The 144,179-nt window shown below is 44.9% G+C and overlaps 3 protein-coding genes across 3 annotated transcripts in view; all 3 read right to left on the reverse strand.

The window, feature by feature from the left end:
* Positions 1-12,959: 12,959 nt before the first annotated feature.
* Positions 12,960-100,902, reverse strand: LOC143803137 (uncharacterized). The gene is given in 9 exon segments (XM_077281383.1): positions 12,960-15,508; positions 15,572-15,749; positions 47,273-48,766; positions 80,420-80,756; positions 80,976-81,040; positions 81,121-81,244; positions 81,328-81,504; positions 81,758-81,882; positions 100,682-100,902. Coding segments are annotated over 8 exon segments (3,498 nt in total). The 5' UTR covers positions 81,836-81,882; positions 100,682-100,902; the 3' UTR covers positions 12,960-14,463.
* Positions 20,303-24,674, reverse strand: LOC143803121 (gastrula zinc finger protein XlCGF66.1-like). Its single transcript, XM_077281382.1, has 4 exons — positions 24,568-24,674; positions 21,438-21,589; positions 21,014-21,190; positions 20,303-20,930 (listed from the first exon to the last, which is right to left on the reverse strand). The coding sequence occupies exons 1-4, from the start codon at positions 24,620-24,622 to the stop codon at positions 20,790-20,792; spliced, it is 525 nt and encodes a 174-aa protein (XP_077137497.1). The 5' UTR covers positions 24,623-24,674; the 3' UTR covers positions 20,303-20,789.
* A 28,227-nt stretch (positions 100,903-129,129) lies between the features above and the next one.
* LOC143802525 (uncharacterized) overlaps positions 129,130-144,179 on the reverse strand; it is a 203,578-nt gene continuing 188,528 nt past the window's right edge. Inside the window, exons 8-9 of the mRNA XM_077281333.1 lie at positions 143,355-143,372; positions 129,130-131,170 (exon numbers count right to left, since the gene is read on the reverse strand). Of these exons, the coding sequence (XP_077137448.1) occupies positions 129,525-131,170; positions 143,355-143,372 (1,664 nt within the window). The 3' untranslated portion in view covers positions 129,130-129,524. The remainder of the gene's footprint in view (positions 131,171-143,354; positions 143,373-144,179) is intronic.

Below are 144,179 nucleotides of genomic sequence, written 5' to 3' on the forward strand. Positions count from 1 at the left end.
ATCTTTTTGAATTTATAGAAAATGCCGCCTTCCTGAGAGCATCGAAGACTGCCTGGACCTTTTCCAGATGACTTCCCAAATCCTGGGTGAAGACAAACAATATTGTCCACGTATGCTGTGGCGTAGTTCTTATGGGGTGCGATAATCTGGTTCATGGCCCTCTGGCAGGTAGCCATAGCTCCCAGCAGTCCAAACGCCATCCAGCCATATTTAAGCATACATCGGGAGTAGAGAAAGCCGACTTCTCCATAGTTTCTTGTGAAATGGGGATTTGCCAATATCCCTTCATTAGATCCAAAGTGGTTATGTGCCTTGCCAGCCCAAGTCTCTCGATCAGCTCATCGACATACGGCAGGGTAGGACTTGCCTGGCGGGGTACCGGTGAAATGCCCGGTAGGCCCAATAGAAAGAAGGAAAAAAAAAAGGTTTTAGGGGCATGAGCCCCTAAAAGTACATGGCAGGGGCGCGCACGCAGTCCTGACCCGCCACCGCAACCTGGGCCGGAGTCACACCTGGAGCACCAGAGTAAGTGCCGGGGCCTTGGACGAATGGGGGAGAAGACACACTCACTGTCAGTGACACCGGCACGCTATAGTGCCGAGTTATGGGCGCTTCCCCTCAAGTACTCACCTCTCCTCTATCCGAATAGATGCAGTGTCTTCAGCGTCTCTGACGTCTCAGGGCAGAGGGTGCGATGACGTCACCAGTATGCGCCCAATGTTCTGAGTAGTGCAGAGAGTCAAAAGTTGCTGAGAAGACCGGACTTGGGGGGAATGGAGACATTTGATTTTTTTATATGTATGGAGCATTAAATGGGACGATTATACTGTATGAATCATTATATAGGGCCAATATACTGTATGGAGCAATATATGGGACCATTATACTTGTTGGAGCATTATATGGGGCCATTATACTGTGCGGAACATTATATGGGGCACATTATACTGCATGGAACATTATATGAGACCATTTCACTGTATGCAGCAATATATGGTGCCCATTATGTACTGCGTGGAGCATTATATGGGGACATTATACTGTATGAAGCAATATATGGGGCCATATCATGGGTTTACCACGACAGAGAGGAACCAGAAGACTGCAGCATCTGATTTCTCCTACTCCTGCACTGCAAAGGAGCATTTCACCTTCATATTAAATGTTGTAGCAGTGCAGGGGTTAGTCTGCTCAGTTGAGAGTTCTTGGAATCTTTACTGCATTAAGGCTCTCAGCTGTTCACTGTTAGCCAATCCCCGTCCTGTATATTCTGGGCCCTGACAAGCACTCATTGCCAGAGAAAGCTTCATTGCTTTATGGTTTAGAAGATGGTGGTTTGTAGTGGTTGTTTGAGAAGGCGTTCGGTGGATTAATCTGTGACTGTTGTGAGGATTTGGTTGTGCTAATCCCCTTCTTTCCTACTTAGTTTTTTTCCCATCCTCCACTCCCTAGTGTTTACCTCTGTTGTTTGTGTGACAATATTTGCATGATTGGTATTTTCCTTTATCCCTGTTTCTATTACCTTGCTAGCCTGGTTGGTGTATTACGGTACACTACTACTCTCCTCTTCCCTGGGTGGAAGAAGGGTACAGACTGATGGCAGATTAAGGAGTTAAGGAAATGTACGTGGCCCCGGCGTATTTAGCATAAGAAGTAATCCGGGAACAGGGCAAGCTAGGACGTCCCTAGTGCTAGGGATAGAGACCCTGGTCCTGGAATACCCAACAGAGTCATGACAGGCCCATTTTACTGTATGGAGCATTATATGGGGCCCATTATACTGTATGGATCATTATATGGGACCCATTATATTGTATGGAGCATTATATGGGACCCATTATACATTGTGTGGAGCATTATATGAGGCCATTATATACTGTATAGAGCAATATATGAGGTCCATTAGATACTGTATGGAGCATTAAATGGGGACATTATACTGTATGAAGCAATATATTGGGCCATTATACTGCATGGAGCATTATAGGGACTCAGTGCTGTATAGAGCATTATATGGGGCCCATTATACTGTATGGAGCATTGTATGGAGCCATTATACTGTATGGATCATTATATGGGGCCCATTATATTATTATTTTTTATTATTTTTATTTATATAACCCCATTAATTTCATGGTGCTGTACATGAGAAGGGGCTACATCAAAATACAAATATCACTTACAATAAACAAACTAACAATGAAAGACTGGTACAGAGGGAGGAGGACCCTGCCCTTGTGGGCTTACATTCTACAGGATTATTGGGAAGGAGACAGTAGGTCGAGAGTTGAAGTAGCTGCGATGGTGTTGAGGTGGCCCTGTGGTCATTACAGACTGTAAGCTTCTTTGAAGAGGTGGGTTTTCAGGTTTCTTGTGAAGGATCCAAATGTGGTGGATAACTGGACGTGTTGGGGCACAGAATTCCAGATGGGGGATGTGCGGGAGAAGTCTTTGAGGCGATTGGGTGAGGAGCGAATAAGCGAGGAGGAGAGGAGGTCTTGGGAGGACCGGAGATTACGTGAGGGAAGATATTGACAGATTGGTTTGGAAATATACGGAGGAGAAAGGTTATGGATGGCTTTGTAGGTCAGTGTTAATAGTTTAAACTGGATACGCTGGGAAACTGGGAACCAGTGAAGGGATTTGCAAAGAGGGGAAGTAGGAGTGTAGTGAGGAGAGAGATTAGTCGGGCTGCAGAGTTAATGAAGGACTGGAGGGGTGAGAGTGTTAGGGCTCATACTCACATGCGAGAAACTCAGATGAGTCTCGCACATCAATACCCGGCACTGCACCCGGCACTCAGGAGCGGAGCGTGCGGCTGCATGTATTGCTATGCGGCCGCACGCTCCGATCTGAGTGTCGGATGCAGTGCCGGGTAGTGTGAAGTGTGAGACTCATCAGAGTTTCTCGCATGTGAGTATGAGCCCTTAGGGTATGTGCACACGTAGCGAAATGGTGTGCGGATTTTTCGGCACCGATTTTGGTAAATCTGCAGGAAATCTGCACTGCGGAATTACCGCGGATTTACCGTGGTTTTTGTGCTGATTCCACCTGCAGTTTTACACCTGCGGATTCCTATTGAGGAAGAATTGACATGAGAGGGGGCGAGATGAAGAAGTAGTATGGGAGTAGGAAACACTAAATGTGCAGTTGGTAAGGTATGAGGAGATCCAAGACAGGCAAGGTCTTTGACACCAAAGGAAGAGAGGATCTGTAGTAGGAGGCAGTGGTCAATTGTATCGAAGGCAGAGGACAGGTCTAGAAGGAGGAGTATAGAGAATTGTCTATTAGCTTTTGCTGTAAGTCGTTCGTAATTTTGGTCGGGGCAGTCTCAGTGGAATGGTGGAAACGGAAGCCAGATTGTAGGTTGTCGAAAAAAAGAGTTAGATGCAAAGTGAGAGGAAAGTTCAGCATGGACGTGTTGCTCAAGGAGTTTGGAAGCAAATGGGAGCAAAGATATGGGGTGATAGCTGGACATATCACTTGGGTCAAGGGATGGCTTTTTGAGGATTGGTGTGATTGTGGCATGTTTGAAAGCAGAGGGGAAGGTACCGGAAGTTAGTGATAGGTTGAAGAGATGGGTTAGGGATGGGATTAGTGTGGTGGGGAGGATGGGGTCAAGTGCACAAGTGGTGAAGTGTGATTTGGAGAGAAGATGAGCAAGTTGCCCTTCAGTGATTACCATATTTGTATACCTTTTTCTTTATTGTCAGCACTTTTCCTTTTTTGTATTAAAACATAAAACTTTAACAAGTTGAACCTTGTATGTTCTAAGGAATCCATAGAATTAAAGTGTTTGATCCTTATGATTGGCAGAAAGTAGTAGTAATATTTCCGGGACTCATCGCCCGTGTGTTCGGTGAGTGGTGGCAGCGTGTATGAGTGCGTGTGTGGCCTGGGTCAGTGTGTGATTTATGCTCCCATTACAGCATAGGACAGAGGTTGAATGCTGGACTGAGAGAGGGGAGACAGATTAACCCTTGCAGGCGCAACCCCAAGTCGCGTGCTGAGAAGTGGGTTCGTGTCAAATTGGGTGGCAGCACGGTGGGATCCGTGACACAATTATATACCGTATTGACATTATATGGGGCCATTATACTGTATGGAGCATTGTATGGAGCCATTATATTGTATGGAACATTATGTGGGGCCCATTACACTATGTTCCAAATTATTATGCAAATTACATTATCAGATTTTCCTAAATGGTCGGTGCAAATGACAGTCAGTCTAATAAAAGTCATCACCCGTTAGATTATACATTGAATTTTATTGAAGAAACCTCCCAATGATAACAGTATAATCTCCAAAATGAATGAAAACTCAAAATGCACTGTTCCAAATTATTATGCACAGTAGTATTTTTAAACATTTGATATGTTTTAAAGATCTGAAAATGCTCATTTGTGGAATTTGCAGCATTAGGAGGTCACATTCACTGAACAAAAAAGCTATTTAACGCCAAAACAGCCCAACAGGCCAAGTTACATGTTAACATAGGACCCTTCTTTGATGTCACCTTCACAGTTCTTGCATCCATTGAAGATGTGAGTTTTTGGAGAGTTTCTGCTTGTATTTCTTTGCATGAAGTCAGAATAGCCTCCCAGAGCTGCTGTTTGGATGTGAACTGCCTCCCAGCCTCATAGATCTTTTGCTTGATGATCCTCTAAAGGTTCTCTATAGGGTTGAGGTCAGGGGAAGATGGTGGCCACACCATGAGTTTATCTCCTTTTATGCCCATAGCAGCCAATGACTCAGAGGTTTCTTTGCGGCATGAGATGGGGCATTGTGAGCATGAAGATGATTTTGCTCGTGAAGGCACGTTTCTGCTTTTTAGACCATAGAAGAAAGTTGTCATTCAGAAACTCTATATACTTTGCAGAGGTCATTTTCACACCTTCAGGAACCTTAAAGGGCCTTACCAGCTGTTTCCCATGATTCTGGCCCAAAACATGACTCCTCCACCTCCTCGCTGACGTTGCAGCCTTGATGCGACATGGTGGCCATCCACCAACCATCCACTACTCCATCCATCTGGACCATCCAGGGTTGCTCAACACTTATCAGTAAACAAGACTGTTTGGAAATTAGTCTTCATGTATGTGTGGGCCCAATACAACCATTTCTGCTTGTGAACACTGTTTAAGGGTGGCCGACTAGTAGGTTTATGCACCACAGCAAGCCTTTGAAGGATCCTATACCTTGAAGTTGGATGGACTCCAGAGGCACCAGCAGCTTCAAATATCTGTTTGCTGCTTTGTAATGGCTTTTTAGCAGCTGCTCTCTTAATCCGATGAACTTGCCTGGCAGAAATCTTCCTCATTATGCCTTTATCAGCACAAACACATTTGTGCTCAGATACAGCCACAAATCTCTTAACAGTATGAGGATCATGCTTATATTTTTGGAAAATTTCTAATGTTTTCATCCCTTCACCAAGGCATTGCACTATTTGATGCTTTTCAGCAGCAGAGAGATCCTTTTTCTTTCCCATGTTACTTGAAAACTGTGAGCTGCTTAATAATGTGGAACATCATTTTTAAGTAGTTTTCCTTTAATTAGAGTCACCTGGAAAACCAATTATCACATGTGTTTAAGATTGATTTCAGTGATCCATTGAGCCCTGAGACACAATACCATCTACGAGTTTATTTGAAAAACAAAACAATTAAATCTTTATGTCACTTAAATCCAATTTGCATAATAATTTGGAACACAGTGTATATACTGTATTGAGCATTATATGGGGCCATTATACTGTATGGAGCAATATATGGCACCATTACACTGTATGGAGCATTATGAGGCCTTTATACTGAATGGAGCATTAGATGGGGTCATTATATACTGTATGGAACACTATATGGGGGCCACTATACTGTATGGATCATTATACAGGGCCATTATACAGTATGGAGCATTATGTTGGACGATTATACTGTATGGGGCAATATTTGGGGCTCACTATTCTGTATGGTGATGTCACGATAATGTGAATATGCCATATTTGAGTATCTACCTAACTTTACAAGACACAAGCTGCAGGCTATTCCGACCCCCCCCCCCTTTTCTCTCTGCTGACTGCTTGTGTGTGTGAATCCTAACCCCTCATTTCCCCCCTCCCAAAATAATTTTTATGGTCCTTGTAGCTGCAGCAGACAATTCTCCCATGTAGTATCAGCTGGAACTGGTATAGTCCCTCTCAAACGTATGGATTAGGCTAGGTTCACATTGCGTTATTGGGTGATCGCTAACGGACAGCGTTGCACGGTGAAAATGTCGCAATTAACGCCGTGCAACGGGTCCGTTAGCGCACCCATTGACAGCAATGTTGTTTCTGCCTGAAATGCATCGCTAGCACGTGCCTATTTCGGCTCGCGCTACCGATGTGCCGTTCTTTTGTGGCGCGCCTCGGACGCTGCTTGCAGCGTCCGCGGCGCGCCCGAGGTCCGTTCCCCGCTCTCGCAGATCGCGTTAATGTGACCCCTAAACGCGATCCCTACAAATACATTGCGTTAGCGCAATCCGCTAGCGCTAAACGGATTGCCCTAACGCAATGTGAACCTAGCCTTACTATTGTTCGATTAACGTTATATATTGCGGCACTGATTTGGGCTAGACCGATAAGAATTATATATTCAGGATGTCCATCAGTAGACCGGTCACCCACTGAAAGCGCAAGCAGCTAGGCGCAATGAGTGCAGAGTGCGGATTTCTCAGTAAGCAGTTCAGGTTATTGCTCCGTATTTACCCTTAAAAGAATACCCCTGCCGTGGGGAACATCATGAGCACTGTGTCTTACTTACACGAGGTTCACACAGCGAGATATGCGTAAAATATATATTTCATATTCTAAGTAAGAAGAGGTTTCAGCTTCTAAGTGATGTCACCACAGGGGGAGTGCCTGGGATTTGGGCTAAAATAACTTGGTAAGATCTGCATTCTGGGAGTTTCCTTTGCTGGGGGATTCAGCTGCGACAAGCTGTGCAATCTGACCTGAAACTAAGTGGGGAAAATCCCCTCCCCCCAGCCAGCATACGGCGTACCATTAAATGATATGAAAGAATTGTAAGTCAATTTTCACCGTTAATCCCTTTTTATGTGTAATTGCAATATACACATGATTCGTCTTCTTTATAATATCTTTTTAATATTTTTGTACATACTGCCTATCTTTTATGGAGTAAAATATATAATTTTACTAGCTTGTCTCTTCATGCTCTATACGACTGTGCGTCCTCTGAGGTGAATTGCGCTACTGATTTGGGTTGGCTCAGGATCCAATAACCTTTGTTAAAAAGGAGCTGGTGGCCGCGACCTCGTTCTGTGCAATTGGGTGTCTTTGCAGTGACCGGCGGCATTGATAATTATTGTTCTCGCCTGAGTGGGAGTAGTTATATCACCCTCGCTGCAGCATGCCCAATAGCCAGTACAAAGCAGCCAGCCTTTCTGGCGACAAATTACCTTAGGTGCAGTACCCGATCTGACCTGAGGGTAAGAGGGGCACCAGAGAGCTGGAAGTTCCAAACCGGAATTGTGAAGTGGGATGTAGATAAAGCCCCTTCAGAAGGAACAAGGGGCAATCAAACAACCCCGGTTCAAGACAAATTGGTGTGAGAAGTGGGGACGATCAAGGTATCCTCCCCGGGATCCCTGACATATTGTTGGGATCCATGACATATTGTTGGCAGCACGGTTGGAACCGTGACAGGTGCCCATAGTACTGTATGGAGAACGATGCGGTGCCGATACCGGTTTTTACTTACCGGTAATAGGATTTTACAGAGTCCACGACAGCACCCTACGAGAGAGGGGATCCGCCCACCATCTGGAAAGGAACCTACAGGATTTAAAGGGGCGGTCCCCCTCACCACTCGTTTGTGTTTCAGAGTATAAGGGACACCGCCATTGAGTTAGTATACAATCATATATACTTAAACATTACTAAATACCATCACCTCTACAGAGTGACAAACTAAAGGCACACTTCCAATACACTGTGTTCCAAATTATTAAGCACAAAGAGTTTAGGAGTGATAAGGTTAGAATTTTTTTGTTTGTCATTTAAACTCATTGATGGTGATGTGTGTCAGGGCTCTTTATATCACTGAAAGCAATTGCAGATACCTGTGCAAATTAGTTTGGCAGGTGTGTCCAAATAAAGGCAAGACTACTTAAGAAGGCTGTTCCACATTATTAAGCAGCCTACATTTTTTGCCAGAATGGGAAAGAAAAAGGATGTGTCGGCTGCTGAGAATCAACAAATTGTGGAGTATTTAGGTCAAGGCATGACTACAATCAGCATTGCCAAGACACTTCATCATGATCATCGCACAATCAAGAAGTATGTAGCTAATTCCCAGCACACACGTGTGCGTGCTGATAAGGAAAAATTGAGGACTCTTTCCAACAGGCAATTGCGTAAGGTTAAAAGAGCAGCTGCAAAAATGCCTTGTCATAGCAGCAGACAAGTTTTTGAAGCTGCTGGTGCCTCCAACGTCCCCAGAACAACAAGATGCAGGGTCCTTCAGAGGTACGTAAGCCATCCTGTCGACCACCTCTATTCACTGCACACAAGCAGAAACGGCTCCAGTGGGCCAAACGATACATGAAGACTGACTTCCAAACTGTTTTGTTCACCAATGAGTGCCGTGCAACGCTCGATGGTCCAGATAGATGGAGTAGAGGATGGCTGGTTGATGGACACCCCATGAAACACGGCTAAGGTGCCAACAAGGAGGAGGTGGAGTAATGTTTTGGGCTGGAATCATGGGGAGAGAGATTGTCGGCCCCTTTATGATCCCTGAAGGGGTAAAGATGAACTCCATAATCTATGTGGAGTTTCTAAAACAACACTTCCTGCCATGGTTCAAGAGGAAGAACCGTGCTTTCCGCAGCAAGATCATTTTCATGCATGATAATGCACCGTCTCATGCTGCAAAAAACACATCTGCATCTCTGGCTGCTATGGGCATAAAAGAGGACAAACTTATGGTGTGGCCACCATCTTCCCCTGACCTCAACCCCATTGAGAACCTCTGGAGCATCATCAAAAGTAGTGTCTATGATGGCGGGAGGCAGTTCACATCTAAGCAACAGCTCTGGGAGGGTATTCTGTCCACATGCAAAACAATTGAAGCAGAAACCATCCAAAAACTGACAAATTCAATGGACGAGAGAGTTCAGAAGCTTCCTTCGAACAAGAGGTCCTATGTGCAAATGTAACATCACCTAGAATAAAGTTTTCACTTGAAAACTGTTTGATTTCATTTTGTAATAAGCTGATAATGCTTATAACTTCACAATTGACCATTTTTTTGTTCAAAATAAAACAAAAAAGGTTGAAAACTCTGCTGTGCATAATAATTTGGAACATGCATTTTGAGTGTTTATTTTTTTTAAAAAGATACTGGTTTCATAGGTAGTTTGTTCCAAAACATTGCAATTATACTGGAATAGTAGATGACTGGAAAATAACAATGACTGCAATTCAGATAGGTAATTTAGAGAAAATATGAGGAAATATTATTTGCATAATAATTTGGAACACAGTGTAGAGTGCAGGAATCCAGTGATTAACTACCGGGGGGAATGTGCGAGTGCTGTCGTCGACTGTAAAATCCTATTACCGGTAAGTAAAAACCGGTTTTCCTATCTCCACGACAGCACCCTATGAGAGACTTTCAAAGACCAATCACCTGGGAGGGAACACAGCACTAAGTACTGATCGCCCAAACTCTAAGTTGGCCTTAGATGATAGATCAAGACGGTAATGTTTATAAAAGGTGGAAGGAGACGACCACGTTGCCGCCTTACATATTATGTCTATGGAGACGTCTGCTTTCTCCGCCCAGGATGAGGCCATGGCTCGAGTGGAGTGGGCCTTGATGCCTTCTGGTGGTATTTGTCCTTTGGCAGAATAGGCAAGACATATTGCATCTCTGATCCATCTGGCGATAGAACCTTTTGTTACACTCGCCCCTTTTCTTGGATTCTGGGAAGAAATAAACAGCCCTACTCTGCCTCCAAGGTTCTGTCTTGTGCAAGTACTCTAAGGGTATGTGCACACGTCAGGATTTTGTCAGAATTTTTCATCAGGTTTTGTAGCCAAAACCAGGAGTGGGTGATAAATGCAGAGAAGTGGTGCATATGTTTCTATTATACTTTTCCTCTAATTGTTCCACTCCTGGTTTTGGCTACAAAACCTGATGAAAAATCTTGACAAAATCCTGACGTGTGCACATACCCTAATACTGCTCTTCTAACATCTAGCATATGACATTTCTGTTCTTCTGCTGAAACTGGATTATCACAAAAGGATGGTAAATATATCTCCTGATTTCTGTGGAACTTAGAAGGTACCTTTGGTAAATATGCTGGATCTGGCTTCAAACCAATCTTATCCTGAAAGACCATTAGATAGGGAGGGTCTACTGACAACGCTTGCATATCACTAACTCTTCTAGCAGAAGTCAAGGCTACCAGAAGGACTGTCTTTAAAGTTAGAATTTTCATGGAGACAGAAGCTAAGGCTCAAAGGGGGGTTCTGTTAAAGCATCCAAAACCATATTTAGATCCCATGGTGGTAACCTAGCAATATGAACCGGGTTACTACGTTCACTAGCTTTAATAAACCTGGATACCCATCTATTCCCCGCCACATTGCTGTTATATAAGGCTCCTAAGGCTGATACCTGAACTCTAAGGGTATTTACCGCCAATCCCAATTCTCGGCCTCTCTGCAAGAACTCCAGAATTGGAACCCTGTCTGTTAAGGGATGCTGATGAAAGGCAAGGAACTTCTTCCAAACCTTAGAGTAAATCTTGGTAGTAACCTCTTTCCAGCTACTTAAAAGGGTAGCTATTAAGGCCTCCGAAAAACCCCTCCGAGGAGGTGAATCCACACGTGACGCTGGGGCGCTCGAACGCTGTTGCCCCCGTACCACACTGCTACTTCTTGAGTGGTTGCTACTGCTTTTCCTGCGCTGCTCAGGCACCTCCACCTGAAGGTGCTTGGTGTCCCCTACCGAGGACATGTTGCCTCACACCCAGCACACAGCCTCCGCTGCTTAATACCTGCAGCCACACCTCCTCCCCAGCCTCCCCCGGAAGTGTACCATCTACTTCCGGGTCACAAGCGCTGATGAGACGCTGAGCCAGCGCCGTGCTCACGCGACCCAGGGCGGCTCTGCCCGACCCCTGGGATCACAACATCCACATGGCCAGAGGAGGAGGGGTCTGCAAGCAGGACACCCCCGACGCTGCTTCCAGTATCCCCGTCTCTGCCGTTCCCGCAGACACTGTGCAGAGGGTGATGGACCTGGGTAAGAACTTCGTGCTATAGCACCTGTCTGTTCCCATCTAGGACAAGAACCCAAACTGGAGTGGTGAGGGGGACCGCCCCTTTAAATCCTGTCCAGATGGTGGGCAGATCCCCTCTCTCATAGGGTGCTGTCGTGGCGATAGGAAAAATATTGTATGGAGGTCTATGCAGTGCACATAATTCTGTATGGAGGACTATGTGGTGCCCATAATACTGTATGGAGGACAATGTGGTGCTCACAATACTGTATGGAGGATTATACTGTCCGGTCTAAAATGGATCAGCCTGCAGTCACCCTGTGAACTGTGAAGATTCGCTGGTTTCGGAGCTATTGTAGAATTTACAATAGATATCACTCATGTAATGTAAGAAGTGAAATATGTGACATTGTACTACACCTATAATTCTTATCTGTGCAACATGAATCATGGTATGTGTTAAAGGGGCCCACTAAGACTCTTTAAGAGAAGATTACTTCGGAGCTGTATGGAGGACAAAGGTTATGGATGGCTTTGTAGGTCAGTGTTAGAAGATTGAACTGGATATGCTGGGGAATTGGGAGCCAATGAAGGGATTTTCAAAAGGGGGAAGTGGAGGAGTAGCGAGGACAGAGATAGACTAGTCGGGCAGCAGAGTTAAAGAAGGACTTGAGAGGTGCGAGAGTGTTAGCAGGTAGGCCACAACGAAGGATGTAGCCGTAGTCCAGGCCGGAGACGATGAGGGAATGTACAAGCATTTTAGTAGACTGAGGGATGAGGAAAGAATGGATGGGTGGTTTGAAGAGCAGGGCAGAGTCAAGGGATACTCCAAGGCAGCGGATTTCCAGTACAGGGGAAAGCATGATGTTATTTATTGTGATAGATAGATCAGGTAGGGAAGATATGCGAGATGTAGGAAAAATAGTAAGTTCAGATTTGTCCACATTGAGCTTGAGGAAGCAAGAGTAGAAGAAGGATATGGCTAATTGAGACTCCGGGAATCTGTACAGCAGAGGTGATGTCTGGGCTAGAGCGGTAGATCTGAGTGTCATCAGCATGTAGATTGTACTGGAAGCCATGGGGGGTTTATGCGTTGTTCCAGGCCAAGGGTACAGATGGAGAGGAGTATGGGAGTAGGACAGACCCTTGAGGGACTCCAAAAGAGAGTAGGATGAGGAGGTATTGTGGGAGTGGGAGATGCTAAATGTACGGTTAGAAAGGTATGAGGAGATCCAGGATAGGGCACGGTCTTTGATGCCAGAGGAAGAGAGGTTGTGTAGTAGAAGACAGAGGTCAACTGTGTCAAAGGCAGAGGACAGGTCTAGAAGGGTATAGAGAATTGTCTGTTAGCTTTGGATGTAAGTAAGGCATTAGTAATTTTGGTCAAGGCTGTTTCAGTGGAATGGTGGGGACGTAAGGCAGATTGTAGGTTGTCGAAGAGCGAGTTAGATGAAAAGCGGTAGGAAAGTTCAGTGTAAACATGTTGCTCATGGAAGCAGTGATATGGGCCAATAGCTGGGCATAGTGGTTGGGTTGAGAGATAGCTTTTTTTTGAGGATAAGTGTGATTGTGGCATGTTTGAAAGCAAGTTAATATGTTGAAGAGATGGGTTAGGGATGGAATGTGTGGTGGTGAGGTTGTGGAGGATGGGATGGAGTCAAGTGCACAAATGGTGAGATGTGATTTGGAGAGGAGACAAGTTTATTTCCTTTGTGTGTTTTGGAACAACACTCACACAAATTGTGGACATAATTTCACACAAAATCCCAACAACGGGCAGGGCAAACTCATCTGCGGTAAGTAACTGGTGTGGGAAAAATGAAAATCACACCTGAAACCAGTTCAAAAGAGGAGACGTAGACTCAATCTTTGCACTGTATGTCTCTGTGTACCACTGTAAGCATGGAGAATATAAAGAAGAGAACTGTCTGAGGACTTGAGAAACAAAATAGTTTAAAAATATCAACAATCTCAAGGATACAAGTCCATCTAAACATGTTGTAACAAAGTCACTGGCAAAGTGCTGGAGGGAAAATACATTTCACTGGAGCTATTAGCTTCACTGATTTGAAACCCAGAAGTTTCCTCCAGGAAAATGTGTTGAGAGGGGTTAATAGGCTATTTTAAGGGAATTCAGTGTTCAGTAGGGCTGGAGAGAGGAACTCAAGCGCTGTGTCCTGAGAAGAAAAAAACTGAACCAGTAAGAGGCTAGTATCCTGAGTGGCGGATCCCCCCAGATGCAGAGACTGTTATTATATTTTGGTTTGATCTCTTGTTTTGCCAGAAGGACTGTGTATATTTTCACTTTGTCTTGGTTTATGCTACATGTATAATAAACCAACAGAAGATTTAAAGAGACAGTGTACCTGTGTTTACCTCCGGGTGAAGCCGAGTGAGCTGATCTACCGCAGTGTGTATAACAAAACATGTGTAATTGCAATAATTTTCTGGGAGAAATACTTTATTTTCTGAAACAATTTCAAGGGTGTCAACATTTTTGGCTGTGACTGTATACATATGTATGTACAGGTTGATAAAGATGCAGTGATGCCATTCATGTATATATAGTTTTTATTAGAATAAATTATTTTATTCTGAAAAAAATATATATTTTTCATTTTCTGTTTTGTAGCACTTAAATTTTTTTTAAATATATTTATTGGTCAAACAAAATCTCCTGTTCGCATTGGTAATATTTTGTACTATGTATGCAGTACAGAGCATTATCCGTCCTTTTAGTGTTACACTGATAGACTGCCTAAGACTACTTTGACACGAAAATATATTTTGGTCTGTATTTCATATCAATATTTATAAGCCAAAACCAGGTGTTGGTGAAAAATGCTGAAGTGGTGATGTGTTTCTATGATACTTTTCCTTTGATTGTTCCACTCCTGATTTTGGCTTATAAATACTGATGTAAAGTACTGACCAAATACTGAACGTTGTACGTAGCCTGACATACATGCTCAGTACGGTATTCTAGGCTTTGATCTATGGCAGACCAGTAGGTCATCCTTCAGTCTCCAGTAGCCATCGTAATCATAGGCTTTCTGAAGAAAACCAATGGAGAGATAAGAGGCATTGATCGCCTTCTGACTCACGCTTTAAATTATCTGATGATTACCAAGATCTGATCTGACAGTGAAAAATTTCCACAGTCTAGACACGAAACTGGCTTCCCTCTGTGTGAGATCTTTCATGTCTAGCAAGATCTGATTTACGCGTAAAGCATTTTCCACATTTTGGGCATGAAAATGGCTTCTCCCCTGTGTGAATTCTTTGATGTACAATTAGAATATGTTTCCAATTAAAACATTTTCCACATTGTGAACACGAAAATGGCTTCTCCCCTGTGTGAGTTCTCTGATGTTTAACAAGCTGTGATTTCATAGTAAAACATTTTTTGCAGTCTGAACATGAATATGGCTTCTCCCCTGTGTGAATTTTCTGATGCCTAACAAAAACTGATTTCACGGTAAAACATTTCCCACATTGTGAACATGAATATGGTTTCTCCCCTGTGTGAATTATTTGATGTGCTGTAAGATGTTGTTTCTGGTTAAAACATTTTCCACATTCTGGACATGAAAATGGCTTCTCCCCTGTGTGAATTCTCTCATGTTTAACGAGATCTGTTTTCATCATGAAACATTTTCCACATTGTGAACAGGAAAATGGCTTCTCCCCTGTATGAATTCTCTGATGTCTAATAAGATATTGCTTCCCAGTAAAACATTTTCCACATTCTGAACATGAAAATGGTTTTTCCCCTGTGTGGTTTCTATGATGTTTAATCAGATCTGATTTAATGGTAAAACACTTCCCACATTCTGAACATGAAAATGGCTTCTCACTCATGTGGCTTCTTCAAAGATGTCTAATCAAATTTTGTTTCATGGTAAAACATTTTTCACATTCTGAACATGAAAATGGCTTCCTACCTGTGTGAACGCTTTGATGTCCCATAAGGATGTGTTTCTGTTCAAAACATTTCCCACATTCTAAGCATGAATAAGGCTTTTCCCCTCTGTGGCTTCTTTGATGTCTAATCAAAACTGATTTTACAGTAAAACATTTTTCACATTCTGAACATGAATATGGCTTCTCTCCTGTATGAATTCTTTGATGTCCAATAAGACTATGCTTCTCGTTAAAACAGATCCCACATTCTGAACATGAAAATGGTTTCTCCCCTGTGTGTTTTCTACGATGTCTAATGAGATGTGTTTTCTGTTCAAAACGTTTCCCACATTCTAAACATGAAAACGGCTTTTCTTCTGTGTGAATTCTCTCATGTCTAACAAGACATGCTTTATTAGTAAAGCATTTTCCACATTCCTGACATGAAAATGGCTTCTCCCCTGTGTGAATTCTATGATGTCTAACCAAACCTGATTTATGGGAAAAGCATTTGCCACACTCTGAACATAAATATCGCTTTTCCCCTATGGGAACAGTTTGACGTTCGTCACCTAGTATATAACTAATTTGCTTTAAATCCTGTGATAAATCAGGACATAGGATCTGTTTAAAATGATCAGATGATACATTTTGGTTATGAGTTGCAGAGGGTATATCTTCAATATTGCCATTTTTCTCATATGCATATCGAATAATACTACAAACATCTGCATTAATATGTGAAGATTTTGGATGTCCCTCTGAGCTCCCGGTACAGTCATCTGCAAAGAATAAAACTGATTGTTATTTTTTAGTAATATACACTCAATGATTGGACTGATGTTTTATGACATGAGAAGTACAGTGACATCTAAAAGTTTGGGTACCCCTGGTCAAAATTACTGTTATTGTGAACAGTTAAGCAAGTTGGAGATGAAATGATCTCTAAAAGGTCTAAAGTTAAGGATGACACATTTCCTTTGTATTTTACGCAAAAAAAAAAAATCAATCAATTTTCATCTTTTACATTTTAAAAATGAAAAAAAAATTGATTGTCTGGGTACCCTGCATGGTTAGTATCTAGTCGCACTCCCTTTTACAAGTATCACAGCTTGTAAATACTTTTTGCAGCCAGACAAGAGTCTTTCAATTGTTGTTTGAGGGATTTTCATCCATTCTTCCTTGTAAAATGTTCCCAGTTTTGCGAGATTCTTGGGCGTCTTGTATCCTCTGCTCTTTTGAGGTTTAGCCACAGCTTTTCAATGATATTCAGATCGGGACACTGAGGGCCATTGTAAAACCTTCAGCTTGCACCTTTTGAGGTCATCTATTATGGAGTTTGCTGTGTGTTTAGGATTATTATCCATTTGTAGAAGCCATCCTCATCCTCTTTTCACCTTCAGCTTTTTTTTTACAGATGGTTATGTTTGCATCAAGAATTTGTTGAAATTTGATCGAATCCATTCTTTCCTCTACCAGTGAATTGTTTCCCGTTACATTGGCTGCAACACAAGCCCAAAGAATGATTGATACACCTCCATTCTTAATGGTTGGCAAGATGTTCTTTTCCTAAAATTCTGTATTTTTTTTCTACACACATACCTTTGTTCATTGTGGCCAAACAGTTAGATTTTAACCTCATTGGTCCACCTGACTTGTTTCCAAAATGCATCAGGCTTGTTTAGATGTTCTTTTGCATACTTCTGACACTGAATTTTATGGTGAGGACGCAGATGATTTCTTCTGATGACTCTTCCACAAAGGCCATGTTTGTGAAGGTGTCTCTGAGCAGTAGAACAATGTACCACAACTCCAGAGTCTGCTAAATCTTTCTGTCAGAGTCTGCAGTCTAGCGGGGGTTCTGATTTGCCTCTCTAGCAATCCTACAAGCAGCTCTCACTGAAATTTTGCTTTGTCTTCCAGACATTATCTATCATCATCCACTATTCCTGGTAACTGCCATTTCTTAGCTACATTTAGAACTTTCGAAAGGGCAACCTGAATACAGTTTGCTATCTTCTTATAGCCTTCTGCTTTGTGGGACTCCACCATTTTCATTTTCAGAGTGCTAGGCAGCTGCTTAAAAGAACATGGCTGCTGTTTTTTGGCACAAGGTTAGAGGAGGCTGGGTTTTTATAAAGCTGGGAAATTTGCATCACCTGGCCTTTCCTATCGATGATAGTGAACAAGCAATAACCCATAAGACAAGGTTTTTTGAGCACACAAATCTACAAGTGTGCCCAAACTTTTGCATAGGCCCATTTTCCTTTTTGTAATTTTTAAACTGTAAAAAATTACAATTTTTTTTTTTTACTAAAATACAAAGGAAATTTGTCATCTTTAACTTTAGGCCTTTTAGAAATCATTTCATCTTCAACTTGCTTGACTGGTCACAATAACAGTTTTGACCAGGGGTCCCCAAACTTTTACCTGCCACTGTATATTGCAAAATTAGTTTATTAACTGACAAATATTTGGGTGCAAAACATATAACAATCTCACAAGCAGGTACCAATAGGTCACAATGTTCTGATAACACGCTTTTCTGTTGCGGTTTTCTACTTTTGTGTTGAAGACAGAACCAAGCATGGTGTAAAGAATATGGAGGATATAATTGAATGCCAATCAACTGTATCGTATCAGGTTCGAGATTATAGACCACCTACAAAATGTGAAGCTGAGACAAAACAACAGGTGATCCAGCTTCAAAAGCTCCAAATGGATAAACTCACATCCCCAGCATCCTGCTCGGACCAAGGCCTTTCTGGCAGGACGAACCCCTGCTGGGAGCCCAAGCTGCTTAACTGCTTCAAAGAAACTCCCCAGACAGACGGGAACCATAATTTCATAAGGAGTTACAATACGTCTTAGCTGTACATCGGTTACATTTTCTAGATCTCAGGAATTGGACAAACGCTTGCCGGGATCTCAATGCGTTCTAGCACCCTGGAGTGGAGAGCTACGTAGAATGGGGGTCTGGCTGAATAGAATAGCACCAAAACGGCCCCCCTATGACCTTTTGGTGAGAAACTATGATCCGTTATAGGTTTTGGAGTTTCAGCTTCCAGATTCAAGGGAAGGGAAACTATGACCATTCCAGGGACGGGAAAGGAAGTGACTGACCCAAGGGGTTAATTGGTCATGCGAAACTGTGGCCCAGCATTGTCTAAGGGAGGTGACGTTGTTGTATCGAGTTGTAAAAAAAAAACAGAAACCACTGGCACCCCACACCTCCAATTTGACTGTGCAGCACCAAGAACTAACATCCAACTGGTAATTGAGTTTTGCATCACCTGCTTATACTTGTTGTACTACTACCTGTATTTGCATATCTAACCACTGTATATGTATAACAATCGTGTCTAGTGTGCCCTTAAGGCGATTAAATATATAATTTACCCTTGGGCTGCGCTTTTATCTCAAGTCCATGTTCTCGGTTTTACATCACATGCTACCAGGGCTGGTTTCTTGCCAGATATACAGGTCCTTCTCAAAAAATTAGCATATAGTGTTAAATTTCATTATTTACCATAATGTAATGATTACAATTAAACTTTCATATATTATAGATTCATTATCCACCAACTGAAATTTGTCAGGTCTTTTATTGTTTTAATACTGATGATTTTGGCATACAACTCCTGATAACCCCAAAAACCTGTCTCAATAAATTAGCATATCAAGAAAAGGTTCTCTAAACGACCTATTACCCTAATCTTATGAATCAACTAATTAACTCTAAACACATGCAAAAGATACCTGAGGCTTTTAAAAACTCCCTGCCTGGTTCATTACTCAAAACCCCCATCATGGGTAAGACTAGCGACCTGACAGATGTCAAGAAGGCCATCATTGACACCCTCAAGCAAGAGGGTAAGACCCAGAAAGAAATTTCTCAACAAATAGGCTGTTCCCAGAGTGCTGTATCAAGGCACCTCAATGGTAAGTCTGTTGGAAGGAAACAATGTGGCAGAAAACGCTGTACAACGAGAAGAGGTGACCGGACCCTGAGGAAGATTGTGGAGAAGGACCGATTCCAGACCTTGGGGAACCTGAGGAAGCAGTGGACTGAGTCTGGTGTGGAAACATCCAGAGCCACCGTGCACAGGCGTGTGCAGGAAATGGGCTACAGGTGCCGCATTCCCCAGGTAAAGCCACTTTTGAACCATAAACAGCGGCAGAAGCTCCTGACCTGGGCTACAGAGAAGCAGCACTGGACTGTTGCTAAGTGGTCCCAAGTACTTTTTTCTGATGAAAGCAAATTTTGCATGTCATTCGGAAATCAAGGTGCCAGAGTCTGGAGGAAGACTGGGGAGAAGGAAATGCCAAAATGCCTGAAGTCCAGTGTCAAGTACCCACAGTCAGTGATGGTGTGGGGTGCCATGTCAGCTGCTGGTGTTGGTCCACTGTGTTTCATCAAGGGCAGGGTCAATGCAGCTAGCTATCAGGAGATTTTGGAGCACTTCATGCTTCCATCGGCTGAAATGCTTTATGGAGATGAAGATTTCATTTTTCAGCACAACCTGGCACCTGCTCACAGTGCCAAAACCACTGGTAAATGGTTTACTGACCATGATATTACTGTGCTCAATTGGCCTGCCAACTCTCCTGACCTGAACCCCATAGAGAATCTGTGGGATATTGTGAAGAGAAAGTTGAGAGACGCAAGACCCAACACTCTGGATGAGCTTAAGGCCGCTATTGAAGCATCCTGGGCCTCCATAACATCTCAGCAGTGTCACAGGCTGATTGCCTCCATGCCACGCCGCATTGAAGCAGTCATTTCTGCCAAAGGATTCCCGACCAAGTTTTGAGTGCATAACTGAACATTATTATTTGATGGTTTTTTTGTTTGTTATTAAAAAACACTTTCATTTGATTGGACGGGTGAAATATGCTAATTTATTGAGACAGGTTTTTTGGGTTATCAGGAGTTGTACGCCAAAATCATCAGTATTAAAACAATAAAAGACCTGACAAATTTCAGTTGGTGGATAATGAATCTATAATATATGAAAGTTTAATTGTAATCATTACATTATGGTAAATAATTAAATTTAACACTATATGCTAATTTTTTGAGAAGGACCTGTAGACCTGTTAACGGATCGGGCTTATATCTAACGAGGAACTGATGGCAGTCCTACCGGGCTAGCAGTGCTCTGTTTCACTGGTGCTAGTGAAAGAGGTTTCTCAGCCTGTCAGTGTTGTGAGCGAGTGTTGTACCAAGCCGGCGGTCACGTGGGCCACCCTCTCTCACTTCCCGTGCCTCCTTCTGCCCATGTGGACAGTGGATGACTGTGTTAAATGGTGCCAAGCTGACATACTGTATACCCAGGGGTGCAGAATGTCACGTTGGTGAAAGTGTGGAGACTATACTGTTTGACTCCTGATGTACTAGTGATGTCAGGCGAGGATGCGAGGTGCAGCTCAAATATTGGTGGCAGCTGTGGGATCGAGTATAGTGTGTGGGAGTATGGGACCCTAACTACACCCAGACACTAAAGACTTACTAGAGAGAACGAAGTCGACACAGACAGGACTGACATCATTAATACATACAGAGAATTATAGGCCGTGTGTATTTAGTCCTGTCTTTTACCTGGTGATGTGTGGGGCCGGTGCTCCTCCATCATCACGTCCTGGTACCGATCCTTGTGTCCTTCTAGATACTCCCACTCCTCCATGGAGAGATAGATGGTGATGTCCTGACACCTTATAGGAACCTGACACACATAATGATACCGTCATCACCCAGAATCCTCCAGTGCTGTCCTGTATAATGTCCCAGCATTCCCAGCAGCGTCACCTCTCCAGTCAGCAGCTCAATCATCTTGTTGGTGAGTTCTAGGATCTTCTGGTCACTGATGTCCTCGTGTGTCCGGGGGTGAGGTGGAGGCTCCAGGATTGGGCTCAGGGTTCCTCCCCGTCCTTCATACACAGGGGCCTGACCGCAATCACTAGAGGTCTTCACTACTGTGTAATCCTGAGTGTGGAGACATTAATAATATCACTACAGACATCTCCAGAGTCCATCACCTCTCCGGTCATATCCCGTTATTCCCATAGATAATGAGGTCATGTGATGACATCAGAACCTCTCACCTCTCCGGTCATATCCCGTTATTCCCATAGATAATGAGGTCATCTAATGACATCAGAACCTCTCACCTCTCCGATCATATCCTGTTATTCCCATAATGAGGTCATGTGATGACATCAGAACCTCTCACCTCTCCGGTAAGATGGAAGATTATCTCCAGGGTGAGGTTTATTATCCTCTCCGCCATCCTGTCTCTGTCTCTGTCCTTGTTAATCCGTGGGACATTGATCAGGAAGATTCCCGCAGAGACGTTATCAGCAGAGGATCCTTTATGGTAGGAACCTGTATGGAAGAAAGATGAAATGATAAAAACAACATAAACTTCATAGGAAACAAAAGAAACATCTAAAGACTTTAAGGCATTTTAACCTTCTACTATGATTTCTACCATAAGGTGGTGCCGCACTTGACAGCAATGGGGGACGCAGGCGCAGTCATGTGTAACATTAGTGTGGCTGGGACTCTGCTCAGTGCACGGTGATTCGGTCTCCCTGGACTCGTGTCTCCATATTCCCAGGAATCACAGTCCATAATGATAAACATAGGGGAATCTGGGAATCTTGTGATGTCCTGCAGGCAGTGACCCCAGAAGTAGATTATACAGATACATAGGGATACATTGTATACAGCAGTGGATTTCTTTGTACTTGTACACTAAGGGGAAGAAAAAGTCAGTTTATTTTATGTGCTTCTAAAACTCCTAAATCAATAAAAAAATCAATTACAAAAATGTAATTTCCTCTTTATTTTGTGAATCTCCCCAGCTCTTGAAGCCACAACCTTCACCATCAATGGTAGAAGCTGAAGCTACGGAGCCACAAGTTCTGGAGAGGTCACTGGGAGGATTCTGTGCACTTGGTCTGTGCTGCAGGCTCAGACTCTACAGGCAGATAACACAGGTACATTGTATACAGCAGGGGATTTTTTAGGTCTCTGTATTCTAGAGCTGTAGGTCGGGGGCCACATGTCGCTCGCGGTCCCGTGGATTGTGTCTCGCGGCCGTCTGCCAGCTCCGTGCTTTAGCTCCAGGTCTATTAATGGTGAATACTGTGAGCAGCGCTGCAGAGGCCTGAAGCCGAAGTGTGGGGAGAACCCTGGAGGGGAAAACCCTGGAGGGGAGAACCCTGGAGGGGAGAACCCTGGAGGGGAGAATCCTGGAGGGGAGAATCCTGGAGGGGAGAATCCTGGAGGGGAGAATCCTGGAGGGGAGAATCCTGGAGGGGGGATTGTGGGACCCGCGGGAGCTCGGGACACTGCTTCCTGGTGGCGTCTGCGACACAACTGATATTTTTCTCTATTAAACCCATAAAAAAATGTAATAAACCAGTAATGATGAGGCCGCATTCACACGTAGCGGAAATGCTGTGTTCTGTCTGCAGGTGTCCGCACCAGACAGCGCTGGGATTCGCTGTTTAATTGTGAGCAGCCAATGAGAAGCCGCTATGATCGGCACAGTAAGGATATGTGCACATGTAGAAAGATCCTCTGCAGATTTCTCCGCAGCGGATTTGATAAATCCGCAGGGCAAAAACTGCACGTTTTTCCTGCGGATTTACCGTGGTTTTCGTGCGGATTCCACCTGCGGTTTTCTAATATGGCGCAGGTGTAAAACCGCTGCGGATTCCGCACAAAGAATTTACATGCTGCGGAAAATAAACCGCTGCGTTTCCACGCGTTTTTTTCCGCAGCATGTGCACTGCGGATTGCATTTCCCATAGGTTTACATTGTTATGTAAACGCATGGGAAACCGCTGCGGACCCGCAGCTGCGGAAATGCTGCAGATCCGCAGCAAAATCCGCAGCGTGTGCACATAGCCTAAGACTATGTGCACATGTAAGAAAAGAGGTGCAGAATTTTCTGCACAAAATCCGCAGCTCCTTGCAGAATCCATTTGCAGCGGTTTTTATGCGGATTTTCAGCGGTTTTTATGCGGATTTTCAGCGGTTTTTATGTGGAATTGCTGCAGATTTTGCCACTGCGGATTTTTAACATGGAGGGGTGCAGAAACGCTGCAGATCCGCACAAAAGAAGTGACATGCACTTCTTTGAAATCCGCAGCAATTCCGCACTATCTGTACATTTTTTTTCCCATTAAAGGGAACCTATCACCCCCAAAATTCTGGAATGCATTCTGTAATGCTGTAGATAAGCCCCCGATGTTACCTGAAAGAGGAGAAAGATGTTAGATTATACTCACCCATTGGCGGTCCCGCTCCGATGGGCGTCTCAGGTCCGCTCCGGCGCCTCCTATCTTCATTCCATGACGTCCTCTTCTGGTCTTCACGCCGCGGCGCAGGCGTACTTTGCCCTATTGAGGGCAGAGCAAAGTACTGCAGTGCGCAGGCGCTGGGCCTCTCTGACCTTTCCGGCGCCTGCGCACTGCAGTACTTTGCTCTGCCCTCAATAGGGCAAAGTACGCCTGCGCCGCGGCGTGAAGACCAGAAGAGGACGTCATGGAATGAAGATAGGAGGCGCCGGAGCGGACCTGAGACGCCCATCGGAGCGGGACCGCCAATGGGTGAGTATAATCTGACATCTTTCTCCTCTTTCAGGTAACATCGGGGGCTTATCTACAGCATTACAGAATGCATTACAGAATGCTGTAGACAAGCCCCTGATGATGGTGAGCTTAGGCTACGTTCACATTTGCGTTGTGCGCCGCAGCGTCGGCGACGCAACGCACAACGCAAACAAAAACGCAACAAAACGCACGCTAAAACGCTGCGTTCTGCGACGCATGCGTCCTTTTTTGCCGAAAGTTGGACGCAAAAAAAAATGCAACTTGTTGCGTTATCTGCGCCCAACGCTTGTGGACAAAAAACGCATGCGTCGCAAAACGCAGCACAACGCATGTCCATGCGCCCCCATGTTAAATATAGGGGCGCATGATGCATGCGGCGACGCTGCGGCGCCGAACGCTAATGTGAACGTAGACTTAGCTCACCATCGATTTTGGGGGTGACAGGTTCCCTTTAACTAACATTGTACTGTACATCACAGTGCGGATCTGCAGCGTTTCTGTGCGGTAAAATCCGCACTATGTGCACACAGCCTAACAGGTAACGGCAGCGACCTCAGCACTGACTGCAGCAATCAGGGAGCAGAGACGCGGCCTGACCTCACAGCGACTGCTGGGCCTTGTGGTGCCACAGCTACTGTACCTGGAAGAAGACGTCCCTGAGCCTCCCTGCTGTATGCTAATCCGCCCCAATCCCCGGCTCACTGCCAGCGGCGCCCTGTGCTCACCGACATCACCCACCTCCACCTGCAGAGCGGCCGCCGTGAGGACAGGACCTGTGTGACGTCACCGTCATGTGATCAGTCACATGGGGAGGAGTCACATGATCAGGGGCGGAGCTCCAGGGTTCTCAGTGTCTGCAGGACTCTGCTGTGCTGGATGATGTCTAGTATTATAGAGGAGGATGGAGCAGAGCCGTGTGTGTAATGTGTGCGGAGCCGTGTGTGTAATGTGTGCGGAGCGGAGCCGTGTGTGTAATGTGTGCGGAGCGGAGCCGCGTGTGTAATGTGTGCGGAGCGGAGCCGTGTGTGTAATGTGTGCGGAGCGGAGCCGTGTGTGTAATGTGTGCGGAGCGGAGCCGCGTGTGTAATGTGTGCGGAGCGGAGCCGCGTGTGTAATGTGTGCGGAGCGGAGCCGTGTGTGTAATGTGTGCGGAGCGGAGCCGTGTGTGTAATGTGTGCGGAGCGGAGCCGCGTGTGTAATGTGTGCGGAGCGGAGCCGCGTGTGTAATGTGTGCGGAGCGGAGCCGTGTGTGTAATGTGTGCGGAGCGGAGCCGCGTGTGTAATGTGTGCGGAGCGGAGCCGCGTGTGTAATGTGTGCAGAGCGGAGCCGCGTGTGTAATGTGTGCGGAGCGGAGCCGCGTGTTAAGTGCGCGGAGCCGTGTTTTTTTCCTGTCTGGATGCAGGAGCGCTGCAGAGCAGTGTTTATGTGCAGCTGTGCTGGACTCTGTTAATTGTACTGCGGGGTGGATTCCCAGCGGCCTAAGGATTGCGCTATACATTATCTTTTTGTTTCCCAGTCTTGCCAGGACGGCCATGTTTATTCTGTTGAACTCTGCACTGGTTTATGCTGTGATTTAACCCCTTCGGCCGGGGTCACACTTGCATGTGTGATGTGAGAAACTCGCAGATCAATACCCAGCACTGCTGCCAGCACCCGGGACCGGAGTGTGCATAGACATACATGCAGCTGAACGCTCCGGTCCCGAGTGCCGGCGGCAGTGCCGGGTATTGAGGTGAGAGACTTGCACGAGTTTCTTGCATCACACTCATAAGTGACCAGGCCAATTTTTACTATTCGGCCGGGGTCACACTGGTGCGAGATACGGCCGAGTCTCGCTGGTTAAAAGCAAGCTGTGGCACCTGCACTCCGGAGCGGAGCGTGCAGCTGCATAGCAATACATGGAGCCGCACGCTCCGCTCCGGAGTGCCGGTGCCACAGCTTGCTTTTAACCAGCGAGACTCGACCGTATCTCGCACCAGTGTGTCTCCGGCCTTCTGATCACTGTCCCTTTATGAGGTAATAAATCTGGAACGCTTTAACGGATCCCGCTGATTCCGAGACTGTTTTCTCGTGACATATTGTACGTCATGGCAGTGGTAAAATTTCTTCGATATAACTTTAAGTTTATCTATGAAAAAAACAGAAATTTAGTGTAAATTTTGCAATTTTCAAACCTTTAATTTTTTTACCCTTAAATCACAGAGATATGTCACACAAAATAGTTAATAAATTACATTTCCCACATGTCTACTTTACATCAGCACAATTTTGGAAACATAATTTTTTTTGTTAGAACGTTATAAGGGTTAAAAGTTGACCATAGAGTATAATCCCAAAATAATTTTTTATTAGAAATATAAATAAAATGCCAATAATTAAGAAACAGAACTCGGAAACATCGGCCTAAAGGCCCCGTCTCACATAGCGAGATCGCTAGCGAGATCGCTGCTGAGTCACAAGTTTTGTGACGCAACAGCGACCTCAGTAGCGATCTCGCTATGTGTGACACGTACCAGTGATCAGGCCCCTGCTGCGAGATCGCTGGTCGTGTCGGAATGGCCTGGACCTTTTTTTGGTCGTTGAGGCCCCGCTGACATCGCTGAATCGGTGTGTGTGACACCGATCCAGCGATGTCTTCACTGGTAACCAGGGTAAACATCGGGTTACTAAGCGCAGGGCCGCGCTTAGTAACCCGATGTTTACTCTGGTTACCAGCGTAAATGTAAAAAAAACCAAACAATACATACTCGCCTTCTGATGTCCGTCAGGTCCCTTGCCGTCTGCTTCCTGCTCTCACTGGCTGCCGGCCGTACAGTGAGAAGTGAGAGCACAGCAGTGACGTCACCGCTGCGCTCTGCTCTCACTGTACGGCGGCTCAGTCAGAGCAGGAAGCGGACGGCAAGGGACCTGGACACCGAAAGGCGAGTATGTACTGTTTGTTTTTTTTGGTAACCAGGGTAAACATCGGGTTACTAAGCGCGGCCCTGCGCTTAGTAACCCGATGTTTACCCTGGTTACCCGGGTGCTGCAGGGGGACTTCGGCATCGTTGAAGACAGTTTCAACGATGCCGAAGTCGTTCCCCTGATCGTTGGTCGCTGGAGAGAGCTGTCTGTGTGACAGCTCCCCAGCGACCACACAGCGACTTACCAACGATCACGGCCAGGTCATATCGCTGGTCGTGATCGTTGGTAAATCGCTTAGTGAGACGGGGCCTTTAGGCGTAGATGTTGGCCAATTGAGATAATATTGATCATTGATTTTGGATCCGATGAACTTGCATGAAGAAGAGAGTTTGTGGCTGTGGGCTTCCATTAGACATCAGTCACAATAACACCATGTGGATTAACCCTGATGTCCAGATCCCCAAAAATGTTTTATGTGCTCCATCCCTCCCCCAACACACACCTCCTGATGACTTTCTGAATGAAAAGCGCGTTGGAGCGATGGTGGGCATTCTGACTGACATCACAGGTAGTAAGTACTACATTAGTTATTGCACTTAGTTATGATATACTAGTGGGCATTGCTCTTCATGGTTCTTCAGGCTCCAGTTTAGACACCTTTGTATTGGCCACTGTTGTGACTGTTTTTTTTTACCAGTAGCTTTGTGTTAGGTTTCACGAATTGGGCTAACCTGTGTATGCTTCACTGAGTTCCAACTTTTTGTACTTACCTGTCACAATATTCTGATATACTCCTTGTGGCCTCTTAAGGCTGAATTGCCTATGATGTTGCACTCTGCACTTTAGCATGTCAGTCTTTTTTGCTCCCCAATTTTTGCCAGTTTAGCCTCTGATTTTTAATTATTGGCATTTTATTTATGTTTCTAATAAAACTTATTTGGGATTATACTCTATGGGGGGCCTCTTGCTCTGGTTCTTTTGTGTTATAACGTTATTTTTTAGTTTTTTATACTGGTTCACGTTTATATGGGCACTTGTGTAATATTAAAAGTTGACCAGCAATATCTTATTTTTTCCAACAAAATTTACAAAACCATTTGCTTTTGAGACCATCTCACATTTGAACTGTATTTGGGGGGGGTCAATATAACAGAAAAAACCCAAAAGTGACACCATTCTAAAAACTGCACCCCTCAATGTGCGCAAAACCACATTCAGGAACTTTATTAACCCTTCAGGGGCTTCACAAGAACTAAAGCATTGTGGAAGGAAAAAATGAACGTTTTACTTTTTTCACAAAAAAATTATTTTGGAACCAATTTTTTTATTTTCACAATGGTATCAGGAGAAAATGGATGACATAGTGTGTTGTGCAATTTCTCCTGAGTACGCCGATACCCCATATGTGGGGGAAAGCCACTGTTTGGGTGCATGGCCGGGCTCAGAAGTGAGGGAGGACAGTTTGACTTTTTGAACACAAAATTGTCTGGTATCAATGGTGGCACCATGTCGCGTTTGGAAACCCCCTGATGTACCGAAACAGTGGAACCCCCCCAATTCTACCTCCAACCCTAACCCCAACACACCACTAACCCTAATCATAACCATGACCACAACCCCAACACACCCCTAACCCTAATCCCAACCCTAACTTTAGCCCCAACCCTAACCATAACTTTAGCCCAATCCTAACCCTAACTTTAGCCCCAACCCTATCCCTAACTTTAGTCCAACTCTAACCCTAATGGAAAAATGGAAATAAATACTTTTTTTATTTTATTTTTAGCTAACTAAGGGGTGATAAAGGGCATTTGATTTACTATTTTTTTTATTTTGATCACTGTGATAGACTCTATAACAGTGATCAAAATGAACCAATAGGAAAAAATTCCTATTGGTGCCGGACAGCAAATCTTAGCGGGCGCACTGAGCATGCGCCCACCATTTTCTCCCAGAAGCCATTTTCTCCTGGAAGAAGACGCCGGCGGCCCGGGGAACTTTACGGGGGGTTGCAGGGACAACGGAGGTACTGGAGGGTAATCGTGGGACCCTATTTCTCTCCCTAGGTTAGGGCAGTCTCTGAATTCCAGCTTCTCAATGCCTGTCAGATTAACACTCAGCCCCCACATATAACAACTGCCGAGTGGGTGTGGATCGCTGACCTACAGTGTTCATACCCCTTTAAATTTTTCACTCTTTGTTTCATTGCAGCCATTTGGTAAATTCAAAAAAGTTAATTTTTTTCTCATTAATGTACACTCTGCACCTCATCTTTACTGAAAAAAAACAGAAATGTAGAAATTTTTGAAAATGTATTAAAAAAACCCTGAAATAGCACATGGTCATAAGTATTCAGATCCTTTACTCAGACACGCATATTTAAATCACACGCTGTTGATTTCCTTGTGATCCTCCTTGAGATGGTTCTACTCCTTTATTGCAGTCCAGCTGTTTAATTAAACTAATAGGACTTGATTTGGAAAGGCGCACACCTGTCTATATAAGACTTCACAGCTCACAGTGCATGTCAGACCAAATGAGAATCATGAGGTCAAAGGAACTGGCCAAGGAGCTCAGAGATAGAATTGTGGCAAGGCACAGATCTGGCCAAAGTTACAACAGAATTTCTGCAGTACTCAAGGTTCCTAAGAGCACAGTGACCTCCATAATCCTTAAATGGAAGAAGTTTGGGACCACCAGAAGTCTTCCTAGACCTGGCCATCCAGCCAAACTGAGCAATCGTGGGAGAAGAGCCTTGGTGAGAGAGGTAAAGAAGAACCCCAAGATCACTGTGGCTGAGCTCCAGAGATGCAGTAGGGAGATGGGAGAAAGTTCCACAAAGTCACCTATCACTGCAGCCCTCCACCAGTTGGGTCTTTATGGTAGAGTGGCCCGACGGAAGCCTCCTCTCAGTGAAAGACATATGAAAGCCCGCATAGAGTTTTCTAAAAAAAAAAACACATGAAGGACTCCCAGACTGAGAAATAAGATTCTCTGGTCTGATGAGACGAAGATAGACCTTTTTGGTGATAATTCTGAGGGTATGTGTGGAGTAAACCAGGCACTGCTCATCACCTGCCCAATAGAATCCCAACGGTGAAACATGGTGGTGGCAGCATCATGCTATGGAGGTGTTTTTCAGCTGAGCTCCAGAGATGGGAGAAAGTTCCACTGTTATTCAGTACACTGAGCCAACAGCCCATCATGGTGTGATGACCCGGCTCTATTTCAGCAATGTGTAGTAGCTATCCTCACTCCTGCTGCATGTAGAACTATATGCGCAGTAAACTTCTCGACTCAGCCTTTACCTTGGCATCCACGGAACCTCAGGCTTATAGAAAAGTATATATAGCATTCACCTGCGCTGTCTACATTACATAAGCAAAAAATAAATGTGTGTAGTAAAGTGGATATAAGTTTAAAAAGCACTTACTCATTAGATCATCATTGATGATGAGGTAGATTTTTTGATAAACCCTTATAGTTGCTGGTAGAATCTTTTTAAAGGATAAGAGAGAGAGAAAAAAAAAGGGCAGATGCTTTTATGTTAATCAAATTCAGAAGTATAGTAGAATAGTGAGATAAAGAATTTCTGCTCAGTTAGTTACTGAATGGCAAAATGTGGTTGGGGACCGTGATTCTTTTGTGTCCACAATTATTACTGGTGTTGTGATGGCTAAAAGTGCTTTTTCCAAGGCTGAACGGTTCCTCCTGCTTAGGGCTTGTTTCCACTTGCGAGAAATACGTCCGTGTCTCGCATGTGAAAACCAAGCTCTGGCGCCGGCACTTTGGAGCGGAGAGTGCAGCTCCATGTGTTCCTATGCGGCCGCACGCTCCGCTCTGGAGTGCCGGCGCCACAGCTTGGTTACCACATGCGAGACATGGACGTGTTTCTCGCAAGTGGAAACAAGCCCTTAGAAGGATATACACCCTTTTACAAGTGTGATTCTAAATGTCTGTGATCCAGTTCTCACAACGTTAAGTATACTTACTACTGATAACGTCAGGAGTCAAGCAAGGTTTCGTTGGTGGAGAGTATGTAAGTTGCCGTCAGGTGGTGTTTGAAGTAGGTTACTTTAAATAGAGACAGTTACCCATGCATAAAAAATGAGACAGTGAGACAGTTAATAGTACTGATATATCACGGCTTATGCATGCATATGTAATTGGGCTGTACTCACTGTCTTGCTGGTATAGAGGTAGTGGTCGGAGAGGTGGGCAGAGCTACAGGTTATAACCCTGATGAAGAGGGCTAGAGCCCTTGAAATGCATTGGTTGGTTAGCTGCTCTAGCGCACCTGCTCTCTCTGGCCCCGTAGCTTGGTGACGTCACCTGTAGCTCCGCCCACCTCTCCGACCACTACCTCAGCGTTGCTTCCGGCCGGGGCACGCGAGGTTTCCCGGTCTTCTGGCTCTTGCCGCATCTATCGTCCTAACCCACGGTCCTGCTACAGCAGCAGTACAGCGGCAACACAGATTCCTTGGAACTGCTCCTCTCTATACCAGCGAGACAGTGAATACAGCCCAATTACATATGCATGCATAAGCCGTGATATATCAGTACTATTAACTGTCTCACTGGAGGAAGATTGCCACTCATTTTTTATGCACGGGTAACTGTCTCTAAAGTAACCTACTTCAAACACCACCTGACAGCAACTTACATACTCACCACCAATGAAACCTTGCTTCACTCCTGACGTTATCAGTAGTAAGTATACTTAAGGCCGGTTTCACACGTCAGTGGCTCCGGTACGTGAGGTGACAGTTTCCTCACGTACCGGAGACACTGACACACGTAGACCCATTCAAATCAATGCATCTGTTCAGATGTCATTGATTTTTTGCGGACCGTGTCTCCGTGTGCCAAACACGGAGACATGTCAGTGTTCGTGGGAGCGCACGTATTACACGGACCCATTAAAGTCAATGGGTCCGTGTAAAACACGGACCTCACACGGACGTTCTCCGTCTGGGGTCCGTGTGCGTGCAGGAGACAGCACTACAGTAAGCGCTGTCCCCCCCACATGGTGCTGAAGCCGCGATTCATATGTTCCCTGCAGCAGCGTTTGCTGCAGAGAAGATATGAATAATAGTGTTTAAAATAAAGATCTATGTGTCCGCCGCCCTCCCACCCCCTGTGCGCCCCCCCGCTGTTCAGAAAATACTCACCCGCTCCCACGTTGGCTGTCACTCCTTCCTCTCTACCCCGCGCCTTCTACTGTATGCGGTCACGTGGGGCCGCTCATTTACAATCATGAATAGTCGGCTCCGCCCCTATGGGAGGTGGAGCCACATTCATGACTGTAAATGATCGGCCCCACGTGACCGCATACAGGAGAAGATGGGGCCAGACCAGGAAGCCACGACAGCCAACGTGGGAGCGGGTGAGTATTTTCTGAACAGTGGGGGGGCGCACAGGGGGTGGGGGGGCGCACAGGGGGTGGGAGGGCGGGGGACACATAGATCTTTATTTTAAACACTATTATTCATATTTTCTCTGCAGCAAACGCTGCTGCAGGGAACATATGAATCGCGGCTTCAGCACGATGCAGGGTACCACACGCGTGGGTACCACACGCTCCGCACGTATGGCCTACGTGAGTTCCCAGGCACACGGACACGGATAACTCCGGTACCGATTTATTCCGGTACCGGAATTATCTGGACGTGTGAGACAGCCCTAACGTTGTGAGAACTGGATCACAGACATTTAGAATCACACTTGTAAAAGGGTTTATATCCTTTTAAGCAGGAGGAACCGTTCAGCCTTGGAAAAAGCACTTTTAGTCATCACGACACCAGTAATAATTTTGGACAAAGAATCACGGTCCCCAACTGCATATTGCCATTCAGTACCTAAGTGAGTAGAAATTCTATATCTCACTATTCTACTATACTTCTGAATTTAATTAACATAAAAGCATCTGCCCTTTTTTTTTCTCTCTTATCCTTTAACCCCTTAAGCCCCGAGAGTGGTTTGCGCGTTAATGACTGGGCCAATTTTTACAATTCTGACCACTGTCCCTTTATGAGGTTATAACTCTGGAATGCTTCAACGGATCCCAGTGATTCTGAGACTGTTTTCTCGTGACATATTGCACTTCATGATAGTGGTAAAATTTCTTTGATATTACCTGCGTTTATGAAAAAAACGGAAATTTGGTGAAAATTTTGCAATTTTCCAACTTTTAGTTTTTATGCCCTTAAATCACAAAGATATCTCACACAAAATACTTAATAAGTAACATTTCCCACATGTCTACTTTACATCAGCACAATTTTGGAAACAATTTTTTTTTTTGTTAGGGAGTTATAAGGGTTAAAAGTTGACCAGCGATTTCTCATTTTTACAACAAAATTTACAAAACCATTTTTTTTAGGAACCACCTCACATTTGAAGTCACATTTAGGGGTCTATATAGCAAAAAATACCCAAAAGTGACACCATTCTAAAAACTGCAACCCTCAAGCTGATCAAAACCACATTCAAGAAATGTATTAACCCTTCAGGTGCTTCACAGGAGCAGAAGCAATATGGAAGGAAAAAATGAAAATGTAACTTTTTAGTCACGAAAACGATCTTTTAGCAACAATTTTTTTATTTTCCCAAGGGTAAAAGGAGAAATTGGACCACAAAAGTTGTTGTTCAATTTGTCCTGAGTACGCTGATACCCCATATGTGGGGGGGGAGACCACTGTTTGGGCGCACGGCAGGGCTCGGAAGGGAAGGAGCGCCGTTTGATTTTTTCAACCTAAAATTGGCTGGAATTGCGATCAGACGCTATGTTGTGTTTGACGAGCCCCTGATGTGCCTAAACAGTGGAAACCACCCACAAGTGACCCCATCTTGGAAACTAGACCCCCTAAGGAACTTATCTAGATGTGTGGTGAGCACCTTGAACCCCCAGGGGCTTCACAGAAGTTTATAACGCCCGGGCGTGAAAATAAAAAATCATATTTTTTCCACAAACATGATCGTTTAGTCCAAAATTTTTTATTTTCCCAAAGGTAACAGGAGAAATTGGACAGCAAAAGTTGTTGTCCAATTTGTCCTGAGTACGCTGATACCCCATATGTGGGGGGGACCACTGTTTGGGCGCACGGCAGGGCTCGGAAGGGAAGGAGCGCCGTTTGATTTTTTTCAACCTAAAATTAGCTGGAATTGTGATCGGATGCCATGTTGTGTTTGACGAGCCCCTGATGTGCCTAAACAGTGGAAACCCCCCACAAGTGACCCCATTTTGGAAGCTAGCCCCACTTAAGGAACTTATCTAGATGTGTGGTGAGCACTTTGAACCCCCAGGGGCTTCACTAAAGTTTATAATGCCCGGGCGTTAAAGAAAAAATTATATTTTTTTCCCCTCAAAACATTTTCTAGTCCCCAATTTTTTATTTTACCAAGGGTAACAGGAGAAATTGGACCACAAATGTTGTTGTCCAATTTGTCCTGAGTATGCTGGTACCCCACATGTGGGAGAAAACTACTGTTTGGGCACACATTAGGGCTCGGAAGGGAAGTAGTGACGTTTTGGAATGCAGGCTTTGATGGAATGTTCTGCGGCCGTCATGTTCCGTTCGACAAGCCCCTGATGTGCCTAAACAGTGGAAACCCCCAAGTGACCCCAATTTGGAAACTAGACCCCCTAAGGAACTTGTCAAGATGTGTGGTGAGAACTTTGAACCCCCAAGTGTTTCACTAAAGTTTATAACGCCCGGGTGTGAAAATAAAAAATCCTATTTTTTGCCCACAAAAATGATCTTTTAGTCCCCAATTTTTTAATTTCCCAAGGGTAACAGGAGAAATTGGACCACAAAAGTTGTTGTCCAATTTGCCCTGAGTACGCTGGTACCCCACATGTGGGAAAAAACTGTTTGGGCACACGTTGGGGCTCGAAAGGGAAGTACTGACGTTTTGGAATGCAGACTTTGATGGAATCGTCTGCGGGCATCATGTTCCATTTGCAGAGCCCCTGATGTGCGTAAACAGAAAAAAACCCCACAAGTGACAACATTTTGGAAAGTAGACCCCCAAAGAACTTACGTAGATGTGCCTACTTTGGAATTATTCTATTTCCTGTAAAGTAAATTAGTAGTGCATGGAGGTGTGGTACAATTTAAAGCAATCCTTCATACACAGGCCAGGTTTGTCGGGCAGGTGTCGCATTGATAGATGGTGTCTTTTCGAATTCCTCTTTTGTAGCACACTTGGCACCTTTTTTGCGGCTTACCTTTTTTTTCAGTTGGCGGGACCACCCCAGGAAAATGCTGGCCTGGTACGATACGTGCACCTTCAGTTCCAGAAGTACTGGGGCCCGCTCCTTCCCTTGTGCCAAACATCAGGGCCTTAACCACTACCTCCTGGAAATGAAGGTACGACGTATCAGTGTTGTGTGCACATCGTGACAGCAGGAAAGCGTTGAGCATTGCTATTAGTACAATGTGCATGGACAGCTTTTTGTACCACACCCTAGCCTTTCTCAAAGCACTGTACGGTTGGAGGAGTTGATCGGAAAGATCAACGCCCCCCATGTTTTTGTTGTACCCCAGTACACAGTCCGGTTTGCAGACCTGTGCAGAGGTACCCCGTACAGTGCTGAGGGCGCTGCCATCACCGTGTATGGTGGTCAACAGAAGGACATCCCTTTTGTCCTTGTACTTGACCACCAGCAGGTGGTCGCTACATTGGGCTTTGCTCTCACCTTTTCTGAGAATCTGCCCAAGTAGCGTCTTCGGGAGACCTCTCTGATTTTTGCAGACAGTACCGCAGGCTGCGGTACCTCCCGCAAAGAGAGATTTGTAGAGTGGGATGCTGGAATAAAAGTTATCGGTATAGAGGTGATAACCTTTATCCAGCAGTGGGTGCACCAAATCCCACACAATTTTCCTACTCACTCCCAGGATAGAAGGACACTCAAGCGGTTTAATCCTGCTGTCCTTCCCTTCGTACACTCTAAAGCTGTAGGTGTACCCTGAGGTACTCTCACACAGCTTCTAGAGTTTGATTCCGTACCTGGCCCTCTTCCTGGGCAGGTATTGACGGAATCTGAGCCGCCCCTTAAAATGAATTAAGGACTCATTCACGCAGATGTCTTTTTGAGGCACGTACACTTCTGCAAACTTTTTGTTGAAGTGTTCGATGACCGGCCGAACTTTGAACAGACGGTCAAAGTTGGGGTCATCTCGTGTGAGACACCGTGCATTATGGTTGTAATGCAGGAACTTATGGATGGCCTCAAAACGCGTCCGGGTCATGACCATTCTGAATACTGGAGTGTTATATAAAATATCCACACTCCAATATTGCCGAAGTTCAGGCTTCTTCAGGATCCCCATGTGGAGGACCAGGCCCCAAAACTGCATCATTTCAACTGTGTCTACAGGAGACCAGTTAGAATATGATGAACCCGAATTTTGGTCCAAAAATTGCCGAGCATACAGATAAGTTTGCTCCACCATGAGGTTGACGAAAGCCTCAGAGAAAAAGACTTTGAAAAAGTCTAGTTCTGTGAGGCTGGTGGTGTCAAACTTGATTCCTGATTCTGCCACAAAATCAGGAATCAGTGGCTCGTAATTTTCGGGTGGTGAGGTCCATATGGGGTCCGCAGTGGTGTGCGCTGGTTCGTTTTCGGCAATGATGGGTGCTTCTTCATCATCAATGATGGGCGCCGGCTCATCTTCTGTCCTGCGGCGTCTGCGTGGCGGTTCCGCAGGGCCGGAGGAGGAAGATGAGTGGGAAGAGCATGAGGACGAATCGGAAAAATAAAGAAAAGTGGGATCCTCTCCCTTGCTATCAGTGTCGGAGGCAAGGAAAGAATATGCCTCCTCCGCTGAATAGCGCTGTTGGGACTAACGGGACGAGCGGGACATTTTTTTTGTAAGTGTGGTGCTTGGGTGTACTTTATTGGTAACTATGTGTAAGTGTGGGGGGATAGTGCTTGGTGCAAACTACTCTGAAAAGAAAAAGCTAAACGAAAAAAAAAATACCTGTGAAAGAAAAATATAAAACAGCAGGCCCTAGCTGTGATAAGTGAACCGCGTCACTTATCAAAGTTTGGCGGCTGCTGGGTGTGTGAACGGGGATGTGAAAAAAAAACACAGGCACGAGAGCTCTGATAAATGAACCGTGTCACTTATCAAAGTTCGGTGGCTGCTGGGTGTGCGAACGGGGATGTGAAAAAAAAACAGCAGGCACGAGAGCTCTGATAAATGAACCGCGTCACTTATCAAAGTTCAGCGGCTGCTGGGTGCGTGCACAGGGATGTGAGAAAAAAAGGAAGGCACGGGCTAGACGCGGCAGGGTGAGCGCACGGAGATGTGGGAAAAAAAAAAGAAAAGGAAAGCACGGGTTAGACGCGGCGGGGTGAGCGCACAGAGATGTGGGGAAAAAAAAGAAGAAAAGGAAAGCACGGGTTAGACGCGGCAGGGGGAGCGCACGGAGATGTGGGGAAAAAGAAAGAAAAGGAAAGCACGGGTTAGACGCGGCGGCGGGGTGAGCGCACAGAGATGTGGGAAAAAAAAGGAAAGCACGGGTTAGACGGGGTGGGGTGAGCGCATGGAGATGTGGGGAAAAAAAGAAAAGGAAAGCACGGGTTAGACGCGGCGGCGGGGTGAGCGCACGGAGATGTGGGGAAAAAAAAGGAAAGCACGGGTTAGACGCGGCGGGGTGAGCGCACGGACATGTGGGGAAAAAAAAGAAAAGGAAAGCACGGGTTAGACACGGCGGGGTGAGCGCACGGAGATGTAGGAAAAAAAAGAAAAGGAAGGCAAAGGTTAGATGCGGCGGCTGGGTGAGTGCACGGGGATGTGAAAAAAAAAAAGAAAACGGCAGGCACGAGAGCTTTGATAAGTGAACCGCGTCACTTATCAAAGTTCGGCGGCTGCTGGGTGTGTGCACAGGTGTGGTGAAAAAAAAAAAGGAAAACGGCAGGCACAAGCTCTGATAAGTGAACTGCGTCACTTATCAAAGTTTGGCGGCTGCGGGATGGGTGTACGGAATTGGGCAAAGGGGGCCGCTGAAAAAAAAGCGAGCACGAGTGTTGATCGGTGAACTGCGTCACCAATCAACGCTCGGCGGCTGCTAAACGTGCGCACGGAGGCGGCGCAAAGAGGGACGGAGGGGGTCAAAAAGAGGGGGAAGGGGGGATGGGGGGGTGAAGCGAGACCGGGTAGGGGCTGTTAGCACTTACCTTTTGTAGTCTCTCTTCTTTCTTTGGTTTTCTTTCTTTCGCTTCTTTTGTATCGCAGGGGATTGTGGTGTTACAGGCTTCTGTAGCACCACAAGGCCCAGCAAGACAGGATCTGGCTGTGTGACCGCTCAGCAGGAGTCCCAGTATCCAGGCCAGTACAGCAGGGCACAGCGGCGGTAATACCACCGCTGTGCCCTGCGATTGGCGCGATCGATACGATCGGCGATCGCGCCAATGCGGGGGGTTTAAATTTCCGGCGCCATCTTACCTGGACCGGAAATTTAATGCGATCACCGCAACTTAAGTCGCGATGTCGCATTAAACAGTGTGACGTACTATCCCGTCGGTGGGAATTAAGGCCCACCCCGCTTCGACGGGATAGTACGTCATATGGGATTAAGAGGTTAAAAAGATTCTACCAGCAACTATAAGGGTTTATAAAAAAATCTACCTCATCATCAATGATGATCTAATGAGTAAGTGCTTTTTGAACTTATATCCACTTTACTACACACATTTATTTTTTGCTTATGTAATGTAGACAGCGCAGGTGAATGCTATATATATTTTTTTATCAAGTATCTATACTGCTTATTTAACAGGTCCACATTGAACCTGTTGTATTCACCAGCAGTTATTCTACAGCAAGCAATTGTCTCTTCACCAGCAACTGCCTGTAGCGCCAGTGTTTCCCCTTTTTATCTTTAGAGCTTATAGAAAAGTAACTCAGCTCTCTTCCCATCTCTGACAACCAAGGAACATATCCAGACCTCTCACCTCTGATCCCTAACTGACGTTGTCTGGCAGTTGGGCTCTTATTGAACCACACAGAACAACTATGTCTCAAACAGCGGCACATATTTCACTCGAGTCTCAACAGCAACCACAGAAATAGATACTGGCTGGCCTCCTTAAAGGGAACCTGTCACCTGAATTTGGCGGGACCGGTTTTGGGTCATATGGGCGGGCTTTTCGGGTGTTTGATTCAACCTTTCCTTACCCGCTGGCTGCATGCTGGCCACAATAATGGATTGAAGTTCATTCTCTGTCCTCCATAGTACACGCCTGCGTAAGGCAATATTGCCTTGCGCTGGCGTGTACTCCGGAGGACAGAGAATGAACTTCAATCCAATATTGCGGCCAGCATGCAGCCAGCGGGTAAGGAAAGGGTGAATCAAACACCTGAAAACCCCACCCATATGACCCAAAACCGGTCCCGCCAAATTCAGGTGACAGGTTCCCTTTAATCTCCAGCACCACCCAATCCCAGAGGAGCAGGGTTGTTTCTCCTGGGCTCGATAGTTCTCCTGCGGGAGCTGCTACCCACCAGACTTCACAATGGCCCTTATGCTAATTACAAGTGTGTGTGTATAAATGGCTGAAGAGCCAGCTTCTCACACCATGAGAATTCACAGACATTTGTGATGCCTGACTTTCCAGGGTGCCACACTCCCTCCTCCTTAGGGTAAGTTCACACACGGCATTTTTGCTGCTTTTTTAATGCTAATTTTCAGCTGCTTTTTACAGTACCAGCAAAGCCTATGAGATTTCAGAAATCTCATGCACACACATTGGTTTTTTGCTTGATCAGTATTTTGTGCTTTGCTGTGTTTTTTGGACATAGAGCATGTCACTTCTTAGGCCGGCGTCACACTGGCGAGTTTTACGGACGTAAGAGCGCAGAAATTACATCCGTAAAACTCGCAAAATAAACGGCACAATTATTCTCAATGGGGCTGCTCCTATCAGCCGTATATTACGGTTCAGTATTATACGGCTTTCTACGGCCGTACAAAATCGCAGCATGCTGCGTTTGTCAGCGTATTGCGCAAAAAATTCGCCAATGAAAGTCTATGGGGGCGAGAAAAATACGGATTCCACACGGACCAGCAGTGTGACTTGCGAGAAATACGCTTCGGTGTTAGTGAAAAGTCGGTAATTCAATTGCCGGCTTTTCATTTCTCCTGCACAAACCTGACATGATATGAGACATGGTTTACATACAGTAAACCATCTCATATCCCCTTTTTTTTTGCATATTCCACACTACTAATGTTAGTAGTATGTATGTGCAAAATTTCAGCGCTGTAGCTGCTAAAATAAAGGGTTAAATGGCGGAAAAAATTGGCGTGGGCTCCCGCGCAATTTTCTCCGCCAGAATGGTAAAGCCAGTGACTGAGGGCAGATATTAATAGCCAGGAGAGGGTCCATGGTTATTGGCCCCCCTGTGGCTAAAAACATCTGCCCCCAGCCACCCCAGAAAAGGCACATCTGGAAGATGCGCCTATTCTGGCACTTGGCCACTCTCTTCCCACTCCCTGTAGCGGTGGGATATGGGGTAATGAAGGGTTAATGCCACCTTGCTATTGTAAGGTGACATTAAGCCAGATTAATAATGGAGAGGCGTCAATTATGTCACCTATCCATTATTAATCCAATTGTTTGAAAGGGTTAAAAAAACACACACACACATGATTTAAAAGTATTTTAATGAAATAAACACAGCGGTTGTTTTAATAATTTATTGCTCTCTCAATCCATTTGCAGGCCCTCGCTTGGCAAAATAATAAACGCACAAGATACATACCCTCAGCTGAACCGTCATGTCCCACGAAGTAATCCATCTGAAGGGGTTAAAATATTTTACAGGCAGGAGCCCTGCTAATGCAGCGGTGTGCTCGTGCTTGTAATTCCCCGGCGAATGAATGAAATGTAGGTCATTGACCTACATTTCCTTCAGTCGCGGTGATGCGCCCCCTCGTGGATGTCCTCATATGACCTGGAGCGTGGGAAAAAGTTCCCAGGCTGCAGTTCATGAGAACATCCAGCAGGGGCGCATCACCGCGACTCAATGTAAGTATAGATCACTCTGCTTTCCTTTCAGCACCCCGGGATTACAGGCACGAGCGAGTGGTTTATCGCAGCTCGTGCCTGTAATATTAGTTAACCCCTTCAGATGGATTACCTCGTTGGACGTGATCTGACATCAGAAGGTATGTATCTTGTGCGTTTATTATTTTGCCAAGCGAGGGCCTGGAAATGGATTGACAGAGCAATAAATTATTAAAACAACCGCTGTGTTTATTTCATTAAAATACTTTTAAATCATGTGTGTGTGTGTGTGTGTGTGTGTGTGTGTTTTTTAACCCTTTCAAACAATTGGACTAATAATGGATAGGTTTGAACCAAAAATGCCCTCTAAGCCACTAGAGGGCCTACCTCTAAGCCACGACAAGTAAACCTACAAAAAACCTGCTGAGTTGCAAGATCAGGAACCAAGTATAGACAAAAGTTCACAACCAAGCAGAAGAGGTAACCAAAACACGTAATTTTATTAAGATAACCTATACATAAAGTAGTACTGCATACGGACAAAATAGGTGAAGGCGAGGACGTGCAACTAGTGCCACCAGCAAAACCAGGTGTTAATAAATGGCTGGAGGCAGACACAACACATTCAGGCAGCCAAGCTCCACACCTACGCTGGGGAATGCCCAAGAATGAGACCCATGGCACACAGTGATGCAGCTAAATAACTGGGACCTCCAAGTAGAAAAAATAAAAGTTAAAATAACTCATAAGAACATGGAGTAGACCCCTAACCATAGTGTGAAATCACACATGTAGTATAAGATGACAAAATCACTACGCCAGGTCAAAGGCAGGGCATAAAGGTGTAACTAGACCCGGTACCTCCACGTCTAAGGGAAAATGTATGCATGCTGAGGATGGTAGGAGACATTACCTTGAGACATGGTAGTAACCGGGCACCAGCGTGGTGTGGGCAGGAAGGAACCTCGACGTACGTTTCGCCTTAGCAGGCTTCGTCAGGAGGCGCCTCCTGACGAAGCCTGCTAAGGCGAAACGTACGTCGAGGTTCCTTCCTGCCCACACCACGCTGGTGCCCGGTTACTACCATGTCTCAAGGTAATGTCTCCTACCATCCTCAGCATGCATACATTTTCCCTTAGACGTGGAGGTACCGGGTCTAGTTACACCTTTATGCCCTGCCTTTGACCTGGCGTAGTGATTTTGTCATCTTATACTACATGTGTGATTTCACACTATGGTTAGGGGTCTACTCCATGTTCTTATGAGTTATTTTAACTTTTATTTTTTCTACTTGGAGGTCCCAGTTATTTAGCTGCATCACTGTGTGCCATGGGTCTCATTCTTGGGCATTCCCCAGCGTAGGTGTGGAGCTTGGCTGCCTGAATGTGTTGTGTCTGCCTCCAGCCATTTATTAACACCTGGTTTTGCTGGTGGCACTAGCTGCACGTCCTCGCCTTCACCTATTTTGTCCGTATGCAGTACTACTTTATTTATAGGTTATCTTAATAAAATTACGTGTTTTGGTTACCTCTTCTGCTTGGTTGTGAACTTTTGTCTATACTTGGTTCCTGATCTTGCAACTCAGCAGGTTTTTTGTAGGTTTACTAATAATGGATAGGTGTCATAATTGACGCCTCTCCATTATTAATCTGGCTTAATGTCACCTTACAATAGCAAGGTGGCATTAACCCTTCATTACCCCATATCCCACCGCTACAGGGAGTGGGAAGAGAGTGGCCAAGTGCCAGAATAGGCGCATCTTCCAGATGTGCCTTTTCTGGGGTGGCTGGGGGCAGATGTTTTTAGCCACGGGGGGGCCAATAACCATGGACCCTCTCCTGGCTATTAAAATCTGCCCTCAGTCACTGGCTTTACCATTCTGGCGGAGTAAATTGCGCGGGAGCCCACGCCAATTTTTTCCGCCATTTAACCCTTTATTTTAGCAGCTACAGCGCTGAAATTATGCACATACACACTACTAATATTAGTAGTGTGGAATATGCAAAAAAAAAAGGGGATATGAGATGGTTTACTGTATGTAAACCATGTCTCATATCATGTCGGGTTTGTGCAGGAGAAATGAAAAGCCGGCAATTGAATTACCGGCTTTTCACAGATATCGCGCTGAATGAAATCTAAATACAGAATATATATATATATGTGTCTCAATGACATATATATATATATATATACTGTATATATGTTTTCCCGAACATTTGAGCACATAAATCCATTAGATGTCGGTTTTGCAAGCCTGCGCGAAAATCTTGCAGTACGGATGCCATACGGATTACATACGGAGGATGCCATGCGCAAAATACGCTGACACACCCTGACTACGGATCAATATTTTGGGAACATTTCTCCGTATTACGGCCGTAGTACGGACGTATAATACGTGGCGTATTGTCTTACGCCAAGTGTGACGCCGGCCTTAGGGTGAGTGTCCACGGTAAGTAAACGCTGCGTGTTTGACGCTGCAGCGTCAAACACGCAGCGTCCAGATGTTCCAGCATAGTGGAGGGGATTTTTTGAAATCCCGTGTCCACTATGCGTGGAAACCCGCACGCGGCGGCCCTGCGACTCCGGACATGCTGCGCGTCTTTTCAGATCGCAGCATGTCCGTGCGACGCTGCGTCGCCGCAAGTAATATCACAGGGCCCTATGGCGAGGGGTGCGATGATCCCGGATGTGTACAGTACACATCCGGCATCAACGCGTCCCAGAAAGGGGGCGGGGCTTAGCACCGAGCGGCTTCACCGCTCCGGCGATACCGCCGGCCATCCTGACCGTGGACACGCACCCTTACAGTGTTTTTGCTGCGTTTTATCACCCATTGACTTGAATGGGTGTTGCAGCAAAAACGTAGGTATCATTATTTGCTGCGTTTTTGCTGCTGAAAATACAAGGACATTAGCATGGACAAAGAGAAAAAAACAACACACCAAAAACGCACCAAAAATACACCTAAACCTGCGTTTTTGACGCAGATTCTTTACTGCCAAGATCAGGCTTTGCTGCAGAAAAAAAAAGCAACAAAAACGCCCTGTGTGAACTTACCCTTAAATTTAGCTAATCCATGAGTCTAACTTGTAACATAAACAGCATAAATTATAAACATTGAACACATGAGAAACTTGTTCATTTATATGTATGGTAAACATAAGAAATACAATAAAGCAGGCATGGGAGCTTCGACACCCACTGAAATGAAAGTCTTGGAAGAGGAAGGCCAGCTTAGAGTCCATGGCTCCTGAGTGTAGCTGGGCCAGCCTCCGAAAAGGCAAATCCATAGGCACAGGGTGTATAGGTATAGACAAGACAGGGTGTATAGACAAGCCTACGACCTGCAGTAACCACCGATCAACCAAACCGCTGCACGACCAGCTCTATCCTCACCTACTGTATTCTCACCCATCCCTTGTAGATTGTGAGCCCTCGCGGGCAGGGTCCTCACTCCTCCTGTACCAGTTATGACTTGTATTGTTTAAGATTATTGTACTTGTTTTTATTATGTATACCCCTCCTCACATGTAAAGGGCCATGGAATAAATGGCGCTATAACAATAAATAATAATAATAATATAGGTACAGTTCATGCTCACCCCTTAGCACCCTATACAGAGTGAGAAAGCAAAGTTCTTACTAAGTTGTGAACAGTGACGTTTACATTTCTAATACTAGTTTGGTGTCTTGCTTACATATACAGGAGAGGTACATAGTTTTCTAGTTACTGTTTGTGTCTAACATGTAACTGACCTCAGGTACTGCGATCTGAGCAGCGGACAAGGACAATAGGGATGTATTGGGCAAGAGTCTTCTAACCTTGAGAATTAGCAAGGGTATGGCAGGCTCCTGAGCATTCGCCATTGCTGGGGGTTCTTGATTCAAGACCATAGTAGGTAATACTACAGCTTCTCCAAATCTCAACCGTCAGGGAATGTACCAAGTACAGTAGGCATTTCTTGTCTTTTCTCGTTGTTTAGGAGATCCAGTCCAATCAGGTCTTTCTTCTTGATATAGTTGGGGTAGACTCAGTTTAAGATTATCGTAAGAAACCACTTTGTACGTTTTCCCTCCATCTCTTGTGATCCGGTAGACTTTATGATCCTGATGTTCTTGGGTACAGATGGTGTACGTTTCTGTTTTCCATTGATCATCCAGTTTATCGGTCCTGGCTTTGCGCTTTAGAAAGCGGTCTCCAGCTTGCAGTGGCCTCACTGGCACATGTTTGTTATATTCTCACAATTGCTTTGTTCAGATGTTCCGCATCACACTATTGTACTGTCTGATACTGTTCTTGACGCTCTTGGATTCCATGGGCATTGGAAGGGTTCAAGATATCTTCAGGTCTGATCTCTCCCAATTCATGATCCAAAGGCAACTTGCCCGGTCTTGCTCTCTAGTAGGCGTGTAGGCTCCAGGCAGCATAATAATGCTATTAACCTGCAGATTAACAGCAGTATTTCTGGGGACAGATTCCCTTTAAGCAGTGTAGTATGCCCAATCCTAACAGCGTGTAATATACTCAAGGTCAGGACTTGGCTTTGCTTGCCAGTTTGAGCGGTCGTCTCACGATCACTCATATGCAATTTTTATACTTCCGGATTCTCTTGGTGAAACGGGCTGTAATTTTTCACTGAACCTTGAGAATCAGGAAAAGCAGCTCGTCGGCACGTTACTGTAAGTATGCAAATCACATAAGTGGTCACATGACAACTACTCAAAACGCTTGAGTGGGGGAGAGGTGAGCGGGGAACCAAATTGAATTCTTTCCCCAGGTGCCGGAAAAGATAGATACACCTCTGATTAATGTGACACTTTGTCAGGCGGTATGATAATGACAATAGCAAATTCATTTAGATTTTTTCATTGTTTTTATTAGAATACATGACTAATATTAACACTTAAATTTTGTATTAAAAATTGTATTTATTAGTTCCACAATGTGACTAGAACACAAGATCTGTTTGCATTGGTAATATTCTGTACTACATATGAAGTAAAAAGCATTCCCGAGCCTCTCAATTTTAAGCCCCCTTCATGCGTCCATGTAATACCGGTACCGGTAAAAAATTTATTTTGGATCAGTGAGTCATCAGTGTGCCATTAGTGTTTTGGCACAGTGTGTCATCAGTATTTTGGATCAGTGAGTCATCAGTGTGCTTTCAATGTGACGTCCGTTTTTTTCCGGTAAGGCTTAAGAAAGCTTCTCCTATACTTTGCAATGTTAAACACATACAGCACACGGACAGCAGACAGATGCCATCCATGTGCGTTACATGTTTTACACAGATTCATAAGATTGTATTGGCTCTTGTCATACATGCTGCTGGTAAAAAATGCACATGTCTCCTTGTGTATAGCACAGAGACATGGTTGATGTAAAAACACGGACATGTGTGCAGCACCATAGATTGTAATTGGTACATGTGGCATCCGAGAAAAACATAGAAGCCTCATGTACCTGAAACACAGACATGAAGGGGGTCTAAGGGTCGGCTCACACAAGACAGTTCTCTCCACATCTGAGAAAAACTGTTCTAACACCGGCCACTGCCTCACATCCCTCCCAGTGCTTGCAGGATGCGTTTTTTCTCCATAGACTTGCATTAGCGACGCAGTGTGACGCATTGACACACGTCGCAACCGTCGTGCTGCGTCGGACCGTCGCCACCAAAAAACATTGCATGTAACGTTTTTTGGTGCGTCGTGTCCGCCATTTCCGACCGCGCATGCACGGCCGGAACTCCGCCCCCTCCTCCCCGCACCTCACAATGGGGCAGCGGATGCGTTGAAAAACAGCATCCGCTGCCCCCGTTGTGCGGCACTTTCACTGCTTGCGTCGGTACGTCGCAACGACGTAATTCGTCGTGCGTCGTACGACGCTAGAGTGAAAGTAGCCTAAGTCAGTTAAAAATGTACATGTAACAATTATTGTGTACAAATAATTGCTTATTCATTCATTGTTTACAGGTGTTGTAATAGAAAAAAACTCCATCTCCAATGCATAATCAATGAGCGTGAAATTATCTATATAATCGTCTAAGGGGCACTTCCGTCTGTTTGTCTGTCTGTCTGTCACGGAAATCCCAAGTCGCTGATTGGTCACGGCCGGCAGCAACGAGCACAGTCCGGCCGCGAAAGGACTGTGCCCGTCGCTGCCGGCCGCGAAATCGCCGCACCCTACTCCCCTGCAGTCAGTGCTCCCTCCATACTCCCCCCCCCGTAAGCGCCCACCGCCCACATAGCGTTTTAGCAGTCTGTCAAACCGACTGCGTTACACCGCTGCATAACTGTGTGAGTTCTTTGATGTCCAATCAGACTTTATATAAAGCTATAAAATGTTCCACGTTCTAAACTTGAAAGTTGCTTTTCCCTTGTAAATTCTCTGATGTTTAACAAGATCTAATGTAAAAGTGAAACATTTTCCATATTCTAAACATGAAACTGACTTTCCCGTGTGTGAACTCTTTCATGAATAACAAGATCTGACTTATGGATAAAGCACTTTCCACATTTTGGGCATGAAAATGGCTTCACCCCTGTGTGAATTTTTTGATGTCTAATAAGAACATTTTTCTGATTAAAACATTTTCCACATTGTGAACATAAAAATGGCTTCTCCCCTGTGTGAGTTCTCTCATGATTAACAAGATCTGATTTCCCAATAAAACATTTCTCACATGCTGAACATGGAAATGGCTTCTCCCCTGTGTGAATTTTTTGATGTCTAATAAGGACATGTTTCTGAATAAAACATTTTCCACATTGAGAACATAAAAATGGCTTCTCTCCTGTGTGAATTTTCTGATGTTTAACAAGATTTGATTTCAAGATAAAACATTTCCCACATTCTGAACATTTAAATGGCTTCTCCCGTGAGTGAATTTTCTTATGTTTAACAAGCTGTGATTTTACGGTATAACATTTCCCACATTCTGAACATGAAAATGGATTATCCCCTGTGTGAATTATTTGTTGTGTTATAAGAAGAGGTTTCTGGTTAAAACATTTTCCACTTTCTGAAGATGAGAATGGCTTCACCCTTGTGTGGAATTTCTGATGTTTAACAAGATTTCCTTTCATGGTAAAACGCTTTCCACATTCTGAACATGAAAATGGTTTTTCCCCTGTGTGAGTTCTATGATGTTTAATCAGATCTGGTTTCATGGCAAAACAATTCCCACATTCTGAACATGAAAATGGCTTCTCACCTGTGTGGCTTTTTTGATGTCTAATCAGATTTGATTTCATGGTAAAACATTTCCCACATTGTGAGCATGAATAAGGCTTTTCTCCTCTGTGGATTCTTTGATGTCTAATCAAAACTGATTTTATCGTAAAACTTTTTCCACAATCTGAACATGAATATGGCTTCTCTCCTGTATGAATTCTTTGATGTCCAATAAGACTATGCTTATGATTAAAACAGATCCCACATTCTGAACAAGAAAATGGTTTCTCCCCTGTGTGTTTTTTATGATGTCTAACCAGATGTGATTCCTGTTTAAAACATTTCCCACATTCTGAACATAAAAATGGCTTTCTTTCATGAATTCTCTCATGTCTAACAAGACCTGATTTATTAGTAAAGCATCTTCCACATTCCTGACATGAATATGGCTTCTCCCCTGTGTGAATTCTTTGATGATGAATAAGAATTGTTTTTTGTGTGAAACATTTCCCACACTCTAAACATGAAAATGGCTTCTCCCCTGTGTGAATTCTATGATGTCTGGCCAAACCTGTTTTCTTGGAAAAATATTTGCCACATTCTGAACATAAATATGGCTTTTTGCCTATGGGAGCTTTTAGATGTTTAACACCCAATCTGTAACGTGTTCTCTTTAAAATCTTTGATGAATCAGATGATACATTTTGAATATGAGGGGTGGAGGGTATATCTTCAATATTGGACTTTTCCTTGTATACATATTGAATGATACTACAAACATCTGCATTAACATGTGAAGCTTTTGGATGTCCCTCTGAGCTTCCGGTACAGTCATCTGTAAAAAATAAAACTGATTTAGATTATTTTTTAGTTATATAAGTTCAACAAATGTATAGATGTTTTAGGACATTCCAATGATGTTCTTTATTTTAATTGTTGGTATTTTCTGCACCCCATAGGGGGTGTTCTTGTACTCCCCTTTCTAGAATCTTCTCAGGTTATCTCTGTTACCAGGCAGATCTGGTGAGATGTGACTGGATTGGTGGAGAGCAGTTTGAGCAGAAAGTCTGCTTATAAAGCTCATCTCATGGTCCAGGCAGCTGTTCCTCTTGTGAAGAAGAAGCCAAAGCATCTCTCCCATCCGGTCTAATTTAGTAGTTCTTCTGTTATGTTGTGGTTTTTATTAGTGGGTTGTCATCCAGCTAACGCTGAATGGACTAGGACATTTATTTTGGTAATTTAATATTTAAAAATAAATGAAGGTTTATAATGGTTGGTTTTATATATTCGAGTCTAATTTTGTTATGGTACTGGTGTAGCACTGTTGGAATCCAGTGGTCGGAGGAGCATGAGCCAGGATCAACAAGCAGTATTAGACGTCTGTTATGACCCCAATGGCAGAGGGTCTCAGAAATATTTACTAAGTCTGCAAACACAAAAACCAGCTCATAGGGCAGTGGTAACTGGGCTGACCATATATCTAATCCTAGCACCACAAATAACAGCAGCCGGGGAACGTGCCTACGTTGATTATAGACGTCTCGCGCCAGCCGGAGAACTAACTAGCCCTAGAAGGGAAAAGAAAGACCTTTCTTGCCTCCAGAGAAAAGACCCCAAAAGTTGGATACAAGCCCCCAACAAATAATAACGGTGAGGTAAGAGGAAAAGACAAACGTAAGAATGAGCTAGGTATTTAGCAAAGAGAGGCCCACTAGCTAATAGCAGAATATAGTAAGATAACTTATATGGTCAGCAAAAAACCCTATCAAAAATATCCACGCTGGAAATTCAAGAACCCCCGAACCGTCTAACGGCCCGGGGGGAGAACACCAGCCCCCTAGAGCTTCCAGCAAGGTCAGGAATCACATTTAGTACAAGCTGGACAAAAATGAGAGCAAGCAAATAACCAAAAAAACAAAGAAGCAGGACTTAGCTTAATTTTGCACGAACCAGGACCAACAGATAGGAGCAAACAGAAAGGATCTGATTACAACGATTCCAGGCACTGGACTAAGGATCCAGAAGGTTTATATAGCAACACCCCTGGACTAACGACCCAGGTGGGTGCAAACTGAGGGAAGAAAATCCCAGAGTCATATCACTAGTAACCACAAGAGGGAGCCAAAAAGTCTAATTCACAACAGACATCCTTGCAGATAGCAAAGGAGTTGTAGGAAGAAATCTGTAGTTAAATGAGAACAGTCTGGACAAGAAAGTTCAGTAGATGGAGACTGTAAATAGACTAACAGCTAGTCGCAGTACTCGAGCAATGAGTGAGGGATTCATGTGGCTTTCAGTAGGCCAGACGGGAAACAAGATTGATTCCACACGTTCAAAATCTGCCATCTTAGTAAAGGGCAATTGCAGAACACAACAGTATCATCCAGTGGTAAGGGGTGAAATTGCAGCACTGACTGCCGGCCGGAAAGTAAAAGCAGAGCACAGCGGTGACGTCACCGCTGTGCTCTGCTTTCATTTTACGGCCGGCACTCAGTCAGTGCGGGAAGCAGACGGCTAGGGACCTGACGGACACCGGAATGTGAGTATGTACGGTTTGGTTTTTTTTACATTTACGATGGTAACCAGGGTAAACATTGGGTTACTAAGCGCGGCCCTGCGCTTAGTAACCCGATGTTTACCCTGGTTACCCGGGGACTTCGGCATTGGTGGTCGCTGGAGAGCTGTCTGTGTGACAGCTCCCCAGCGACCACACAACGACTTACCAACGATCACGGCCAGGTCGTATCGCTGGTCGTGATCGTTGGTAAATCGTTTTGTGTAACCGTACCCTAAGACCCTCATGTTTGGTTTTGTAAACCTGTTGGACACCTCCTGCAGAGGCTCAATTGGCAGTTTAGTTAACTATATAATTACCAGGTTTAGAACCAGGTAGTGACTAGTTCTCCCAGTAACATCAGATCGTTAAGATTACAGCGATACCAAATATATATATATATATATATATATAGTAGTTTGTTATCGGTTTCACAGCTTTTGTACAAAAGTCTTAGCTACTTATCGGTAATGGGATTTTTCGGAACCCATGACAGCACCACGAGAGAGGGGATCCGTCCACCAAGCACAGGAAACCTACAGGCTAAAAAGGGCGGTACCTCTCCCTCGCATCAGTTGGATTACAGAGCATGAGAAGACTTCTAAATGGTTATTACAATAAAAACAATATAAAACAATCAACACCTCACAACAAACTAAAGGTGTAGAAAAACAATACTAGCAAAATTAATGCACACCCACACGTGACTTTATCGCAAACTCATAACAGAACCACAAGGGACTTACAGAGAAAAATAATAATCTAAGGAGGGACCACAGCCTAGATCACCCTTCGCCAAAAGGTGAGGTTGAAAAATGAACCCATATTCAATCTATAATGCCTATACAAGATAGAAGGAGAGGAGCAGGTTGCTGCCTTAAAAATCTCTTCTATTGAGAAATCGAGTTTCTCCGCCCAGGAGGTTGCCACGGCCCGAGTAGAATGAGCCTTTAACCCCTTTACCCCTGAAGTTGGTTTGTACATTAATGATCGGGCCAATTTTTACAATTCTGACCACTGTCCCTTTATGAGGTAATAACTCTGGAACGCTTCAATGGATATTGGTGATTCTGAGAATGTTTTATTCGTGACATATTGTACTTCACGTTGGTGGTAAAATTTCCTCGATATAACTTGCGTTTGTGTGAAAAAAATGGACATTTGGTGAAAATTTAGCAATTTTTAAACTTTGAATTTTTATGCCCTTAAATCACAGAAATATGTCACACAAAAGAGTTCATAAATAACATTTCTCACGTCTACTTTACATCAGCAAAAAAAATTTTCTTCGTTAGGAAGTTATAAGGGTTAAAACTTGACCAGTGATTTCTCATTTTTACAACAAAATTTACAAAACCAGGGAAGTAGTGACGTTTTGGAATGCAGACTTTGATGGAATGGTCTGCATGCGTCGTGTCACGTTTGCAAAGCCCCTGATGTGCCTTAACAACAGAAAAACCCCACAAGTTACCCCATTTTGGAAACTAGACCACTTAAAGAGAACCTGTCACCCCCCCAGGCGTTTGTAACTAAAAGAGCCACCTTGTGCAGCACTAATGCTGCATTCTGAGAAGGTGGCTCTTTTAGTTCTTGTTCCTGCCACTGCTGAAAGAATTGTTTATCAAATTTTTCCCTCATTCCTTGAAATCGTCAGGGGTCAGGTCTTTCCCCCCTAACACAGACGCACCACAGCCGTCAGTTACTTCCTCATGTTTACAGGGCGCCGCCTCCTCAGCGTTATTGAATTTTCCTGGCACCTGTGCTGTGATCTTAGGCCTTGGGCATGCGCAGTTAGCGCTGCCCGTCCACTGACATCACTTGATGTCTTTCCTATTGCGCCTGCGTGGACGCGCGACCCGAAATCTTGCCCTTAAGTCTCTTCTGCTTTATTCACACTGCAGGGCTGGGAATCTTGGGCATGCGCAGTACTTCTCTGCGGCTCTCCCTCATCTCTCTCCGCCTCTTTCCTACTGTGCAGCCTCATAGGAATATGACGATATCTGACAATTCCTATGACGCTGCACAGTAGGAAAGAGGCGGAGGCATTAGCATGTTTATCTATTATGACATGTAAAACATTATACTTTGCGCACTTATGCTGACATAGCTGCATGTGTCTCACTGTTTACTCTTTCTGGATAAAACTTGAAGCACTGTCACTTTAGTTGTATTCACATGTTTTACTACTAGACTCTACTATGCTGTAGCTGTGTGCTTGCACGTGATTTTTTGCTGCACCTGATTCCTTGTTTTCTCTAGCTCTGTCAATTTTAATATTGTCTTTTTTGGTGCCTTCTATATATTTGGTTTAATAAAATTACTTTGCTTCTACCTTTTTAGGTGGAGTATTTTACTCCATTCTTGCATGTTTGTAGCATGATGCATGCCTACATGCTTTATACCTATACTGTACTATCGTGGGGTAAAAAAAAATATATATACAGTACAGACCAAAAGTTTGGACACAGTTTCTCATGTAAAGATTTTCCTGTATTTTCATGAATATGAAAATTGTAAATTCACACTGAAGGCATCAAAACTATGAATTAACACATGTGGAATTATATACTTAACAAAAAAGTGTGAAACAACTGAAAATATGTCTTATATTCTAGGTTCTTCAAAGTAGCCACCATTTTCTTTGATGACTGCTTTGTACACTCTTGGCATTATCTTGATAAGCTTCAAGAGGTAGTCACCGGGAATGGTCTTCCAACAATCTTGAAGGAGTTCCCAGAGATGCTTAGCACTTGTTGGCCCTTTTGCCTTCAAGCTGCGGTCCAGCTCTCCCCAAACCATCCCGATTGGGTTCAGGTCTGGTGACTGTGGAGGCCAGGTCATCTGGCGTAGCACCCCATCACTCTCCTTCTTGGTCAAATAGCCCTTACACAGCCTGGAGGTGTGTTTGGGGTCATTGTCCTGTTGAAAAATAAATGATGGTCCAACTAAACGCAAACCGGATGGAATAGCATGCCGCTGCAAGATGCTGTGGTAGCCATGCTGGTTCAGTATGCCTTCAATTTTGAATAAATCCCCAACAATATCACCAGCAAAGCACCCCCACACCATCACACCTCCTCCTCCATGCTTCACGGTGGGAACCAGGCATGTAGAGTCCATCCGTTCACCTTTTCTGCGTCGCACAAACGCAGGTTGGTTGGAACCAAAGATCTCAAATTTGGACTGATCAGACCAAAGCACAGATTTCCACTGGTCTAATGTCCATCCCTTGTGTTCTTTAGCCCAAACAAGTCTCTTCTGCTCGTTGCCTGTCCTTAGCAGTGGTTTCCTAGCAGCTATTTTACCATGAAGGCCTGCTGCCCAAAGTCTCCTCTTAACAGTTGTTGTAGAGATGTGTCTGCTGCTAGAACTCTGTGTGGCATTGACCTGGTCTCTAAACTGAGCTGCTGTTAACCTGCAATTTCTGAGGCTGGTGACTCGGATAAACTTATCATCAGAAGCAGAAGTGACTCTTGGTCTTCCTTTCCTGGGGCGGTCCTCATGTGAGCCAGTTTCTTTGTAGCGCTTGATGGTTTTTGCAACTGCACTTGGGGACACTTTCAAAGTTTTCCCAATTTTTCGGTCTGACTGACCTTCATTTCTTAAAGTAATGATGGCCACTCGTTTTTCTTTACTTAGCTGTTTTTTTTTTTATATAATACAAATTCTAACAGTCTATTCAGTAGGACTATCAGCTGTGTATCCAACAGACTTCTGCTCAACACAACTGATGGTCCCAACCCCATTTATAAGGCAAGAAATCCCACTTATTAAACCTGACAGGGCATACCTGTGAAGTGAAAACCATTTCCTTTGACTACCTCTTGAAGCTCATCAAGAGAATGCCAAGAGTGTGCAAAGCAGTCATCAAAGCAAAAGGTGGCTACTTTGAAGAACCTAGAATATAAAACATACTTTCAGTTGTTTCACACTTTTTTGTTAAGTATATAATTCCACATGTGTTAATTCATAGTTTTGATGCCTTCAGTGTGAATGTACAATTTTCATAGTCATGAAAATACAGAAAAATCTTTAAATGAGAAGGCGTGTCCAAACTTTTGCTCTGTACTGAATATTTCTACTTTTTTTAAAACTTTTTTACTTATTCCCAATATGGCATTTTTGCTTTTTGCAGTCTGATCACAGTTATAAGGAATACCAATGCAGGAGCATTGCTATACCTTGTAACCTGTCAGTGCTGCAGATACAAATTAGTTAGCTAGATCATACGCGGTGGATGATCTAACTTGAGAGTGCCTGGTGACCCGCTGGGCCGCTATCAGGGCATTACTGTCCTTACTGGTGTACTGGGCCCGATGAACAGAGGGGGCCTGGTGCAGGCCCCCTCTGTTCTGCTCACCGGGCCTATGTGGCAGCATGCTGCCGCTCAGTAACTGGCCGTGCATCCTCTGATGCACGATCAGTTAAAATCTATTGTCATGCAGGAGAATCCTCCTGCACGGTAACAGTTAACAGCCTCCAGCCAATCACAGGCAGGCAGCGGACATCAGCACGCAAGTCGCCGACATATGACGTCACTGTCAAACGCCGGAACGACGCTGCGTGCTTCAGCCGAATCGGAGATGAGGACAGCGCTGGAGTTCCGCCAGGTAAGGAAATTTTTTTTTTGTAAAGCTATGGTATGCGGCATACTATACTACTATGAGGGGAGGAAGGAAAAGGGGATGCATTATACTGTGGGGTGCGTTATATCCCTATGAGGCTGTTGCATTATACTAAGGGGTGCATTATACCCATATGAAGCTGCTGCATCATACTATGGAGTGAATTATATCCCGATGAGGTTGCTGCATTATACTATGGGGTGCATTATACTATGGGGTGCATTATACCCATATGAAGCTGCTGCATTAAACTATGGAGTGCATTATATTCCTATGAGGCTGCTGCATTATACTATGGGGTGCATTATACCCATATGAAGCTGCTGCATCATACTATGGAGTGAATTATATCCCTATGAGGCTGCTGCATTATACTATGGGGTGCATTATATCCCTATGAGACTGCTGCATTAAACGGTGGGATGCATTATATCCGTGAGGCTGCTACATTATACTGTGGGGTGCATTGTATCCCTATGAGGCTGCTGCATTATACTATGGGGTGCAATATATCCCTATGAGGCTGCTGCATTATACTGTGGGGTACATTATATCATTATAAGGCTGCTGCATTATACTGTGGGGTGCATTATATCCCTATGAGGCTGCTGCATTATACTGTGGGGTGCATTATATACTTATGAGGCTGCTGCATTATACTGTGGGGAGCATTATACTATGGAGTGCATTATACCCCTATGAGGCTGCTGCATTACACTGTGTGGTGCATTATACTGTGGGGTGCATTATATCCCTATGAGGCTGCTGCATTATATTGTGGGGTGCATTATACTGTTGGGAGCATTATACTATGGGGTGCATTATACCCCTGTGAGGCTGCTGCATTACACTGTGCGGTGCATTATACTGTGGGGTGCATTATATCCCTGAGGCTGCTGCATTATAATATGAGGTGCATTTTATCCCTATGAGGCTGCTGCATTATACTATAGGGCATTGGGATGCATTATATCCCTAGGAGGCTGCTGCATTATACTATGGGGCACTGGGGTTCATTATATCCCTGGGAGGTTGCTGCATTTTACTATGGGGTGTATTATATCCCTATGAGGCTGCTGCATTGTACTATGGGGTGCATTATATCTATACGAGGCTGTTGCATTATACTATGGGGCATTGGGGTGCATTATATCCCTATGAAGCTGATGCATTATACTATGGGGTACATTATATCCCTATGAGGCTTTTGCATTATATTATGAGGTGCATTATATCCCTATGAGGCGGCTGCATAATACTATGGGGGGTATTATAGCCCTATGAGGCTGCTGCATTATACTGTGGGGTGCATTATATCCCTACGAAGCTGCTGAATTGTACTGTGGGGTGCATTATATCCCTATGAGGCTGCTGCATTATACTATGGGGTGCATTATATCCCTATGAGACTGCTGCATTAAACGGTGGGATGCATTATATCCCTGAGGCTGCTACATTATACTGTGGGGTGCATTGTATCCCTATGAGGCTGCTGCATTATACTATGGGGTGCATTATATCCTTATGAGGCTGCTGTATTATACTGTGGGGAGCATTATACTATGGGGTGCATTATACCCCTATGAGGCTGCTGCATTACTGTGCGGTGCATTATACTGTGGCATGCATTATATCCCTATGAGGCTTTTGCATTATATTATGAGGTGCATTATATCCCTATGAGGCGGCTGCATAATACTATGGGGGGTATTATAGCCCTATGAGGCTGCTGCATTATACTGTGGGGTGCATTATATCCCTACGAAGCTGCTGAATTGTACTATGGGGTGCATTATATCCCTATGAGGCTGCTGCATTATACTATGGGGTGCATTATATCCATATGAGGCTGTTGCATTATACTATGGGGCATTGGGGTACATTATATCCCTGTGAGGCTGCTGCATTATACTATGAGGTACATTATATCCCTATGAGGCTGCTGCATTATATTATGGGGTGCATTATATCCCTAAGAGGCTGCTGCATTATACTATGAGGTGCATTATATCCATATGAGGATGCTGCATTATACTATGGGGTGCATTATATCCCTATGAAGATGCTGCATTATACTATGGGGTGCATTATATCCCTATGAGGCTGCTGCATTATACTATGGGGTGCATTATATCCATATGAGGCTGCTGCGTTATACTATAGGGCATTGGGGTGCATTATACTATGTGGTACATTATATCCCTATGAGGCTGCTGCATTATACTATGAGGCATTGGGGTGCATTATATCCCTATGAGGCTGCTGCATTATACTATGGGGTGCATTATATCCCTATGAGGCCGCTGCATTATACTGTGGTGTGCATTATATCCCTGTGAGGCTGCTGCATTATAGTATGGGGTGCATTATATCCCTACGAGGCTGCTGCATTATACTGTGGGGTGCATTATATCCATATGAGGCTTCTGCATTATACTATGGGTCATTGGAGTGCATTATATCCATATGAGGCTGCTGCATTATACTATAAGGTGTATTAAATCCCTAAGAGGCTGCTGCATTATACTATGGGGTGCATTATATCCCATTGAGGCTTTTGCATTATACTATGGGGTACATTATATCCCTACGAGGCTGCTGCATTATACTGTGGGGTGCATTATATCCATATGAGGCTTCTGCATTATACTATGGGTCATTGGAGTGCATTATATCCATATGAGGCTGCTGCATTATACTATGGGGTGCATTATATCCCTATGAGGCCGCTGCATTATACTATGGGGTGCATTATATCCCATTGAGGCTTTTGCATTATACTATGGGGTACATTATATCCCTATGAGCATGCTGCATTATACTATGGGGTGCATTATATCCCTGAGGTTGCTGCATTATACTGTGGGGTACATTATATCCCTATGAGGCTGCTGCATTATACTATGGGGCATTGGCGTGCATTATATCCATATGAGGCTGCTGCATTATACTATGGGGTGCATTATATCCCTATGGGGTGCTGCATTATACTATGGGGTACATTATATCCCTATGAGGCTGTGGCATTACAGTATGGGGTGCATTATATCCCTGAGGCTGCTGCATTATACTATGGGTCATTGTGGTGCATTATATCCCTATGAGGCTGCTGCGTTATACTATGGGATGCATTATATCCCTATGGGGCTGCTGCATTATACTATGGGGCTGCTGCATTTTTACTATGGGTGCATTATACTGCTAGGGGATGCATTATACTGCTATGGGGGTGCACTATACACTTTTGGGGGTGCATTACAGTACTATAGGGTGCATTATACTGCTATGGGGGTGCTGTTGTGAACTCCGTTTTCAGGCTCCCTCTTGTGGTCACAGATGGTATTGTGTGACTTTGGTTTTTTGGCTCCCCCTGGTGGTTTGGTTTATTATCCTGCGGGTCTGGCTGGATCAGCTGCCTCGTTATTCACCAGGGAGGCTCCTATTTAGCTCTGCTTCACTTCCACTTGTTGCCGGCTGTCAATGTATTCAGTGCTATTCTGATTACTCCTGATTATCTCGTTTTCTGCCTCTTCAGGATAAGCTAAGTTCTGTTTGAATATATTTTGCTCATCTGCCTGCAATATGATTTCTGTGTATGATGAGTCTAGTCCAGCTTGCTAATATGTGATTTATTTTTGCTGGTAAGCTCTGGGGTACGGAGTTGCTTCCCCCGCACCGTTAGTTGGACGACTGGGTGACTTTTTTGCCATTGGCCGAGTTTGCCCTTAATAATCGGGCTAGTTCTGCTACTTTGGTTTCGCCTTTTTTTTTGTAATTCAGGGTTTCATCCTCGCTTTTCCTCGGGTCAGGTGGAGCCTTCTGACTGTCCTGGAGTGGATGTTGTGGTGGATAGGTTGCATCAGATTTGGAATCATGTGGTGGACAATTTGAAGCTGTCACAAGAGAAGGCTCAGCGCTTTGCCAACCGCCGTCGCTGTGTGGGTCCCCGACTTCGCGTTGGGGATTTGGTGTGGTTGTCTTCTCGCTTTGTTCCTATGAAGGTCTCCTCTCCTAAGTTTAAGCCTCGGTTTATCGGTCCTTATAAGATTTTGGAAGTCCTTAACCCTGTGTCATTTCGTTTGGACCTCCCGGCATCGTTTGCTATTCATAATGTATTCCATCGGTCGTTGTTGCGGAGGTATGTGGTGCCTGTGGTTCCTTCGGTTGAGCCTCCTGCCCCTGTGCTGGTTGAGGGAGAATTGGAATACGTGGTGGAGAAGTTCTTGGATTCTCGTATTTCTAGACGGAGGCATCAGTATTTGGTTAAGTGGAAAGGCTATGGTCAGGAGGATAATTCCTGGGTTGTCGCCTCTGATGTTCATGCGGCCGATTTGGTTCGTGCCTTCCATGTGGCTCACCCTGATCGCCCTGGGGGTTTTGATGAGGGTTCGGTGACCCCTCCTCAAGGGGGGGGTACTGTTGTGAACTCCGTTTTCAGGCTCCCTCTTGTGGTCACAGATGGTATTGTGTGACTTTGGTTTTTTGGCTCCCCCTGGTGGTTTGGTTTATTATCCTGCGGGTCTGGCTGGATCAGCTGCCTCGTTATTCACCAGGGAGGCTCCTATTTAGCTCTGCTTCACTTCCACTTGTTGCCGGCTGTCAATGTATTCAGTGCTATTCTGATTACTCCTGATTATCTCGTTTTCTGCCTCTTCAGGATAAGCTAAGTTCTGTTTGAATATTTTTTGCTCATCTGCCTGCAATATGATTTCTGTGTATGATGAGTCTAGTCCAGCTTGCTAACATGTGATTTCTTTTTGCTGGTAAGCTCTGGGGTACGGAGTTGCTTCCCCCGCACCGTTAGTTGGTGCGGGGGCTCGAGCAATCTCTGCGTGGATATTTTGAATAGGGTTTTTTATTGACCGCACAGTTCCCTTCCTATTTTCTGCTATCTAGTATTAGCGGGCCTCATTTGCTAAATCTGATTTCATCTCTGCGTTTGTGCTTTCCCCTTAACTCACAGTTAATATTTGTGGGGGGCTATTCTATATCTTTGGGGTCATTCCACTGAGGCAAGAGAGGACTTTCTTTCCCTCCAGGAATAGTCAGTTTCTCAGGCCGTGAAGAGACGTCTAGGATTTTTAGGTAACGTTCCACGGCTGCCTATAGTTGTGTGCGGATAGGATCAGGTTGCGGTCAATCTAGTTACCACTTCCCCAGAGCTAGTAGTCTGTTCAGTTACTTAGCTAGTCCGACCTGCGATCCTTGCCACTAGGATCATAACAGGGTGCATTATATTATATATGACTGTGGGGTACATTATACTATTATGGATGACTGGGGGCAATATGGAGAGACATGGGGGGAAGTATGGAGAGACATGAGTCAGAATAGGAGGACATGTGGGGTCCAGAATGTGGGATATTATTACTGTAGGGGCTAATTAAAGGATATTATTTTTGAGGATACTGTTTTCAGTGTTGGGGAGGAGATGTCCTGTTACTGTGCAGGGAGACACGATCACTTATTTTCTACCTCTGGTGTAGTGTGGAGGTTGATGAAAAATTAGGGAATATGCTCTAGATAACGTGTTATTTTCAACAGAGACAAGTCCTAGCTGGAAGAAGTGATGGCAGTGTGCGCTGGATGAAGATGAAAAGTAAAGACAAATTACTTCAACTAGAGATGTCAGTCACTGGTGAGTCAGTGTGTTACCTGTACACTCACACTATACACTCTATACTATATACAGAGCTCCTATCTATAATGTCACTGGTGATCACTGTATTAGCTGTACACTATACACTATATACAGAGCTCCTGTGTATAATGTCATTGGTGATCACTGTATTACCTGTACACTGACACTATATACAGAGCTCCTATATATATAATGTCACTGGTGATCCCTGTATTACCTGCACACTATACACTATATACAGAGCTCCTGTGTATAATGTCACCGGTGATCACTGTATTACCTGTACACGAACACTATGCGAAGTACAGATCTCCTGTGTATAATGGCACTTATGTGTTATGGACCTGGTGGTTAGGAGCACCTGGAATGACCTGATGGTTAAACTAGAAGACAGGACAAGCTCTGGGAAGTGGGATCTCTGCTGACCGCAAACCCTAATCCTATCACACACACTAGAAATAGCCGTGGAGCGTACCTAACTCTCCCTAGACGCCTCTTCACAGCCTAAGAGCTAACTACCCCTAAAGATAGGAAATAAAGCCTTACCTTGCCTCAGAGAAATTCCCCAAAGGAAAATGCAGCCCCCCACAAATATTGACTGAGTTAAGAGGAAAGTCACAAACACAGGAATGAAACAGGTTTTAGCAAAGGAGGCCAGTCTTCACTAAATAGACAGAGGATAGGAAAGGGATCTATGCGGTCAGCACAAAAAACTACAAAAAAACACGCAGAGTGTGCAAAAAGACCCCCGCACCGACTCACGGTGTGGAGGTGCCACTCTGCACCCCAGAGCTTCCAGTGGTATGATCCCAGTGGCAGAGGATCACAGAAATACCAGCTAAGTAACTGAACATAGAACAAGCTTAGGGAGGTGGTAACCAAACTGACCGCAAACCTGATCCCACCCAAACACACCAAAGGCAGCCGGTGAACGCGCCCAAAATCCCGGACGCCCCGACGCACCCCGAGAAACTAACCACCCCCAGAGAGAGAAAGCAAGACCTCACTTGCCTCAAGAGAAATAACCCCAAAGATATAGGAAGCCCCCAACAAATAATAACGGTGAGGTAAGGGGAAAACACATACGTAGAAATGAAAAGAGATTCAGCAAATGAGGCCCGCTAATACTGGATAGCAGAAGACAGATAGTGAACTGTGCGGTCAGCAGAAAACCCTACAAAATATCCACGCTGAGAATTCAAGAACTAACGGTGTGGGGGGAGAAACTCAGCCCCCTAGAGCTACCAACAAGCAAGGAGATCACATATGAGCAAGCTGGACAAGAAACATATTGAACACTGATGATCAAAAATGAACAAACGGAAACTTAGCTTCTCTTGAAGAGACTGGTAGCAAGGTAGTCAGAAGGAATCAGAATAGCACTGAATACATTGACAGCAGGCATGAACTGAGAGTCCAAGTGAGCTTAAATAGAAAACCAGCCCACAGATAACGAGACAGCTAATGCCAGTCACAAACCTGCAGAAAGACAGCACTCACACAGTACCACTTGTGACCATAAGAGGGAGCCCAGAAATAGAGTTCACAACAGTACCCCCCCCCTTGAGGAGGGGTCACCGAACCCTCATCAAGACCCCCAGGGCGATCAGGATGAGCCGCATGGAAGGCACGAACCAAATCGGCCGCATGAACATCAGAGGCAACAACCCAGGAATTATCCTCCTGACCATAGCCCTTCCACTTAACTAAATACTGAAGCCTCCGTCAGGAAATACGAGAATCCAAGATCTTCTCCACCACGTACTCCAATTCGCCCTCAACCAGCACCGGAGCAGGAGGCTCAACAGAAGGAACCACAGGCACCACATACCTCCGCAACAAAGACCTATGGAACACATTATGAATGGCAAACGATTCTGGGAGATCCAAACGAAAAGACACCGGGTTAAGGATTTCCAAAATCTTATAAGGACCGATGAAGCGAGGCTTGAATTTAGGAGAGGAGACCTTCATAGGAACATACCGAGAAGACAGCCATACCAAATCCCCAACACGAAGTCGGGGACCAACACCGCGACGGCGGTTGGCAAAGCGCTGAGCCTTCTCCTGTGACAACTTCAAATTGTCCACCACATGGTTCCAAATCTGCTGCAACCTATCCACCACAGAATCCACCCCCGGACAGTCAGAAGGCTCAACCTGACCCGAGGAAAAACGAGGATGAAAACCAGAATTGCAGAAAAAAGGCGAAATCAAAGTAGCAGAACTAGCCCGATTATTAAGGGCAAACTCGGCCAATGGCAAAAAAGTCACCCAATCATCCTGATCAGCAGAAACAAAACATCTTAAATAAGTTTCCAACGTCTGATTAGTTCGCTCGGTTTGGCCATTCGTCTGAGGGTGGAAGGCCGACGAAAAAGACAAATCAATGCCCATCTTAGCACAAAAAATCCGCCAAAATCTGGACACAAACTGGGATCCTCTGTCAGACACAATATTTTCAGGGATGCCGTGCAAGCGAACCACATTCTGAAAAAATAAAGGAACCAAATCGGAGGAGGAAGGCAACTTAGGCAAGGGCACCAAATGAACCATTTTGGAAAAACGATCACACACTACCCAGATGACAGACATTCTCTGAGATACTGGAAGATCTGGAATAAAATCCATGGAAATGTGCGTCCAAGGCCTCTTCGGGACAGGCAAAGGCAAAAGCAAACCGCTGGCACGAGAACAGCAAGGCTTAGCCCGAGCACAAATCCCACAGGACTGCACAAAGGAACGCACATCCCGCGACAAGGAAGGCCACCAGAAGGACCTAGCCACCAAATCTCTGGTACCAAAAATCCCAGGATGACCTGCCAACACCGAAGAATGAACCTCGGAAATAACTCTGCTGGTCCATCTATCTGGGACAAACAGTCTCTCTGGTGGGCAACGGTCAGGTCTATCAGCCTGAAATTTCTGCAGCACTCGTCGCAAATCCGGGGAAATGGCAGACAAAATCACTCCCTCTTTGAGGATACCAGCCGGCTCTGAAACTCCCGGAGAGTCAGGCACAAAACTCCTAGAAAGGGCATCAGCCTTCACGTTCTTTGAACCAGGCAGGTACGAGACCACGAAATCGAAACTGGAGAAAAACAACGACCAACGAGCCTGTCTAGGATTCAGGCGCTTGGCAGACTCGAGATAAATCAGATTTTTGTGATCAGTAGTGTTGAGCGATACCGTCCGATACTTGAAAGTATCGGTATCGGAAAGTATCGGCCGATACCGGCAAAGTATCGGATCTAATCCGATACCGATACCCGATACCAATACAAGTCAATGGGACTCAAGTATCGGACGGTATCCCTGATGGTTCCCAGGGTCTGAAGGAGAGGAAACTCTCCTTCAGGCCCTGGGAACCATATTAATGTGTAAAATAAAGAATTAAAATAAAAAATATTGCTATACTCACCTCACCGAGGGAACCGGCAGCGTTGTTTGCTTAAAATGCGCGCTTTTCCAGCCTCCCGTGACGTCACGGCTTGTGATTGGTCGCGTCGCCCATGTGGCCGCGACGCAACCAATCACAGCAAGCCGTGACGTAATTTCAGGTCCTTCAGGATTTTAAAATTACGTTCTGGCTTGTGATTGGTCGCGTCGCGGTCACATGGGCGACGCGACCAATCACAAGCCGTGACGTCACGGGAGGCTGGACACGCGCGCATTTCAAAATGCGCGCGTCTCCTGCCTCCCGTGACGTCACGGCTTGTGATTGGTCGCGTCGCCCATGTGACCGCGACGCGACCAATCACAAAGCCGGGACGTAATTTTAAAATACTGAATGCCTAGAAGGACCTGAAAATTACGTCACGGCTTGCTGTGATTGGTCGCGTCGCGGCCACATGGGCGGCACGCGACCAATCAGAAGCCGTGACGTCACGGAAGGAAGGAAAAGCGCGCATTTTAAGCAAACAACGCTGCCGGTTCCCTCGGTGAGGTCCAGGCTGCGTCGGAGAGGTGAGTATAGCAATATTTTTTATTTTAATGAATAAGGAGAAAGTAAAAGCGCACTCACCGGTTTTGAACAATCTGAGCGGTTTATTCACATGTAATCATGCGGTGCAGGGAGGGTTTGTGAATACAAAAGCGGATGACAGCTGTTTCGTGCTAGGTGTGCACTTCAACAGATCCAATGGCGAGTGAAAGGGAGAGGGAACCTTTTAACTGAATAGCCTTTAGGTCCCACCCATTGTTCACTTCGTCATAATGGACAATTAGCCACTATCCAGAGAAAAAAATGTGAAACAGTGAAACAAATTTAAAAAGAGTAAAAACATTAACGGGTGATGAATAATAACATTTAGGAGGAAATATACTATACTACAGTAACGAAAAAGCAGGAATTCTCTACAAAAAAACCGACATGTCAACTCTGTCGTTGAACCCTATTGGTCCGGATGCATTCGTTCTTAATATTCACTTTGCTTCATTGCGCAAAAGCATGCGATTTAAATTACCGCCATCTCGCGGCAGGACAGTTTTCTCTATCCCTGCAAAACGGAGCATTTTTATATCACCCCCATGTTGTTCATTCATGTGCCTTATCAAGCGGGGGACTCCTTTGCCTGTGCGCAATGAATTTAGGTGTTCCCTGAACCGGACAAACATTGGGCGAATTGTTTTCCCAATATAGAAGAAACCACAAGGGCAATATAAAATATAAACCACATGGGTTGTTCTACATGAGATAAAGTCACATACTGTATGCGTTATTGGACCAATTTTCAAAGTAGTTCCTGTTTGGTGTTGGTTACAGTAATTACAATGCCACAACGGAAATTTCCTTTGGGTGCGGTATTTTGGAGCCAATTATTGTGAGATGAAGTTACCCGGTTTCGAACTATTAAATCCCCTATATTTTTACCGCGGCGGCAGGCAAAGAGGGGGCCCTTCTCCGTCATTTCATTCAACGCTGGATCCTGGCAAACAATTTGCCAGTTTTTACGGATTGCTGACCTAATTTGTGCGTCCATAGGGCCATACTTAAAGCAAAAAACAAATTTTTTGTCATTTTTAGATGTTTTTTCTTTTTTATTGTGTGTTTTTGCTCGTTCCAGCGCTGAGTTCAAAACGGATTGGGGATACCCTCTATCCCTAAACCTTCCGTATAATTCTTGGGATTGTTTTTGAAAACTCGCATCATTGCTATTTATTCTCTTCACTCGGAGGAACTGGCTATAAGGCAAAGCTTTTTTCACATACATTGGATGGACACTGTTGAAATGCAGTAGGGAATTACAAGAGGAAGGTTTACGATATACTTCTGTGTGTAAATTACCATCAACTACCCTTAGACTAACATCCAAAAATGTCAAATTTGTACCTCCAAATAGATGGGTGAACTGCATGTTCATGGTGTTGGAAAGCGCCAGGTACTCCACAAACCGTGTGAAAGAAGCCTGGTCGCCGTCCCACACCATGAACATGTCGTCCACGAAGCGCACATAAAATTTTATGTGTTTGAGGTACGGATTTTTCACAGAGTATATGTACCTCTCTTCAAATACAGACAGGAAGAGGTTTGCCAGGGTACAAGAGACTGGTGTACCCATGGCAGTACCCTCCACCTGTCTGTACCAGGTATTGTCGAATTGAAACGTGTTGTTTTTCAAGATAAAGGTTAAACCTTCTTTTATGAATGAGATAGTATTCGGGTCTGTAGGAGTGCTTTTCAAAATTTCTTGGATTGCCTCCACACCCGCATCTTGTGGGATACGGGTGTAGAGGCTTTCCACATCTATTGATGCTAAGGAGAAACCCTCTTGCCAGTCAAAATCGCGTAGGGTCTTTAGAAAATGCTTAGTGTCCCTTATATACGCCGGTGTATCACATAATAAGGGACGCAGAAGCCAGTCCATGTAGGCAGATAAGGGTTCTGTGATTGAACCCACCCCAGAAACAATAGGACGGCCTGGGGGTTCTTCTAGAGATTTGTGGATTTTAGGTAAATGGTACCAATGCGGTTTCCTCGGAAATTCCGGAAAAAGTTTTTCCGCTTGGGTTTTAGACAAGGTACCATTTTCCACAAAAACTCTCAGGAGAGAACGTAGTGAGTTCTGAATTTTAAAGGTGGGGTCCCCTTTTAATATTTCATAGGTTTTTCTATCTGAAAGTTGTTTCAAAGCTTCTTTCATGTAAAGCTTTTTTTGAAGGAGAACGGTATTACCACCCTTATCTGCTCTACGTACTATAATATCCGGACATTTTTGTATGTTTTTTATGGCTTCTAACTCTGCTGGTTTTAAATTTTTGCCAATTTTGTTATATAGTATTGCTTCCACGTCTTTAACTACTTGAGCCTCAAAGGCATCAATTAAGTTTCCTGGGGACACCGGAGGGACATACGTGGATTTAACCCCTTTTCTAAAAGGCTTTGTTGGAAGTGTACTTGTATTTGGCAATGGGTCACTGGTTAAACTAACCAATAGCTCCGCTTCTTGTCGTACATTTTCTGAGGGATCCATTAATAATGAAAAGCCTAAAGGGCCCATTTTACAGGGTTGTTCTGCAGGAAATATTTTTTTCTCGCTCTCATTTTGGTTTTTATTATTATCACCTGTTTTCTGTGTAAACGTTTTGTATAAATGAACCTTTCTTACAGCCTTGTACAAATCTATCTTGAAATCCACTATGTCAAATTCCTCAGGGAGGCAATAATTCAAACCCTTTGACAGGGCTGATATATGTGCCTCATTCAAAGGAAAATCCGTTAAATTAACCACTAAATTCTTGTCACTCTCCGCTACTGCGGTCTCCATGAGACTTGTTTCCTTTTTCTTTCGTTGCCATTTGCGCCTTCTTTTGCCTCCACGCCGTGTCCTCCTTCTAAAGTGAAACAAGTCTCATGGAGACCGCAGTAGCGGAGAGTGACAAGAATTTAGTGGTTAATTTAACGGATTTTCCTTTGAATGAGGCACATATATCAGCCCTGTCAAAGGGTTTGAATTATTGCCTCCCTGAGGAATTTGACATAGTGGATTTCAAGATAGATTTGTACAAGGCTGTAAGAAAGGTTCATTTATACAAAACGTTTACACAGAAAACAGGTGATAATAATAAAAACCAAAATGAGAGCGAGAAAAAAATATTTCCTGCAGAACAACCCTGTAAAATGGGCCCTTTAGGCTTTTCATTATTAATGGATCCCTCAGAAAATGTACGACAAGAAGCGGAGCTATTGGTTAGTTTAACCAGTGACCCATTGCCAAATACAAGTACACTTCCAACAAAGCCTTTTAGAAAAGGGGTTAAATCCACGTATGTCCCTCCGGTGTCCCCAGGAAACTTAATTGATGCCTTTGAGGCTCAAGTAGTTAAAGACGTGGAAGTAATACTATATAACAAAATTGGCAAAAATTTAAAACCAGCAGAGTTAGAAGCCATAAAAAACATACAAAAATGTCCGGATATTATAGTACGTAGAGCAGATAAGGGTGGTAATACCGTTCTCCTTCAAAAAAAGCTTTACATGAAAGAAGCTTTGAAACAACTTTCAGATAGAAAAACCTATGAAATATTAAAAGGGGACCCCACCTTTAAAATTCAGAACTCACTACGTTCTCTCCTGAGAGTTTTTGTGGAAAATGGTACCTTGTCTAAAACCCAAGCGGAAAAACTTTTTCCGGAATTTCCGAGGAAACCGCATTGGTACCATTTACCTAAAATCCACAAATCTCTAGAAGAACCCCCAGGCCGTCCTATTGTTTCTGGGGTGGGTTCAATCACGGAACCCTTATCTGCCTACATGGACTGGCTTCTGCGTCCCTTATTATGTGATACACCGGCGTATATAAGGGACACTAAGCATTTTCTAAAGACCCTACGCGATTTTGACTGGCAAGAGGGTTTCTCCTTAGCATCAATAGATGTGGAAAGCCTCTACACCCGTATCCCACAAGATGCGGGTGTGGAGGCAATCCAAGAAATTTTGAAAAGCACTCCTACAGACCCGAATACTATCTCATTCATAAAAGAAGGTTTAACCTTTATCTTGAAAAACAACACGTTTCAATTCGACAATACCTGGTACAGACAGGTGGAGGGTACTGCCATGGGTACACCAGTCTCTTGTACCCTGGCAAACCTCTTCCTGTCTGTATTTGAAGAGAGGTACATATACTCTGTGAAAAATCCGTACCTCAAACACATAAAATTTTATGTGCGCTTCGTGGACGACATGTTCATGGTGTGGGACGGCGACCAGGCTTCTTTCACACGGTTTGTGGAGTACCTGGCGCTTTCCAACACCATGAACATGCAGTTCACCCATCTATTTGGAGGTACAAATTTGACATTTTTGGATGTTAGTCTAAGGGTAGTTGATGGTAATTTACACACAGAAGTATATCGTAAACCTTCCTCTTGTAATTCCCTACTGCATTTCAACAGTGTCCATCCAATGTATGAGAAAAAAGCTTTGCCTTATAGCCAGTTCCTCCGAGTGAAGAGAATAAATAGCAATGATGCGAGTTTTCAAAAACAATCCCAAGAATTATACGGAAGGTTTAGGGATAGAGGGTATCCCCAATCCGTTTTGAACTCAGCGCTGGAACGAGCAAAAACACACAATAAAAAAGAAAAAACATCTAAAAATGACAAAAAATTTGTTTTTTGCTTTAAGTATGGCTATATGGACGCACAAATTAGGTCAGCAATCCGTAAAAACTGGCAAATTCTTTGCCAGGATCCAGCGTTGAATGAAATGACGGAGAAGGGCCCCCTCTTTGCCTGCCGCCGCGGTAAAAATATAGGGGATTTAATAGTTCGAAACCGGGTAACTTCATCTCACAATAATTGGCTCAAAAATACCGCACCCAAAGGAAATTTCCGTTGTGGGCATTGTAATTACTGTAACCAACACCAAACAGGAACTACTTTGAAAATTGGTCCAATAACGCATACAGTATGTGACTTTATCTCATGTAGAACAACCCATGTGGTTTATATTTTATATTGCCCTTGTGGTTTCTTCTATATTGGGAAAACAATTCGCCCAATGTTTGTCCGGTTCAGGGAACACCTAAATTCATTGCGCACAGGCAAAGGAGTCCCCCGCTTGATAAGGCACATGAATGAACAACATGGGGGTGATATAAAAATGCTCCGTTTTGCAGGGATAGAGAAAACTGTCCTGCCGCGAGATGGCGGTAATTTAAATCGCATGCTTTTGCGCAATGAAGCAAAGTGGATATTAAGAACGAATGCATCCGGACCAATAGGGTTCAACGACAGAGTTGACATGTCGGTTTTTTTGTAGAGAATTCCTGCTTTTTCGTTACTGTAGTATAGTATATTTCCTCCTAAATGTTATTATTCATCACCCGTTAATGTTTATACTCTTTTTAAATTTGTTTCACTGTTTCACATTTTTTTCTCTGGATAGTGGCTAATTGTCCATTATGACGAAGTGAACAATGGGTGGGACCTAAAGGCTATTCAGTTAAAAGGTTCCCTCTCCCTTTCACTCGCCATTGGATCTGTTGAAGTGCACACCTAGCACGAAACAGCTGTCATCCGCTTTTGTATTCACAAACCCTCCCTGCACCGCATGATTACATGTGAATAAACCGCTCAGATTGTTCAAAACCGGTGAGTGCGCTTTTACTTTCTCCTTATTCATTATAGTAAATTTGTTTTTTCTAAAAGCAGCACCAAGGTGAAACTTTTGTAGCGTTTTTTTTGTTTGTTTTTTGATAAAGGGCTTAGACGGTGATATTGGTCTTACACCCTGGAGCAATAAGGGTCTGACATATAGCGGCTGTGCGATTGCATTTTTTTCTTGTTCACTGTGGATTTTTTATTTTAATTCTTTCTTTTACACATTAATGTTGTTTCGATACCGATACCCGATACCACAAAAGTATCGGATCTCGGTATCGGAATTCCGATACAGCAAATATCGGCCGATACCCGATACTTGCGGTATCGGAATGCTCAACACTAGTGATCAGTCAAGACCACCACACGATGCCTAGCTCCCTCGAGCCAATGTCGCCACTCCTCAAATGCCCACTTCATAGCCAACAACTCCCGATTACCAACATCATAATTCCGCTCGGCAGGCGAAAACTTTCTTGAAAAGAAGGCACAAGGCTTCATCACAGAGCCATCAGAGCTTCTCTGCGACAAAACAGCCCCTGCTCCAATCTCAGAAGCATCCACCTCGACCTGGAAAGGAAGAGAGATATCAGGCTGACATAAGACTGGAGCTGAAGAAAACCGACGCTTCAGCTCCCGAAAGGCTTCCACTGCCGCAGGAGACCAATTAGTCACATCAGAACCTTTCTTGGTCAAATCCGTCAAGGGTTTAACCACGCCAGAAAAATTAGCGATGAAGCGACGGTAAAAATTAGCAAAACCCAAGAACTTCTGAAGACTCTTAACAGATGTAGGCTGAGTCCAGTCATGAATAGCCTGGACCTTGACTGGGTCCATCTCAATAGTAGAAGGAGAAAAAATAAAACCCAAAAAGGAAACCTTCTGTACTCCGAAGAGACATTTTGAGCCCTTCACAAACAAAGCATTAGCACGCAGGACCTGAAACACCATCCTGACCTGCTTCACATGTGACTCCCAATCATTAGAAAAGACCAAAATGTCATCCAGATACACAATCATAAATTTATCCAGATATTCTCGGAAAATGTCATGCATAAAGGACGGAAACACAGAAGGAGCATTAGAGAGTCCAAAAGGCATCACCAAGTACTCAAAATGGCCTTCGGGCGTATTAAATGCTGTTTTCCATTCGTCCCCCTGCTTGATACGCACAAGGTTATACGCACCACGAAGATCTATCTTGGTGAACCAACTGGATCCCTTAATCCGAGCAAACAGATCAGACAATAATGGCAAAGGATACTGAAATTTGACCGTGATTTTATTTAGAAGACGATAATCTATACAAGGTCTCAGAGAACCGTCCTTCTTAGCCACAAAAAAAAATCCTGCACCAAGAGGGGAGGAGGATGGGCGAATATGTCCCTTCGCCAAAGACTCCTTTATATAACTCCGCATCGCGGCATGTTCTGGTACAGACAAATTAAAAAGTCGTCCCTTAGGGAACTTACTACCAGGAATCAAATCTATAGCACAATCACAATCCCTATGAGGAGGCAGGGCACCGGATCTGGGCTCATCAAATACATCCTGGTAGTCCGACAAAAACTCAGGGACCTCAGAAGGAGTGGAAGAAGCAATTGACACCAAAGGGACATCGCCATGAATCCTGACAACCCCAACTTGACACAGACATAGCTTTCCAATCCAAAACTGGATTATGGGCCTGCAGCCATGGCAGACCCAAAACGACAACATCATGCAAATTATGCAGCACAAGAAAGCGAATCACCTCCTGATGTACAGGAGTCATGCACATGGTCACTTGAGTCCAATACTGTGGCTTATTCTCAGCCAATGGCGTAGCATCTATTCCCCTCAGTGGAATAGGAAATTCCAAAGGCTCCAGAACAAAACCACAGTGCTTGGCAAAAGACAAATCCATCAGATTCAGGGCAGCACCTGAATCCACAAAAGCCATAACCGAGTAGGATGACAAAGAACAAATTAAAGTAACAGACAAAATGAATTTAGGCTGTATAGTACCAATGGTGACAGGTTTAGCGATTTTTTTTAAGCGCTTAGAGCATGCTGAGATAACATGAGTAGAATCACCACAGTAAAAGCACAACCCATTTTGACGTCTATGACTTTGCCGCTCAATTCTAGTCAGAATTCTGTCACATTGCATTGACTCAGGTCTCTGTTCAGAGAACACCGCCAGAGGATGCGCAGATTTGCGCTCCCGCAAACGCCGATCAATCTGAATGGTCAAAGCCATTGAATCACTCAGACTTGCAGGCGTGGGGAACCCCACCATAACATTTTTAATGGCTTCAGAAAGACCATCTCTGAAATTTGCAGCCAAGCACTGACCATTTCCGAAATTTTTGACAGTACACCTCAGCTTCATCCTGACCTTGAGAGATAGCCAGTAAAGCCTTTTCTGCCTGGTTCTCAAGATTAGGTTCCTCATAAAGCAGTCCAAGCGCCAGAAAAAACGCATCCACATTCAGCAATGCAGGATCTCCTGGCGCCAGAGAGAAAGCCCAATCTTGAGGGTCGCCGCGTAACAAAGAGATAACAATTTTAACTTGCTGAGCGGAATCACCAGAGGAACGAGGTCTCAAAGATAGAAACAATTTACAATTATTCCTAAAATTCAGAAACCTAGATCTATCTCCAGAAAACAACTCAGGAATGGGTATCTTTGGCTCAGACATAGGGCTATGAACAACAAAATCCTGAATGTTTTGCACCCTTGCAGCAAGATGATCCACACTAGAAGTCAGACTCTGAATATCCATGTCTGCAGCTGAGCTCAAAACTACCCAGAGATTAAGGGGATGAGAGAAGCTGGACAGACTGCAGCAAAAGGGAAAAAAAAAAATTAGTACTCAGGACTTCTTTTATCCCACTTCTGCGATGCATTAAATACTCTTTTGGCCTGCTGTACTGTTATGATCCCAGTGGCAGAGGATCACAGAAATACCAGCTAAGTAACTGAACATAGAACAAGCTCTAGGGAGGTGGTAACCGAACTGACCGCAAACCTGATCCCACCCAAACACACCAAAGGCAGCCGGTGAACGCGCCCAAAATCCCGGACGCCCCGACACAGCCTGAGAAACTAACCACCCCCAGAGAGAGAAAGCAAGACCTCACTTGCCTCAAGAGAAATAACCTCAAAGATATAGGAAGCCCCCAACAAATAATAACGGTAAGGTAAGGGGTAAACACATACGTAGAAATGAAAAGAGATTCAGCAAATGAGGCCCGCTAATACTGGATAGCAGAAGACAGATAGTGAACTGTGCGGTCAGCAGAAAACCCTACAAAATATCCACGCTGAGAATTCAAGAACCCCCACACCAACTAACGGTGTGGGGGAGAAACTCAGCCCCCTAGAGCAAGCAAGGAGATCACATATGAGCAAGCTGGACAAGAAACATATTGAACACTGATGATCAAAAATGAACAAACGGAAACTTAGCTTCTCTTGAAGAGACTGGTAGCAAGGTAGTCAGAAGGAATCAGAATAGCACTGAATACATTGACAGCAGGCATGAACTGAGAGTCCAAGTGAGCTTAAATAGAAAACCAGCCCACAGATAACGAGACAGCTAATGCCAGTCACAAACCTGCAGAAAGACAGCACTCACACAGTACCACTTGTGACCACAAGAGGGAGCCCAGAAATAGAGTTCACAACATTCCAGCTAGCAAGGCAATATCATGATAGCAAGCTGGACTAGAACTTAGCAAGTACTAAGAAATATATTCAGTACACAATGAACAACAAATGAACTAGCAGGGACTTAGCTTCTGCTGGAGTAGACAGGTCATCAGAAAGATCCAAGAGAGATCTGAACCAGCACTGAGACATTGACAGCTGGCATGGAGTAACGATCTGAGTGGAGTTAAATAGAGAAGCCAGCATAGCAATAAACGAGGGCAGCTGAGGAAGCAACCTCAAGAACCAGCAGTTCCACTCACAGCCACCAGAGGAAGTTCACGGACAGATCTCGCCGAAGTACCATTCATGACCACAGGAGGGAGTTCGAGAACGGAATTCACAACAGTACCCCCCCCTTGAGGAGGGGTCACCGAACCCTCACCAGAGCCCCCAGGCCGATCAGGACGAGCCAAATGAAAGGCACGAACCAAATCGGCAGCATGGACATCGGAGGCAACAACCCAGGAATTATCCTCCTGACCATAGCCCTTCCATTTGACCAGGTACTGAAGTTTCCGTCTCGAAATACGAGAATCTAAAATCTTCTCCACCACATACTCCAACTCCCCCTCGACCAGCACCGGAGCGGGAGGGTCAACAGAGGGAACCATAGGCGCCACATATCTCCGCAACAACGACCTATGGAACACATTATGGATGGCAAAAGAAGCTGGAAGGGCCAAACGAAATGACACAGGATTGAGAATTTCAGAAATCTTATAAGGACCAATGAAACGAGGCTTAAACTTAGGAGAAGAAACCTTCATAGGAACATAACGAGACGACAACCAAACCAAATCCCCAACACGAAGTTGGGGACCAACACAGCGACGGCGGTTAGCGAAACGTTGAGCCTTCTCCTGGGACAATGTCAAATTGTCCACTACGTGAGTCCAAATTTGCTGCAACCTGTCCACCACAGAATCTACACCAGGACAGTCCGAAGGCTCAACCTGCCCTGAAGAAAAACGAGGATGAAAACCAGAATTACAAAAAAAAGGCGAAACCAAAGTAGCCGAACTGGCCCGATTATTAAGGGCGAACTCAGCCAATGGCAAGAAGGTCACCCAATCATCCTGATCAGCAGAAACAAAGCATCTCAGATAGGTTTCCAAAGTCTGATTGGTTCGTTCGGTTTGGCCATTTGTCTGAGGATGGAAAGCCAAAGAAAAAGACAAATCAATGCCCATCTTAGCACAAAAGGACCGCCAAAACCTTGAAACAAACTGGGAACCTCTGTTCGACATGATGTTCTCCGGAATGCCATGCAAACGAACCACATGCTGGAAAAATAATGGAACCAAATCGGAGGAGGAAGGTAATTTAGGTAAGGGTACCAAATGGACCATCTTAGAGAAGCGATCACAAACCACCCAGATGACCGACATCCTTTGAGAGACAGGGAGATCTGAAATAAAATCCATGGAAACATGCGTCCAGGGCCTTTTCGGGACCGGCAAGGGCAAAAGTAACCCACTGGCACGAGAACAGCAGGGCTTGGCCCGAGCACAAGTCCCACAGGACTGCACAAAAGAATGCACATCCCGTGACAAGGAAGGCCACCAAAAGGACCTAGCCACCAAATCTCTGGTACCAAAAATCCCAGGATGACCAGCCAACACCAAACAATGAACCTCAGAGATAACTCTACTAGTCCATCTATCAGGGACAAACAGTTTCTCCGCTGGACAACGGTCAGGTCTATCAGCCTGAAACTCCTGCAGCACCCGCCGCAAATCAGGGGAGATGGCAGACAAAATTACCCCCTCTTTAAGAATACCAGCCGGCTCAGGAACTCCCGGAGAATCAGGCACAAAACTCCTTGAAAGGGCATCAGCCTTCACATTCTTAGAACCCGGAAGGTACGAAACCACAAAATCGAAACGGGAGAAAAACAGCGACCATCGAGCCTGTCTAGGATTCAACCGCTTGGCAGACTCGAGATAAGTCAGATTCTTGTGATCCGTTAAGACCACCACGCGATGCTTGGCTCCCTCAAGCCAATGTCGCCACTCCTCGAATGCCCACTTCATAGCCAACAACTCCCGATTGCCGACATCATAATTACGCTCAGCAGGCGAAAACTTTCTAGAAAAGAAAGCACATGGCTTCATCAGAGAGCCATCAGAACTTATTTGGGACAAAACAGCCCCTGCTCCAATCTCAGAAGCATCAACCTCGACCTGAAAAGGGAGCGAAACATCTGGCTGACACAACACAGGGGCCGAAGAGAAACGACGTTTCAACTCCCGAAAAGCCTCAACAGCCGCAGAGGACCAATTCACCACATCAGCACCTTTCTTGGTCAAATCAGTCAACGGTTTAACAACACTAGAAAAATTAGCGATGAAGCATCGGTAAAAATTAGCAAAGCCCAGGAATTTCTGAAGGCTCTTCACAGATGTAGGCTGAGTCCAATCATAAATTGCCTGGACTTTAACTGGATCCATCTCGATAGTAGAAGGGGAAAAAATGAAGCCCAAAAAGGAAACCTTCTGAACTCCGAAGAGACATTTAGACCCCTTCACAAACAAGGAATTAGCACGAAGGACCTGGAACACCATTCTGACCTGCTTCACATGAGACTCCCAATCATCCGAAAAGACCAAAATATCATCCAAATATACAATCATGAATCTATCCAGATACTTTCGGAAGATGTCATGCATAAAGGACTGAAACACAGATGGAGCATTAGAAAGCCCGAATGGCATCACCAGGTACTCAAAATGGCCCTCGGGCATATTAAATGCTGTTTTCCATTCGTCGCCCTGTTTAATACGCACAAGATTATACGCCCCTCGAAGATCTATCTTGGTGAACCAACTAGCCCCCTTAATCCGAGCAAACAAATCAGACAGTAGAGGCAAAGGGTACTGAAATTTGACCGTGATTTTATTGAGAAGGCGGTAATCTATACAAGGTCTCAAAGAACCATCCTTCTTGACCACAAAAAAGAACCCTGCTCCCAACGGTGACGACGACGGGTGAATATGCCCTTTCTCCAAGGACTCCTTTATATAACTCCGCATAGCGGCGTGTTCTGGCACAGATAAATTGAAAAGTCGGCCCTTAGGAAATTTACTACCAAGAATCAAATTAATAGCACAATCACAATCCCTATGAGGACGTAGGGCACTGGATTTGGGCTCATCAAATACATCCCGGTAATCCGACAAAAACTCAGGGACTTCAGAAGGAGTGGAAGAAGAAATTGACAACAACGGAACATCACCATGTACCCCTTGACAACCCCAACTGGACACAGACATTGATTTCCAATCCAGTACTGGATTATGGACCTGTAGCCATGGCAAACCCAACACGACCACATCATGCAAATTATGCAACACCAAAAAACGAATATCTTCCTGATGTGCAGGAGCCATGCACATGGTCAACTGAGTCCAGTACTGAGGTTTATTCTTGGCCAAAGGCGTAGCATCAATTCCCCTTAATGGAATAGGATACTGCAAGGGCTCCAAGAAAAAACCACAGCGCCTGGCAAACTCCAAGTCCATCAAATTCAGGGCAGCGCCTGAATCCACAAATGCCATAACAGAGTAGGATGACAATGAGCAAATCAGAGTAACGGACAAAAGAAATTTAGGCTGTACAGTACCAATGGTGACAGACCTAGCGAACCGCTTAGTGCGCTTAGGACAATCAGAGATAGCATGAGTGGAGTCACCACAGTAAAAACACAGCCCATTCTGACGTCTGTGTTCTTGCCGTTCAGCTCTGGTCAAAGTCCTATCACTTTGCATAGGCTCAGGCCTCTGCTCAGAGGATACCGCCAAATGGTGCACAACTTTGCGCTCACGCAAGCGTCGATCGATCTGAATAGCCAAGGACATTGATTCATTCAGACCAGCAGGCGTGGGGAACCCCACCATAATATCCTTAAGGGCTTCAGAAAGACCCTTTCTGAAAATTGCTGCCAGGGCACACTCATTCCATTGAGTAAGCACAGACCACTTTCGAAACTTCTGGCAATATACCTCCGCTTCATCCTGACCCTGACACAAGGCCAGCAAGATTTTCTCTGCCTGATCCACAGAATTAGGCTCGTCATAAAGCAATCCAAGCGCCAGAAAAAACGCATCTACATTGAGCAATGCATGATCTCCTGGCGCAAGGGAGAATGCCCAGTCTTGAGGGTCGCCACGTAACAAAGAAATAATGATTTTTACTTGCTGAATGGGGTCACCAGAGGAGCGGGGTTTCAAAGCAAGAAACAGTCTACAATTATTTTTGAAATTCAGAAACTTAGATCTATCCCCAGAAAACAAATCAGGAATTGGAATTCTAGGCTCTAACATCGGATTCTGAACTACATAATCTTGAATGCTTTGTACCCTTGCAGTGAGTTGATCCACACAAGAGGACAGACCTTGAATGTCCATATCTACACCTGAGTCCTGAACCACCCAGAGGTTAAGGGGAAAAGAAAGACAAAACACACTGCAGAGAAAAAAAAATGGTCTCAGAACTTCTCTTATCCCTCTATTGAGATGCATTAACACTTTGTGGGCCAGCTGTACTGTTATGGACCTGGTGGTTAGGAGCACCTGGAATGACCTGATGGTTAAACTAGAAGACAAGACAAGCTCTGGGAAGTGGGATCTCTGCTGACCGCAAACCCTAATCCTATCACACACACTAGAAATAGCCGTGGAGCGTACCTAACTCTCCCTAGACGCCTCTTCACAGCCTAAGAGCTAACTACCCCTAAAGATAGGAAATAAAGCCTTACCTTGCCTCAGAGAAATTCCCCAAAGGAAAAGGCAGCCCCCACAAATATTGACTGTGAGTTAAGAGGAAAGTCACAAACACAGGAATGAAACAGGTTTTAGCAAAGGAGGCCAGTCTTCACTAAATAGACAGAGGATAGGAAAGGGATCTATGCGGTCAGCACAAAAAACTACAAAAAACCACGCAGAGTGTGCAAAAAGACCCCCGCACCGACTCACGGTGTGGAGGTGCCACTCTGCACCCCAGAGCTTCCAGCTAGCAAGGCAATATCATGATAGCAAGCTGGACTAGAACTTAGCAAGTACTAAGAAATATATTCAGTACACAATGAACAACAAATGAACTAGCAGGGACTTAGCTTCTGCTGGAGTAGACAAGTCATCAGAAAGATCCAAGAGAGATCTGAACCAGTACTGAGACATTGACAGCTGGCATGGAGTAACGATCTGAGTGGAGTTAAATAGAGAAGCCAGCCTAGCAATAAACGAGGGCAGCTGAGGAAGCAACCTCAAGAACCAGCAGTTCCACTCACAGCCACCAGAGGGAGTTCACGGAAAGAACTCGCCGAAGTACCATTCATGACCACAGGAGGGAGTTCGAGAACGGAATTCACAACACTTATGGTGATATTAGTATTGTGGTCTTTTTTTTTATTAATGATCAGTATTGTAGTATTCGGTCACTGTGGTGGTAATATGTGGTCTGGTCATGGTGTGGCGGTATTTGTCCCTTGTATGTGGTATTATAGGTCACTATGTGGTGGTAATATGGTGTCTGGTCATGGTGTTGCGGTATTTGTTCCTTGTTTGTGATATTATTGGTCATTTTAAAATAAATAACAATATACCTAAATTGTATTGGATATTTTAACAAATGTTTAGTAAGTTACAGTAGAGTAGAGTCTACCTTGTCATGGTGGCGGATTAAAAAATCTTTTGGACAAAACAAAAGCTGGTGGTGATGGGAACTGTAAATGTTTGATTGGTGAAGATGTGGTTCAGAAGTCTAATTTTTCCAAGAGTGGGCCGTGAGACTGGATGGTAAGAGGGGTGGAGGCGGAGCTGGGGTGCAGCCTGAGTGGAGGCTCAAAGGGGGGGCAAAAATGTTGCCAGTATGGGGCCTCAAAATTCCTAGTGGCAGCCATAGTGACCCGGATATTGTCATGGTGACATCGGGTCACCACAGCTACACAACTATTGAACCCCAGAAATTATGTTGCGGCAGCACCGATAGGAGTGCAGAGGGGGCTTCTTCCCTCTGCATGCCTGCTAAAATCTGCGATCACTAGCAATCAAAGTATTTAAGGGGTTAAACTGCCAGGAGCGGTGTGGGCACAGCTTCTGCACTGAGTGTCGAGTGTCAGAATCAGATGACATCTGACGGTGATTGCCAAGACGTATCCATACCATATCCATGGTCATGAAGGGGTAAACCCTTTCAGGGTAGCTGTAAACGAGTGCCTATTTTTTCCTTTTTAAGTAGACAGAATTCATCTCCAGCTGTATATCATCCATATTATAAATGACAACCTGTGACCTCATATATAACAGGAGCACATAATTATCAATTCACATTGTGCTGAAAATGAATATTCATCTAAAGACCCTCACCTGGGCAGTGATCTGTAGGGGTCTCCTCTTTACACTGCTGATCGCGCCTCACATTAGGGGTCTCCTCTTTACACCGCTGATCGCCCCTCACGTTATGGGTCTCCTCTTTACACCGATGATCGCCCCTCACATTAGGGGTCTCCTCTTTAAACTGCTGATTGCCCCTCACATTAGGGGTCTCCTCTTTACACCGCTGATCGCCCCTCACATTAGGGGTCTCCTCTTTACACAGCTGATTGCCCCTCACATTAGGGGTCTCCTCTTTACACCGCTGATTGCCCCTCACATTTCTCTCTGGACCATTAATATTGTTCAGATCCTTATCCGAATCCAAAACCTGCAAAACAAATATTGTAAAAGTCCCCGATGATTGGAGGAGTCCCCAGAACTAATGGTGAGAAGATCCGGACATGTGATGTCTGTGGTCAGCCGGAATCCTGCCGTCTCCACCGCTCTCATTACACGAGTATAAACCATATAATACTGGAGGAGAAAACAAGACTGAACACAAGGATGTCACAGCCGTCTACACATCATAGGGGAGATCTCCATCTACCTGATGGTCCTGTGGAGGAGGAGGAGCGGGACATCTCTCTGGGGTTGTCCTTTTACTAGAGAGAACTGAGGAGACACAGACAGGACTGACATCATTATTACATACAGAGAATTATAGGCCGTGTGTATTTAGTCCTGTCTATTACCTGGTGATGTGCGGGGCCGGTGCTCCTCCATCATTACCTCCTGGTACCAATCCTTGTGTCCTTCCAGATACTCCCACTCCTCCATGGAGAAATAGATGGTGACGTCCTGACACCTTATAGGAACCTGACACACACAATGATACCGTCGTCACCCAGAATCCTCCAGTGCAGTCCTGTATAATGTCCCAACATTCCTAGCAGTGTCACCTCTCCAGTCAGCAGCTTAATCATCTTGTTGGCGAGTTCTAGGATCTTCTGGTCATTGATGTCCTCATGTATCGGGGGGTGAGGTGGAGGCCCCGCGATTGGGCTCAGGGTTCCTCCCCGTCCTTCAGATACAGGGGCCTGACAGCGATCACTAGAGGCCTTCACTACTGTGTAATTCTGAGTGTGGAGACATTAATAATATCAATACAGACATCTCCAGAGTCCATCACCTCTCCGGTCATATCCCGTTATTCCCATAGATAATGAGGTCATGTGATGACATCAGAGCCTCTCACCTCTCCGGTCATATCCCGTTATTCCCATAGATAATGAGGTCATGTGATGACATCAGAGCCTCTCACCTCTCCGGTCATATCCCCTGTTATTCCCATAGATAATGAGGTCATGTGATGACATCAGAACCTCTCACCTCTCCGGTAAGATGGAAGATTATCTCCAGGGTAAGGTTTAATATCCTCTCTGCCATATTGTCTTGGTCTTTATTCATCCTTCATGGGTGAATCAGGAAATTTCTCTTATATTGAATGTTAGAACCTGAAAGGAAAAGGAAACAACAAGATAAACAAATTCATAGAAAAAAAAAATACAAATACTTAAGGGAAACATTTACAGAAATATAAAACTGTAGATGACGTATTCTTTAATGTGTATGGAGTGGAACATAACCTGTCAGATGCTTCATGTTTCCCCAAACCACAGGTAACAAGAATCAGAGAGAGTCTCCAGGATTGCAGACATGGAAACGCTGTGGAATTTAAGAAAAAAAAATATTTCTAAATGAGGATTGAGGATGAGGTGACGAGGATGACGAGTACCAGGTATGTACCCGCCTGACTTACGTGTTAGTGTCTGTAAGGCTACTTTCACACTTCCGTTGTTTAGTATCCGTCACAAAGCGTCTTCTTGGGCAAAAAATGCATCCTGCAAATGTGCCCGCAGGATGCGTTTTTTTCCCATAGACTTGTATTGCCGACGGATCGCGACGTATGGCCACACGTCGCGTCTGTCGTGCACTGGTCGTCTGGGAAAAACGTTCAAGGGAACGTTTTTCTGTACGTTGCATCCAGTTTTTAATACTGCGCATGCGCAGCAGGAAATATCGCTCTCACTCTCTTCCTCACCCAGAATTCTGACGGAAATGTCAAAGGACACACTTCCATCAGTACGTTGCGCTGACCCTTTGTGACGGGCGACTACCGTCGGAAGTGTGAAAGTAGCCTAAGGCTGTGTGTAAGTAGACCGGGCACAAGTCAGTGCACAGAGACGGATGGCTTCACTATGGTGAATGTTGTGAATTAGACTTTTTGGCTCCCTCTTGTGGTTACTAGTGATATGACTCTGGGATTTTCTTCCCTCAGTTTGCACCCAGCTGGGTCGTTAGTTCAGGGGTGTTGCTATATAAACCTCCTGGAACCTTAGTCCAGTGCCTGGCATCGTTGTAATCAGACACATTCTGTTTGCTCCTATCTGCTGGTCCTGGTTCGTGCAAAATTAAGCTAAGTCCTGCTTCTTTGTTTTTTTGGGTTATTTGCTTGCTCTCATTTTTGTCCAGCTTGTACTAAATGTGATTCCTGACCTTGCTGGAAGCTCTAGGGGGCTGGTGTTCTCCCCCCGGGCCGTTAGACGGTTCGGGGGTTCTTGAATTTCCAGTGTGGATATTTTTGATAGGGTTTTTTGCTGACCATATAGGTTATCTTTCTATATTCTGCTATTAGCTAGTGGGCCTCTCTTTGCTAAATACCTAGCTCATTCTTATGTTTGTCTTTTCCTCTTACCTCACCGTTATTTGTTGGGGGCTTCTATCCAACTTTTGGGGTGTTTTCTCTGGAGGCAAGAAAGGTCTTTCTTTTCCCTTCTAGGGTTAGTTAGTTCTCCGGCTGGCGCGAGATGTCTAGGATCAACGTAGGAACGTTCCCCGGCTGCTGGTATTTGTGGTGCTAGGATTAGATATATGGTCAGCCCAGTTACCACTGCCCTATGAGCTGGTTTTCTGTGTTTGCAGACTTAGCAATTATTCCTGAGACCCTCTGCCATTGGGGTCATAACAGTATGCCAGGCCAACATTGAATGTTTAATGCATTGCAGAAGTGGGATAATAAGAAAGGAAATTCTGAGTTTTTTTTTTTCTTTCCTCTCTTCCTCCCCTTTACCTTTGAGTGGCTTGTGCTTGCTGCAGACATGAATGTCCAGACCTTGATTACAAGTGTAGACCAGCTGGCAGCTCGTGTGCAGGGCATACAAGATTTTGTTACCAGTAGTCCTATGTCTGAACCTAAAATACCTATTCCGGAATTGTTTTCTGGAGACCGATTTAGGTTTAGGAATTTCAAGAATAATTGTAAATTGTTTCTTTCTCTGAGACCCCGTTCATCTGGAGATTCAGTTCAGCAAGTTAAAATTGTTATTTCTTTTTTGCGGGGCGACCCTCAGGATTGGGCTTTCTCGCTAGCGCCAGGAGATCCGGCATTGGCAAATATTGATGCGTTTTTTCTGGCGCTCGGATTGCTTTACGAGGAACCCAATCTTGAAATTCAGGCAGAAAAAGCCTTGCTGGCTATTTATCAGGGTCAGGATGAAGCTGAAGTGTATTGCCAAAAATTTCGGAAATGGTCCGTGCTTACTCAGTGGAATGAGTGTGCTCTGGCCGCAAATTTCAGAAATGGCCTTTCTGAAGCCATTAAGAATGTGATGGTGGGTTTTCCCATTCCTACAAGTCTGAATGATTCTATGGCGCTTGCTATTCAAATTGACCGGCGTTTGCGGGAGCGCAAAATCGCTAATCCTCTGGTGGTGTTGTCTGAACAAACACCTGATTTAATGCAATGTGATAGAAGTCAGACTAGAAATGAGCGGAAAAATCATAGACGTCAGAATGGGTTGTGTTTTTACTGTGGTGATTCTACACATGTTATATCAGCATGCTCTAAACGCCTAACAAGGGTTGTTAGTCCTGTCGCCATTGGTAATTTGCAACCTAAATTTATTTTGTCTGTGACTTTAATTTGCTCTTTGTCTTCTTACCCTGTTATGGCGTTTGTGGATTCAGGTGCTGCCCTGAGTCTCATGGATCTGTCATTTGCCAAGCGCTGTGGTTTTGTTCTTGAACCGTTAGTAAATCCTATTCCTCTTAGAGGTATTGATGCTACGCCATTGGCGGAAAATAAACCACAGTTTTGGACGCAGGTGACCATGTGCATGATTACTGAACATCGGGAGGTGATTCGTTTTCTTGTTCTGCATAAAATGCATGATTTGGTCGTTTTGGGTCTGCCATGGATACAGAACCACAATCCAGTATTGGATTGGAGGGCAATGTCTGTGTCAAGTTGGGGCTGTCAGGGAATTCATGCTGATTCCCCGCCGGTGTCTATTGCTTCCTCTACTCCTTCGGAAGTTCCTGAGTATTTGTCTGATTATCAGGATGTATTCAGCGAGTCCAGATCCAGTGCTCTGCCTCCTCATAAGGACTGTGACTGCGCCATAGATTTGATCCCAGGTAGTAAATTTCCTAAGGGAAGATTATTTAATCTGTCTGTACCTGAGCATGCCGCAATGCGTTCGTATATCAAGGAGTCTCTGGAGAAGAGGCATATCCGTCCATCCTCTTCCCCTCTTGGTGCGGGATTCTTTTTTGTGGCCAAGAAGGACGGATCTTTGAGACCTTGTATTGACTATCGGCTTCTGAATAAAATCACTGTAAAATTTCAGTATCCTTTGCCTCTGTTGTCGGACTTGTTTGCCCGGATTAAAGGTGCCAAGTGGTTCACCAAGATAGATCTTCGTGGTGCGTACAACCTTGTGCGCATTAAGCAGGGTGATGAATGGAAGACTGCATTTAATACGCCCGAAGGTCATTTTGAGTACTTGGTGATGCCTTTTGGGCTCTCTAATGCTCCCTCGGTGTTTCGGTCCTTTGTGCATGATATTTTCCGGAAGTATCTGGATAAATTTATGATTGTTTATCTGGATGATATTCTGGTTTTCTCTGAAGATTGGGACTCACATGTGGAGCAGGTCAGGATGGTGTTTCAGGTTTTGCGTGAGAATGCTTTGTTTGTTAAAGGCTCAAAGTGTCTCTTTGGAGTACAGAAGGTTCCCTTTTTGGGGTTTATTTTTTCCCCTTCTGCTGTGGAGATGGACCCAGTCAAGGTCCGAGCTATTCATGAGTGGACTCAACCCACGTCGGTTAAGAGTCTTCAGAAGTTCTTGGGTTTTGCTAACTTCTACCGTCGTTTTATCGCTAATTTTTCTAGCGTTGTTAAACCTTTGACGGATATGACCAAGAAAGGTTCTGATGTTGCTAACTGGGCTCCTGCAGCCGTGGAGGCGTTCCAGGAGTTGAAGCGCCGGTTTACTTCGGCGCCTGTTTTGTGCCAGCCTGATGTCTCACTTCCCTTTCAGGTCGAGGTGGATGCTTCTGAGATTGGGGCAGGGGCCGTTTTGTCACAGAGAGGCCCTGGTTGCTCGGTAATGAGACCATGTGCTTTCTTCTCTAGGAAGTTTTCGCCTGCTGAGCGGAATTATGATGTTGGCAATCGGGAGTTACTGGCCATGAAGTGGGCATTTGAGGAGTGGCGTCATTGGCTCGAGGGTGCTAAGCATCGTGTGGTGGTCTTGACTGATCACAAAAATTTGATGTATCTTGAGTCTGCTAAACGCCTGAATCCTAGACAGGCCCGCTGGTCATTGTTTTTCTCCCGTTTTGACTTTGTGGTCTCGTATTTACCAGGTTCAAAGAATGTGAAAGCTGATGCTCTTTCAAGGAGCTTTGTGCCTGACTCTCCTGGAGTCACAGAACCTGTTGGTATTCTTAAAGAGGGAGTTATCTTGTCAGCCATTTCTCCTGATTTGCGACGTGTGTTGCAGAGATTTCAGGCTGGTAGACCTGACTCTTGTCCACCTGACAGACTGTTTGTTCCTGATAAGTGGACCAGCAGAGTCATTTCCGAGGTTCAGTCCTCGGTGTTGGCAGGTCATCCGGGAATTTTTGGCACCAGAGATCTGGTGGCTAGGTCATTTTGGTGGCCTTCCTTGTCACGGGATGTACGGTCATTTGTGCAGTCCTGTGGGACTTGTGCTCGAGCTAAGCCTTGCTGTTCTCGTGCCAGCGGTGTCATGATTCTCAATGGCGAGAGAACATAGCCCAGCATATATGAGAACTAGCTCTTGGAAGATGGAAACTATACTGACCATGAACTAAACCTGCCGCACAACTAGAAGTGGCCGGGTAGCATGCCTACGTTTTTTTATCCCTAGATGCCCAGCGCCAGCCGGAGAACTACCTAATCCTAGCAGAGGAAAAGACAGTCCTGGCTCACCTCTAGAGAAATTTTCCCAAAAGGCAGACAGAGGCCCCCACATATATTGGCGGTGATTTTAGATGAAATGACAAACGTAGTATGAAAATAGGTTTAGCAAAAATCGAGGTCCGCTTACTAGATAGAAAGAAGACAGAAAGGGCACTTTCATGGTCAGCAGAAAACCCTATCAAAACACCATCCAGAAATTACTTTAAGACTCTAGCATTAACTCATAACACCAGAGTGGCAATTTCCGCTCACAAGAGCTTTCCAGACACAGTAACGAAACAGCAGCTGTGAACAGGAACAAAATGTAAAAACACACAAGGACAAAAGTCCAACTTAGCTGGGAGTTGTCTAGTAGCAGGAACATGCACAGAAAGGCTTCTGATTACATTGTTGACCGGCATGAAACTGACAGAGGAGCAAGGTTATATAGCGACTCCCACATCCTGATAGGAGCAGGTGAACAGAGGGGATGATGCACACAAGTACAATTCCACAAGTGGCCACCGGGGGAGCCCAGAATCCAATTTCACAACAGTACCCCCCCCTCAAGGAGGGGGCACCGAACCCTCACCAGAACCACCAGGGCGATCAGGATGAGCCCTATGAAAGGCACGGACAAGATCGGAGGCATGAACATCAGAGGCAGTGACCCAAGAATTATCCTCCTGACCGTATCCCTTCCATTTGACCAGATACTGGAGTTTCCGTCTGGAAACACGAGAGTCCAAGATCTTTTCCACAACGTACTCCAACTCACCCTCAACCAACACCGGAGCAGGAGGCTCAACGGAAGGCACAGCCGGTACCTCATACCTGCGCAACAATGACCGATGAAAAACATTATGAATCGAAAAGGATGCAGGGAGGTCCAAACGGAAGGACACAGGGTTAAGAATCTCCAATATCTTGTACGGGCCGATGAACCGAGGCTTAAACTTAGGAGAAGAAACCCTCATAGGGACAAAACGAGAAGACAACCACACCAAGTCCCCAACAGAAAGCCGAGGACCAACACGACGACGGCGGTTGGCAAAAAGCTGAGTCTTCTCCTGGGACAACTTCAAATTGTCCACCACCTGCCCCCAAATCTGATGCAACCTCTCCACCACAGCATCCACTCCAGGACAATCCGAAGATTCCACTTGACCGGAGGAAAATCGAGGATGAAACCCCGAATTACAGAAAAACGGGGACACCAAGGTGGCAGAGCTGGCCCGATTATTGAGGGCGAACTCCGCCAAAGGCAAAAAAGCAACCCAATCATCCTGATCAGCAGACACAAAACACCTCAAATATGTCTCCAAGGTCTGATTAGTCCGCTCGGTCTGGCCATTAGTCTGAGGATGGAAAGCAGACGAAAAAGACAAATCTATGCCCATCCTAGCACAGAATGCCCGCCAAAATCTAGACACGAATTGGGTCCCTCTGTCAGAAACGATATTCTCCGGAATACCATGCAAACGAACAACATTTTGAAAAAACAGAGGAACCAACTCGGAAGAAGAAGGCAACTTAGGCAAGGGAACCAGATGGACCATCTTAGAGAAACGGTCACACACCACCCAGATGACAGACATCTTATGAGAAACAGGCAGATCCGAAATAAAATCCATCGAGATGTGCGTCCAAGGCCTCTTCGGGATAGGCAAGGGTAACAACAATCCACTAGCCCGAGAACAACAAGGCTTGGCCCGAGCACAAACGTCACAAGACTGCACAAAGCCTCGCACATCTCGTGACAGGGAAGGCCACCAGAAGGACCTTTGTTGTGAATTTGGATTCTGGGCTCCCCCGGTGGCTACTGGTGGAATTGAACTGGTGTCTTCATCTTCTCTGTTCACCTGTTCCCATCAAGATGTGGGAGTCGCTATATAACCTTGCTGCTCTGTTAGTTGCTTGCCGGTCAACAATGTTATCAGAAGCCTCTCTGTGCTTGTTCCTGCTCCTAGACAACTACTAGATAAGTTGGACTCTTGTCCATGTTTGTTTTTGCATTTTGTTCCAGTTCACAGCTGTAGTTTCGTTACTGTGTCTGGAAAGCTCTTGTGAACGGGAATTGCCACTCTGGTGTTATGAGTTAATGCCAGAGTTTTAAAGTAATTTCTGGATGGTGTTTTTTGATAGGGTTTTCAGCTGACCATGAAAGTGTCCTTTCTTTCTTCTGCTATGTAGTAAGTGGACCTCAAATTTGCTAAACCTATTTTCATACTACGTTTGTTATTTCATCTCAACTCACCGCCAATACATGTGGGGGGCCTCTGTCTCCTTTCGGGGTACTTCTCTAGAGGTGAGCTAGGACTAATATTTTCCTCTGCTAGCTTTATTTAGTCCTCCGGCTGGGCTGGGCATCTAGAACCAACGTAGGCATGCTACCCGGCCACTGCTAGTTGTGCGTTAGGTTTAGTTCATGGTCAGCTCAGTTCCCATCTTCCAAGAGCTAGTTCCTATATATGCTTATGCTATGATCTCTTGCCATTGAGATCATGACAGACCTTGCCACCAAATCCCTGGTACCAAAGATTCCAGGATGACCTGCCAACGCAGAAGAATGAACCTCAGAGATGACTCTACTGGTCCAATCATCAGGAACAAACAGTCTACCAGGTGGGCAACGATCAGGTCTATCCGCCTGAAACTCCTGCAAGGCCCGCCGCAGGTCTGGAGAAACGGCAGACAATATCACTCCATCTTTAAGGATACCTGTGGGCTCAGAATTACCAGGGGAGTCAGGCTCAAAACTCCTAGAAAGGGCATCCGCCTTAACATTCTTAGAACCCGGTAGGTAAGACACCACAAAATTAAACCGAGAGAAAAACAACGACCAGCGCGCCTGTCTAGGATTCAGGCGCCTGGCAGACTCAAGGTAAATTAAATTTTTGTGGTCAGTCAATACCACCACCTGATGTCTGGCCCCCTCAAGCCAGTGACGCCACTCCTCAAAAGCCCACTTCATGGCCAAAAGCTCCCGATTCCCAATATCATAATTCCGCTCGGCGGGCGAAAATTTACGGGAAAAAAAAAGCACAAGGTCTCATCACGGAGCAGTCGGAACTTCTCTGCGACAACACCGCCCCAGCTCCGATTTCAGAAGCGTCGACCTCAACCTGAAAAGAAAGAGCAACATCAGGCTGACGCAACACTGGGGCGGAAGAAAAGCGGCGCTTGAGCTCCCGAAAGGCCTCCACAGCATCAGGGGACCAATCAGCAACATCAGCACCCTTCTTAGTCAAATCAGTCAATGGTTTTACAACATCAGAAAAACCAGCAATAAATCGACGATAAAAGTTAGCAAAGCCCAAAAATTTCTGAAGACTCTTAAGAGAAGAGGGTTGCGTCCAATCACCAATAGCCTGAACCTTGACAGGATCCATCTCGATGGAAGAGGGGGAAAAAATGTATCCCAAGAAGGAAATCTTTTGAACCCCAAAAACACACTTAGAACCCTTCACACACAAGGAATTAGACCGCAAAACCTGAAAAACCCTCCTGACCTGCTGGACATGAGAGTCCCAGTCATCCGAAAAAATCAGAATATCATCCAGATACACAATCATAAATTTATCCAAATAATCGCGGAAAATGTCATGCATAAAGGACTGGAAGACTGAAGGGGCATTTGAAAGACCAAAAGGCATCACCAAATACTCAAAATGGCCCTCGGGCGTATTAAATGCGGTTTTCCACTCATCCCCCTGCTTGATTCGCACCAAATTATACGCCCCACGGAGATCAATCTTAGAGAACCACTTGGCCCCCTTTATACGAGCAAACAAATCAGTAAGCAGTGGTAACGGATATTGATATTTAACCGTGATTTTATTCAAAAGTCGATAATCAATACACGGCCTCAAAGAGCCGTCTTTCTTAGACACAAAGAAAAAACCGGCTCCTAAGGGAGATGACGAAGGACGAATATGTCCCTTTTCCAAGGACTCCTTTATATATTCTCGCATAGCCGCGTGTTCAGGCACAGACAGATTAAATAAACGACCCTTAGGGTATTTACTACCCGGGATCAAGTCTATGGCACAATCGCACTCCCGGTGCGGAGGTAGTGAACCAACCTTGGGTTCTTCAAAAACGTCACGAAAGTCAGACAAGAATTCAGGAATCTCAGAGGGAATAGATGATGAAATGGAAACCAAAGGTACGTCCCCATGAGTTCCTTTACATCCCCAGCTTAACACAGACATAGCTCTCCAGTCGAGGACTGGGTTATGAGATTGCAGCCATGGCAATCCCAGCACCAAAACATCATGTAGATTATACAGCACCAGAAAGCGAATAACCTCCTGGTGATCCGGATTAACACGCATAGTCACTTGTGTCCAGTATTGTGGTTTATTACTAGCCAATGGGGTGGAGTCAATCCCTTTCAGAGGTATCGGAGCCTCCAATGGCTCCAAATCATACCCACAGCGTTTGGCAAAGGACCAATCCATAAGACTCAAAGCAGCGCCAGAGTCGACATAGGCGTCCGCGGTAATAGATGACAAAGAACAAATCAGGGTCACAGATAGAATAAACTTAGACTGTAAAGTGCTAATTGAAACAGACTTGTCAGGCTTCTTAGTACGCTTAAAGCATGCTGATATAACATGAGTTGAATCACCACAATAGAAGCACAACCCATTTTTTCGTCTAAAATTCTGCCGCTCGCTTCTGGACAGAATTCTATCACATTGCATATTTTCTGGCGTTTTCTCAGTAGACACCGCCAAATGGTGCACAGGTTTGCGCTCCCGCAGACGCCTATTGATCTGAATAGCCATCGTCATGGACTCATTCAGACTCGCAGGCACAGGGAACCCCACCATAACATCCTTAATGGCATCAGAGAGACCTTCTCTGAAAATCGCCGCCAGGGCGCACTCATTCCACTGAGTAAGCACAGACCATTTGCGGAATTTTTGGCAGTATATTTCAGCTTCATCTTGCCCCTGAGACAAGGACATCAAGGCCTTTTCCGCCTGAAGCTCTAAATGAGGTTCCTCATAAAGCAACCCCAAGGCCAGAAAAAACGCATCCACATTGAGCAACGCAGGATCCCCTGGTGCCAATGCAAAAGCCCAGTCTTGAGGGTCGCCCTGGAGCAAGGAAATTACAATCCTGACCTGCTGTGCAGGGTCTCCGGCAGAGCGAGACTTCAGGGACAAAAACAATTTGCAATTATTTTTAAAATTTTGAAAGTGAGATCTATTCCCCGAGAAGAATTCAGGCAAAGGAATTCTAGGCTCAGACATAGGTGCATGAACAACGAAATCTTGCAAATTTTGTACCTTTGTGGCGAGATTATTCAAACCTGTAGCTACACTCTGAAGATCCATTTGAAACAGGTGAACACAGAGCCATTCAAGGATAAGAAGGAGAGAAAGAGAGGAAGGCTGCAGTATAGGCAGACTAGCAAGTGATTCAATTAAGAGCACACTCAGAACTAGAGGGGAAAAAAAAAAAAAAAAATTGTAGCAGACTTCTTTTTTCTCTCCTTTCTCAGCCAGTAATTTAACCCTTTTTTTTGGGCCGGTCAAACTGTCATGATTCTCAATGGCGAGAGAACATAGCCCGGCATATATGAGAACTAGCTCTTGGAAGATGGAAACTATACTGACCATGAACTAAACCTGCCGCACAACTAGAAGTGGCCGGGTAGCATGCCTACGTTTTTTTATCCCTAGATGCCCAGCGCCAGCCGGAGAACTACCTAATCCTAGCAGAGGAAAAGACAGTCCTGGCTCACCTCTAGAGAAATTTTCCCAAAAGGCAGACAGAGGCCCCCACATATATTGGCGGTGATTTTAGATGAAATGACAAACGTAGTATGAAAATAGGTTTAGCAAAAATCGAGGTCCGCTTACTAGATAGAAAGAAGACAGAAAGGGCACTTTCATGGTCAGCAGAAAACCCTATCAAAACACCATCCAGAAATTACTTTAAGACTCTAGCATTAACTCATAACACCAGAGTGGCAATTTCCGCTCACAAGAGCTTTCCAGACACAGTAACGAAACAGCAGCTGTGAACAGGAACAAAATGCAAAAACACACAAGGACAAAAGTCCAACTTAGCTGGGAGTTGTCTAGTAGCAGGAACATGCACAGAAAGGCTTCGGATTACATTGTTGACCGGCATGAAACTGACAGAGGAGCAAGGTTATATAGCGACTCCCACATCCTGATAGGAGCAGGTGAACAGAGGGGATGATGCACACAAGTACAATTCCACAAGTGGCCACCGGGGGAGCCCAGAATCCAATTTCACAACACAGCGGGTTGCTCTTGCCCTTGCCTGTCCCGAAGAGGCCTTGGACACACATTTCCATGGATTTCATTTCTGATCTCCCGGTGTCTCAGGGTATGTCTGTCATCTGGGTGGTATGTGATCGCTTTTCAAAAATGGTCCATTTGGTGCCTTTGCCTAAGCTGCCTTCCTCTTCCGATCTGGTTCCTGTGTTCCTTCAGAATGTGGTTCGTTTACACGGCATTCCTGAGAATATTGTGTCTGACAGAGGATCCCAGTTTGTTTCCAGGTTCTGGCGATCCTTTTGTGCTAGGATGGGCATTGATTTGTCGTTCTCGTCTGCCTTTCATCCTCAGACTAATGGACAAACTGAGCGAACTAATCAGACTCTGGAGGCTTACTTGAGGTGTTTTGTTTCGGCAGATCAGGATGATTGGGTGACCTTCTTGCCGTTGGCTGAGTTTGCCCTTAATAATCGGGCTAGTTCCGCTACTTTGGTTTCGCCATTTTTCTGCAACTCTGGGTTCCATCCTCGTTTTTCCTCGGGACATGTGGAGCCTTCTGACTGCCCTGGGGTGGATTCTGTGGTGGATAGGTTGCAGCTGATCTGGAATCATGTGGTGGACAACTTAAAATTGTCACAGGAGAAGGCTCAGCGTTTTGCCAACCGCCGCCGCGGTGTGGGTCCCCAACTTCGCGTTGGGGATTTGGTGTGGCTGTCTTCTCGATTTGTTCCTATGAAGGTCTCCTCTCCTAAGTTTAAGCCTCGCTTCATCGGTCCTTACAAGATATTGGAAATCCTTAATCCAGTGTCCTTTCGCTTGGATCTTCCGGTTTCGTTTGCCATTCACAACGTGTTCCATAGGTCTTTGTTACGACGCTACGTTGTGCCTGTGTTCCTTCTGCTGAGCCTCCTGCTCCGGTGTTGGTTGAGGGCGAGTTGGAGTACGTGGTGGAGAAGATCTTAGATTCTCGTCTCTCCAGATGGAGGCTTCAGTATTTGGTCAAGTGGAAGGGCTATGGTCAGGAGGATAATTCCTGGGTGGTTGCCCCTGATGTGCATGCGGCCGATTTAGTTCGTGCCTTTCACGCTGCTCATCCTGATCGCCCTGGTGGTCTTGGTGAGGGTTTGGTGACCCCTCCTTAAGGGGGGGGTACTGTTGTGAATTAGACTTTTTGGCTCCCTCTTGTGGTTACTAGTGATATGACTCTGGGATTTTCTTCCCTCAGTTTGCACCCAGCTGGGTCGATAGTTCACGGGTGTTGCTATATAAACCTCCTGGAACCTTAGTCCAGTGCCTGGCATCGTTGTAATCAGACACATTCTGTTTGCTCCTATCTGCTGGTCCTGGTTCGTGCAAAATTAAGCTAAGTCCTGCTTCTTTGTTTTTTTGGGTTATTTGCTTGCTCTCATTTTTGTCCAGCTTGTACTAAATGTGATTCCTGACCTTGCTGGAAGCTCTAGGGGGCTGGTGTTCTCCCCCCGGGCCGTTAGACGGTTCGGGGGTTCTTGAATTTCCAGTGTGGATATTTTTGATAGGGTTTTTTGCTGACCATATAGGTTATCTTTCTATATTCTGTGTCATGATCTCCATGGCCAGAGAACTAGCATAAGCCTCTATAGGAACAAGCTCTTGGAAGATGTAACTGTACTGACCATGAACTAAACCTACCGCCTCATCTAGAAGTAGCCAGGTAGCATGTCCTACTTTTTATCCCTATATGCCCAGCGCCGGCCGGAGAACTAAATAATGCTAGCAGAGGGAAATAAAAGACCTGACTCACCTCTAGAGAAATGCCCAAAAGGAGACAGAAGCCCCCCACATATATTGGCGGTGATATGAGATGAAACAACAAACGCAGCAGGAAAATAGTTTTAGCAAATTTGAGGTCCGCTTTCTAGATAGCAGAAGACAGAAAGCATACTTTCATGGTCAGTAGAAAACCCTAACAAAACACATCCAGAAATTACTTTAGGACTCTGGCATTAACTCATAATACCAGAGTGGCAATTCCTGATCAACAAGAGCTTTCCAGACACAGTAACGAAACTGCAGCTGTGAACTGGAACCAAAATACAAAAACAAAACATGGACGAATGTCCAACTTATCTAGTAGATGTCTGGGAGCAGGAACAAGCACAGAGAGGCTTCTGATAACATTGTTGACCGGCAAGCATCTAACAGAGAAGCCAGGTTATATAGCGACACCCAGATCTAATCAGAACAGGTGAACAGGGAAGATGATGTCACAAGTTCAATTCCACCAGTAGCCACCGGGGGAGCCCAGAATCCAAATTCACAACAGTACCCCCCCCTCAAGGAGGGGGCACCGAACCCTCACCAGAACCACCAGGGCGATCAGGATGGGCCCTATGAAAGGCACGAACCAGATCAGAGGCATGAACATCAGATGCAGTGACCCAAGAATTATCCTCCTGGCCGTATCCCTTCCACTTGACCAGATACTGGAGTCTCCGTCTGGAAACACGGGAGTCTAGGATTTTTTCCACAACGTACTCCAACTCACCCTCAACCAACACCGGAGCAGGAGGCTCAACGGAAGGCACAACCGGTGCCTCATACCTGCGCAATAACGACCGATGAAAAACGTTATGAATAGAAAAGGATGCAGGGAGGTCCAAACGGAAGGAAACAGGGTTAAGAATCTCCAATATTTTATACGGACCGATGAACCGAGGCTTAAACTTAGGAGATGAGACCCTCATAGGGACAAAACGAGAAGAGAACCACACCAAATCTCCAACACAAAGCCGAGGACCAACACGACGGTGACGGTTGGCAAAAAGCTGAGTCTTCTCCTGGGACAACTTTAAATTGTCCATCACCTGCCCCCAGATATGATGCAATCTCTCCACCACCGCATCCACTCCAGGACAATCCGAGGATTCCATCTGACCGGAGGAAAATCGAGGATGGAACCCCGAATTACAGAAAAACGGGGAAACCAAGGTGGCAGAGCTGGCCCGATTATTGAGGGCGAACTCCGCCAATGGCAAAAAAGCAACCCAATCATCCTGGTCAGCAGACACAAAACACCTCAGATATGTCTCCAGGGTCTGATTAGTCCGCTCGGTCTGGCCATTAGTCTGAGGGTGAAAAGCAGACGAAAAAGACAAATCTATGCCCATCCTAGCACAAAATGCCCGCCAAAATCTAGACACAAATTGGGTTCCTCTGTCAGAAACGATATTCTCAGGAATACCATGCAAACGAACAACATTTTGAAAAAACAGGGGCACCAACTCGGAAGAAGAAGGCAATTTGGGCAGGGGAACCAAATGAACCATCTTAGAAAAACGGTCACACACCACCCAGATGACAGACATCTTCTGAGAAACAGGCAAATCTGAAATAAAATCCATCGAGATGTGTGTCCAAGGCCTCTTAGGAATAGGCAAGGGCAACAATAATCCACTAGCCCGAGAACAACAAGGCTTGGCCCGAGCACAAACGTCACAAGACTGCACAAAGCCTCGCACATCTCGTGACAGGGAAGGCCACCAGAAGGATCTTGCCACCAAATCCCTGGTACCAAAAATTCCAGGATGACCTGCCAACGCAGAAGAATGCACCTCAGAGATGACTTTACTGGTCCAATCATCAGGAACAAACAGCCTATCAGGCGGACAACGATCCGGTCTATCCGCCTGAAACTCCTGCAAGGCCCGCCGCAGGTCTGGAGAAACAGCTGACAAGATAACTCCCTCCTTAAGAATACCTGTGGGGTCAGAGTTGCCAGGTGAATCAGGCTCAAAACTCCTAGAAAGGGCATCCGCCTTAACATTCTTAGAACCTGGTAGGTACGATACCACAAAATTAAACCGAGAAAAAAATAATGACCAGCGCGCCTGTCTAGGATTCAGGCGCCTGGCGGTCTCAAGATAAATCAAATTTTTGTGGTCAGTCAATACCACCACCTGATGTCTGGCCCCCTCGAGCCAATGGCGCCACTCCTCAAACGCCCACTTCATGGCCAAAAGCTCCCGATTCCCAACATCATAATTCCGCTCAGCGGGCGAAAATTTACGGGAAAAGAAGGCACAAGGCCTCATCACGGCGCAGTCAGAACTTTTCTGCGACAACACTGCCCCAGCTCCGATCTCAGAAGCGTCGACCTCAACCTGAAAAGGAAGAGTCACATCAGGCTGACGCAACACAGGGGCAGAAGAAAAACGGCGCTTAAGCTCCTGAAAGGCCTCCACAGCATCAGGGGACCAATTAGCAACATCAGCACCCTGTCTAGTCAAATCGGTCAATGGCTTAACGACATCCGAAAAACCAGAAATAAATCGACGATAAAAGTTGGCAAAGCCCAAAAATTTCTGAAGACTTTTAAGAGAAGAGGGCTGCGTCCAATCACAAATAGCTTGAACCTTGACAGGATCCATCTCAATGGAAGAGGGAGAAAAAATATATCCCAAAAAGGAAATTCTCTGAACCCCAAAAACGCACTTAGAACCCTTGACACACAGAGAATTAGACCGCAAAACCTGAAAAACCCTCTTAACTTGCCGGACATGAGAGTCCCAGTCATCCGAAAAAATCAGAATATCATCCAGATACACTATCATAAATTTATCCAAAAAATCGCGGAAAATATCATGCATAAAGGACTGGAAGACTGAAGGGGCATTAGAAAGACCAAAAGGCATCACCAAATACTCAAAGTGGCCCTCGGGCGTATTAAATGCGGTTTTCCACTCATCCCCCTGCCTGATCCGCACCAAATTATACGCCCCACGGAGATCAATCTTAGAGAACCACTTGGCCCCCTTTATGCGAGCAAACAAATCAGTCAGCAACGGCAATGGGTATTGATATTTAACCGTGATTTTATTCAAAAGCCGATAATCAATACATGGTCTCAAAGAGCCGTCTTTTTTTGACACAAAGAAAAAACCGGCTCCTAAGGGAGATGACGATGGACGAATATGTCCCTTTTCCAAGGACTCCTTTATATATTCTCGCATAGCAGTATGTTCAGGCACAGACAGATTAAATAAACGACCCTTTGGGTATTTACTACCCGGAATTAAATCTATAGCACAATCGCACTCACGGTGCGGAGGTAGTAAACCCAGCTTGGGTTCTTCAAAGACGTCACGATAATCAGACAGGAACTCAGGGATTTCAGAGGGAATAGATGATGAAATGGACACCAAAGGTACGTCCCCATGAGTCCCCTTACATCCCCAGCTCAACACAGACATAGCTCTCCAGTCAAGGACTGGGTTGTGAGACTGCAGCCATGGCAATCCCAGCACCAAATCCTCATGTAGATTATACAGCACTAGAAAACGAATAGTCTCCTGGTGATCCGGATTAATACACATAGTCACTTGTGTCCAGTATTGTGGTTTATTATTAGCCAATGGGGTGGAGTCAATCCCCTTCAGAGGAATAAGAGTTTCCAAAGGCTCTAAATCATACCCACAACGATTGGCAAAGGACCAATCCATAAGACTCAAAGCGGCGCCAGAGTCGACATAGGCGTCAGTAGTAATAGATGACAAAGAGCAAATCAGGGTCACAGACAAAATAAATTTAGACTGTAAAGTGCCAATGGAAACGGATTTATCAAGCTTTTTAGTACGCTTAGAGCACGCTGATATAACATGAGTAGAATCCCCACAATAGAAACACAACCCATTTTTCCGTCTAAAATTCTGCCGCTCGCTTCTGGACAGAATTCTATCACACTGCATGCTTTCTGGCGTCTTCTCAGTGGACACCGCCAGATGGTGCACAGGTTTGCGCTCCCGCAGACGCCTATCGATCTGAATGGCCATTGTCATGGACTCATTCAGACCCGCAGGCACAGGGAACCCCACCATAACATCCTTAATGGCATCAGAGAGACCCTCTCTGAAAGTCGCCGCCAGGGCGCACTCATTCCACTGAGTAAGCACAGACCATTTACGGAATCTTTGGCAGTAAATTTCAGCTTCATCTTGCCCCTGCGATAGGGACATCAAAGTTTTTTCTGCCTGAAGTTCCAAATGAGGTTCCTCATACAGCAAGCCCAAGGCCAAAAAAAACGCATCCACATTGCGCAACGCAGGATCCCCTGGTGCCAATGCAAAAGCCCAGTCTTGAGGGTCGCCGCGGAGCAAGGAAATCACAATCCCAACCTGCTGTGCAGAGTCTCCAGCAGAACGAGATTTCAGGGACAAAAATAGCTTACAATTATTTCTAAAATTCTGAAAGCTAGATCTATTCCCTGAGAAGAATTCCGGCAAAGGAATTCTCGGCTCAGATACCGGAGCATGAATAATAAAATCTTGCAAATTTTGTACTTTCGTGGTGAGATTATTCAAACCTGCAGTTACACTCTGAAGATCCATTATTAACAGGTGAACACAAAGCCATTCAAAGATTATAAGGAGAGAGAAAAAAAAGAAAGACTGCAGCATAGACAGACTGGCAAGTGATCCAATTAAGAGCACAGAGGAAAAAAAAAAAAAAAAACTCTCAGCAGACTTCTTTCTCAGCCAAGGATTTTAACCCTTTAGTGGGCCGGTCAAACTGTCATGGTCTCCATGGCCAGAGAACTAGCATAAGCCTCAATAGGAACAAGCTCTTGGAAGATGTAACTATACTGACCATGAACTAAACCTACCGCATCATCTAGAAGTAGCCAGGTAGCATGTCCTACTTTTTATCCCTATATGCCCAGCGCCGGCCGGAGAACTAAATAATGCTAGCAGAGGGAAATAAAAGACCTGACTCACCTCTAGAGAAATGCCCAAAAGGAGACAGAAGCCCCCCACATATATTGGCGGTGATATGAGATGAAACAACAAACGCAGCAGGAAAATAGTTTTAGCAAATTTGAGGTCCGCTTTCTAGATAGCAGAAGACAGAAAGCATACTTTCATGGTCAGTAGAAAACCCTAACAAAACACATCCAGAAATTACTTTAGGACTCTGGCATTAACTCATAATACCAGAGTGGCAATTCCTGATCAACAAGAGCTTTCCAGACACAGTAACGAAACTGCAGCTGTGAACTGGAACCAAAATACAAAAACAAAACATGGACGAATGTCCAACTTATCTAGTAGATGTCTGGGAGCAGGAACAAGCACAGAGAGGCTTCTGATAACATTGTTGACCGGCAAGCATCTAACAGAGAAGCCAGGTTATATAGCGACACCCAGATCTAATCAGAACAGGTGAACAGGGAAGATGATGTCACAAGTTCAATTCCACCAGTAGCCACCGGGGGAGCCCAGAATCCAAATTCACAACAATTCTGCTATTAGCTAGTGGGCCTCTCTTTGCTAAATACCTAGCTCATTCTTATGTTTGTCTTTTCCTCTTACCTCACCGTTATTATTTGTTGGGGGCTTCTATCCAACTTTTGGGGTGTTTTCTCTGGAGGCAAGAAAGGTCTTTCTTTTCCCTTCTAGGGTTAGTTAGTTCTCCGGCTGGCGCGAGACGTCTAGGATCAACGTAGGAACGTTCCCCGGCTGCTGGTATTTGTGGTGCTAGGATTAGATATATGGTCAGCCCAGTTACCACTGCCCTATGAGCTGGTTTTCTGTGTTTGCAGACTTAGCAATTATTCCTGAGACCCTCTGCCATTGGGGTCATAACAGGTGAACCATGTTATGAAAGGTCCTTATGGTCATCATGTTGTGGTAATCATCTGTCAGTGTATCCGTACATACTAGTAACATGCCCAGGTTCCTCTGGTGTTATATCTGGTCCTTACTTTCCCATCCCATATACAACTCCTGATGAAGCAGAGGCGAAACCCACATCAGGGCTGATAACCACTTGATCCGTACTGGATGGGCTAGTGTGATGAACTGGATTCTGGGATACTTTATAGAAGGAACCTCGTTCTTTCTGCCCGTCATATTACAGTCTTGTGTACGGGACATTTACGGTCCAGCCGCCATTTCAATATTATTACTATCCGATTTCCAATCCCCATTTGTCTTTATATTGGTTTATATCGCAGTCCGCAGCGCAGTGACGGGTTTGGATGTATTTCACCTGAGGATATTTAGGGACGGCTTATTTCATGGAAAACTTGAGGTTTTCATCCTCATTTTAGGTTGTTCTGACACATTTACATTATGGATTTATGGACAGATTCTGGAGGGTCTCACACTCTGAGGTCTTGTTGAAATCTTCCATATTAAGGCTATGGGTGCAGTATGGCTGTTGCAGAGCTGAGGTAAACTGAAAGCTGAGCTCTGACTGGATGAAATGAAATCCGAACTCTGATTGGTTACTCCGGATAAATAACAACTGAGCTCTGGTTGCTGTGGTAACATGGACGCAGAGCTCTGATTGCTTGCTCTGATAACATGGAAGCTGAGCTCTGATTGGTCGCTGTGGGCAGTTTTCCTGTCACACAGTCCTGATGTGTGAGGCCCAGCAGCAGGCGCCGTCCCGCACAGAACACACAGGGAGCAGGAGCTGCTGTACATGGCCGGGTACTGAGCAGAGGAGCCGCCATCAGCTCCGCACCGCGACCTCCGCTCCACACACCGGAACATCTAGCGAGTGTCAGAGAGGAACCAGCAGCGACCGGAGCCGAGAACTCACAGCACACACAACACACATACCTCCACTGTAGAGCCTACATCTGGGCTAAAGGACCTCTGGTGACGTCATGCCCATGTGACCATGCGATGGGATGATGTCACTGGAAAGGACGGGGCCACTAGCCAACTCTTCAGCCGGCTCTGTCTGCTGAGGCTGAGGAGAGGTTACAATACACTGAGGGGTTTGGGGGTCGCAGAGGCTGTTCCTGCATGGAGTCTGCACAGGGAGCAGGGGGATTGTGTGTGGGGGCTATGTGAGGAACGAGGGGGTCCTGGTACTTGCATGGGGAATTAGGGGGTGCTAATTGCTTGAGGCTGTATGTTGAGGATCTGCTCAATTTTAGCCTCGTGTCTACAGAAGTCTTCCCCCACCTCCTGACCTTTTTCCCGTTCTCCACACCCTTTTTCTGTCTTCTGCTCCCTTTTCCATCTTCCCTTTCCTATCTTCTGCCCCCTTTTTACCGTCTTCCCCTTTTCCATCTTCCCTTTCCCATCTTCTGCCCCCTTTTTACCATCTTCCCCTTTTCCCATCTTCTGCCCCCTTTTCCCGTCTCCCGCCCCCTTTTTCCCGTTTTCCGCCCCCTTTTCCTGTCTTCTGCCCACTTTTCCCATCTTCCGCCCCCTTTTTCCGTCTTTCCTTTCCCCTAATCTGCAGCAATGTCCTCACATTTAGAGCTGCACTAAATCCTTCAGCTCTCACAGACAATATCTTTTGTCTTCAGCAACAACAACCTTTTAAAAAGAAAAAGCATGATCCACGCTAATGCAACTTCACTTTCGAACGTGGCACAAACAGCCTGATTAGTCACCTGGGTCATATTTGGGGCAAAACATATTTTTGACACATTTTTATTTTTTTTGTAAGGAGACATAAGTTGCTTTTCGCCGAGGGTCTGACTTCTGGTGAGGTCGCTGTACAATAGGATAGAATGTGGCACAAGGTCACATTACAAATTTTAGAGATGAGATGAGTAAAGTTTTCCAACAAATTTTGAGGAGTATTTTTTTTAGCCAAGAAGGAGGAAAAAATGTGCAGTAACTGAAGTCTAGAGTACATGGATAGTGGAAATAGCACTATTGATTTGTGGGAACTGTATCTTTTATAACAATGCATGATTCAAGTGAACTTGTTTCCACCAAACAACCCTCCTCCCCATCACCCGTCCTATCCGTCACAATGTGGCACTTTTATCTCCTGTAGAATTGAGCAGCGGTGCACATGCTCAGTCTGAGCTCCATTCTTACACTATGGGAGTCTCAAACAATACTGTTTTTTTCTGTCAGCCACATAGATTGAGTGGAGCAATGGTCAGAGGTCCAACCTGCTGCTCTATTCTGTAACCGGGAACAAAGTTCCCAATCAGTGCGAGTCGGACACTCACAGGTGATAACTTGCTGATCAATCCCATGTATCGGTGATAAAGGTTTTGTGTAGTGAAGGCCCATAAAGACCCAATCCCTACAATTGTTTGGCTGATGCTCTCCCCTGACTGTCACATACAGGAGCACTTTGCCAAACTTTCTTGTGTCCATGTTCAGGATTGCATCAGGATTTGACGCAGGTAAAATCTGCACCAAATCTGCACCTGAGGTCACTGGCAGGTCACCTGCGTTTTTCATGCATTTTTCATGCGGATTTGTGTGTGTTTTTGTAAGCTAAATAGAGATATACAAAAAAAAGAATTGTGATGTAATTTCTTGTCCAACCTCTTCATTTACATACTCCATTGAAGAATAATGTTTACACACACAGCTAGATAGATACGATAGCTACCCTAAGGGTATGTTTCCACAATCAGGAAACGCTGCGTGTTTGACGCTGCTTAGAGCCGCAGCGTCAAACACGCAGCGTCCAAATGTTACAGCATAGTGGAGGGGATTTCATGAAATCCCGTCTCCACTATGCGGCAAAACACGCAGGCGGCAGACCCGCGTAAACGGACATGCGGCACATCTTTTCAGAACGCATCATGTCTGTTTACAATGCGGCGACGCTCCGTTGCCGTGCCGTAAATTTACCATAGACTATTATTAGATGCGGTAAAACCGCATCAAATGATTAGTCACATGCGTAGAAACAGCGTAAATGCAGCTTACTATGCATGTCTGCCGGCTCACCTGTCCCGCTGCCGGAAGTCCCTCATCCACTGCAGTTCTCGCAATAACTTATCGCGAGAACTTCCCTGCACGTGACCGGGAGTTATCTCCGGTCACTAGTCTGGTTCTCACAATCAGCTGATTGTGAGAACGCTGCAGTGTAGGTGATCATCTACAGGCTCTGCTACATCTGGATGTCAGGCATCCAGATGTAGCAGAGCTGGACTTGTCTAGACTGTGTACACATACACCATGCAACATATGACATGCAACATACAATATGCACCATGTGACATGCAACATACAACATGTACCATGCAACATACAACATGCAACGCATGCATACACTACATACATATAGACATACAGTACATTAAACATAGAGTACATACTCACCATCACCCTGTCACCTTGATCCTCGAAGCCATTGTCACCTGTAAAAAAATATTAAAATAACAAATACTATACTTCCTGATCCGCAGAAATACAATTAAAACGAGTGTCCCACGACGATCTCCCGTGGAGAGCAGCAGCATCACCTGATGTGACTGCTCTCCAGGGGCTCCAGGAATACAATGACAGAAGGTATCCTTCAGCAATGTATTCCTACGCCCCTGTGAGAAATAGTCCCTAGTCTCAGTTGTGGCACTGCTGTGTGAGAAAATTCCCACACAGCTTTTGCCGTAAAGTGAGACCCTGAACTAAGGTAACCTCAGTGATACACAGCAGGAGCTATTGTCTCCTGTCAGTGTGTCACTGAAGGTCCTATTGAGCAGTAACATCACCCGATGTCACTGTTCTATAGGGCAGATCGTGGTGGGACATTCGTTATTAATTGGACTACGGCGGACAGGTAGTTTACGGTTGGGTTATTATTTTAATTTTTTTTGCAGGTGATCGAGTGTGGTAAGTATGGTTAAATTAAGAATATTAAAATACTTTTTTCTGGCTGTGTCTTTATTATTTTTTTTAACCCTTTCACTACTCTAGGATTAACCCCTTTCTGACATTAGACGTACTATCCCGTCGAGGTGGGGTGGGCCCATATGACCGACGGGATAGTGCGTCATACGCGATTGGCCGCGCTCACGGGGGGAGCGCGGCCGATCGCGGCCGGGTGTCAGCTGCCTATCGCAGCTGACATCCGGCACTATGTGCCAGGAGCGGTCACGGACCGCCCCCGGCACATTAACCCCCGGCGGTATAGGGAAGCATCGCGCAGGGAGGGGGCTCCCTGCGGGCTTCCCTGAGACCCCCGGAGCAACGCGATGTGATTGCGTTGCTCCAAGGGTCTCCTACCTCCCTCCTCGCCGCAGGTCCCGGATCCAAGATGGCCGCGGCATCCGGGTCCTGCAGGGAGGGAGGTGGCTTACCGAGTGTCTGCTCAGAGCAGACACTTGGTAAGCCTGCAGCCCTGCACAGCAGATCGTCGATCTGACAGAGTGCTGTGCACACTGTCAGATCAATGATCTGTAATGTCCCCCCCTGGGACAAAGTAAAAAAGTTAAAAAAAAATTCCCCACGTGTGTAAAAAAAAAATAAAAAATATCCTAAATAAAGAAAAAAAAATATATTATTCCCATAAATACATTTCTTTAGCTAAATAAAATAAAAAAAACAATAAAAGTACACATATTTAGTATCGCCGCGTCCGTAACGACCCAACCTATAAAACTGCCCCACTAGTTAACCCCTTCAGTAAACACCGTAAGAAAAAGAAAAAAACGAGGCAAAAAACAACGCTTTATTATCATACCGCCGAACAAAAAGTGGAATAACACGCGATCAAAAAGACTGATATAAATAACCATGGTACCGCTGAAAACGTCATCTTGTCCCGCAAAAAAACGAGCCACCATACAGCATCATCAGCAAAAAAATAAAAAAGTTATAGTCCTGAGAATAAAGCGATACCAAAATAATTATTTTTTCTATAAAATAGTTTTTATCGTATAAAAGTGCCAAAACATTAAAAAAATGATATAAATGAGATATCGCTGTAATCGTACTGATCCGACGAATAAAACTGCTTTATCAATTTTACCAAACGCGGAACGGTATAAACGCCTCCCCCAAAAGAAATTCATGAATAGCTGGTTTTTGATCACTCTGCCTCACAAAAATCGGAATAAAAAGCGATCAAAAAATGTCACGTGTCCGAAAATGTTACCAATAAAAACGTCAACTCGTCCCGCAAAAAACAAGATCTCACATGACTCTGTGGACTCAAATATGGAAAAATTACAGCTCTCAAAATGTGGTAACGCAAAAAATATTTTTTGCAATGAAAAGCTTCTTTCAGTGTGTGACGGCTGCCAATCATAAAAATCCGCTAAAAAACCCGCTATAAAAGTAAATCAAACCCCCCTTCATCACCCCCTTAGTTAGGGAAAAATAAAAAAATTAAAAAATGTATTTATTTCCATTTTCCCATTAGGGTTAGGGCTAGAGTTAGGACTAGAGTTAGGGCTAGGGTTAGGGTTGGGGCTAGGGTTAGGGCTAGGGTTAGGGTTGGGGCTAGGGTTAGGGCTAGGGTTAGGGCTAGTGTTAGGGCTAGTGTTAGGGCTAGTGATAGGGCTAGGGTTATTGCTAGGGTTAGGGCTAGGGTTGGGGCTAGGGTTAGGGCTAGGGTTGGGGCTAGGGTTAGTGCTAGGGTTGGGGCTAGGGTTAGGGCTAGTGTTACGGCTAGTGTTAGGGCTAGTGATAGGGTTAGGGCTAGGGTTGGGGCTAGGGTTGGGGCTACAGTTAGGGTTGGGGCTAAAGATAGGGTTAGGGTTTGGATTACATTTACGGTTGGGAATAGGGTTGGGTGTGTCTGGGTTAGAGGAGTGGTTAGGGTTACTGTTGGGATTAGGGTAAGGGGTGTGTTTGGATTAGGGTTTCAGTTATAATTGGGGGGTTTCCACTGTTTAGGCACATCAGGGGCTCTCCAAACGGGACATGGCATCCGATCTGAATTCCAGCCAATTCTGCGTTGAAAAAGGAAAACAGTGCTCCTTCCCTTCAGAGCTCTCCCGTGTGCCCAAACAGGGGTTTACCCCAACATATGGGGTATCAGCGTACTCAAGACAAATTGGACATCATCTTTTGGGGTCCAATTTCTCCTGCTACCCTTGGGAAAATAAAAAATCTTTTTTTTCCCACAAAACTTATTTTTTGGCCCCCAGTTTTGTATTTTCACGGCTCTGCGTTGTAAACTGTAGTGAAACACTTGGGGGTTCAAAGTTCTCACAACACATCTAGATAAGTTCCTTGGGGGGTCTAGTTTCCAATATGGGGTCACTTGTGGGGGTTTTTAATGTTTAGGCACATAAGGGGCTCTCCAAACGCAACATGGCATCCCATCTTAATTCCAGTCAATTTTGCATTGAAAAGTAAAATAGCGCTCCTTCCCTTCCGAGCTCTGCTATGCGCCCAAACAGTGGTTTACCCCCACATATGGGGTATCGTCGTACTCAGGACAAATTGCACAACAACTTTTGTGGTCTAATTTCTTCTCTTACCCTTGGGGAAATAAAAAAATGGGGGCGAAAAGATCATTTTTGTGAAATAATATGATTTTTTATTTTTACGGCTCTGCATTATAAACTTCTGTGAAGCACTTGTTGGGTGAAAGTGCTCAACACACATCTAGATAAGTTCCTTAAGGGGTCTACTTTCCAAAATGGTGTCACTTGTGGGGGGTTTCAATGTTTAGGCACATCAGGGGCTCTCCAAACGCAACATGGCGTCCCATCTCAATTCCAGTCAATTTTGCATTGAAAAGTCAAATGGCGCTCCTTCCCTTCCGAGCTCTGCCCTGCGCCCAAACAATGGTTTACACCCACATATGGGGTATCAGCGTACTCAGGACAAATTGCACAACAATCTTTGGGGTCCAATTTCTTCTCTTACCCTTGGGAAAATAAAAAATTGGGGGCGAAAAGATCATTTTTGTGAAAAAATATGATTTTTTATTTTTACGGCTCTGCATTATAAACTTCTGTGAAGCACTTGTTGGGTCAAAGTGCTCACCACACATCTAGATAAGTTCCTTAGGGGGTCTACTTTCCAAAATGGTGTCACTTGTGGGGGGTTTCAATGTTTAGGCACATCAGGGGCTCTCCAAATGCAACATGGCGTCCCATCTCAATGCCAGTCAATTTTGCATTGAAAAGTCAAATGGCGCTCCTTTCCTTCCGAGCTCTACCATGCGCCCAAACAGTGGTTTACCCCCACATATGGGGTATCAGCGTACTCAGGACAAATTGTACAACAAATTTTGGGGTCTATTTTCTCCTGTTACCCTTGGTAAAATAAAACAAATTGGAGCTGAAATAAATTTTGTGTGAAAAAAAGTTAAATGTTCATTTTTATTTAAACATTCCAAAAATTCCTGTGAAACACCTGAAGGGTTAATAAACTTCTTGCAAGTGGTTTTGAGTACCTTGAGGGGTGCAGTTTTTAGAATGGTGTCACACTTGGGTATTTTCTATCATATAGACCCCTCAAAATGACTTCAAATGAGATGTGGTCCCTAAAAAAAAATGGTGTTGTAAAAATGAGAAATTGCTGGTCAACTTTTAACCCTTATAACTCCGTCACAAAAAAAAATTTTGGTTCCAAAATTGTGCTGATGTAAAGTAGACATGTTGGAAATGTTGCTTATTAAGTATTTTGCGTGACATATGTCTGTGATTTAAGGGCATAAAAATTCAAAGTTGGAAAATTGCGAAATTTTCAAAATTTTCGCCAAATATTCGTTTTTTTCACAAATAAACGCAAGTTATATCGAAGAAATTTTACCACTATCATGAAGTACAATATGTCACGAGAAAACAGTGTCAGAATCGCCAAGATCCATTGAAGCGTTTTAGAGTTATTACCTCATAAAGGGACAGTGGTCAGAATTGTAAAAATTGGCCCGGTCATTAACGTGCAAACCACCCTTGGGGGTGAAGGGGTTAATAATGGATAGGTGTCATAATTGACGCCTCTCCATTATTAACCAGGCTTAATGTCACCTTACAATAGCAAAGTGACATTAACCCCTTATTATCCCATATCCCACCGCTACAGGGGAGTGGGAAGAGAGGGGCTAAGTGCCGGAATTGGCGCCATTTCTGGGGCGGCTGGTATTTGTAGCCGGGGGGGGCCAATAACCATGGTCCCTCTCTAGGCTATGAATATCAGCCCGCAGCTGTCTGCGTAGCCTTTCTGGCTATAAAATATAGGGGGACCCCACGTCATTTTTTTTTGGGCCCCCTTAACTTAATAGCCAGTAAAGGCTACGCAGACAGCTGCGGGCTGATATTCATAGCCTAGAGAGGGGCCATGGGTATTACCCCCTTCCCAGGCTACAAATATTAGCCGTCGGCTTTCCCCTTCTGGCACAGAAAATTGTGCAGGAGCCCACGCCATTTTTTTCTCCCTTTTTTAAAAAAAATTAAACGTTCATTCATAAACATCGGCCTTGCTATTACATATGTACTAGATGGTGGCCCGATTCTATCGCATCGGGTATTCTAGAGTATGTATGTAGTTTATTTACGAAGTGGTGTTTAAATCCCGCTGCAATATCGCTGATTGCTCACGGCTGGCCGGGCGCGAGCAATCAGCGAAGCATGGTTTAAGTCCCGCGCCAATTCGCGGCCGGACTGCACCTGTCGCTGATCGGTCGCGCCAGCCGCCCGCGACCAATCAGCGACGCGGGATTTCCGTTACGGACAAACAGACCATTAGACGATTATATACTGTATATACTAGATGGTGGCTCGATTCTAACTCATTGGGTATTCTAGAATATGAATGTATGTATGTACGTCGCGCTGTGAGTTGGGGTTAAATTTCACTCCAATATTGCTGATTGGTCGCGGCCGGCCACGTAGTATATAGCACAGCCACTTGGTATATAGCACAGTCACGTAGTATATAGCACAGAGATGTAGTATATAGCACAGCCAACGTAGTATATGACAGCCACGTAGTATATAGCACACCCCACGCAGTAGATAGCATAGCCACGTAGTATATAGCAGCCATGTAATATATAGCAGCCACGTAGTATATAACACAGCCCACGTAGTATATAACACAGGCCATGAAGTATATAGCAGTGTGGGCACCATATCCCTGAGAAAAAAATAATTAAAACAAAAAAATTATATACTCACCTTCCGTCATCCACCGAAGCTGTCCCGCTCCTCGCGATGCTCTCGGCAGCTTCCGTTCCCAGAGATGCATTGCAAAATTACCCAGATGACTTAGCGGTCTTGCGAGACCGCTAAGTCATCTGGGTAATTTCACAATGCATCTCTGGGAACGGAAGCTGCCGAGAGCATCGGGAGGAGCGGGAAAGATGCGGAGGTGACAGAAGGTCAGAATAGTATGATTTTTTTTATTATAATTTTTAACATTATATATTTTTGCTATTGATGCTGCATAGCCAGCATCAATAGTAAAAAGTTGGTCCGGGATGGGGCGACACACTGGCGCTGACTGGAGGGGAGTAGTAGTATTTCTAGATAGATAATGGAAACGATAGATAGATAGATAGATATGATAGATATAGTCAGGGCCGCCATCAGGGCATTAAAGCCGTGACTGGCGTATGGGGCCCGGTGAGCAGAGGGGGCCCGTATCGGGCCCCATCTCATCTGCTCACCGGGCCCCTACCGGCAGCCGCAGGCTGAACCGGGCCTTTAGCAGCGGCCAGGGCTGCAGCTGTTTAACGCTATTGACGTGCGGGCCCGCGCCCACACGTCAATAGTTAACAGCCGCCAGCCAATCCGAGGCTGGCAGCTGACGTCAGCCGCAGCATGCATGTCGCCGGCGTCTGACATCATTGTCAGTCGCCGGCGAGTGCGCACTTCAGCTGCGTGGAGAGATCAGGAGTGTGGCAGGTAAGCAGAACTTTTTTTTTGTTTTTTAACGAGAGCGGCGATCCGGGCGGCCCAGGGCAGAAAGCTGGACACGGGCAGAAAGCTGGACACGGGCAGAACGCTGGACACGGGCAGAACGCTGGACACAGTGGCAGAAAGCTGGACACAGCGGCAGAAAGCTGGACACAGGGGCAGAAAGCTGGACACTGGGGCAGAATGCTGGACACGGGGCAGAATGCTGGACACGGGGGCAGAATGCTGGACACGGGGGCAGAAAGCTGGACACGGGCAGATTGCTGGACACTGGGGCAGATTGCTGGACACTGGGGCAGAATGCTGGACACGGGCAGAAAGCTGGACACGGCCAGATTGCTGGACACGGGCAGATTGTTGGACACAGGGGCAGAAAGCTGGACACAGGGGCAGAAAGCTGGACACGGGCAGAAAGCTGGACACTGGGGCAGAAAGCTGGTCACTGGGGCAGAAAGCTGGACACTGGGGCAGAAAGCTGGACACTGGGGCAGAAAGCTGGACACTGGGGCAGATTGCTGGACACTGGGGCAGATTGCTGGACACTGCGGCAGAATGCTGGACACTGCGGCAGAATGCTGGACACTGGGGCAGAATGCTGGACACGGGGCAGAATGGAGAAACGGGGCATGATTGGAGACAGATGGGGCAGGATTGGAAACAGATGGGGCAGAATTGAGACACGGGGCATGATTGCAGAAATGGGGGCATGATTGGAGACGGGGCAGAATGGTGATACGGGCATGATTGGAGACACTGGAGGCAGGATTGGAGACAGATGGGGCAGGATGGATACGATGGAGACAGATGGGGCAGGATGGGGAGATCATATGGGGCAGAATGGATACTCATTAGGGCAGGACGGGAGAACATATGGCTGACGCCAGGAATGAGACACACGGGGGCTAGGATGGCGAATATTATTACCATAGGGGCTAATTAAGGGATATTATTACTGCAGTGATGTATTTATTTTATTTTTTGAGTACACGGTTTTAAATGGAGGGGCGGTCCTATTACTGTGTAGAGTGATACTATGTCGCCTTCTTCATGTGGTGTAATGTAGAAGTTGGGAAAATTAAGTAATGTGTTCTGCAAGTGGAACTCGAGATAACTGTGTTATTTCCTGCAGAGACGAGTCCTGGCTGGATGAAGTGATGGCGGTCTGTGCGGGATGAAAGATGAAGGACTTCACCTAGAGACGTCACTGGTGAGTCAGTGTGTTACCTATACACTGACACTATACACTGTATACTATATACAGAGCTCCTGTGTATAATATCACCAGTGATCACTGGATTACCTATAGACTATATACAGAGCTCCTGTGTATAATGTCACCAGCGATCGCTGTATTACCTCTACACAGACACTGCATACTAAGTACAGATCTCCTGTGTATAATGGCACTGATGGTGATAGTATTGTGGTTTTTTTTATTATTGATCAGTATTGTAGTATTCAGTCACTATGTGGTGGTAATATGTGGTCTGGTCATGATGTTGTGGTATTTGTTCCTTGTATTTGATATTATTCAATCACTGTGGTGGTAATATGTCATCTGGTCATGGTGTCGCGGTATTTGTGCCTTGTAGATAGTATTATAGGTCACTGTGGTGATAATATGGTGTCTGGTCATGGTGCTGTGGTATTTGTTCCTTGTATGTGGTATTATACGTCATTTTAAAAATTGAAAAATAAAAATATACCTAAATTGTATTGCATATTTTAACAAATATTTAATAGGTTACAGTAGGGTAGGGCCTGGCCAAAAGTGTCTACCTTGTCATTTTGGTGGCTTAAAAAATCTTTTGGCCAAAACAAAAGCTGCCGGCTATATGTGTGATCTGGTGATGGGAACTGTCAATGTGTGATAGGTGAGAAGTGGAGATTTTCCAAGAGAGAGCGGTGGGACTGTGGACAGTTTGAGGGGTGGAGCGTGGAGGTGGGGCTGGGGTGGAGCCTGGGCGGAGTCTCAAGGGGGCCCCAGAAATTTTGCCAGTATGGGGCCCCGAAATATCTAGTGGCAGCCCTGGATACAGTATGATAGATAACAGATCGATAGATAATAGATCTATCGTATCTATCTGTCTGTGTGTGTAAACATTATTCTTCAATGGAGTATGTAAATGAAGAAGTTGGACAAGAAATGACATCACCCTTTTTTTTGGGTATATCTTTATTGAGCTTACAAAAACACACTCAAATCCGCATGAAAAACGCAGGTGACCTGCCAGTAACCTCAGGTGCAGATTTGGTGCAGATTTGACCTGTGTCAAATCCTGATGCAATCCTGAACGTGGAAACATACCCTTAGTGTAATCTGTATAAGGGTTCATTCAGATGTCCACGCACAGCGGTCCAATCTCCAAATGCAATGCAAGGACTAGCCGAGGTTCTCACAACCAAAGCGTGACAGAGATCTATGAAGCCATCACAGCCCGGTCGGAAGACCCACGACCAGTCTATGAATTGTGGTCTGAGATTGGGCCTATGTGCGTGGATGTCAGAGTAAACCCTAATAGACAGTACAGGCTGCACAGAAATCATGAACTTTCGTGCAGCAACTCCGTACTAGTCATCTCTGTAGTGAGACAGCTAGAATGGAGCGACTGCACGGAGGGTGTAATTATACTCCAGTAACCCTGTGCGTTTCTGTAGTTTTTTCTGTTCTAAATTATGATGACTCTGCTGCGCTCCATTACATCTCTCCCCGCTAATTACTCCCAACCTTCAAAATATTGGTGACAAAACTGAACAATCAGGGCTATGTGTAATTATACAGGGTGGGCCATTTATATGGATACATCTAAATAAAATGGGAATGGTTGGTGATATTGTTGAGGGAGGATCTAAATTGATCCTTCACGGTTGACTCAGTGATTTCCAAATTAATCTACAGGGCGTTGCCGGCAACTGAAAATGACCAGACGGAGACGTGTGTCTCTGTATGGGGGATCGAGCAGATCTCTGGCCCCCGTTTTATTGTATATCACTTTTCATAGTCATGGAAATTATACTTCAACCAATCAGCATAAGAACACGCTCACAGTTCTTAACCTATAAGAATGCAGGAAAAACTTAACCCATGAGTATACAGAAAAACCGGAAACTACATATATGGTCATATCTTCTTGGCATAGAAAAACACATACTAACAGGTGTCTCAGTTTTGTATAGCGATACACCCCCGAATCTATTATCTGGCTCGAGTCAGAAGACTCAAGGTCTTTATACCAATTATGAACCATAGCCTAGTTGAATAACAGGCTTGTGAACAACAAGATAAAATTACTTCATGGCAGCTATAACCTTTTACCTAATTAAATAACAGAATTTATCTTTAAGCAACAAGAAAATGGAGTCAAAAACACAAAATGGAGAACCTTTCTTAATTTGTCCCTTCACAATATCAACTTCCTGTTTGTGGCACATTAGTATATAGGAGGGAGAAAACTTTTCAAGATGGGTGGTGACCATGGCTGCCATTTTGAAGACGGACATTTTGGATCCAACTTTATTTTTTTCAATGGGAAGAGGGTCATGTGACACATCAATCTTATTGAGAATTTCACAAGAAAAACAATGGTGTGCTTGGTTTTAACATAATTTTATTCTTTCATGAGTTATTTACAAGTTTATGACCACTTATAAAATGTGTTCAAAGTTATGCCCATTGTGTTGAATTGTCACTGCAACCCTCTTATCCCACAGGGGATAGATCCCGCCAAAACAGAGCCCAAAATAAGGCTACAACCTGAGCATGACTCATAGGACATATAAATATGACTGAACAAATACCCTTGAATTGGACATCTATATGGACAGCATATCGGTTAAATAACCAGGTACCGTGCTCTGTATGTGCATACTACCCAGACAGAACATAAGATGAGTGTTAATACATGCCCCAAGGTAGATATATGGATGCCCTTTTTGCTATAAAATTGCCAAGCTGTAGTCACAGGTCGCCCATCATAACATAGAATATTAATAAATCCCACAGCAGCATGCAATATAGGCGTACAGAATTAAAAAAAGGGCAATAAGAGCAGCCAGGGCACCTGCACACATAACCTTCAGGACGAATTAGCCAGGTACAACATGCGGTAATGTTAGTGCACAAAGATTGCTAGACACATATCAGAGGAAAAATAACCACTTAGAACAAGGGCATCTGCCCTAGTCACCTACTAGCTAGAATAGCCATATCCTTAACAGTGCAATTACACTGATACCAGTGCACAGTAGTTGTTAAACTAAACTAGTGCATATAGGAGATGCCAATCCAGGTGGCCAACCACATACAATACCATGGAATGGCCAGGTATGATAACCTAATCCTATAAGAGTCAGGCACAGGAGGAGCGGATGCCCAACGCGTGTCACCACTAAGCAGTGGCTTCGTCAGGGGTACTAACCGCATAAAGTGCCTGCTGTTTTATACACATAATTAATTAGAGTATACAATGCAGCTTTGCTGCTTACCGAAGCCGTGTGGAACACGCTGAGAGCCAAACGCCATCCACACAAACAATGAGCACCGCGGAGTGCGCATGCGTTGGCGTCTATATCCAGGAAGCACGTCATTCAGTATCAGTTACCCGGACAACACCCAAACTAAACAACGGCGCCTGCGTACTGATTTAATTCGGTGCACAACAATCGGAGCGTGCGCACAAGTATTCAAGCAGAACGGACACATAATATCTGCACAATCATGGATAGCGCCGCAGTATATACCAGTGCTCAGTCACCATTTGGAACAGAGCATAATAGCGCTAAACCACTGTGCATAAACACCTGCCTAGTTGCAAGTCATAGTATGAACCACAGGTCAAATTTATCCCTACAGTGTATACACAGGAGATACTAAAGAGTTGCACACCTATTGTTGCCCCATCAATATAGGGCACAGCAGTTGTAATGAATAAGAACTGCATATAGGTATATAGATTTAACCAATTGACAACAAGCGCCATAGAAAACGCATACGTTAACATCCATAACCAGGTAAAATATCATTCAGTTTCCTGGACAACGCCAAAACTACGCAGTGGCGGTTTGCCAAGTTACTCCAGTACACAGCTAACAGCGCATGCACAGGAGTGTTTAGGCATAGCGAACGCATAATATAAAAAGTCCTGAATAGCGCCAAAATATATACCAATGTTCAGTCACCATTTGGGACAGAACACACCTGTGCAGAAACTCACATGATTACAGAGCATAGTGTAGACCATAGGTACGGTTTATTCTCACGGTATATACATGGAAAGTGCTGAAAAGCGACTCACCTCCATTGTTTCCCCATCAACATGGAGCACAACGGTTACAGTAAGGGACTACAAATATGTAAGTAAATTAGACCAGTTCCAATTCAGTGTCCCCAAAATGTACCTTTGACCGATCAAACTTATCAATACCATACCCAACTAGCATTTATGCCATCATTTACATTGTACATTACATGACACTATGGTCTAAACGGATTGTTCAAATAACGGACCCATATAAAGATATTGAGTTTAAAGGATTTTCTGTACACCAGTATTCCTCTCGAAGAAACTTTCGCGGGCAGAAGAGATGAATGAACCCAAGCACATTAGCAAGAATATTATCTCCATAAGAGCACATCATGCTCTGAAATACAAACTTAAACACAATACCATGGACTTGGAATCAAAGGACCCCCGAGTCGGTCCCATTAGAGACAAACAAGGTCTCACAATTAGAATACATGGAACTATAAAATAATAACCATGACATGTTTGAAATATGATATGCTGTCCATATAGGCACAAGGCCCCTTAGGTCTGTTTCTAAAACCCAGTAAATAATACGTCCTCATTAAGGCCAAACGGAGCTACACATTTCAAGTCAAAAATCCATTTAGACTCCCGTCTAAGTAATTCAAGGGTAATGTCTTCCCCCCCCCCAATATTTGGTTAAACACCCTCCAGTGCTAAAATCCTTGTTCCAATCCATTGTGAGTTGTGTTCAACCAAAAAATGTGAGGCGACAGACGTGAGTCTTCCCCTTTGCCTTGTCCTTTTTAGCCGTTGTGATGTTAGAAAAATGTTGCTGAATTCTTCTCCTCAGCTCTTGCGTCGTTTGTCCGACATAAACCTTGGGACATGGGCAAATTAGAGCATAGACCAAGTTGCGTGATTTGCAATTGAAGTAGGCTTTAGTGGCAATCTGAAAAGGTAAAGAAGGCAAGGTAATTATCACATCCCCAGCAGTAAAAGGACAAATATTACAATTCCCACAAGGGAAAGTGCCAGTTAGTCTGGCACCCCTGTTCAGTTTCACAGTTGGTCACGGGAAATGACTGTGGCCTTGCTACTAAGCTGGGTTGTGTGGCAATGTGGGGCCTGAGTTTAGATTCACTAAAAAGAATGCCCCAATACTTGGACAAAATGCCACGAACGTCCTGCCACTGGTTGTTAAATGCTGTCACAATCCCCAGTGGTCTTCCAGGGGCTCTAGCCTGAGTTTGCAAGAGACATTCCCTATCCTTATCCCTTGCTGACACAAAGGCATGCGAAATTACCTTTTTGGGGGTAACCTTTGTCTCTGAACCGGGTAGTCACTTCCCGAGATTGTCTCAAAAAATCATCCTGCAAACTGCAATTTCTCTTAACCCGGTAGAATTGGCCCTTAGGGATCCCTTCCTTCTGATGCTGTGGATGGAAACTTGAGAAGTGCAATAGACTATTAGTAGCCGTGGGCGTACGGTAAAGAATCGTAGTGATGCAGGAGTTATTCACAAGGAATTTCAGGTCCAAGAATTCAATCTCTATCTGTGAAAAGTGCGATGTGAGACGTATGTTCCAAGGGTTGTTGTTCAATATCCCAACAAATTCTTGACACTCATCCAGGGTGCCTGTCCAGAGAAATAAATCATCATCGATATAACGTAACCATTTGATGAAATGCGTAGAAAATCCATCCAGACCGTACACCCCGGTGACCTCCCACCACCTTAAAAATAGGTTGGCATACGAAGGAGCACACCGTGCACCCATGGCTGTACCCCTGACTTGCCCATAGTAGACCCGATCAAAGATAAAGTAGTTTTTATCCAGTATGAACAACAAAAAATCCAGTAAGAACAAATCATGTTTTTTATCACCCAATGTATTTTGATCCAGAAAATAAGACACGGCCTGTATCCTCAGATCATGCCGTATGCAAGTATAGAGGGACTCTACATCTAGAGTCACCAGCCAAGTGCCGGGTGGAACCACCAAATCCTGGAGCTGTTGGATCAAAAAGGTAGAGTCTCTTACATAGGACTTGAGAGAAGAAACCAATGGCTGAGTATGACCTTAATAAAAGCTGTGTATATTTTTTGTCAATCCTTGTCTATGGTGATCCCCGTTTTATGGCCTATTCTTCTTTGTCTTGGTTCGACACTTTCCAGTGACATGCGGGGAGTGCTACGCTGTGGGCTCTTGCTGAATGAAGCTATGACATGCTCTGATGTTTCTTCATTAGCGAGTTTTCTTGCATCCACATTTTGGCAAATCTAACACTGAACCTGTTTCATAAAATTTGTAGGCAGTTTGCTTACTGTAACATGGGAGATGGGTGGGCTCGTAGGGCGTCTTGCATTGAAATCTGCCTCAATGACCCAGGTACTGCGTTCACCAGACATCATGTCAATGGCTGTAAACAGAGAGAAACTTGTAAATAACTCATGAAATTCTCAATAAGTTTGATGTGTGACATGAGCCTCTTCCCATTGAAAAAAATAAAGTTGGATCCAAAATGGCCGACTTCAAAATAGCCGCCATGGTCACCACCCATCTTGAAAAGTTTGCCCCCTCCTATATACTAAAGGGCCACAAACAGGAAGTTGAAATCATCAAGCATTCCCATTTTATTTAGGTGTATCTATATAAATGGCCCACCCTGTATTATGAAGAGCAATAATAAGGTTTTATTAATGACAAAAAATAAATTTTGAAGAATTTGTTTAATGTATAAAAACACATAAAAAAAATAAAAGTTGAATATACAACTGTTGAGGTCTACTGTAGTAAAAACGCATAGAAAAACCATTAACATGCCATGAAATCATTACATTTATAAAGTGTAATATATGTAATTCCTATTCGAGAAAAAAGCCTCATGTAATATAATTTATTCCTGGGGCTCATTCTTCTTATTCGCTGCAGTATATAGCCCTTAATACAGTATAAGTGGCCACACAATGTACTCATTGATATAAAAAAACCCCTCTTCTTGGTCCCCCACTGATCCTGTCTCCATAGCCTGTGTTCTGAAGCTGTTCATTGCTCTGCACAGCGGCGCACTGAAGTGACGTCGTTGCACCTGCTGCACTGAGACATCAGAGGTCAGATACAGGGGGAATGAAGGAGGGAGCTTACGACTTGTCCATCATTGCAATCAACTACTGTAAAGGCCTCCAGGATGCCGATACAATTGAACCTGTGATGCTGGGTGGGACCCTCCAACTCACGGGCCCCATAGCAGTTGCATGGTCTGCGCCATTGGCAGTGTGCTGCTGCTTCCAGCAACTCCATTCTTGTCACCTCAGCACTGAACCATCTAGATTGGAGTTGAATTGGTAAGATCCTCCAATCTATAGAGTCCCTGATGGTGTGATTAGATTTGGCTCCTGATGGAAACCAGGTCCAGGTGCTACCCCTGGACAGACCTTGAACGCACAGCAGCTAATACCCTTTGGACTTGTATCTGTAATGGTTCAGTAGGTGAGTACAGCTGATACACGCAAGCACGGCAGGAACATGGGTACCTCAGATAAAGATAGGCACTGACAGGTGCGGACTTGTCCGGCTGATATAGACTGGCACGGCAGGTGCAGGCGGGTTAGGCTGATATACAGACTGTCACGGCAAATGCAGGCAGGTCCGGCTGATATACAGACTGGCACAACAGGTGCAGGCGGTTTCAGCTGATATACAGACTGACAAGGCAGATACTGGCACGGAGGTTAGGGATGGACAGACACTAGCGGAACTAATAGACAGGGACCTGAGAACTAGCAAGCGTGTTGGTGAACTAACAACATTGTACAGGCATCTCCATACAGGTGGAGGTGCCTTAAGTAATAAATGTCTCCCAGCCATTGGCTAGGGACATTTCAGGTTGGCGGGCGTGAACCGTTTAAGGAGAGAGTGCGCTCTATGCACAGTGCCTGGGGATCTGCGTGCTGTGCACGTACCCCAGGCAGATGAGGAAAAAGGAGGCAGAACTGGACTGAAGCCGAGGCGGTGAGTGAGCTGGCGTTCCTGCTGGGGGAAAAGGGCAGCATGCAGGGACCCCGGCGCTACAGTTTCATTTGTATTTATGCTAGAAGCATTAAAGGGATTGTCCAAGTGAGCAATGAAAGGCTGCAGTCATATACAATGACTGCAGACTTTCATCTCAAATTTAGACAACCCCTAATTTTGTCATCCACGCTGTAAAACACGGACATGTCTCCATATGTGCAGCACCATAGATTATAATGGGTACATATGGCATCCAAGAAAAAAATAGATGCCTCATGTAAATGAAACATGGACATGTGAAGGTCTAAGGGCAGATTCACACGAGTTTTCTCCACAACCGAGAAAACGGTCCGAATATTCTCTTCAGACTCTGATCAGAGTCCATTTTTCTTGGACGTGTGAAAAAGAAAAAAAAAAAACAGTTTATTCACCTCCATTCTGTCAGTAAAAATCAGCCTGCACAAGAATGTCATCCGAGTCCTATTTCTTACTGACCTATATACTTGCATTAGCGATTTTGATCTGACACTCAGTGCAGTGTCAGACATGTCTCTGATTTTTACCGTGGAACAGCAAGTTCTAGGAGGAAAACTGACAAATGCACATAGAATATGATGGGAACAAGTGCTATTCTTGAAAACTACGGATCGCACTTGTCCGAGAAAATCAGTCGTGTGCAGTAGACCATACCACTGATAGGCTGCCTCCGACATGGTATCCTAGGCTTTGATGTATGGCTGACCTGGCGGTCATCTTTACATCTCCAGTAGCCGTAGCAATCATTGGCTTTCTGCGTTAGCTCTGCAGAAAGACAATGAAGAGATAAGAGGGAGTGATCCCATACTCTGCTCTCCCTTTTATCGATGTGCTTTATTGCTATCCTATGTTCCCATGCCATCCAAATTCACAGCACCATCCCCCCTCCATAACAACTCATACACATCAGCCCCTCTATACTTCCCTCTCCCATATACAGCTCCCATGCACTTCTCACCTTCCTGAAAAACCTCAGTCCATCTTGCCCAAACACACTACACAAAAATACTTCGTACAATTTCAAAACTTCTTGCTTTTTATCTTCCTATTCCTACTGATTTTGAGGGACATCTCCTCCAACCCCGGTCCACCATCCCCCAACCGCTACCCTACCTCATATCAAAACCATAGTAACCTTATTAATATTACTTGCACTCCTGTTGTGGATTCTGTTGGTGGGCTCCCTCTGGTGGTTACTGCTGGTACTGGGTGACTTTGGTGGGTTGCGGCCTTTGGTTTCCACCTGTCCATCAGAGGCTGGGTGTTTCCTATTTTACCTGGCCTTTCTGTCATTTCCCTTGCCGGCTATCAATGTGTTCAGATGTGCTCTGTTTGGTTCCTGCCTACCTGCTCCCAGATCTTTCAGGATAAGCTAAGTGCTGATTTTCAGTTGTTTGGTTTTTGGTCCAGCTTGCTTAGAATGTCTCTATGCTAGCTGGTAGCTCTAGTGGACTGAGGTTCTCCCCATGTGCCATGAGTTGGCACATGGGTTCTTGTAATCTCAGGATGGTTTTTTGATTAGGGTTTTTTGCTGACCGCTCAGTCCCCTTTTGTATCATTCTGCTTTCTAGTTTTCAGCGGGCCTCTATTTGCTAAAGCTATATACATCATCTCTATGTGTGTGCCTTCCTCTCATTTCACCGTCAATACATGTGGGGGGCAACTATACCTTTGGGGTTAATTCCTCTGGAGGCAAGTGAGGTCTTGTTTTCTCTGCAGTACTAGTTAGCTCTTAGGCTGGTGCGTGGCGTCTAGAACCAACGTAGGCACGCTCCCTGGCTATCTCTAGTTGCGTTTGTCAGGCGTAGGGCAGCGGTCAGCCCAGGTTCCATCACCCTAGAGCTCGTCCGATATTTGTTATACTTTGCTTGTCCTGTGTTATCCCTAGCCATTGGGGATTCATGACAGTATAGCCGGCCCACAAAGTGTTAATTGTTTGGGCTGAAGCAGGAGGAAAAGAAGTGTTCAAGGAAATTTTTTTTTTTTTTTCCTTCAGAGTTTTGCTGCCTAGCCCTTAATTGCTGTCTAGCTGCTTCTTACCTCCTCTTAACCCTTGAATGGCTCTGATCTTAGCTGTTTATCATGAATGTCCAGAGTTTGGCTTCCAGCCTGAGTAATCTCGCGGCAAAGGTTCAAAACATACAGGATTTCGTTGTTCACACTCCCATGTCTGAACCTAGAATTCCTATTCCAGAGTTTTTTTCTGGAGATAGATCTACCTTCCTGAATTTCAGGAACAATTGTAAATTGTTTCTCTCTTTGAAATCTCGCTCCTCTGGAGACCCTGTTCAACAGGTCAAGATTGTTATATCGTTCCTACGGGGCGACTCTCAGAATTGGGCATTTGCATTGGCACCAGGGGATCCTGCGTTGCTCAGTGTGGATGCGTTTTTTCTGGCATTGGGATTGCTCTATGAGGAACCTAACCTAGAGATTCAGGCTGAAAAGGCTTTATTAGCCCTCTCTCAGGGGCATGATGAAGCGGAAATATATTGTCAGAAATTTCGGAAATGGTCGGTGCTTACTCAGTGGAATGAGTGCGCCCTGGCTGCAAACTTCAGAAATGGTCTTTCTGAGGCCATTAAGGATATTATGGTGGGGTTCCCTGCGCCTACAGGTCTGAATGAGTCTATGGCTATGGCCATTCAGATTGATCGGCGTTTACGGGAGCGCAAACCCGTGCACCAGTTGGTGGTGTCTTCTGAACAGGCACCTGAGACTATGCAATGTGATAGAATTCAGTCCAGAAGTGAACGGCAAAATTATAGGTGGAAAAATGGTTTGTGTTTTTATTGTGGTGATTCAGCTCATGTTATATCAGCATGCTCTAAACGCACAAAAAGGGTTGATAAATCTTTTGCCATTGATACTCTGCAGTCTAAGTTCATTTTGTCTGTGACTCTGATTTTTTCACTGTCTTCCATTTCCGTCGATGCCTATGTGGATTCAGGCGCTGCCCTGAGTCTTATGGATTGGTCATTTGCTAAACGCTGCGGTTTTAGTCTAGAGCCTCTGGAAGTTCCTATTCCTCTGAAGGGAATTGATTCTACACCATTGGCTATGAATAAACCGCAGTATTGGACACAAGTGACCATGCGCATGACTCCCGTTCATCAGGAGGTGATTCGCTTCCTTGTACTGTATAATTTACATGATGTACTAGTGCTTGGTCTGCCATGGTTACAAACTCATAATCCTGTCCTGGACTGGAAAACAATGTCTGTGTTAAGCTGGGGATGTCAGGGGGTTCATGGTGATGCACCTCCGATTTCTATCGCTTCATCGACTCCTTCGGAGATCCCTGCGTTTTTGTCAGATTATAAGGATGTTTTTGAGGAGCCTAAGCTCAATTCGCTCCCTCCTCATAGAGAGTGTGACTGTGCTATAGAATTGATTCCTGGCAGTAAGTTCCCTAAGGGTCGTTTATTTAATCTGTCACTGCCAGAGCATACTGCTATGCGGAATTATATTAAGGAGTCCTTGGAAAAGGGACATATTCGTCCATCTTCGTCCCCTCTGGGAGCAGGTTTTTTTTTCGTGGCAAAAAAAGATGGTTCCCTGAGGCCTTGTATAGATTATCGCCTTCTGAATAAGATTACAGTCAAATACCAGTATCCATTGCCATTATTTACTGATTTGTTTGCTCGCATTAAGGGGGCTAGGTGGTTCACTAAAATAGATCTTCGTGGTGCGTATAATCTGGTGCGGATAAAACAGGGTGATGAGTGGAAAACCGCATTTAATACGCCTGAGGGCCATTTTGAGTATTTGGTAATGCCTTTTGGACTCTCCAATGCTCCGTCAGTCTTTCAGTCCTTTATGCACAATATTTTCCGTGAATATCTGGATAAGTTTATGATTGTGTATTTGGATGATATTTTGGTGTTTTCTGATGACTGGGAGTCTCATGTTCTACAGGTCAGGAAGGTGTTTCAGGTTTTGCGGGCCAATTCTCTGTTTGTGAAGGGCTCAAAGTGTCTCTACGGAGTCCAGAAGATTTCTTTTTTGGGGTACATTTTTTCTCCTTCTACTATTGAGATGGATCCCGTTAAGGTTCAGGCTATTTGTGACTGGACACAACCTACATCTGTTAAGAGCCTTCAGAAGTTCTTGGGGTTTGCTAATTTTTATCGTCGGTTCATTGCTAATTTTTCCAGTATTGTTAAACCTTTTACTGATTTGACTAAAAAGGGTGCTGATGTTGCTGATTGGTCTCCTGCGGCCGTGGAGGCCTTTCGGGAACTTAAGCGCCGGTTTTCTTCTGCTCCTGTGTTGTGTCAACCAGATGTTTCACTTCCTTTTCAGGTGGAGGTTGATGCTTCCGAGATTGGAGCGGGGGCGGTTTTGTCACAGAGAAGTTCTAATGGCTCGGTGATGAAGCCATGTGCTTTCTTCTCTAGAAAATTCTCGCCCGCCGAGCGCAATTATGATGTGGGTAATCGGGAGCTTTTGGCCATGAAGTGGGCATTTGAGGAGTGGCGTCATTGGCTTGAGGGTGCTAAACATCGCGTGGTGGTCTTGACTGATCACAAGAATCTCATTTACCTTGAGTCTGCCAGGCGTTTGAATCCTAGACAGGCTCGTTGGTCATTATTTTTTTCTCGTTTCAATTTCGTGGTTTCATACCTGCCAGGTTCAAAGAATGTGAAGGCAGATGCTCTTTCCAGGAGTTTTGTGCCTGACTCTCCTGGAGACACTGGGCCTGCTGGTATCCTTAGGGATGGGGTAAATATTGTCCGCCGTATCCCCAGACTTGCGACGCGCATTGCAGGAGTTTCAGGTGGATAAACCGGATCGATGTCCACCAAAAAGACTGTTTGTTCCGGATGATTGGACCAGTAGAGTCATCTCCGAGGTCCATTCTTCTGTGTTGGCTGGTCATCCTGGAATATTTGGTACAAGAGATTTGGTGGCCAGGTCTTTTTGGTGGCCTTCTTTGTCTAGGGATGTGCGTACCTTTGTGCAGTCTTGTGAAGTGTGTGCTCGAGCTAAGCCTTGCTGTTCACGGGCTAGTGGGTTGTTGTTATCTTTGCCCATCCCGAAGAGGCCTTGGACGCACATTTCCATGGATTTTATTTCTGATCTCCCGGTTTCACAGAAAATGTCCGTTATCTGGGTTGTGTGTGACCGCTTTTCTAAGATGGTTCATTTGGTGCCCTTGCCTAAGTTACCCTCCTCCTCTGAGTTGGTTCCTTTGTTTTTTCAGAACGTGGTTCGTTTGCATGGGATTCCGGAGAATATCGTTTCTGACAGGGGATCCCAGTTTGTGTCTAGATTTTGGCGGACGTTTTGTGCCAAGATGGGCATTGATTTGTCTTTCTCGTCTGCATTCCATCCTCAGACGAATGGCCAGACGGAGCGAACTAATCAGACCTTGGAAACTTATTTGAGGTGTTTTGTTTCTGCTGATCAGGATGACTGGGTTGCTTTTTTGCCACTGGCCGAATTTGCTCTTAATAATCGGGCTAGTTCTGCCACGTTGGTCTCTCCTTTTTTTTTGTAATTCGGGGTTTCATCCTCGTTTTTCCTCTGGTCAGGGGGAATCTTCGGATTGTCCTGGTGTGGACGTGGTGGTGGACAGGCTGCATCAGATTTGGAATCAGGTGGTGGACAATTTGAAGTTATCTCAGGAGAAGACTCAGCAGTTTGCTAATCGCCGTCGCCGCGTGGGTCCCCGACTTCTTGTTGGGGACTTGGTGTGGTTGTCTTCTCGTTTTGTCCCTATGAAGGTCTCTTCTCCTAAGTTCAAGCCTCGGTTCATCGGTCCTTATAGGATCTCGGAGATTCTTAACCCTGTATCTTTTCGTTTGGATCTCCCAGCATCGTTTGCTATTCATAATGTGTTCCATCGGTCGTTGTTGCGGAAGTATGAGGTACCCGTTGTTCCTTCGGTCGAGCCTCCTGCTCCGGTGCTGGTGGAGGGAGAATTGGAGTATGTTGTTGAAAAGATCTTGGATTCTCGTGTTTCCAGACGCAAACTCCAGTATTTGGTTAAGTGGAAGGGTTATGGTCAGGAGGATAATTCCTGGGTGGTCGCCTCCGATGTTCACGCGACTGATTTGGTCCGCGCCTTCCATAGAGCTCACCCTGATCGCCCTGGGGGTTCTCGTGAGGGTTCGGTGACCCCTCCTCAAGGGGGGGGTACTGTTGTGGATTCTGTTGGTGGGCTCCCTCTGGTGGTTACTGCTGGTACTGGGTGACTTTGGTGGGTTGCGGCCTTTGGTTTCCACCTGTCCATCAGAGGCTGGGTGTTTCCTATTTTACCTGGCCTTTCTGTCATTTCCCTTGCCGGCTATCAATGTGTTCAGATGTGCTCTGTTTGGTTCCTGCCTACCTGCTCCCAGATCTTTCAGGATAAGCTAAGTGCTGATTTTCAGTTGTTTGGTTTTTGGTCCAGCTTGCTTAGAATGTCTCTATGCTAGCTGGTTGCTCTAGTGGACTGAGGTTCTCCCCATGTGCCATGAGTTGGCACATGGGTTCTTGTAATCTCAGGATGGTTTTTTTTTTGATTATGGTTTTTTGCTGACCGCTCAGTCCCCTTTTGTATCATTCTGCTTTCTAGTTTTCAGCGGGCCTCTATTTGCTAAAGCTATATACATCATCTCTATGTGTGTGCCTTCCTCTCATTTCACCGTCAATACATGTGGGGGGCAACTATACCTTTGGGGTTAATTCCTCTGGAGGCAAGTGAGGTCTTGTTTTCTCTGCAGTACTAGTTAGCTCTTAGGCTGGTGCGTGGCGTCTAGAACCAACGTAGGCACGCTCCCTGGCTATCTCTAGTTGCGTTTGTCAGGCGTAGGGCAGCGGTCAGCCCAGGTTCCATCACCCTAGAGCTCGTCCGATATTTGTTATACTTTGCTTGTCCTGTGTTATCCCTAGCCATTGGGGATTCATGACACACTCCCTCATCTTTCTCTTTCAATTGTGCCCTTTGGAATCCACGGTCTGTATGTAACAAGCTTGCTTTCCTGCACAACTACTTTCTGAACAACTCTCTGAATCTGTTGGACCTCACTGAAACCTGGATCCAGGACTCTGACACTGTCTCCCCTGCTGCCATTTCTCATGGTGGCTTACAATTCTCCCATTCTCCAAGACCCACACACAGACCTGGTGGTGGAGCCAGCATACTCCTGTCCCCACAATGCACTTTCCAGATCATCCGCCCAGTTCCATCACTCTCACTCCCTTCTTTTGAGATCCACACCATCAAGCCTCTTTCGTCTCTTCTCCCTCAGAGTAGCGGTCATATATCGGCCCCCAGGCTCACCCACCCACTTCCTGGACCATTTCTCAGCCTGGTTGCCACACTTTATGTCCTCAGAACTCCCAACCCTTATCCTATTAGACTTCAACATCCCCCTTAACAGCCCCACTTCCACATCTGCGTCCCAGCTTCTATCACTAACCACTTCTCTCAAACTCTCTCAGCTCTCAACCTCTGAGACACACGAGGACGGTAACACCCTTGACCTGGTCTTCTCCCGGCTCTGTTCAATCTCCTACCTAGATAACTCACCGCTTCCCCTCTCTGACCACAACATTCTCTCCTTCACGCTCACAATTCCTCGCCCACTCCAACACACTCCTACCTACCACACATTCAGAAATCTACATGCCATTAACCCTCATACATTCACAGACTCCTTACACTCATCACTGTCCCCAATCTCCTCTTTTTCCTGTCCTGATCTGTCTGTACATCACTTCAGTGACACTCTCAGAAGCACCCTGGACCAAGTAGTGCCCCTCACTCTCAGAACCTCCAAACGCAGAGTGAAACAGCCCTGCATTTCCCCTGGCTCACTCTCCACATTTGATCCCATCACAGAAGTCTCCAGGCTCCTCTCTTCTTCGCGTCTGACTACATGCACTAATGACCCCATTCCCTCTTATCTCCTCCAATCTCTCTCTCCAGTATTCACAACTCACCTAACTACAATCTTTAATGTCTCCCTCTCCTCAGGCATTTTCCCATCCTCCTTCAAACACTCTATCGTTACTCCATTATTAAAGAAACCTGCTCTCAACCCATCCTGCACAAATAACTACAGACCAGTCTCCAATCTCCCCTTCATCTCTAAACTCTGGGAGCGCCTAGTCTACCCCCGCCTTAACCGTTACCTCTCCACTCGCTCCCTCCTAGACCCTTCACAGTCCGGCTTCCGCCCCCTACATTAGACAGAAATTGCACTCATCAAAGTGACCAATGACCAGGATCCCTGGGTGAATAAGCACTGCTCTTTCAAGTGGCAGGTCTATAAGGACGTGAAAGGGAAGTGTTGTGACAGGAAGTGATTGTTAGAAATTCCTTAATTCTGAACATGAATATGGCTTTCCCTTGTGTGAATTCTCATATGGCTACTCCAGTGTGTGAGTACTTTGATGCTCATCTTCTTTTCTATGACTTAAAGCCCACTGAGACGAATGGATAATTGTAGCAGTGTTTCACTATATCATCACCATAAGTGACCCAACTTTTAAGTCAGTCAAAATTTACATGCAAAGATTATGGTGTAAAATAATCGCTTATTCATTCATTGTTTTTAGGTTTTCTTATGGAAACAACCTCCATCTCCATTGAATAATCAATGAGCGAGAATTTAATATTTATTACATAACACAATTATTGTGAACGATAAATCTTAAAGGGGTTTTCCCATGAGCAAAGTTCATTTTAATCAATAGATCTTGGAATAAAAATTATCTCCACAATTGAATGTGTTAAATAAAATGTTCCAGTGCTGAGATAATCTTATCAATGTGCCTCTGCTGTGTACTGTGTAATGGTCGTGTCTGACAGTGTAAAGGTACCTTCACACTAAACGATATCGCTAGCGATCCGTGACGTTGCAGTGTCCTGGCTAGCGATATCGTTGAGTGTGACAGGCAGCAGCGATCAGGATCCTGCTGTGATATCGCTGGTCGGTGGTTAAAGTTCAGAACTTTATTTGGTCGTCAGATCGCTGTGTATCGTTGTGTTTGACAGCAAAAGCAACGATGCCAGCAATGTTTTACAATGGTAACCAGGGTAAATATCGGGTTACTAAGCGCAGGGCCGTGCTTAGTAACCCGATGTTTACCCTGGTTACCAGTGTAAAATGTAAAAAAACAAACAGTACATACTCACCTTCGCGTCCCCCGCCGTCCGCTTCCTGCACTGACTGAGCGCCGGCCGTAAAGTGAAAGCACAGCACAGCGGTGACGTCACCGCTCTGCTGTTAGGGCCGGCACTCAGTCAGTGCAGGAAGCGGACGCCGGGGGACGCGAAGGTGAGTACGTAGTGTTTGTTTTTTTACATTTTACACTGGTAACCAGGGTAAACATCGGGTTACTAAGCGCGGCCCTGTGCTTAGCAACCCGATGTTTACCCTGGTTACCCGGGGACCTCGGCATCATTGGTCGCTGGAGAGCGGTCTGTGTGACAGCTCTCCAGCGACCACACAGCGACGCTGCAGTGATCGGCATCGTTGTCTGTATCGCTGCAGCGTCGCTTAGTGTGAAGGTACCTTAAGAACATGGTCTGATCACACCACAGCTCCTGGGTAGTGGAGGAAACAATAGAGAGTATACAGACAAGACAGCATGAGATCACAGATGCAGTTTTTAAACAGGGAAATGTTTTACTTCACAGAATCAACTGCGACCCTATGCTGTCTTGTTTATATACTATGTATGGTCTATCGAGTAAAACATAAAAATGGCTTCAACTCTGTGTGAGTTCTTTGATGTTCAATAAGACTTGATTTTCCACATTCTAAACATCAAACTGGCTTCCCTCTATGTGAATTTGTTCATGACTAACAAGATCTGACTTCAGGATAAAGCATTGTCCACATGTTGAGCATGAAAATGGCTTCTCTCCTATGTGAATTCTTTGATGTCTAATAAGAACATTTTTCTGACTAAACCATTTTCCACATAGTGAACATGAAAATGGCTTCTCCCCTGTGTGAATTCTCTGATGATTAACCAGGTCTGATTTTATAAGAAAACATTTCTCACATTCTGAACATGAAAATGGCTTCTCTCCTGAGTGAATTTGTTGATGTCTAATAAGAACATTTTTCTGATTAAAACATTTTCCACACTGTGAACATGAATATGGCTTCTCCCCTGTGTGAATTTTTTGATGTCTAATAAGAATATGTTTCTGAGTAAAACATTTTCCACATTGTGAACATAAAAATGGCTTCTCCCCTGTGTGAATTCTCTGATGATTAACAAGATCTGATTTCACAGTAAAACATTTCTCACATTCTGAACATGAAAATGGCTTCTCCCCTGTGTGAGTTTTCTGATGTTTAACAAGCTGTGATTTTACAACATAACATTTCCCACATTCTGAACATGAAAATGGCTTCACCCCTGTGTGAAATATTTGATGTGTTATAAGAAGATGTTTCTGGTTAAAACATTTTCCACATTGAGAACATGAAAATGGCTTTTCCCCTGTGTGAATTTGTTGATGTCTAATCAGATTTTGTTTAATGGTAAAACATTTTCCACATTCTGAACATGAGAATGGTTTCTCGCCTGTGTGAAGTTTCTGATGTTTTACAAGATTTATTTTAATGGTAAAACATTTTCCACATTCTGAACATAAAAATGGTTTTTCCCCTGTGTGCCTTCTATGATGTTTAATCAGTTCTGATTTAATAGTAAAACACGTCCCACATTCTGAACAGGAAAATGGCTTCTCCCCCGTGTGGCTTTTTTGATGTCTAATCAGATTTGGTTTCACGGTAAAGCATTTTCCACATTCTGAACATGAAAATGGCTTCTCTCCTGTGTGAAGTCTTTGATGTCCAATAAGACAATGTTTCTGTTCAAACCTTTTCCCACATTCTGAGCATGAATATGGCTTTTCCCCTTTGTGGCTTCTTTGATGTCTAATCAAAACTGATTTTACAGTAAAACCTTTTCCACAATCTGAGCATGAAAATGGCTTTTCTCCTGTATGAATTCTTTGATGTCTGATAAGAATATGCTTCTGGTTAAAGCAGATCCCACATTCTGAACAAGAAAATAGTTTCTCCCCTGTGTGTTTTTTGTGATGTCTAATCAGATGTGATTTCTGTTCAAAACATTTCCCACATTCTGAACATAAAAATGGCTTTCCTTCATGAATTCTCTCATGGCTAACAAGATATGATTTATGGCTAAAGCATTTTCCACATTCCTGACATGAAAATGGCTTTACCCCTGTGTGAAATATTTGATGTTTAGTAAGAGCTGTTTTTTGGGTAAAACACTTCCCACAATCTAAACATGAAAATGGTTTCTCCCCTGTGTGAATTCTTTGATGTTTAATAAGAGATGGTTTTTGGCTAAAACATTTACCACATTCCTGACATGAATATGGCTTCTCCCCTGTGTGAATTCTATGATGTCTAACCAAACCTGATTTTGTGGGAAAACATTTGCCACATTCTGAGCATAAATATGGCTTTTCCCCTATGGGAACTTTTTGACATTCAACATCCAATCTGTAAAGCTTTTTTTTTAAAGTCTTTGCTGAATCAGGAGATAAAATCTGTTTAAAAGGATCAGCTGATACATTTTGTATATGAGGGGTGGAGGGTATATCTTCAATATTGGCCTTCTCACATACATTTTGAATATTACAATCATATGCATTAAAGTGTGAAGATTTTGGATGTCCCTCTGACCTTCCGGTACAGTAATCTGCAAAGAATAAAAAAGTGATTACGATATATTATTTTTGAGTAATATAACCTCAAAAATTGTACTGACATTTTATGACATTACAATTGAGTGACTAAGAGGCCCCCCCTTACACCTGATCGCGTGGGGGGGGGGGGGTGATGGGTCTATATCACCCCCTACTTCTATTTTCCTTCATGGTTAAAGGTTCTCCTTAGCTTCTCTCTTTAAATGTTATTGCTTCCAATCTTTCAGTCTTAACCCCTTAATATACCCCCTTCAAGTATGCATATATTGCGTTCCTCAATGTAATTGATGGTATATTCCGCACACCTTCTGGGGTGTGCTTGTGGTAGTCCCCTTTCTAGAATTTTCAGGTTGTCTCTGTTACCAGGCAGATCTGGTGAGATATGACTGGATTGGTGGAGAGCAGTTTGAGCGGGAAGTCTGAAGCGTTTATAAAGGTCATCTCACTGTCCAGGCAGCTGTTCCTGTTGTGAAGGAGCTGAAGCCATATTAGTATATTGGTCCAATTTTTTTTTATAAATATTAGAAACTTATTGTAATTGTCTCTTCAGAGAGGAAGAGGACTAGAACTCTAGTGCCACCTATTGGAAGTAGCAATCCTAACAGTCAATGTCGACCCTTTAACGAGCCTTGTCACAGGACTTAGGATAAAAGCCAAACCAGAATCTCAATTTGCAGACACTGTGTTTCGGGGTACTGTCCCTCGTCAGTGCAAAGTGGAGATCTGGCTTGGCTGAGTGAGAGGCGTCTGTCCGGGATCCAAGAAGTATTGTTTCTTCTTTCGGAGAGTGACATGTTAAGCATGTCGAGATGAGGAGACTTAAAGCCGCAATGCTCCTGTATTTTATACATTTTGATGCAGCAGATACAAATAAATAAGATGCAAAATTTAGTTTAGTTTTTAGAAATCCTTTTTACAGGATAAATCCTCCTTACTGGGACTTTTTTACCTTATTCTGGGTATATTATCCTATACTATTAGTTTCTTGATCCTTACAAAGACAACACTCCAGCAGTCGATATACTGAAGAAGGTCAATGCTGACAGAAACGTTTATTAACATTGGACTGCAATAAAAAATTCTTCACCGTACCTACATAAGTTGAGTGCCAAATTTTATTTCTAACTATACTATTGCTCTGGGAACCTATTTGAGCACCATCACAGCTGTGCCACGATATACTTTCTAGTTCCGGACTGATGACAGCCCATTCTTTCCTACTCAGTGCACGGAGTTTATCACTAATGGCTAGTTCCTTCACTGGTCACTAATTCCTGACAAGCAACAATATGTAATTTATAGTGCTTCAGCAAGGTGTGAGGAGAAGACCAGGTAGCAGCTCTACAAATCTGCTCTATCGATGCTGAAGACCTCTCAGTCCAGGATCCTGAACCTGCTTGTGTACTGCACTTTACGGCCTCCAGAAGAGATCAGCCCATCATTTTGTGAAATTCACGAACAGCAGTTAAGCCATCTAGCAGTAGTGGAAGCAGCGTCTTTTTGTCCTTTACTTGAACCTTGGAATTAGAAGAAAATCGTTAGCTTTAGTCCAAAATTTTTAAAGTAATCAGTAGATCAAGATAGATCTTCAGACATCAAGAGTGTAGAATTTCTTGTATTTATTAGTTTTGGGAATGGTACAAAAAGTTGTTAAGACAATGTCTCGATAGCGGTTAAAATCAATCTTTAGGTAGAAAAGACGGAAGTATTTGTTTTATGTGAATCAGCACTCCTCCCATTTGGCCCAGACATTTTAGTTAGCAGGAAACTGCAAGAGGGGTTCAGCCTACTTCTGTTCTCAGCTTACAGTCTGAGAACATGTGGAAGATGATTTTTTTTAGCTCTATTCGCTTGGTGTTGGAGCTGTGTGGTGGCCATTATTGCTGAGGTGCTGTGGGTTGGAGTCATGGGAGCTCAGCTTTGTCGCATGGGTGCTGTGGGGCACCAGGCCTCCCTCCCTCTGAAACAATGGACACTGGAAGCCTGTGCTAGCATTTCTTCTGCGGTGTTGCTATCAGTGTGTCAAGAGTGGGAGAAGAGGGTTGCACTAACAATTCAACACAATGGGCAGCACTTTGAACACATTTTATAAGTGGTCATAAACGTATAAATAACTCATGAAAGAATAAAGTTAAGTTAAAACCGAGCACACCATTGTTATTCTTGTGAAATTCTCAATGAGTTTTATGTGTCACATAAATCTCTTCCCTTTGGAAAAAATAAAGTTGGATCCAAAATGGCAAACATCAATATGGCCGCCATGGTCACCACCCATCTTGAAAAGTTTTCCCCCTCCCATATACTAATGTGACACAAACAGAAAGTTGATATCATCAACCATTCCCATTTTATTTAGGTGAATCCGTATAAATGGCCCACCCTGTAGATATCATTAGTTGGCTATAGATTTTACAGCTTCTGCACAAAAATTCCACATTTCATGGAAAGAAACCATTGTAGAACTCATGACAGCCCCATGACAGACAGAATCCACCCATTTTGGACAGGAAACCTGCAGGGTAAAAAGGGAAGAACCTCTACCCCACATCAGTTGGGTTACAGAGCATAAGGGGACCTCCATGAACAGTTATATACAGCCGTAAATACCATCATTACCATGCATTACTTTCTACACTACATGAACTGCACACCAAAAATTCAGCAAGTCCATAATCATCCGTGATGGGGAAGGTGATATAAAGGTGCTGTCATGGGTTCTGGAAAATCCTATTACTGATAGATAATTGTCTTTTCTTTCACCCAAAACTAGGTGCTGTTGGAAAACTGATGGAATCAGGCCCCATTCTCCTTGCCTCAACCGAGTGCAGCTTAAAAAGTCTGCCTTGCTGTTTTGTTTCCCTTTTATGAGTAGTGCTGTTAATGAAGAGAGATGGGCTTCCGAAATGTGAATGATTTGCTCGATTACTGTCAGAGAATCGGATCAAGTTCCTCCCTGATGATTGATATATGATACTGTTACTCTGTTGTCCGATAGGATACGCACATGCTGACTCTGTATCAATGAAAGCATCACCGCATATTTCACCACCAGTAGCTCTTTAGAGGACCCTAACCTTTCCTCCCTTGTCCAACCATCCAAGACCAGACGGTCTTCTGAATGTGCTCCCCCATCCTCTTGAGCTTGCATCTGTGGTTATGATGCTTGGGACTAGATTTTGCCTTGATAGATTTTCTATGCTTAACCACCAATGGAGAGACTTGACTGCAGCCGAGGAAAAGGTGAACCTTTCTTCTAAACAATCTTTCAGCGCATTTTCGTTTGTCAAGCTGTCTCGCTTTTGGTGTGCAACTGAGCCGAGAGGACTGGTTGAATAAAAAATATAAGAAACCCGTGCAATGACATGGCCTTCATGAGAGTCATGGTAAGATTGTTTATTGTCTTTGGAACCTGGACCGACACCTTTTCTATCTTTTCCTTTGGAAGAAAACAGCTTTTGTTTACGGAGTCTAAGAGAAGGATTAAAAAGATCTGGACTCCCAATAGAACTAGCCTCGACTTCTTCAGATTCAGAAGCCAGCATAGATTCATCAAGGTGGTTCTGACATTTGCTAAATGGGAGGCATAGGGTTCAATCCTTTTGCCCACTATCGGAAAATCGTCCAACTATGGTATTAGAAGGGTGTTCTGCTCCCAAAGAGGAGCTGCCATTTTTGCTAAAATCTTTTATCTTCTCCTTTAAGAGGACCTCCTGTATGATGGTTTCGGCCAATTAGGAAACCGTTTCTTGCTGTCTCCAGCCTTGTGTAATATGCCATCATACTCTCCTTCACATGGGATGGAACATAGTTTGGACTTTGAATGGATATCACTTGGCCAGTACTTAAGCCACAGAGCTCTTCAGACTACGTTGGAGAGAACTGCTGACCTAGCCGCCAATCTCACCAAATCCACAGATGTATCCACTAGGAATATAGTTGTTCCCTGCATTCATGTAATAGTGTACAGGATATTTTCTCTTGCCAATGTATCCCTTAGGTGACTATCCAATTGGTATAGCCAGACAATTATAGGACAACCTGGCTGTACAATTCGCAGAGATAGCCTGCTTTAGAGATTCTGCTGAGAATTCCCAGGAATTTTTTTAAGTAGCCATCTGCCTTGCTTTGTAAAGGAATTGTATGAATCCCCATGTTCTCAAAGGACAAGGTAGATATTTTAGAGAACTTGGCTATCAGCACATCTAATGTTTGTGCTTTATCCCATAGAACTGTCTCATAAAGTCTTTCAGTCTTTCTCCATGAGAGCCTTTATCTTCTTATTCAAGAAAAATGTTTATCTTTTTTTCTGTTCCAGCCCCTCAAACATTACATCTTGCACCAACTTTTGCAACTATTATGCCCAGGGTGGACCTGACCACTTTGACCAACCAATCAGTATCCTCCACCAGGAAGCACTGGTGACTCCCTGCACCATTGTCTTAGGGTACCGTCACACAGTGCCATTTTCATCGCTACGACGGCACGATTCGTGACGTCGCAGCGTCGTATGATTATCGCTCCAGCGTCGTAGACTGCGGTCACACTTTGCAATCACGGCGCTGGAGCGATGCCGAAGTCCCCCGGGTAACCAGGGTAAACATCGGGTTACTAACCCGATGCTTAGTAACCCGATGTTTACCCTGGTTACCAGCGTAAACGTAAAAAAAACAAACAGTACATACTCACATTCCGGTGTCTGTCCCCCGGCGTTCTGCTTCTCTGCACTGTGTAAGCACCATAGCCGGAAAGCAGAGTGCTGACGTCACCGCTGTGCTCGTTTTCCGGCCGGCAGGCGCTCACAGTGCAGAGAAGCTGAGACGCCGGAGGACAGACACCGGAATGTAAGTATGTACTGTTTGTTTTTTTTACGTTTACGCTGGTAACCAGGGTAAACATCGGGTTACTAAGCGCGGCCCTGCGCTTAGTTACCCGATGTTTACCCTGGTTACAAGCGAACACATCGCTGGATCGGTGTCACACACAACGATCCAGCGATGTCAGCGGGTGATCAAGCGACGAAAGAAAGTTCCAAACGATCTGCTACGACGTACGATTCTCAGCGTGATGTCTGATCGCAGTAGCGTGTCAGACACAACGATATCGTAACGATATCGCTAGAACGTCACGAATCGTGCCGTCGTAGCGATGAAAATGGCACTGTGTGACGGTACCCTTAGGATGAATTGGAATCTGAGGACACAACCCCTACCTCCCTCCCAGACATCTCAGATTCTTAGGAATCAGATAAGGTTGTCAACTTTTTCTCCCTTCCTGAGATTGTCACCTTCATAGTGGACTAAAGGTACCTTCACACTCAGCAACTTTACAACGAGAACGACAACAATCCGTGACGTTGCAGCGTCCTGGTTAGCGATCTCGTTGTGTTTGACACGCAGCAGCGATCAGGATCCCGCTGTGATATCGCTGGTCGGAGCTAGAACTCCAGAACTTTATTTGGTCGTCAGATCGGCGTGTATCGTCGTGTTTGACAGCAAAAGCAACGATATCAGCAATGTTAAACATGGAGCTAACGACCTGTGAGAACGATAAGTGAGGCACCGTTACGTCACAGGATCGCTCCTGCATCGTTGTGGAGCTGCTGTGTTTGACATCTCTACAGCGACCTAAACAGCGACGCTGCAGCGATCGGCTCGTTGTCTATATCGCTGCAGCGTCGCTGAGTGTGACAGTACCCTAAGGATTTTTAGAGAACTTTTTATCTCTCCCTTAGTAATTGATCTCAGCTCCAAAGCAAAGTTAGGGGATGCTCCACATACCATTTTTTCAATACAACCACAGCAGAGTTTTTTTCTGCTGTGAGACAAATAATCCTTCTCCGCAAAGTACACACTCTTTATGTTTAAGATTTCCAACGCATTTCCTAGGCCTCACCTAATAAATAAGCAAACAAGATAATGACCTATTACAAGGGTGAACTTTCTCGACGATCACTCACCAAGGAAACCAGATTTGGGGGGCAAAATCATATTACCTGAGTGATCTGTCTCGATCTGCTCTATTGGTGCTATGGCTCTGATGGCTGGTCTTACTGTCACCTCTGGTGTGTCTACTACTGTCACCTCTGGTGTGCCTACCATTACCAGTGAGATTACGGCAGCCATTGTTATACCACCTAAGTCCATGATTGGTATTAAATGCAGCATCTTAGGGGTAAAGACTAAGATCAGAGCCATCTGCACTCCCATCATTATGGAAAAGCCCGACTGTCAGTCACGGTTATTTGGGGGATGTCTCCATGTTCTGTATTCTGTCACTACACATCTGATTAATAGGAGCTGATGGTTTCTGAGGCCAAAATTGGACAAATACATTTCCTTCATCAGAACTGACGTCAGATGATGAAGAAATCAGCCACTCACATAAGTAAAATTCCATCTCCAGCTGTAGATTATTATCCATATTATATATGATGACCTGTGACCTCACATATAACAGGAGAATATCATTCTCAATTCACATTGTTCTGAAAGTGAATATTCATCTAAAGACCCTCACCTGGGTAGTGGTCTGTGGGGATCTCCTCTTTACACCGCTGATCGCCCCTCACATTAGGGGTCTCCTCTTTACACCCCTGATCGCCCCTCACATTAGGAGTCTCCTCTTTACCCCGCTGATCGCCCCTCACATTAGGGGTCTCCTCTTTACACCGCTGATCGCCCCTCACATTTTCCTCTGGACCATTAATATTGTTCAGATCTTTATCCAGATCCAAAAGCTGCAAAACAAATATTGTAAAAGTCCCCGATGATCTGAGAAGTCCCCGGGAATAATAATGAGAAGATCCGGACATGTGATGTCTGTGGTCAGCTGTGATCCTGCCGTCTCCACCGCTCTCATTACACAAGTATAAACCATATAATACTGGAGGAGAAAACAAGACTGAACACAAGGACGTCACAGCCGTCTACACTGTTATGATCCTAGTGGGAAAGGATCTCTTGTATTCCTGCTAGGTTTGCAAAACTAAAAACCAGCTCTAGGGAGGTGGTAACTAGGCTGACCGCATACCTAATCTTAACACACAACTAGAAGTAGCCGGTGAACGTACCTAAACAATTCCTAGACGTCTCGAGCCAGCCGGAGAACTAACTACCCCTAGAGGGAAAAGAAGACCTCACTTGCCTCTAGGGAAATTAACCCCAAGATATAGGAAGCCCCCAACAAATAATAACGGTGAGGTAAGAGGAAAACACAAACATAGAAATGAAAATCAGATTCAGCAAAGTGAGGCCCACTAAGACTAGATAGCTGAAAATAGGAAGTGGACTATGCGGTCAGCAGAAAACCCTGTAAAACATCCACGCTGGATATTCAAGAACCCCCACACCGACTAACGGTATGAGGGGAGAATATCAGCACCCCTAGAGCTACCAGCAAGCAAGAAAATCACATTTTGGCAAGCTGGACAAAAAAACATGAATAAGACAAATGATCCAAAGTATGCAAACAACACTTAGCTTCTCTTGCTAGAGACAGATGGCAGGAATCAGGAAGAAACAGATTTGGACTGAATCCATTGATGACCGGCACAAGACTGAGGCTCCAAGAGGGCTAAATAGGGAACACCCACAGCCCTAACGAAACAGCTGAAGTCCAAGCCAGAATAAAGACAAAACTATACAATACCGCTTGTGACCACAAGAGGGAGCCCAGAAACACAGTTCACAACAGTACCCCCCCCCTTGAGGAGGGGTCACCGAACCCTCACCAAGACCCCCAGGGCGATCAGGATGAGCAGCGTAAAGGCATGAACCAAATTGGCCGCATGAACATCAGAGGCGACAACCCAGGAATTATCCTCCTGACCATAGCCCTTCCACTTAACCAAATACTGAAGCTTCCGTCTAGAGATACGAGAATCCAAGATCTTCTCCACCACGTACTCCAACTCGCCCTCAACCAACACCGGAGCAGGAGGCTCAACAACAGGAACCACAGGCACCACATAGCGCCGCAACAAAGACCTATGGAACACATTATGAATGGTAAACGACGCCGGGAGGTCCAAACGAAAAGACACCGGGTTAAGAACCTCCAAAATCTTATAAGGACCGATAAAGCGAGGCTTGAACTTAGGAGAGGAGACCGTCAAAGGGACATACCGAGAAGACAACCAAACCAAATCCCCAACACGAAGTCGGGGACCCACACCGCGGCGGCGGTTGGCAAAACGCTGAGCCTTCTCCTGTGACAATTTCAAAATGTCCACCACATGGTTCCAAATCCGCTGCAACCTATCCACCACAGAATCAACCCCAGGACAGTCAGAAGGCTCAACCTGACCCGAGGAAAAACGAGGATGAAAACCAGAATTGCAGAAAAAGGGCGAAACCAAAGTAGCAGAACTAGCCCGATTATTAAGGGCAAACTCGGCCAGTGGCAAGAAAGTCACCCAATCATCCTGATCAGCAGAAACAAAACATCTTAAATAAGTTTCCAACGTCTGATTAGTTCGCTCGGTTTGGCCATTAGTCTGAGGATGGAAAGCCGACGAAAAAGATAAATCAATGCCCATCTTAGCACAAAAAGATCGCCAGAATCTGGACACAAACTGGGATCCTCTGTCAGACACAATATTATCAGGGATGCCATGCAAACGAACCACATTCTGAAAGAACAAAGGAACCAAATCAGAGGAGGAAGGCAACTTAGGCAAGGAGACCAAATGGACCATCTTAGAAAAACGATCACACACCACCCAGATGACAGACATTCTATCACATTGCATAGAGTCAGGTGTCTGTTCAGAGAGCACCGCCAGAGGATTAGCAGATTTGCGCTCCCGCAAACGCCGATCAATCTGAATGGCCAGAGTCATAGAATCATTCAGATTTGTAGGGATGGGAAACCCCACCATCACATTCTTAATTGCTTCAGAAAGACCATTTCTGAAATTTGCGGCCAGAGCACACTCATTCCATTGAGTAAGCACGGACCATTTCCGAAATTTCTGACAATACACTTCAACTTCATCCTGACACTGAGAGATAGCCAGCAAAGCCCTTTCTGCCTGATTTTCAAGATTAGGCTCCTCATAGAGCAATCCAAGCGCCAGGAAAAACGCATCAACATTCACCAATGCAGGATCTCCTGGCGCCAGAGAGAAGGCCCAATCTTGAGGGTCGCCACGCAAGAAAGAAATAACAATTTTAACCTGCTGAGCAGAATCACCAGAGGAACAAGGTTTCAAAGACAGAAACAATTTACAATTATACTTAAAATTCAGGAACTTAGATCTATCTCCAAAGAACAGCTCAGGAATAGGTATCTTTGGCTCAGACATAGGACTACGAGTGACAAAATCCTGAATGCCTTGCACCCTTGCAGCAAGCTGATCCACACTAGAAATCAGACTCTGAACATTCATGTCTGCCTCAGAGCTCAAGGCCACTCAGAGTATAAGGGGATGAAAGAAGCTAGACAGACTGCAGCAAAAAAAAAAATCTACTCAGAACTTCCTTTTTGATCCCGCTTCTGCAATGCATTAAACATTTCCTTTTTGGCCGGTCATACTGTTATGATCCTAGTGGGAAAGGATCTCTTGTATTCCTGCTAGGTTTGCAAAACTAAAAACCAGCTCTAGGGAGGTGGTAACTAGGCTGACCGCATACCTAATCCTAACACACAACTAGAAGTAGCCGGTGAACATACCTACACAATTCCTAGACGTCTCGAGCCAGCCGGAGAACTAACTACCCCTAGAGGGAAAAGAAGACCTCACTTGCCTCTAGGGAAATTAACCCCAAGATATAGGAAGCCCCCAACAAATAATAACGGTGAGGTAAGAGGAAAACACAAACATAGAGATGAAAATCAGATTCAGCAAAGTGAGGCCCACTAAGACTAGATAGCTGAAAATAGGAAGTGGACTATGCGGTCAGCAGAAAACCCTGTAAAACATCCACGCTGGATATTCAAGAACCCCCACACCGACTAACGGTGTGAGGGGAGAATATCAGCACCCCTAGAGCTACCAGCAAGCAAGAAAATCACATTTTGGCAAGCTGGACAAAAAAACATGAATAAGACAAATGATCCAAAGTATGCAAACAACACTTAGCTTCTCTTGCTAGAGACAGATGGCAGGAATCAGGAAGAAACAGATTTGGACTGAATCCATTGATGACCGGCACAAGACTGAGGCTCCAAGAGGGCTAAATAGGGAACACCCACAGCCCTAACGAAACAGCTGATGTCCAAGCCAGAAACTATACAATACCGCTTGTGACCACAAGAGGGAGCCCAGAAACACAGTTCACAACACTACACATCATAGGGAGATCTCCACCTACCTGATGGTCCTGTGGAGAAGGAGGAGGAGCGGGACATCCCTCTGGGGTTGTCCTCATACTGGAGAGAACTGAGGAGACACAGACAGGACTGACATCATTATTACATACAGAGAATTATAGGCCGTGTGTATTTAGTCCTGTCTATTACCTGGTGATGTGCGGGGCCGGTGCTCCTCCATCATCACCTCCTGGTACCGGTCCTTGTGTCCTTCTAGATACTCCCACTCCTCCATGGAGAAATAGACGGTGACATCCTGACACCTTATAGGAACCTGACACACACAATGACACCGTCATCACCCAGAATCCTCTAGTGCTGTCCTGTATAATGTCCCAGCATTCCCAGCAGTGTCACCTCTCCAGTCAGCAGCTCAATCATCTTGTTGGTGAGTTCTAGGATCTTCTGGTCATTGATGTCCTCATGTATCCGGGGGGGAGGTGGAGGCTCCAGGATTGGGCTCAGGGTTCCTCCCCGTCCTTCAGACACAGAGGCCTGACAGTGATCACTAGAGATCTTCACTACTGTGTAATCCTGAGTGTGGAGACATTAATAATATCACTACAGACATCTTCAGAGTCCATCATCTCTCTGATCATATCCCCTGTTATTCCCATGGATAATGAGGTCATGTGATGACATCAGAGCCTCTCACCTCTCCAGTAAGATGGAAGATTATCTCCAGGGTGACATTTAATATCCTCTCCGCCATCTTGTCTCTGTCCTTACTCATCCTTGACGAGTCAATCGGGAAAGTGATTTCATATAGAATTTATTAGCAGAGGATCCTTTTTTTTCATAGGAATCTGAATAGAGAGAAGATGAGACGATATAACAATGACATAAATTCCATAGTAAATGGTACAATTACTGCAGATATATTAGAGATATAAAGTGTGGATGTCGCCTTCTCTCTTCTGTATGGATCTAGGAGTCAGATAACTTGTTATGTCAGTCGGTCACTTTGGCACATGATGGCTACAGTTAATTACTGGCTGGAGTGCTGATAATAGTATGTACACCATGAGACTGCTGAATGCCATCAACGGCAACAATGGTCATGTGACATATTTAATGATATCATTAAGTTATACTTAAACTACAATGACATCAATAACACTTTCCTGACATATATCTGAACCAACATCATTCTTGGCAGCTAATGGTTGTGTTATTCAGCCATTATCTGCCTCTGTAGCGAGTGGAGCAGAGTTCCGCTTATGGCTGTTAAAGGGAACTTGTCACCAGGTTTTCTCAATTTAAACTGAAGTCACCTCCTTTAACTGTTCTATTAACACAGTCCATCGACCTGTATTTAAGCCCCATCTGCCCCAAAATACCTTATATACTGTACCTCTGGTATAAGGTCCGGTCGGATGGGTGCCTTTTTTCTTTTCTCAGCAACTGTTCAATCTCTACAGCTGCCGTCCCCCATGATTTGACGGATGTGCATGACACGTCCTACGTCATCCACCGGTCGCTACAAATCCTGCGCATCCACAGTTGAAGCGCAGGCGCACTTTGCTCCTACCTGTAATACGTCGTCGCCTACTGGAAGTGAAGTCGGTGCTTGCTCATTACAGGACTTTACTTTAAATGCTGTGGCACAGCTGTATATAGCACAAGTGATCAGGTAATCACAGGTTCAGGTCGCCTAAGGGAAAAAACAAATACAGTGAAAAAAAATATAAAAAAAAAAATGTAAGAGTTCGAATCACCCTCCTTTTCATCCATTAAAAATTTGTGTGTTTGTAAAAGTCCGATCAAAGTACAAAATTAATGATTCCAATCAGTAAATGGCATAACGAGAAATTTTTTTTAAAAAGTCAGAATTGTGGAGGGTTTTTTGCTGCTGGAACAACACGAGAAAAGGTAATGACGTGCAATGAAAACATCGTGTCTGCCCCGAAGTCATATCAATAAAAACATCGACTCGGGATGAAAAAAATAAACTGTCACAGCCTCAAATCCCGAAAACATTGAAAACATTATGTCTCTTGAAAAATGATGATGTAAGAGATAGTGATGAGCGAATGTGCTCGGATACGGTGTTATCAGGCCCCTGTGCTAACCGAGTGTCTGCAGTGTGCTCGGATACGGTGTTATCAGGCCCCTGTGCTAACCGAGTGTCTGCAGTGTGCTCGGATACGGTGTTATCAGGCCCCTGTGCTAACCGAGTGTCTGCTGTGTGCTCGGATACGGTGTTATCAGGCCTGTGTGCTAACCGAGTATCTGCAGCGTGCTCAGATACGGTGTTATCAGGCTAGTGTGCTAACCGAGTATCTGCGGCGTGCTCGGATACAGTGATGTTATCAGGCCTGTGTGCTAACCGAGTGTCTGCGGTGTGCTTGGATATGGTATTATCAGGTCCGTGTGCTAACCGAGCGTCTGCGGCGTGCTCGGATA

Source organism: Ranitomeya variabilis, chromosome 1 (genome assembly GCF_051348905.1).
Source record: "Ranitomeya variabilis isolate aRanVar5 chromosome 1, aRanVar5.hap1, whole genome shotgun sequence".
In the NCBI taxonomy this organism is placed as follows: domain Eukaryota; kingdom Metazoa; phylum Chordata; class Amphibia; order Anura; family Dendrobatidae; genus Ranitomeya; species Ranitomeya variabilis.

Excerpts from the sequence above, each read along its gene's own strand:
- LOC143803121 (XM_077281382.1), bottom strand. The coding sequence starts at position 24,622 with ATGACGGTGACGTCACACAGGTCCTGTCCTCACGGCGGCCGCTCTGCA. Across the intron at positions 21,590-24,567 it reads CGGCCGCTCTGCAGGTGGAG|GTTCCTACCATAAAGGATCC; the intron begins GTGGGTGATGTC and ends TCTTCCATACAG. Across the intron at positions 21,191-21,437 it reads TCTTCCATCTTACCGGAGAG|GATTACACAGTAGTGAAGAC; the intron begins GTGAGAGGTTCT and ends CTCCACACTCAG.